General features: G+C 35.3%; 11 protein-coding genes, 2 long non-coding RNA genes and 1 pseudogene across 17 annotated transcripts in view; 9 read left to right on the forward strand and 5 right to left on the reverse strand.

Moving 5' to 3' along the window:
- Positions 1-4,309: 4,309 nt before the first annotated feature.
- LOC126707667 (omega-amidase, chloroplastic) lies at positions 4,310-17,850 on the reverse strand. The gene is made up of 10 exons (XM_050407491.1): positions 17,569-17,850; positions 17,379-17,495; positions 16,985-17,209; positions 16,508-16,601; positions 15,427-15,501; positions 7,475-7,553; positions 6,667-6,682; positions 5,087-5,167; positions 4,799-4,881; positions 4,310-4,689 (listed from the first exon to the last, which is right to left on the reverse strand). Exons 1-10 carry the CDS (start codon positions 17,818-17,820, stop codon positions 4,611-4,613), a joined length of 1,101 nt encoding a protein of 366 aa, XP_050263448.1. The 5' UTR covers positions 17,821-17,850; the 3' UTR covers positions 4,310-4,610.
- A 3,769-nt stretch (positions 17,851-21,619) lies between these two features.
- On the forward strand, positions 21,620-24,487 carry LOC126698707 (uncharacterized). The gene is made up of 3 exons (XM_050396101.1): positions 21,620-22,130; positions 22,873-23,897; positions 24,164-24,487. The coding sequence occupies exons 1-2, from the start codon at positions 21,737-21,739 to the stop codon at positions 23,130-23,132; spliced, it is 654 nt and encodes a 217-aa protein (XP_050252058.1). The 5' UTR covers positions 21,620-21,736; the 3' UTR covers positions 23,133-23,897; positions 24,164-24,487.
- Positions 24,488-28,434: 3,947 nt separating this feature from the next.
- LOC126716151 (pentatricopeptide repeat-containing protein At4g11690-like) lies at positions 28,435-29,851 on the forward strand (annotated as a pseudogene).
- Positions 29,852-35,996: 6,145 nt separating this feature from the next.
- LOC126707674 (PHD finger protein ALFIN-LIKE 4) lies at positions 35,997-40,181 on the forward strand. The gene is made up of 5 exons (XM_050407502.1): positions 35,997-36,256; positions 36,343-36,375; positions 37,182-37,410; positions 39,300-39,432; positions 39,660-40,181. Exons 1-5 carry the CDS (start codon positions 36,160-36,162, stop codon positions 39,927-39,929), a joined length of 762 nt encoding a protein of 253 aa, XP_050263459.1. The 5' UTR covers positions 35,997-36,159; the 3' UTR covers positions 39,930-40,181.
- A 1,358-nt stretch (positions 40,182-41,539) lies between these two features.
- LOC126707683 (uncharacterized) lies at positions 41,540-43,578 on the reverse strand. 2 transcript variants are annotated; one of them, XM_050407521.1, is made up of 2 exons: positions 43,175-43,578; positions 41,540-43,019 (listed from the first exon to the last, which is right to left on the reverse strand). In XM_050407521.1, exon 2 carries the CDS (start codon positions 42,856-42,858, stop codon positions 41,794-41,796), a length of 1,065 nt encoding a protein of 354 aa, XP_050263478.1. In that variant the 5' UTR covers positions 42,859-43,019; positions 43,175-43,578; the 3' UTR covers positions 41,540-41,793. The 2 variants fall into 2 exon arrangements, with proteins under 2 accessions (XP_050263478.1, XP_050263470.1); XM_050407513.1 differs by having other exon boundaries at positions 41,540-43,067.
- Positions 43,579-56,980: 13,402 nt separating this feature from the next.
- On the forward strand, positions 56,981-60,159 carry LOC126707689 (ankyrin repeat-containing protein BDA1-like). The gene is made up of 2 exons (XM_050407536.1): positions 56,981-57,805; positions 59,063-60,159. Exons 1-2 carry the CDS (start codon positions 57,173-57,175, stop codon positions 59,897-59,899), a joined length of 1,470 nt encoding a protein of 489 aa, XP_050263493.1. The 5' UTR covers positions 56,981-57,172; the 3' UTR covers positions 59,900-60,159.
- A 4,537-nt stretch (positions 60,160-64,696) lies between these two features.
- On the forward strand, positions 64,697-65,672 carry LOC126707701 (17.3 kDa class II heat shock protein-like). The gene has a single exon (XM_050407560.1). The coding sequence runs from the start codon at positions 64,883-64,885 to the stop codon at positions 65,360-65,362; it is 480 nt and encodes a 159-aa protein (XP_050263517.1). The 5' UTR covers positions 64,697-64,882; the 3' UTR covers positions 65,363-65,672.
- Positions 65,673-65,793: 121 nt separating this feature from the next.
- Positions 65,794-71,287, reverse strand: LOC126707694 (25S rRNA (cytosine-C(5))-methyltransferase NSUN5). The gene is made up of 13 exons (XM_050407549.1): positions 70,990-71,287; positions 70,827-70,885; positions 70,697-70,747; positions 70,478-70,613; positions 70,171-70,256; positions 69,796-69,894; positions 69,546-69,599; positions 68,717-68,861; positions 68,399-68,460; positions 67,824-67,911; positions 66,946-67,029; positions 66,492-66,653; positions 65,794-66,322 (listed from the first exon to the last, which is right to left on the reverse strand). The coding sequence occupies exons 1-13, from the start codon at positions 71,195-71,197 to the stop codon at positions 66,030-66,032; spliced, it is 1,527 nt and encodes a 508-aa protein (XP_050263506.1). The 5' UTR covers positions 71,198-71,287; the 3' UTR covers positions 65,794-66,029.
- Positions 71,288-81,915: 10,628 nt separating this feature from the next.
- On the forward strand, positions 81,916-83,653 carry LOC126707709 (probable WRKY transcription factor 50). Of its 2 annotated transcripts, none has more exons than XM_050407581.1 (3): positions 81,916-82,218; positions 82,393-82,534; positions 83,220-83,653. In XM_050407581.1, the coding sequence occupies exons 1-3, from the start codon at positions 81,993-81,995 to the stop codon at positions 83,329-83,331; spliced, it is 480 nt and encodes a 159-aa protein (XP_050263538.1). In that variant the 5' UTR covers positions 81,916-81,992; the 3' UTR covers positions 83,332-83,653. The 2 variants fall into 2 exon arrangements, with proteins under 2 accessions (XP_050263538.1, XP_050263530.1); XM_050407573.1 differs by having other exon boundaries at positions 81,920-82,218; positions 83,208-83,653.
- A 10,809-nt stretch (positions 83,654-94,462) lies between these two features.
- On the forward strand, positions 94,463-103,147 carry LOC126707725 ((S)-coclaurine N-methyltransferase). 2 transcript variants are annotated; one of them, XM_050407600.1, is made up of 8 exons: positions 94,463-94,704; positions 94,988-95,096; positions 95,481-95,705; positions 96,231-96,330; positions 96,446-96,556; positions 96,743-96,826; positions 97,004-97,062; positions 102,725-103,147. In XM_050407600.1, the coding sequence occupies exons 1-8, from the start codon at positions 94,518-94,520 to the stop codon at positions 102,915-102,917; spliced, it is 1,068 nt and encodes a 355-aa protein (XP_050263557.1). In that variant the 5' UTR covers positions 94,463-94,517; the 3' UTR covers positions 102,918-103,147. The 2 variants fall into 2 exon arrangements, with proteins under 2 accessions (XP_050263557.1, XP_050263549.1); XM_050407592.1 differs by lacking the exon at positions 102,725-103,147 and adding an exon at positions 97,262-97,684 and having other exon boundaries at positions 94,464-94,704.
- On the reverse strand, positions 97,895-105,091 carry LOC126707739 (uncharacterized). Its single transcript, XR_007649053.1, has 3 exons — positions 104,494-105,091; positions 98,348-98,435; positions 97,895-98,122 (listed from the first exon to the last, which is right to left on the reverse strand). It is a non-coding gene; the product is annotated as an uncharacterized LOC126707739 (long non-coding RNA).
- On the reverse strand, positions 103,426-103,964 carry LOC126707748 (uncharacterized). The gene is made up of 2 exons (XR_007649059.1): positions 103,878-103,964; positions 103,426-103,653 (listed from the first exon to the last, which is right to left on the reverse strand). It is a non-coding gene; the product is annotated as an uncharacterized LOC126707748 (long non-coding RNA).
- A 4,164-nt stretch (positions 105,092-109,255) lies between the features above and the next one.
- On the forward strand, positions 109,256-120,601 carry LOC126707807 (aminopeptidase M1-like). 2 transcript variants are annotated; one of them, XM_050407613.1, is made up of 20 exons: positions 109,256-109,410; positions 110,986-111,210; positions 111,386-111,531; positions 112,188-112,290; positions 112,541-112,727; positions 112,809-112,902; positions 113,084-113,237; positions 113,362-113,466; positions 114,161-114,277; positions 114,382-114,495; positions 115,158-115,340; positions 115,493-115,775; positions 115,872-115,993; positions 116,073-116,170; positions 117,384-117,561; positions 117,649-117,763; positions 117,849-117,916; positions 118,022-118,096; positions 120,044-120,121; positions 120,288-120,601. In XM_050407613.1, the coding sequence occupies exons 1-20, from the start codon at positions 109,324-109,326 to the stop codon at positions 120,471-120,473; spliced, it is 2,718 nt and encodes a 905-aa protein (XP_050263570.1). In that variant the 5' UTR covers positions 109,256-109,323; the 3' UTR covers positions 120,474-120,601. The 2 variants fall into 2 exon arrangements, with proteins under 2 accessions (XP_050263570.1, XP_050263571.1); XM_050407614.1 differs by having other exon boundaries at positions 109,264-109,410; positions 110,989-111,210.
- A 12,173-nt stretch (positions 120,602-132,774) lies between these two features.
- The window catches only part of LOC126707775 (aminopeptidase M1-like), a 10,405-nt gene continuing 1,233 nt past the window's right edge, over positions 132,775-141,946 (forward strand). Inside the window, exons 1-18 of the mRNA XM_050407611.1 lie at positions 132,775-132,968; positions 134,235-134,777; positions 135,109-135,254; positions 135,804-135,906; positions 136,148-136,334; positions 136,418-136,511; positions 136,627-136,780; positions 136,897-137,001; positions 137,763-137,879; positions 137,982-138,098; positions 139,113-139,295; positions 139,448-139,730; positions 139,822-139,943; positions 140,022-140,119; positions 141,020-141,197; positions 141,281-141,395; positions 141,484-141,551; positions 141,653-141,727. Coding sequence (XP_050263568.1) covers positions 132,900-132,968; positions 134,235-134,777; positions 135,109-135,254; positions 135,804-135,906; positions 136,148-136,334; positions 136,418-136,511; positions 136,627-136,780; positions 136,897-137,001; positions 137,763-137,879; positions 137,982-138,098; positions 139,113-139,295; positions 139,448-139,730; positions 139,822-139,943; positions 140,022-140,119; positions 141,020-141,197; positions 141,281-141,395; positions 141,484-141,551; positions 141,653-141,727 — 2,757 coding nt within the window. The 5' untranslated portion in view covers positions 132,775-132,899. The remainder of the gene's footprint in view (positions 132,969-134,234; positions 134,778-135,108; positions 135,255-135,803; positions 135,907-136,147; positions 136,335-136,417; positions 136,512-136,626; positions 136,781-136,896; positions 137,002-137,762; positions 137,880-137,981; positions 138,099-139,112; positions 139,296-139,447; positions 139,731-139,821; positions 139,944-140,021; positions 140,120-141,019; positions 141,198-141,280; positions 141,396-141,483; positions 141,552-141,652; positions 141,728-141,946) is intronic.

Consider the following 141,946-nt stretch of genomic DNA (forward strand, 5'->3'; position numbering starts at 1 on the left):
ACTCAAATGGACCGGATGGAATTTAAGGTATGAGGCAAAGTCGATGTCGCCTTTTAATGAATGTACAACTCCAAATCATAACTTCCTCATGAATATCATCATTTGGGTTTATAAAAAAAAAATCATCATTTGGAATTGTAGGGGTGCTCTAAAGCCCTCTTTTCAAAGCCATGTTAGAGAACTAGTTCAAAATCATAATCCAGCAATCCTTGTTATGATGGAAACCCAAGTTAGGGGAGAAAGAGCAAGGGAGATAACTAATAGGCTTCCTTTTGATGGAGTAATTCACACCAACACTATTGGATATGCAGATGGGCTTTGGGTGCTGTGGATTTCTAACAGGGTTAACATATCCTTGCTATCCAACACAAAGCAAGAAATTCATGTTGTGGTCAAGGTACGATTTTCTAGTGCTACATGGTTATTTTCTGCTGTGTATGCTAGTCCTAGAAGTGTTGAAAGGCATTTTTTATGGAATAATCTTATGAGAGTTGCAAAGCTCCACAATATGCCCTAGATCATAGCAGGCGATTTTAATGAACCTCTGTTAGAGGATGACAAGTTTGGGGGGAGAGCTGTGAGTGTTAATAGATCCTTATTATTCAAGGAGTGCCTGGATAAGTGTAATATGATAGATATTGGGTTCTTGGGTCCTTGGTTCACTTGGACAAATAAAAGGGAAGTCCAAGCTCTAATATAGGAAAGAATAGATAGATTTTTTGTGAATCCTAGTAGGTGTTTGATGTATCCTAAGGCAAGAGTTACCCACCTTACCAGATGTCACTCGGACCACTACCCTGTCCTAATGGAGATGCAGCCAATGACAAATACTGATAAAAAGCGGCCTTTTAGGTTTCAAACCTGCTGGCTTTTGGATTCTACCTTTCCAAGTATTGTTTCTCAGGCGTGGGGAAGCAACAATAGATTAATGGATGCCATATAGATTTTCTCTAGAAAAGCTGCTGCCTAGAACAAGGACCATTTTGGGAACATATTTGCTAGAAAGAAGAATCTGATGGCAAGAATTAATGGTATCCAAAGGGCAGTTGCTAATAAACCTTCCAACTTTCTCTTTAATTTGGAAAATGAGCTTCTAAGGGAGCTTGATGTAGTGCGTAATCAAGAGGAGGAGCTTTAGGCCTTGAAATCCCGGGTGAATTGGATGATCTAGGGAGATCATAACACGACCTTTTATCGTGTTTCGATGCTGGTCAGAAGGAAAAGAAATCAGATTATAGCAATTAAAAATGTTGTGGAGGAATGGATTTATGAAGAAAATGATATTAAAGATTTCATTATAAGCGAATTTGATGGGATTTATTCGACGTCACTGTTTTGTGCTTCTAGATCAAATCCCATTATTTCCCAATAGCAACCTAGGCTCTCTGAGGAAGAAAGGACAATATCAGTGAAGGTACAACTGATGATGAGATTAAAGCTGCCTTGTGGTCTTTAAAACCTTTTAAGGCCCTGGGGCCAGATGGTCTTCATGTAGGTTTTTTCCAAAACTTTTGGCCAGTAGTGGGGAGCTCGATAATAAGAGAGGTAAAGAAGATTTTTGCTGATAGGAAAGTCCCTAAATTTTTAAACAAAACTCACATAGCATTGATTCCTAAGATCCAAGGTCCGAAAACTTTGGGTAATTATAGACCCATAAGTTTATGCAATACTGTGTATAAAGTGGTGACAAAGATTATTATGACAAGACTGGGCTCTATTTGGAAAAATGCATATCTCCTCTGCAGACGGCTTTTGTGCTAAGTAGAAAGGGAATTGATAATGTTATTATAGCTTAGGAGATTATTCACTCCCTAGGCAAAAAGAAAGGAAGAGTGCGATATATGGCTCTAAATATTGATTTGGAGAAGGCTTATGACAAGCTAGAGTGGAGTTTCATTAGAGAAATTCTTTTCAGGGCAAACTTTCCAGCTAACTTAATAGACATCATCATAAGTTGTGTTTCAACGGTCTCTACATCTATTTTGTTCAACAGTGAAGCTCTTGACCCGATATTTCCATCGAGGGGGATAAGGCAAGGAGACCCTTTGTCTCCTTACCTTTTCATTCTTTGCATGGATTTCCTCGGTCAGCTTATTGAGGAGAAATGCAATGCCAAGCTTTGGCAACCAGTTAAGGCTTCCCAAAGTGGTCCTGCCTTATCCCATCTTTTGCTTGCAAACGATCTTATCTTTTTTGCAAAAGCTAATGATGCTAATTGTTCAGCCATAAGAGATGTACTTGATGAGTTTTGTTGCTCATCCAAGTAGACAGTGAGTGAGTCTAAATCAAGAGTTTACTTCTCCCCGAATGTGGATAGGGACACTAGGGAGTCGTTGTGTGATATCCTTGGGTTTGCTTCCACTCCTTTTCTTGGCACGTATCTTGGTTTTCCCCTTAAGCAACTTGGTTCCTTATCCCAAAACTACAATTTCATCCTTGATAGAGTGAAGCAAAAGCTTTCGAGGTGGAAAGCTAATATGCTATCCTTGGTTGGCCGATCTATTCTCATTCAGGCCTTCTCAGCTACTATACTGTCTTACATTATGCAATGTTCTCACCTCCCTAGCAGAATTTTGGATGGTTTAGATAAGGTCAACTGGAATTTCCTTTGGGGGTCTTCAGATGCAATTAAGAAAATCCACTAGGTTGGATGAGACAAGGTGACCAAAACCAAGAAGGAAAGGGGCCTCGAGTTGCAATCAGCCAATGGGAGGAATATCACCCTTCTTTCTAAGTTAAATTGGAGATTCCACACTGAAAGAGAGGCTCCTTGGGTCCAAGTCTTGAAGATGAAAGACTGCAACCATAGAAGAAGAACTACTTCAAATGCAAATAAGCTTCTCTGCTCACTTATATAGGCAGCAATGAAGAGAGGCATGGATACCTTTAATAGGGGCAACAGGTGGATGGTGGGAAGGGATAGCAAATTGAATGTTTGGTCTAGCAATTAGACGAAGGAGAGTCCACTTAACCCATTCAAGGACCTTTTATTGAGGAAGCAGGTATTTTGGAAATTAAGGACATTATGTCGAACACGGGTTGGGATTGTGAAAAAAATACCGTTTGAGCTACCCCAAGAAATCAAGATGTCATTCAAGCAATTCCTACTTCCCTCACTAGCAGAGGCTCTGATAGATTGGCCTGGACAAACTCTCCTAAAGGCACCTTTGATTTAAAAAGTGCTTACGAGATTGCTAAGGGTATTAAGGATACCCCCCCCCCCCCCTCTTTCTCAGCTAAGTGGATTTGGAAAGTTGACACTCTCCCTAGAATTAAAACCTTTCTCTGGATGTGTGCTCATAATAGTATTGGGGTCAAGGTGTGTCTTGAGAGAAGAGGTGTAGTTCATGAGAACATATGCCTTATTTGCCAAGGAGGATCGAAGACCAAACTACATGCTCTCCATAACTGCCCTCAGATTAAGCATGTGTGGAATCAGCTGGAGATTATGTCCTCAAATCAAGCCTTTTGGAGAAACAATTTGTAGGAATGGCTATCATCTAATGGTAGAGAAAGTTGCAGGTTAATTACTGCAAACCCCCAATGGAAAATTGTCTTCTCGATTGCTGTGTGGAACATTTGGAAAACTAGAAATAAATTTGTTTTTAGTAGGAAAAGCAGGAACCCGAACCCGGCAGGGGAGATATTAAACCAAGCTATGGAGTTCATTCACTGTGTGTCTTCCCCTAGAGCCCCAACTTGAAAAGTGATTAAAAGAATTTGTTGGGAGAGACCATCAGAAGGTTGGATGAAACTTAATACGAATGGCTCAGCTAATGGTGATTCCGGATTAGCTGGCTGTGAAAGGGTGATTAGAGATGATTGTGGTCGTTGGATTAAAGGTTTTAGTAAAAGAATTGGGATTATAAGCAACCTTGTTGCTGAATTGAAGGGACTTAGGGAGGAGCTCATGCTGTGTTGCAAACTAAATACATCATCCCTTCTTGTTGAATTAGATGCCAAAGCTATTATGAATGTCCTAGGCAACTCTTCTTATGCTCACAATATTATCTCTCCTATTTTGGATGATTGCAGGGTTCTTGCTTCTCGCATTTAGCAAATTCGAAGTAAGCATTGCTTACACCAAGCAAACCACTATGCTAATAGTCTTGCTAGGATGAGTTTTAATCAAGCTGTTGATTTTTCTTCTTTTGATAGTCCGCCTATGGACATGATTGATGTTTTTTAGGATGACCACAATGAGATGTTTTTTAACACGATATGTCCTGAACCTCTTGGCTTTCTTTAGTTGTTAATGAATCGTCTTTCAAAAAAAAAACTTCCACCTCATAAGAAAAAAACCACACAATTGAATCTTAAGAGATAAACCTAAGGAACAGCATCTAAGTATTGTACCTAAGTTTTATCCTATTTAAATATATATGCAATATAAAGCTTGGGAATTTTCCAACATATTAATAATACACAAAAGTACAACACAAGCCCAAAATGCAAGCTCCAAATCACCGACTACAACCACACAATATTCTCCGAAATGTTTATGCAAACAGAGTCCTAAAATATAATGCTCACATTTTTATTGCACTAACATTTTCTAACTGAAATTCGTCCCACACATCACAACAGTCCTCTAGAATTCCTTTCTCCAGTCACTGAGAATTTAGCCTTTTAACATCTACCAATTGGTAAAGATCACCTCGTCGTTGCTTTAACAAGGGGAGACTTGTCCTGAGTATTTTGATCACAGAATTAGGATAAACATTCAGTAATTACAAAAAAAAATTAAATTAAATCCACATGAGAGAGAGACATTATATTAGATCAGAAGGAACATAACCTCCGGAGCTCAAGTAATGAATAATCAATCTCTGCCAAGATTATAGCCTCCTCGTGTTCAGTAGTTGCCAGGACTTCTCCAAACTGTCACGGTTATTCGTTTTTTGTAAGTATTTATGTGGTAATGGTAATATTACTTAAGTTACAAGTGTAAAAATCTCCACTCAGTTTAGAAACGAGAAGTGTGAAATAAACTTTGAAGCATTCATTTTGAACTTCTCATGCAGCACATATCAATCTGTCAAGGAATGACTGTTGTCCAAAAGAGAGAAACAAAATATCCACTTACTGGTCCAACAAGAGTGGAGTGGCCCCAAGCCACATAACCAGCCCCAGCCTCTCGAGCAGGTGAACATGTTGCTACATACAACTGTCATAAAATTTTCAACAAAAATAAGCAACCTTGACATCAGTATATACAGAGAAATTTCACTCATTAAAAGTATAGTAAACATTATTAACAAAAAAAAAAAAAAAAAAAAAAACCATGTTTGCAATCTATATGTCTTCCAAGAGATAACCATTCATTTGATTAAAACATGAATCAGTAAGATGCTTTTTCACACTCTAAAGACATGCTGAATCACGTTTATTGGCTAAGACTCAGCTGTAAAGTTGATGAATAACATGTATTGACTACTTAATTCTGACCAAATTTCGTTTGCAAAACTTCCAATTATGACCAAATTTTAAAGAGGAATGTCTAGGAGGCACAATTATAGAATATGTTACCACTAACACTCCAAAGAGCTCCAATCCTAACTATCAGGTGTGGGAACCCTAATCAGCTACCATTGTCTTTATTAATATTCATTCTTTCATCTAAACAAGTGATTATCTTTACTAATACATAATCAAACATTCTTGACTCTCTTATATGAGAAGATTAATCATTTACAACATCGGAAAACAAAACATTAAAAAACGATCATTAAGGATTAGGGTGGCAGAGTCATGAAAAAAGATGCAGACTTCAGAGCGAGGAATGAAGAAAACAACTAACTTTCTACGTACAAGTAACACAAGCTCTTACAAAATGACAATATTTCATGGTTTATAATCCAAAACAAGCAAATCTTCCACACACTATTGAAACAAATGTAAGATAGAAACACAGAAGTTCTGTCAAGTATTATTACAGATTATGATTTAATAGCATAAGAAGAGGAACACCAGGACCAGATTTATAACACTCTATTACTGGTAATTCCTAAGCAAAGAATTTATCACAAAAATTCCATTTAGAACCATGACATGAGCTCTAGAAAATACCTAAAGATACCAACAATGAGACAAATGTAAACCACAAGACTGATCATATACAACAACAACAACAAGAAGCCTTAACTCCCAAATTTTTGGGGTCAGCTATGGATCCTCAACAGATTAGTTAAAGTCAACCACATGTATTCTTTTCCTCTATTCTATTCTATCTAAAGTCATATTCTCTGTTACTCTCTTAATTGATAAGTCCTTTTTTATTACTTCTACTAATGTTATATTGGATCTTCCTCTACGTTTTTTAATTCACTCAACTTAGATCGACTCACTCTTACCAGTGCATTAACCACTCTCCTTTGAACATGGCCAAACCATCTCAAGCGATTTTCTCTAATCTTTTCATCAATAGGAGCTACCCATATCTTCAAGCAGATTTCCTCATTTCGGATCCTAACTTTTTGTGTATATCAACTTATCCAACTTAACATTCTCATTTCGGCTACACTCATTTTACGAATATATTATTTCTTAATAACCCAACATTCGGTACCATAGAGCATAGTTGGTCGTATAGTAGTCTTATAAAATTTTCCCTTTAACACAATGCTCATCATACACAATGAGAAAAATGAATTTTTGTTAGCATACCTGATTATCTACAGCCCTGCACATGGAAAATGATCAACATATTAATAGAAGAATGATGAAATTATCATCTAAAGCTACAAATAGCATAAATGACAATTTTATACATAAAATTACAGGAGATTACTGAATAATCAATGAGGGGAATGGACAAAGGGGGGACATTAAAAGGAGAACGAACAAAGTCCAAGAACACAAGTAAATATATTTTCCCTTCTGTTAAAAAATATATATATACATATATATATTTCCTACTTCACTAATTTAAAGTTACCCTCTCAAAAAAATATTTCCCACATTTTTCCCAGCCTACACATTGTGTGAAAACTATATATATATATATATATATATATATATATAAAAAGATCAAGTTCCACTGTAGACATCACTGGAAAATCCCACTGGATTTGCACATTAATTAGTAACTTGAAAGCATTGTTGTAGGTATAAGATCAAATAAACCCCAAGGGATTGGCCTAGTGATTCCCAAGGCCTCATGAGATCCATAAAGTCTTGAATTCAAATTCTCTAGCCAACATCTTGGGGCCACTCCCAAGAGATTCCTTCTTGTAATTTCTTGGTGTGTGTGAGACAGGGAACCGTACAAACCCAGGGGAAAGTCAGGTGCTCAAAAAGCTCTAGGCACCCTCATAAGAAAGCAGGAAAAAAAAAAAAAAAAAAAGGTATAATATCAAATAAGTGCCAACTGGGCCATTGAGAAAGAGCCTCGGGATATCAAACTATCATGATGATTACAACACAGAACATTTTGAGGAATATAAATTCTTCCATAAGTGAAATTTGTTGCTACCTTGCCCTCTGCAATAACTCCCAATGCAATGGTCCAGTAGTCATGTTAAATGCCCCAGGATAGCATAGCAAGTGAGCCCCTGATGTAAAAACTTGGATCTGTTAATGTTTAGTACCTTATATTAAGAAGACGATCAACATGCGCAATGACATACATACTAGACAATTACTACAATGAAAGGGGGCAATAATTTCAAAATCTGCTGAGGCATCAATAGCAAGGTCATGAAAACAAAGAGACTATTACAAATTTCAAATATATCAGAAGAATCACTAAAACAAAAAGGACTGGATGCTGTACAAGTAAACCATTTTTGTATTTTATCTACTACAATATTGATATTAGAATGCTCATGAGAGACAGAAAAATTTTATGCTAGGAAGAGTACTGACTGGTAAAAAACAGTATTTGCAATGATAAATCACAACTTTTATAGTAACGAACAAAAGAGAAATAAGGATAATAGAAGCCAAACAAAGAAACTATAAAAAGTACGCACTTATATCACAATCTTACAGGAGAAGCTCCATCTTTGTATAACCTCTTTCACACAATTATGCTAATGACTAGAAACATTTTTTCAATGACTTTTGAAAGATGCAATCGTGGAACTTGAAATTGTGAGGCAAAAAAGAATACTCGTAGCTGATCCTGTGTAGTTGGGATTAAAACTGCAGTGTGTTGAATATAAAATCTAGAAATATCATCTTTTTGCACATATGAATAATTTATAAAACAACCACCAAATCTTAGTCCCAAAGCTTTGAGGTCAGCTATGGATCCTTCCATACTAATCAAAGGTCAACCACATGTACTCTTTTCCACGATTCTATCCTATCCAAAATCATATTGTCTATCACATTTTTAATTTTTAATTAGTAAGTTACACATGCACCCCATAGATCTTAAACCCACAGTCACACCCTCCACCTAAGACTTACATGGGGAGGAGGAGACAATACAGCTAAAGCTCATTGGCCTTTATCACATTTTTAATTGACATGTCATTTTTTTACTACTTCTACTAATGTTATTTTAGGTCTTTCTTTGTCCTTTTTTTTCCCTAGACTTCAATCTACTCACTCTTCCTAACCAGTGCTTTAATCGCTCTCTTCTACACATAACCAAACCATCTCAAGTAACTCACCTGCATCTTTTCATTAATAGAGACCACTCTTATCCTTTTTTTTTTTTAAGTAATAAAAATATATTAAAAAGAAGAAGGGTGCCACCTGAGTATACAGGAAGTATACATCAAGGACAAAAACAAATCAAGTGCATAAAGTACAAAAAGTCCATGAAACGATGGACCGAAGAAAAAGAACGAAAACCTAACACTACAACCCAATCCAAAAGAGTCTTAAGGAAGAAGAATTTAAGATCTGAAACTAATCTCTCTAAATCCTCAAAAATGCCGGTAATTCCTCTCCCGCCCAATGCACCACACCAAACAATGGGGCACAGCCATCCAAATAGCAACATTCCGATGCCTCCCAAACTTTCCTTCCCGACAAGCCAACAACTCCACCACGTTTTCGGCATAACCCAGTGAGTGCCAAACAAAGTAAACACCATAGACCACAAATCAAATGCAATAGGGCAATGGATAAGGAGGTGCTCTACTGATTCCCCATTTCTTTTACACGTATTACACCAATCCAAAATCAAAATCTTCCGTTTACTAAGATTATCAGTAGTCAAAATATTCCCCAAAGCTGCAGTCCAAACAAAAAAAGCAACTCTAGAAGGGACCTTAGACTTCCAAACAGTCTTCCAAGGGAAAGACTGATAGAAACTTTTTGTTAGAACTTGGTAATAAGAATGAATAGCAAAACCTCTTCCCATAGCAAGTTTCCAACACGTCTTATCATCCCTAGCTCCTCTCAAAGAAGCTCCATAAACTCTAGACATTAAGCTGTAAAAGGATTCAAATTCCCAATCTTCATTGTATCTTCTAAAATTTAGATCCCAGAAAAGAACACCATTTGGGAACTTCATCAAATCAGCCACATAGGCCTCCTTTTCGACTTAAAGAAAAAAAGTCTTGGATAGCACACACACAAAGAAGTGTCCCCACACCAAATGTTCTGCCAAAATCTAACAGTAAACCCGACCCCAACCTCAAATTGTATGTGACGAACAAAAGATGGCCAACCACAGCTAATAGATTTCCACAAACTCACTCCATGAGAGCCAGTAACGGGAAGAGAGCACCAACCTCCCCCTTCACAACCATACTTTGCCCCTATCACTCTCCTCCACAAGGCTTGTCGCTCATTCCCATATCTCCATAACCATTTTCCAAACAAAACTTTATTAAAACTTCTCAAACTTCTAATAGCTAAACCTTTTTTTTTTTTTTGATAAATTTCTAATAGCTAAACCTCCAGAATGAAGAGCGCAAATCGTAGCCCATTTCACTAGGTGAGTTTTTTTAACATCCCCCATACCACTCCAAAGAAAATTTCATTGAAGTTGCTCAATACGGTTTGCAACCTCCACCAGGATTGGAAAAAGAGAGAGAAAATAAGTTGGAAGATTGGACAAAGTACTCTTAATAAGAGTAACTTTACCTCCTTTTGAGAGATACAGCAGATTCCAACTTGCTGACCTCCTCTTCATCTTCTCAATAATTGGATTCCAAATAGAACTATCTCTAACAATAGCACCCAACGGAAGACCTAAATATTTCATCGAGAAGAAGCCTTGCTTGCACCCTAGCACATCCACCATATCTGCTATATTTGGAACCACACACACAAGGACCAAATCAGACTTACCCATATTAATTTTCAGACCAAAAACAACTTCAAACCAAAACAGCACTAGCTGGAGAAACAAAATCTGACCAAGATCAACATCACATAAGTGATAAGACCAAGGTATCATCAGTAGAGAGAAGATAAGTCACCTGCAAGGAGTTACCAGTGGGACCCACTCTAATACCAGACATGAGCCCATCCCTCATTGCCTTATCCAACATTTTACTAAAAGCATCCATAACAATGACAAACAATAAAGGGGATAATGGATCACCTTGTCTTATACCTCTAAAGCTTTCAAAGAATCCACACGAAATCCCATTAATGAGAATAGAGAGTTTAATAGTAGAGATGCAGAAGAAAACCCATCTTCTCCATTTTTCAGGAAAACCACAACGATCCAACATATAAATGAGGAAGTCCCAATTCACATGATCATATGCCTTCTCTACATGGCTGTCTTCATTTTGAATCCTATCTATCCTTGTATTTTCACTTGTCCATCTTAAGATTCTCATCACACAATACTTATAGCATAACTAGCCTTATGAAAACCAAATAAAATTTTCTCTATAACTTAATAGGTATTCTACAATCACACAACACTTTTGATACGCTTCTCCACTTCATCCACCATACTTTTATCCTATGATTCACATCATCTTCAATCTCCCCATCCTAATGAATTATTAATTTAAAATATAGAAAGCAATCACACTTTGGTATCTCATGATTATCAAGTCTTACAATCCCTTCATCTTTATTTCTACATTTAATAAACTTACATTCCATCTACTATGTTTTCATCCTTCTTAGCCCAAAGGCTTTTAATTCTAAAACACCTCCAAATTTCTGAATTGATATTAATTCCACAGTTAGTTTTATCCACTAAAACTACATCATTTGCGAAAATCATACACCAAGGGACTTCATCTTATATCGATTTAATGAACTCATCCATAACCAGTGTAAAGAGATATGGATTAATGTTGATCATTTACATAAACATATAATGATTAGAAACTCTATTATGATGCCTCCACTTGTTCTCTAGTTCTCTGGTTATAGCTCCATCATACATATCCTTAATTAACTTAATATACTTTAAAGCAACTCCTTTCTTTTCTAAAAACCAACTAATAACCTCTCTAAGTACCCTATCATATGCTTTGTCTAAATCAATAACCATTTAGAAATCTTCAGAGACTTCACTATGCTTTTCCACCAGATGTCTGCATAAAAATAGCTTCCAATAGATTGCCCTAGAAAAATGATGTAAGACAAAAGCACAATGCCGCAACAATTAATTGAAGAACAAAAAAATAGAGGATTGGAAGCCTAGGAGTCAATCCCCTAAGCTTGCTTGGAGTTAGCACCAAGTAAGAGAGAACCACTAAGAGTTAGCACCTAAGGTTGATTGGAGTCAACACTAGACTATTGGAAGAATTATAAGAAAATTATTATTATCAATCGAGCTGTCATCTTGTCTCCATAGGAGTACAATGTGCTTAATAGACTACTAAGAGCATCTCCGCAGATTCATCAAATTTTTGTACTGTTTGGAGAATGAACAGTGATTTTTACCTTTATCTACCCACTTTTTCAAATACACCTTCCAACAAATTCTCTATCTCATTCTCTATCTCATTTAAATATTATTTTTCTATTCATCATTTATTCTTTTTTTAACAACTACACATCTTCCAACATTTTTTTATTCAACACATAATTATTATAATAGAAAAAATGTATTTGAAGAATGAACAGTAGCCCATCAAACTTGATAGGCTACTGTTCATTAGCCAAAAAAAAATCCAACTATACCAAAGCTGCTGGAGCATATACAGTACACAAAATCTCCAAATTTTAGCTAATTAAGCTGGATACCGATGCTCTTGGAGATGCTCTAAAAGTAAACCCTAATTCTAAGTGATATTGAACACCCTAACTTTAATTGACTTGGAAAATCCTAATTATTAAACTACAAAAATAACCTTAACTCTAGGAAATAAAATACTAATAACCTTGCTTATGTCTTTGTGATGAGGAAACCATGAATCATCTTCTACTTCATTGTAAGTTTGCTCATGCTTTGTGGAGTGAAGTTTTTCTGGTCTTTGGGGTTCAATGGGTGATGCTAAATACAGTTGTTTCTCTTCTTTTTGAATGGAGGAATTGGTTAGGGAAATTTTCTTCAAATGTTTAGAATATGGTACCAACTTGTCTTATGTGGTTAATTTGGAGGAACGTAATTCATGTACGTTTGAAGATATTGAGAGATTGGTGGATGTTGTGAAGTCTTTGCTGGCTAGGACTTTGTTTGAGTGGTCTCGTATTTGGGGTTTTACGCATTGTATTTCCATGTTTGATTTCTTAATTTTTGCTAGCTCTTCCCTTTGATTTGTTTGTATTCGCTTCAAGTGCAATGGGTTTACTATCGTAAACACAATGTACTTTTCTTTTTAATAAAACTTCTATTACCTTTAAAAAAAAATACCATTGATTTCCAAAAAGAAATAAAACTAAGTTAAAACAAATATTTCTTTGCACTTCCTGCATCATACTCCCTCCCTCGGTTAGAGAAAATTTGACCTCGAGTTTTAAATTGTTGAAGGATAAGAATTTTAGCAATGGATTCTTGCTTCAATTATGGAATCACTAAGCATAAAGAAGCCTTATATTCTACCACATCAATAAATTTGTCTGGAATTATAAAATCTGTGTAGAAAAAGTGATGCAAATGAGACAGCCTTATCTTGATTCATAGAAGGTACCATTGTTCCTTTTTTATCAATATAATTTCAATGCTTATCCCAAAAAAAATAGAAGGTACCATTATATCAAGCTTTTCCAATTCATGCACCAAGAAGGGTCAATCAGTAGCACATGCATCAAACTCATTTTCTATATGTGCACCCTATAAGTCTTTGCTCTCTTGTTGAACTTTCTCTTCTTCAAGCAATAGGAGATCTTGTTTCTCAGAGGTAAGCAATATATCTAACTCTTCAACAGGTTGTCTTATGTCCATTAGATATGGTTCAAATATTTCACCTTACTTCTTAAGCTCTAGAGTAGGATCTTCTTGCTGCACAAACATTACAGCAACACTTTTTAGCACTTGTACTTCTATTCCTGTACTAGGTTTTGATGGCTCGGCGCTGCTGTATCCCATCTATGAAGCTTTGCCTGCAAAGTTCAATCTGTTTTTGGACTTGTATCTCAAGTTGAGTGTTTAGACATGTCTTAAAAGGCTTTCACTAAATTCTATAATATTTTTTCTTTGGTAGACTGCGTTGGAATGGACTAAGGACTGATAACTACATGAACACTCATCTTGTCTTTTTCAAATTGTGCAACTGAAGGTCTATTCTCTTGCCTCATATTGTCTCTTCAATCTAGAAAATTATCATAATGAAATTGGGGTAAATATTCTTTCTTAAAGAATTAGAATAATATTCATCTCGAAAATATTAATTTCATCTGTTACCAATCGGTAATGGCAGGTTCGTAGCGAAGGTCCTCGACATCAGTCCAATAATCCCTAGCTGTACCAACAAGCCTCATTATTGCCATGGTATCAACCAAATAAGAAGCAACACACAGGTCAATCACTATTTCAACACCAATAGAGGGTCTAACGTGTTAACAAGGGCTGAAACACATGTTAGGAAATAAGACAATCTCTTGCATGCCTAGATATCAAAGACTTTAGCACCCAGGCCTCCTTTCTTCTGCAAAAATTCCAAAGTCAATTTGGAGAGACAATCAAGGCCACAATCAGGGGCAATCTAGCAACGATCACAAACATCCTCGAAGAAACCAAGGGCTCATTTTTAATGCAATTGAAGTTGTTTTTCTTCGTTTGGCGATGATAAATCGACTCTCTAGTGAACTCCTAGTGATGCAGCATGTAGGACTGATGATGAAACCATTGAGCTACTCAGGATTGTGCACCAAGATAATCTTGCATCGATTAATCACAGTGGAGATCTTTTGGAGGCTGGATAACGTATCAGAGATCTTGTGGTCTCAAAATCAGGATTTGTGGTGGCTGCTGACTAGACCTTGGTTTGGCTGAGCAAGGCTGTATTTAGTAGCGCAGGGAAGGGGACTAGAGTTGGGTAGGGGGACAAATATTGGTCATGTGGTTTTGGAATACAGCAGGATGGATTATTCAGGTTGTCAGTCAATTGAGTTTGTTGGCTTGGCGGTGATGGCTTTTGATGGGTAGAAAAGTATGACGGAAAAGGATTTTTTTAACAGCTGGTGGCTAATACTAAATTTTGTCGTAGGACAAAACCAAAACGATGCAACAATATATTGAAGAACTGAAAATTAATGGATAGGCTAGCAACCTAAGAGCCAACACCAAGCAAGAGAGAACCTTTATGAGTCAACACCGGACCGTAGGAAGAATTCCAAGAGAAGTTTTATTATCAATCAAGTTTTCATCTGTTCTTATCTCCATAGGAGTACAACGTGCTTATACGGGCCACTACAAATAAACCCTAATTTTAACTACAAAAGTCTCTTTTTTCCATTTCTCCTATCTTATCAAGTTTATAAATATTATTTACTCCATCTTTCGTCCTTAACTTGCTATATAATTCATCATAAGCCTTAAGAGTCTTTTAGCTTCTAGTGTTTCCAATGAAGACGCCCAAGGTTGAAATACCCCCACCCCCAACTATCGAATTATTAAAAAATAATAATAATTATTATAAGCCTTAAACTACCCTCTTGGACAAAGTTTTTTTTGCTTCCCATTCACCACTTTATAAAGCGACATTGTCTCTACATCTAGTTAATCTCTCTAAGTCATTTGCCCACATCCTTTAGATTCTCCAAGTATTTCTTTATAGTGTTCGTTAATATCCATACATCATTGCAAACTCTAGAATAGCATCTCTTGATTCACTTCTTACTTCATACCAATGGCATACATGAACTCTTTGAAAACCCTCCACTATAGTTTCCAACATTACCATTCAAGTCTATTCTTATAAAAATATTTTCCCTATTTGGTACCCCTTGAATCAATTCATCAATGTCCTCCCAAAATTTATAAAATACCATAATTACCAAAATTCTATTTGGCTACTAGTCATTAGCGATCGATAGGTAATAACAACATCCACCAGTGTAGCAAGATTTTAACTTTTCACATGTCAAAGGGAGGAACAAACAAACCTCTTGCTGCATATATCATTGCCAGTTCCTGAAACCGAAGGTCATAACAGATGCCTATACCAATTCGCCCAACTTCTGCGTGAATGAATAACGAATAAAGGTTACATTGATTCAAAAATAAATGAGAAATTCCAGAAAAATATATAAGAGGCAAAGGAAAATAATGAATATACAGTAAAGGCACATCATAAAAAGATGGTAAGATAAGAATTGTTAATGCGAGAAGAGAAAAGATGACTTTGTGAGCTGCTTTAATATAATCATTTTTCTTCTTTTCCCATTTACAACTAAAGTAATTCTCTAATATACTTGTAGATTATTGAGTTGCCAACAAATTGTCTAGACAGAACTCAATAATCTACAAGTATATTAGAGATTTTATTACACCAACCAACCTACGATTAAGTCAAAAACCCAAGAATAAGTAACAGGGCAGTTAATTAGGTCAGTAATATTTAATTTTATGTTTTAGTTGGTTTTTTCTTAAAGTTAAGTGTATTTTTGTAATTCTATAATTATACATTATGGGTCATAGTTAAAGGATGTAATTGGTTCAGCGCAATCGGTATGGCGGGGATAAGAAATTTAAGATTAGAAGGAGCGTATCCTTTTTCCCATTTCCTTCTCTCTTTTTCTTTTCCCTCGGGTGTATTGTCACATGCATTGTTAACAGTTCATGGTTACTGTTCATAGGTTGTGGACAGATATGATCTCATTCTCTTTCACCTCTTTTGCAGCCCTAAATCAAATCTTTTCCCTCCCCTACCAAAACTCTAGCCACTCTTGAACCCCACCCCTTCTTTCTAAAGTTCTAAACATAGATTCACAAATTTTCCCAAGCCAACCACAAACACACATAGACAGATTCCCAAATTTGTCCCTCGTGAAAACACCCCACATTGAGTGATTTGATTAGTAAATTATGCATGAAAGAAGATGAGCTGAAGGATAATTCAGATAATCCATCCTTTTCAAATGCATTTAGTTATCAAGAAACTTGACAAGCATGCAACATTATAAAGAGCTTTTCTCTAGGTCATCATAATAATAATAATAATAATAATTATCATTATAAATAAACCTGTATCCACAATGGTAGGAGTCTCCCCTGCGGTGAGAGTCTTTGACTCCATAAAGGTAATCTTCCCAGGAATGTCAATATCGAAGAGATGTATCTGAAGCCAGACAGGTAGGTCAGAAATTATGTAGAAACCAACAAAAATGAATTATGCGGTATGAAGCCTACTTATCTACAAGTTTAGCTAATAATAGTATACAGATGCGAATATTTGGTTTGTCAATACTTAATAGTAGACATGTAATAGAAGAAAACTTGAAACCACATTTTATCTTAACACCAATGTTAGGTAGCTCAGTTACAGTATAATTTATGTAAGTTTCTTTGTAATTGTGGTGGCAGTTGTGGTGTAAAATGAAAGTCATTTGAGATCAGAACCCTTAAAAAGGGTAGACAGTGTATCTATGTATGACTATATACAGAACAAGAAGAGCATAAAACACACACACACACAGAGAGCAATAGAAATTGAAAGGAAACCTTGCGGTGCTTAGCTTTGAGGTTTCCATCAGTACCAAAGACGCAACAAGTATTAAAAATTCGATCTCCAGAGCGTTCGGGTATAGAGCCACCAACAATAGTTATGTTGAGATTACGAGAAAGTTGAGAGAGCATGGTTGTGGAAGGAGAAGCATCACCACCTGCATCAATGTCCTCGGCATAGACAGGGAAGCAATCATTTGAATATGGACTATTCCATATTTCCTGAGATATGGGAAAAAAATAAAACAACATTAATTGAGAGTTTGACTGAAGTAGAGTAGTTGGTACTGGAAATAGATTTATGTAGCAAATGGGTTTAGTTTTAATCATATATAATAAAAAAAATAAAAACATGAAATTAAAAGAGTTGAGTTGAGATGGGGATACTGACGGGCAAGAGAACAAGCTTGGCGCCCTTAGCGGCAGCCTCCTGGATCTTGCTACGAGCATGGGCGATGTTCCTCTCCTTATCGGGAGTTACGGTTATTTGGCACAACGCAATCATAAACTACACACCATTTATAAAATATAAGAAAAAGAAAAAGCACAAATAAATGAGAGGGAGAGAGAGATAGATTTGCCTTGTCAACAGGGGGAGTGGGCAAAGGAAGAGCAGGAGGGGCCCTTGCTTGTTCGGCCACAGAGGCGGAGGCGGAGGAAGCCATTATCCTTATACTCCTACCGCCACTGCCGTGGAGGATTTGATTTTGATGAGTCAAATTCTTATTATTGGTGTTTAGTTTGGGGTAAAATTTTAAAAGGGAAAGGGATGATGAGAAGAAGATCGAGCGAGATATAGTAGAGGGATGATGAAACGCTAACGCTGCTTTCATATCTCACTTTACCCTCCTCTTCTCTCTATACCATTCTTTTCTTTTTCTTTTATCTCCCAATATTTATTTATTTATTTATTTATTATTAAAATGGTAAAATAGAAAAACTACCTTCCCTTCCTATCATTTCATTTATCATTACCAACCCAAATGAAAATACATTGGGTTTTTTTTTTTTTTTTTTTTAATGAATCCCAGCTTTTCTTATTCCTTCTTGCTCTATATGAGACAATAAAAATCCCAACTTTTTTTATTTTTTTGGAGAAAACAATAAAAATCCAACTTAAATGAAATTATAAATTGTTTTCAGGATAAGAAATTTAAGGTGTACCAAATGAAGTTAGATTTCAATTTTTGTAGGCCATTTGCCCACACAATAAATATTTAAAAAAAAAAATCAATGAGAATTCATCTAAAAAAGAGATAGAAGATAATGAAAAAACACAAATGAAATATAATAATTATCATAAAGATGTTCATACCTGTAATATAACAATTATTGATTATATAAAATGAATAACTTCATTTCATTTTTCAAAAAAAGAAAGAATAACTTCATTTTAAAATGCATGTATATGGCATTGCGTACAGGATTTTATGATAATACAAGATAATCTTATATTCTTAAAACGACATCTTATTTGATTAGGTCCGATCCAGCAATGGACCCGAATTTTTATTATTTTATTTTTTTTAAATGATGAACCTATTCCATTGCAACGGTCATAAACTGCCGGTCGCGCCCCTTTGCATTGGCAGCCACCCCTTGAAGTTGAACTTCAAGAAAACCTCTCTCTCTCTCTCTCATTTCTCATTCAAACTCTCTCTTAGCGGCTCTTTCCTTTCCTTCAGGCGCCGCTACAAAACTCAGTAAGTAGAGAACAGTAGTACCGAGTGATAGACGTCAATAATATAGTATTAATAAAGGCCTGGATCCCATCTCATCTGAACAAATTAAGCATAAAAATAATAATGGCAGATCCTAGTGCCATAGTGCCGTACATTAATGACCCATACAACGAGGAGGCGGAGGAGGAAGAGGAGGAAGACATACAAGTGAATTTCATGGATGATTCCAATCCTACCCTGGCTGATTTATCAATGCCAATGCATATGCATGAGCGTAATTTTGATGATGCGCATGCATTAATGGCTAACGCTAACCATCTCTTCCAGCAGGACCCCTTTTTGTGGAAGTGGAATCCCGGAACTCCTCAAACTCGTTCTAATTCTCAAGCGGGTGCGGGTGCGGGTGCCTCCAATGTCAATGTCAATGTCAATGTTGAACCAACTCCAACCGATCCTTTTTATTTGAATTTGAATATGGAGATGAGGCCTCTTTCTACTTGGCCTGTCTCACCAATTCCATTTAACTGTACTTATTGCCATGTTCTCCGAGAGATCATTTTTACTAATGGTATTCTTCTCTTCTTTTCTTTTCTTTTTATATCACCATTCCCATTTTTATATTTATATTTATATATATTGTCAGTAATCGTTGAAAATTTTATAAATTTCATTTCCTGCTCCTAGGGACTAAGACCAATAAGCTTGAGATTCATGGAAGACTCGGTGTGGTCTGTCATGCTATTCTTCAGAATCACCAACATGTTGATGTCAATATCACTTCTTCTTCAACCAATCAGTCTCATCAAATGTTTGAGTAAGATTTTTTACCTTTTCCCTATATATATAACTATTTTAAACATGAACATTATTGCAAAATTAAGTCGACAATAACACTTCTTTAATGATTGTTCTAGTTATAGTTATGTTAATTAATTTTCAGATTTCTTTATTATTATCATTTACACATTATTGTAGTTCAATCAGATTATGTGTTTTGAAATTTTCTTACTTTAATTTCATTGAATTCAAATTTTAAAGAAATTTTTTTATTATTGTAATCAGTTTTTGCAAGAAAAGCATAGAAGATGTGAGGCAGTTTCTAATAAATTACTGTGTGGAGCAAAAACTAGCGGGCTACGTTATGGTGCAAGATCCACTAGCATTCTTTTATGAAGCCATCTGTGTTGGACTGGACTGGGATGACGATGATGTTTTTGAACCATCCCCAACGAATTCAGGTTTGTTTTGTGATGACAACTTAATTTCTCATTCACACAATTTTAATTGGATTGCTAAAATTCATATGCCAATTGCGTACTAGAATATATTAATCTTGTCTCGCTTGCATATGCCATTTAAGTCTCTAAGATTTAGTATACATCTAAAGACAGAAGATATGTGTATCTCAAAATCATGTTTTATGAGATGAGACTGAGAGCTTTTAATGTTTAAATATCAGGAGAGGAGACCAAGCAGGAGACAGAGAGTAGAACGCCTAAGGCTTCCCTTGCCGCGCAGGTTGTTGCTACTTGCTACTCTCATATCATTTTTTTTTTTTTTTAATTAATAAGTTCCCAACCTGATCCCAATTCACACCATATGCTTCTTCATTACTTTCTTTTAAATATAAATTTGTTTTATTAAACGTCAATCAAAATTGCCACTTTGTTTTTTTTTAATTTGTTTTTGTTGCTATTGATGCTATATCTAATTCAGTTGTTAACGTAGTTACTTTTATAATTAATGCTGCGTAATGGTGCAGAGGGACAGAGCAGGAAAGTTAACATTGGAAGAGGTTGGCCGTCACTTCCATCTCCCTATAGAAGAGGCTTCTAGGAGAATGAAATTATGCCCCACTGTTCTGAAGAAGATATGCCGAAGATATGGAATTCATCGATGGCCCTATAGAAAGGTTTGTGTCACTCGCTCTTTTCCTCTGATTCTCCCTTAATAATTATGGCTTTGAATTGAGTTTCTTTTTTTTCTTTGGAAGATGCAGGTTAAAAGCATTCGGAGGCAAATATCAAATTTGACGGCAAATTTAAATTCACATGAGGCAGAGGCAAGGGCAAATGCTCAAGCTGAAATTGATAGACTTCAACAAGAACTGACCAATGTTTGTGCAGGGGTCTCAATAGATTCTGGTTAAAAAGAATTCTGAGGCAAATATCAAGTTTGAGATCAAGTTTAGATTTAAATGATGCAGAGGCGAGGGCAAAGGCTCAAGCTGAAATCAATGGACTTCAACAAGAACTGACCAATGTTGTGCCAGAGTCTGAAAAGGATTATGTTAAGAATGTTATTTTGTACAGAGTGGATAATTTTTCTTTCTTGGTGATGAGATTTGATTATAGATTTTCTATATTTCGTTATTTCGTTAAGAAACTAATTAAGGATATTTTTTGGAGACTCCTAGTAATAGTGATACATTGTAGAAGCTATATGGGATTTTATTTTAGTGTACGGATGCATGATTTAATATGAAAGGGTTAGAGTTTAGACACTTTGTTTTTTTGTTATTTATTTATTTATTTATTTTTCCTATGAACAACTTTCAGTGTTACAACACCTTCCCAAGTCATCATATAGTGTACTCATCCACATTGTTGGAATACGTAAATCGCCCTTATCTATCATTTTCAGGACAGCAACTCGATCCATATCATTTGATTAAAAAACTAATAAAATTCTAGAAAGAAACATGTATAATGCCTGAACAAATTTGGCCGCTGCTAATAATTTTATTGTTATTTTGTATGTCACGACTCATCTCTACTGTATGGAATTCCATGCACTCTTTCGGATCCTTATCCTAAATAAACTTCCCCTTGGAAACAAAGGAGTTAACTGAAAGAGTGGTTTATTTAATCTTAGTAACAAGAACCTTGAGTGCAGGCTGCCTTGGTGTTATCATATTATAACAATAACTGAAGCAAAGACCTATGAACAAACGGCCATTAGGAACTGGACGTAGATACCTAAAAATTTACATCCTTGAAATGTTCGTACATCATTGCACAACTCTTAAGACTATTATTCTAATATAAGTGAATTAGATTCCGTGGAAATGTGTCCTCTCGGTTTCATGAAGGATATGGGAAGTCCCCAAACACTGGTCTGTGTGAAACAAGTGAAGCAGGAGGTATCAGAAGATTGGGATGAGAGCATGCCTCTGCCAGGAGACATCATTGAAGGTTTTTCTGAAGATGATGCTGACGAGTTGTTTGTCCCAACCAAGCTCAAGTCGGATCTCAGCTCACAGCTTGGTAAGGTTCACCAACAGTTGGAGGTCATATGGGTGAAGGTGAGAAGGGGTGATACCACAATAAAGCTACAGGCACGCATTGTCCAAGAGAAGTCTTCAATGCTCCATAAAAAGTTTACTATTAGAGCGGCTACAGATGACAGACATGTTGCAGTTTTAGGTGACTTAACCTTAGAACAATGCGCTGAATTGCAGGGTAGGTTCTTCTTGTCATCATTGTTCAACAATTTTAGTTAATGTTGACATTAAACATGATATATGATGCAGGACAATATCAAAGGAAGATAAAAGAACAAAATTTAAATAGCAAACCTAAGAATTAGCACTTATGGGTTTGCCTGGAATTAGCATCAAGCAGAAAAACTTAGGAATCAACACCTTTAGTTGCTAGGAATCAGCACACAGCAATTTGGAAAATCTTTGATGTCAAAATTGTTCATCAAAATCTCTCACAATAAGATCATCTAGAGCCTTTTTATAGTGCTTTCAGGATTAACAAATAATCCTATATAAAAACTGAAGCTAATTTAGAAACTAATCCCTATCTAAAAAGATATAAAATCTCATCCCCATCTGAATTCAAAATAAAATGAAATTCTAAACTAATCCAATTACATAAGATACCCAATCCCATAATATGTGTTGTCCAATCTGGTGGTGTCCTCAACAATATAGGATTCATTTGTTTAAAAATTGCAATGATAGAATGAAGAGGACTATGGAAAGCCATTATAAAACATCTCTAGTGTCTCATTGGTTTTCGCAATTTATAGATGTTTTATCCATCAATAAACCATAGAAAGATACTAGTTTGAGCTAAGCACTTTACATGACATCTAGGTGTTACATACAACTGACAAAAGCCCTACACTGCACAACTGAAGTTATAATGAATTCAAAGGCTAGTGACAACAGAATTGTTCTATTTGACCTTGCAGAAATGAGCAGGAGGGTTGTGAATGTGGACTACAGGGGATTCAACAAAATGGGAGTAAAGTATGACTGGAGGATGAAAGTGGGAACATACCTGCCAGACCAACATTTTTCAGTTGTCAGCTTAATATTGTTCATGCCACTACAATGCGAGTACTGCATTGAGAGCACTACAACCAGGTGCATGGCCTGGTTTTCAGCAGCAGTTTCTTCAGGGGCTCCTCTAGTCTTTGTTAATATCCAAACAGAACAGAATGTAATCTAAGTATATAGTTCTCTCTATATGTCTTCAAAGGTTTGATTAGTTGTTTATTTTTCTCGTATTAGAATGGGAGACCAAGAAACCCCCAATGTTACAGTTTATAAGGAAAATGAGGTACTGGAAATCCAATCTTTTTTGTCATTGTGCTTTACAAGTCCTGAAAGTGTAGTTTGATGAACCATTTGACACAAAGGAATCTGTTTCTATTTGGTACTTGTAAGGCTAAAACTACTGATCTCAAAGATAGCACTCTCCAAGTTTTCAACTCCAGTGTCATAACCACCTGCTCATCGGGTGCAGCCTAGTGTGCTGTTTCTCAAGGTTTTCTAGCTGCTTAAAAGCTGCTGAACCCCCAAAAATAACCATGATGATAAGAATTTTGGAGTGTGTTTCATGTAACTTTCCTTGCATATTTCATTGAATGTTGACATATCATATACCACCAGAAAAAATTTGAGGGCCAATGTGTTTCTATAATTGATCAATAATAGATGATTCTCTTCTGTAACTTATGTAACGGACTGCATATCTAGTAAGTAATAACCAATCACATTTCAATTTGTTGTCTAAATATTTTTTTCCTTGAAGGAGAAAACTAATTCCATAGGAAGAGAAATAGTTTGGGGAAGGCAACAAAACACTACTACAGTGCAAATAGTGCAGGGCATAAGACTATGGTTTCTACCTGGAGTTGCAGAAGTTTCACTTGAATTGATTCCTCAACCAGGAGAAGTGCGGTTCGGAATGGACATTAAACGAACAGATGAGGTAATATTATTGCACCTTAAAACTTCCAAGGTTAACTCTGTACTCTCAACATGTGGATTTGTAACTTTGTACGGTACCTAAACTGACAAAGGAACTGTGTATAAAAAGTTGTCGAGTACATTAATCTTGAAATTGTAAATAGTTGCCATTAGCATTACACATGCAAAATCCAACTAAAAATAGGGCTTTAATGTTGTTATTTTTATGAAGGAAATATTTGAATTGATTATCTCTAATTATATACATATATTTAAACTTGTCTACAGGGCTTTATCTGTGTCTACTCAGTTACAGAAGGTTCAGCTGCTGACCACGCGGGGCTTGGGAACCAATTGCATTTGGATACCTTCTTGTGATCTCTCGACTAGAAGGCAAGAGTGTGATGCCTTCCAAAGCGAGCTGTGATGGCTTATACATTGTTGTGATCACAATGAAATTAGGGACACCCTCATTTCAGCAATCGACCAAATGGATACAATTCAGCTTTGCATAATGGCCTGGCCTAATCAAACACGTCCTTTTAATACTAATATTCAACCAATAAGTGCTTCATCACTCCGTCCTCCAACAGGTACAGGGTGCATCTTCTTCCCCGATACCTGACCATTGCAACAAATTCTAAATGTGATACTTATTTACAGCAATCAATTGGAAGAGAGGGGAGAGACTTTGTAAGATATGTAGCCCAAGGAAATTGGATCAATGTTTATACTATTTTTCAAGATGATACTCAATTCCACTCATTTTGAGAAATTGCAATAATAATAATAATAATAATAATAAATCTCTTTTTACCCAAAAATAATATCGAACCTAAAAAAGATAAATCACATAATACCACTTCGAATGAATTGGATGGGTTTGATAAATGTCTCAATCAAAAGGATTTTTTAACGATGAGGGATTGAAATTATAATGAAACTAATATAGATAGATTCAGCCACTAATAAGCACAAATTTACTTGCATTAATTGAAGAAGGCAATACAATTGTCAATGAACTGAAGAAGGATAAAAGAACATGTATTAAAGTATTGATATTAGGTTGGGTATCCCCATTTTTTTTCTTGGGTATTCCTCTTTCATATCCCAAATTTTTCAATTAAATTTAATTATATTACTGTATTGATAGATGCAAACGATGATAGTGTTTTTATTTCAGTGCTCAATAATCAATATAAACAGATCAAAAAATAATAATAATCAACATAAACAACTAGAAAAAGGTAACATATTGTGCGCGTTTAGGAATTGTTGAAAAAAAAAAGTTGTCTTTTTCTTTTAATCTAAGCTTTTCAGCAAATAATCTAGCTTTTACTCTTCGTAACACAAAAAAGAGTTACCAAAAACTATACATTACTTTTTATAAACACTATGGAAAATAAGTAATTTCGAAATGGGCACTTTATAATTTATACTTATATCTATATCTATATATAATACTAGTTTCTAAGCACGCGCTCAGAGTTCCTTCTATTTTTTTGGGTAAAGGTTAATAATTTGCATTTATTATAATTTAAAAATATATTTTCTATTTTTCAAAAAAATAAAAATGATAAAACTTTAAAGATAAGCAATAACTATAATTTCTTTTTTGGAGGTGGAGGGAAAAAATCCTAAATTTTAGGAATTCTTTTTTTGAATTAAAAATGAAATTTGTTATTTGACATTTATGACCCTATTATTAAATGAAGTTATCTTTCATTAATAAGGGTATTTTTGAACCATATAAAAGTCTAATTTAAAAAGGAAAATCCTCTTATATATAAGCTTTGTTTGGAATGCTTATTTTTTGCCAGTTTATTTTACTATTCAGCTTATTTTTGCTATTATTCAAAGGTCTCACTGCACTTTTTGTAACTATTCATGAGTCTCACTATACTATTTCAACTAACGTTTATCTTTATTTATAGTACTTTCTACAAAAAGTTTTCAATTTCAGTCAAATAAGCGGTTCCCAAATAGACCCATAGAATAGATAAAAGCGAAATATTTGACTTTTTGTTCACCGCTCCTTATTGCACCACGTGACTAAATAAATTTATGTCATGTATACATTTAAAAATACCAAACAGTTTTGCCTTTTCATTTTGGCCGTTAAGTTTCAGTATTTACTCTCTGTTTCACATAAGATGTATATATTAAAACAAAAAACTACATCAATAAGGCGTAAAAAAGAGAATGAGAATTCTGAAAAGAAAAACATTCATAAGATGTTTAACGAAATGGTCCAATATTATTGTTGCTATCATTGGTGTGGCTTGATACTTGGATCTTTTCACTATTTAACCCAAAAAAAAAAAAAAAAAAAAAAAAAAAAACCGGCTTAAAAATCAAATGCCCAAACTATTGGGAATTCAGAGGAGTAATATAATGAAATAAAAAAATAGTCCAATAGACAAATAGAAATTTTAATTGACTTAGAAGTACAATTAAATGTTATCCTTAGTCAATATTTGCCCCCTCACGAGTTGCTAAAGAGTTACTTATTGATCGAGTGAAGTTGTAGCCATTGACATCAACAACTAAGTTTGTAACCAAACTTTGTTCCAATCTTAAAAGTACAAAACATTTTTATCTAAAAACGATCATTTTCAAAATAAATATGGTAAATGTTTATTAATATTTTATTTTTTATGAATCAGATGTTTATTAACTTCTAATCAATTAATTTGTATTTTTGTGTTTGATCTTGTGTCATGTATATTAGGATAAGAAATGAAAAGGGGCAATGAAAAAGGTAGGATATATCTTGATGGGGCTTGGCAGGAAGATAACTAAGACTAAGTCAAAGGTTTGAAACTTCATCACCTATTGCTATTTGCCATTGTCCCAACTTCCAACGTTCTAGCTAGATCAAAGATTAAAGAATCAGATTTGTCTATAAGAGACCAAAAAACAACCTTTCTTATCTTTTTATGTCTATACCCTTCTCTTGCTTAGTCTCTCTGAAATTTACATTCCTTTGAACAAAACAATTTCTCCAAATAAGTGACCCTCTGTTTGCTTAACCATTTCAAAAGAAGTTACCAAATAAATATGAACCACAATTTATACCCAAAGAATTATGACCCTTCAATAGGCACTTTCTTATTCAATATGCACATTCTCAATCAATAAGCACATATTCATTCAATATACACATTTTCGGTTAATAGATACATTTTCATTCAATAAACACTTTTTATATATATCCAACTTGAAGGGTTATGACCTTTCAATAGACACATTTTGGTATATTCAATTTGAATAGTTATGACTTTTTAATAAGCAGCTTTTGATGTGTATGTATTCCAAGAAACTTTTTCTTCTCCTAACTAACAAAACTTTGTGCTATTTCTTTCAATATCATTTTTTTTTTAATTTCATGCATTTTTGCTTATTACTCCAACTCAAAAATAATGGTTTTTTTTTTTTTCTCTAAAACTCATCAAGTAGCTATTTTCATGCATCGCACGAGTTAGCGACTACTAATATCTAAAAGCTAAAGCAAGCGTAGCATTTATTATTGTTATGCTCCTTTTGAGCCACATCAATGCAGCATTTCAATCAACTTACGTTCATATGTCCATTCCGGTCCATTTTGGTTCACTTTGGTCCATTAGGTTTATTTTGGTCTATTCGGTTCAATTTGGTCTATCTCAGTCCACTTCAGTCAAATTTTGTCAATTTTGACCCATTCAATCTATTTTTGACTAATTAAAACTTAAATTGATTCTTTTTTGTAGATTTTCTTTTTCAATTATGGGCTTATGGGCTTAAAAATTCAATTTTTTTTCTTTTATTTTGGGTTGAAAAGTATAAAATTTTATTTTATTTGAGTCAAACTCTTTAGTTTTGGCGTAAGAAATACAAACAAAATAGACATTAAAAATTAGAAATATGTGCCTTAAAAAAACATAAAATGATAAATATTCAAAAGATTACTTTAAAATTCAAGTTTAAATAATATGTTCATTATACTTATATTTGGAAAAAAAAAATGCTACAATTCTAAATTTATATAATTATTTAAAATTAATATAACATGTTACATGTGTTTCATGGAATTGGGATATACTTTTAAAAAAATATATATTCTTAGATATATTCAAATTAGTCAATCGATTATGGTTTTTTTTTTTTAAGTCATTTTAATAACATCTTCTTCACTCATATAGAATAGTATTTTATATGTGTGTGTATGTATATTGTTGTTGTTGCTTTTTTTTTTTTTTTTAGAATCACTATGTATAATTGTTGAATGCAAAATACATTATATGTTTCTTACATAAAATTTATAAAAATAGAAAATATTTTTAAATAACACATGCACTATTTAATTTACATTTTTTACATTGTAATCTTATAAAATAATTATTATATTACATTTTCCTTAGCATTGTCCAATAATAGTAAAAGCATTTTCCATTCTTTAAAAAAAAAAAAAAAAAAAAAAAAAAAAAAGAAGAAGAAACCCCCTGTAAAGACAAAGCTAAGGTCTAAAGCCTCTAAAGGGACCTGGAAAGTAGTCGAGTGCAATAGAGTTTTCATCACCAATGGCAATGGTATCTAAGAACTCTTGTCAAATGCAAACCAATCCCAAGTTGTCCTTTGCATCCTCCATAACCTTACTTCTCCAAACTCTAAATCCCCAAAGTCCTACACTCTCAAACCTTAATTCAGCTCCTCTGAACCACTTCTCACCTCAACTTAACCCAAACTTAGTCATCCAAGTCATCAAGAACCAGACCAACCCATACCATGCCCTTTTCTTCTTCAACTGGGCCTCCAACCTTAATCCTAACCCCAACAACTATCTCCACACCCACCATTGTTACTTGCCCATCACTGAGCTCCTCCTCTCTCACTCCCTCTTCTCCACTACCTTCTCACTCCTTCTAAGTTCCCACAAACTCTCCGACTTCATGTTAGGTAAGTTCATCAAAGCCTTCGGGGATCGTGGCAATATTAGGAGTGCAATTTATTGGTTTCACCAAGCAAAATTGATTGAAAATAGGCATTGTTTATTTTCCTATAATGCCATACTGGATGTGTTGGTAACAGCAAATAGGATTAATTTGGCCAAGGATTTCTATGATCAAATTGTGAAGGAAGGTGTGGTGAAACCGAACGTTTCCACTTATACCACAATGATTAAGGGGTTCTGTAAAATAGGTATGACTAAAAATGCAAAGAAGATGTTTGATGAAATGTCTTGTGAGCCTAATTTGATTACTTACAATACTATGATTAATGGCTTTGCATTGTTGGGAATTCTGACGAAGCTGTTAAGCATCTAAAGGAGATAGTTAGTCTTGGGATGAAAGCAGATGTGCAAGCATATGGAGTTGTTGTTAATGAGTATTGCAAGATAAGGAAACCAAATAAAAGCAATTTCCCTTTTGAAGGAGATGAATGCAAGATGCCTAAACCCAAGTGTCTGGAGTTTCAATATTGTGCTTAGGATTCTTGTGGAAAACGGGGAACTAGAAAAAGCTTTTCTTCTTTTAAAGCAAATGCCGCAAATGGGTTGCTCTCCAAACTTTCTTATCATATAGCACAATTATATGTAATCTTTGTAGGATGAGAGGTAAGATGCAAGACGTTGAAGAGGTTGTTAGTGACTTGCTTCAAAATGGTCACGACATTGATGCCACAATGTACAATTGCTTAATTAAAGGATATTGTGGGGATGGAAATGAGCAAATGGCAATGCGGGTTTTCTATGATACAATTAAGAAGAAATATGTCATTAGTGTGGAAAGCTTTTCGATTTTTGCCAAGGAGTTATGTGCAAAGGGAAAGGTTATTGAGGCCACGATGGTTTTTGAGGAGATGTGTTGGAGATGCTATATTTTTTATGTAAGTAGTTACAGAAGATTGTTAGACGAACAATTATGTTTATATGTGGATAAGCAACATCGAAGTATGCCCCTTGGTCACAATAAGTACAACAAAGAGGAAAATTCTTGAGCATGAAAAACATTGAAGTCTGTTCTTGCTCTTTAATCGTCTACTGATTCACTAACCTAAACATTAGAAGTTGACTTCACTTTCAACTGATTCCAAGAAAGAGTTGATTGGCATTGAGTTGTACATGAAGCTATACTGGAACATGCCATTCCTTGCCACGTACAATATAAGCAGTATTTTTACAATGAAAGAAACTCTAGCTTTCTATGTCTTATTTCATGGTTGGTGCTCAATTGTCTCTTAGCCTCAGATCCATAGGAGATCATACTAAGCTCTGATACTCATCAGTTGGTAATTGGCAATTTAAAACTATGACCATATGCTCGGACATCATGAGCACCATAAAAAATTGACATTTTGCTGCAACCAAGATTTTGATTCTTCTGCTCTCATCTTTGGATGGTTGCTCCATGTCCAAGAGGAATGACCTCAATGGCAACAACAATATGTTCCCATTAGGCCTACGAAGGAATTAGTTCTGCAAGTTGTATCCTACATGCCAATAGATACATGTATGTGTAGTGTTCCATGGGCAACAATCAATGATCCACTCTTGAGACTACTACTTGTAAGAACCAAATTGTGAATTTGTTTATTGAAATAGACGATTATTCCTTTCTTTGTATAGAACTTAAAGCCTTTTACATATGAGATTGTAATTTGTAGTTGTACCTGAGGAATAGATAATTTTTTTGTGGGGGCTTACAATAATAAAACACTTTAGTTTAGTTGGCAAAAAAGAAAACCAAGTAAAGTAGTTAGGTTAAGGAATCTGAACAAGTTGGACTTCATTTGGTAAAAAAGATGTCAATTTAAATTTTAAACTCATATGATGGATGGATTTAATTCTTGGGGGTGAAAATACTAGGCTAGCTTCATTGTTGTTGTTGACGGTAGAAAGGAGAGGAGAGTGGGTGATGAGAAGAAAAAAACCTTAAATTAAAATTTGAATCTCTCCTTCTGACACTCAAATCCCATGAAGTGTGTTTAATTCAACTGCAATGTGCAATCATTAGGATAATTCTAAACTCTGGGCATATATATGAGATGTTTTATCTTATCTCAGTTTATGGTATGGGATTGAATTCCAGGCAGCTTTCCTTGTTTTACGTTATTTGTACTTGCACATCATGACTGATTATGATTTTTGTTTTTTTTTTTTTTTATTCCCTAAACACTGATGAGTCTTACTCTTATATTAGAGTATTGAGACTATCAAATTGAATTAGTACTAGTATTTGTTTTTTATTTTTCCTAGTTACAAAGAAGAAGGAAGAATAGTATAAAAGCATTTAATGGGAGGAATATGAATATCCAGTCTGTTACTGTGTGGGCGATCGATATTCCTATCCTGGTCCTGGAGAGGAGAAGAGAAGAGAAGGGCCCAAACTATGAAGCTCTAGTAGAGAGGGCCACGCCCACACAAATTGATCACAATGCCAATCTGCGCGGGAGCTGTGGTCTCAACTTTATAGTTGACACCTTACTTGACCTGAGTTGTGAGTGAGTACATAATAATAAACTGGTCATCCGCGAAGAAAATATGAGAAAAAGCTAAACCTCCCTTTGAAGCACTAACCGGGTCCCATAGGTTGAAGTCACACTTATCTCTAATGAGGAAACCCAACACTTCCAAACACGTGATAAAAATATAAGGGGAAAGATGGTCTCTTTGCAGAATTACCCTAGGAGGATTGAAGGAATCCAAGGCACCCCCATTGAACAACACCTCTATGCTAGAAGTTGAAATCCAATTCGTAATGACCTTGCTTAACATAGGAGGAATATTGAAAAGGGCAAGAGTATCCCTTACAAAACTCCATTCAATCTTGTCATACGCCTTTTCTAGGTCGATTTTAATAGCCATGTAGCCTCTTTTCCCTTTCTTCAAATTTAGGGAGTGAAGCAACTCTTGAACAATAGTGGCAGGGTCTACTCCTTTTCGGCTCGGGACAAAAACCGCTTGCATAAGGGATATGATCTTCCCTAGGTTTGGTCTTAATCTAGCAACTATGACCTTTGAAATGATCTTATATATGGTATTACAAAGGTTGATAGGTCTATAGTTGCCAAGGGTATTCACCCTCGAGTGCTTGGGAATGAGGGTAATGAGAATCCTATTCAAATAGGTCGAAACAACTCTAGTCTCAAACACCTTCCTGACTGTCTTAATAATAGAATTCCCCATGAGCATCCAAAACCTTTGATAGAACCCTGCATGAATCCCATCTGAGCCAAGGGCTTTAAAGGCTTTTAAGGCCCAAAGACCATCCTTTATCTTTTGGGTTGAAACCGAGATAGCCAAACTTTGAGCTTCCTCATCCAAGAGCTTAACTTGACAATTCGAGATATCCCAAGTCCTTTTCTTAGACTCCTCCATCTCCGTGGTGTACCAATTCACATACCAATTCTTAATGTGATCAGCCACCTCTCTCTCTTCATCAATAAGATTTCCCACATTATCTCTGATGCGGGTGATTCTATTCCTTCTTCTACGATTAATGACAGAGGCATGAAAGAAAGTAGTATTACACTCACCCAACACCAGCCAGTTCAGCCTAGACTTCATAGCCCAAAATTCATTAATGAGCTCTTTAACTTTCCCATGTTCTAATCTCAAGGCTCTCTCCAACTCTAGGAGGGACTCACTAAGTCTTTCAGCTAAAGCTTTCTGAACCCCTTTTATTCTCGCTTCAATTCTCCTCCTTCTATTAAACAAGTTCCCAAAAACTTCCTTATTCCACCTTTTCGCAAAAGCCATGAAGGAGGTGACTACTATGTCTAGAGCCTAATCGTTCCTCCAGGCATCTCTAACAAGATTAGGGAAGTCAGGGTGAGAGAGCCATCCAGGTTGGAATCTGAACGATCTTACTAAACCTAACCCCATAGGTCTCTCTAAATTAAGAAGAATGGGGTTGTGGTCTGAGTTTACTTGAGTAAGGTGCTCAATAGTAGCCTCTAAGTATAGAAGTCTCCAACCTACATTACAAAATCCTCGGTCTAATCTTTATTGGATAAGGTTTGAAAAATTCCTTAAATTAGACCAAGTAAAATTTGGCCCAACAAATCCCATATCCATCATGCCACACTCATTAAGGCACTCCTGAAAAAGCCTGGCTCTATAAGCATTAACTGGTCTTCCACCCAACTTCTCCGCACTACTGAGGACTTCGTTAAAGCCCCCAACATGATCTAAGGCTAGTTATGAAGATCATTGACCAAGGTTAGATTATGCCACAACGTCCGTCTCTCAACTAACCTAGGACTAGCATATATAGCAGAAATAATCCAAGAGAGATTAGAAGAACTCACCTTGACAAGGGCATGAACTTCTTGTTCAGTAGAGGCAAGTTGTGTAATTTCCATTGCATCAAAATTCCAAAGCAACCAGATTCCTCCAGCATAGCCTATTGTATCAGCATGGATTGCACCATCAAAAGGAAATCTATCCATTATCACTTTCGCCTTATCGTCTCCAACCCTGGTTTCAGTAACAATCAATATTGTTAGTGAGTAATCTCGAACCAAATCCATCACAGAGCTAACAAAATTTGGGCTGATGGCTCTGCAGTTCCACACTATAATATTCATTGTAACATATTGATTAAGGGCGGGGCATCTATCTTGATAAGGCATTGTGCTCCCTTACGGGATCAAGCTCTATCCTATCTCTTTCAAACTGGCCTAAGTTTGCCCTTTCGACCTTGTAAGCATAGAGCCGTGTTTTTGGACACCCATCTCCCTCACTTGCGAGCTTATTAGGATCCAAAACTCCCTGACTGGCATACACACTTGGATCAATCTCGTGGTCCACATATTCTCGAACCAATTGGTTGCAATTGGTTACCCCTCCATTATTTTCCTCTCCTTTAAGTTCACTGGTTTGTCCAATGCGAACAAGACTAGTGTTGAAAAATCTTCTTGGTAGGTCCTCCATAGCATCATCTTTTCTTCCCGCTCCATTGGTAAATCCATTTTGAATCTCCACTAGGGATTTGGCCATAAGTGCCACGCTGGATCCGTGAAAAGGAGGAATCCCAGCTCTTGACTCGTTGGAGTGAGGGGAAAGATATTCCTCCACTCTTCCTTCTAATCCTCGTCGAACCATCCCCAGACCTCTGTTGGCTTTGCCCTTATTTGATCTATCACCACATTAGGTATTACGACGACCTCCCCTTGGCATTTGATCACCCAACATTACGAGTTCATCCACATTACTAATCTGTAGTGTTCTTCCATACCCGCCTCCACTCCAGATCTTCAAGATAGCTTGCTTAGATTTTGGTTGGGCTACACCCTGAGACAAGATTTTGATTTTTTTTCTTCTTTTGAGATCGAATAGACTTGACCCTGCTGTGTTTGGTAAGCCCTGTCATTTGCAGATTTGACATATCATTGAGCACATTATCCTTCAGAACGTCGTGGTCACTAACCTTCAAACTTGTGTTACTGTTAAACCTACTCTCACCATTCCCAATCTGCCTTCCAACTGTGATTAAATCTCTAGCCTTTTCCTCATTGCCCTTAAGCCCTACATTATTCCCATTATACGAAAGTCTTGGGTCCCTAATGTGGCATGGCCTCCTAACTTTCCCATATTTGTTCTGGTTGGACTAACCAAACTGGAGGAACTATTCCCACCAACTATAGTTGGTTCAACTGGCTTCATTCGTCTTGGACCTGCCTTCTTCTTGCAACAATGGAAGGGAATCTATTATTCATGTCCTGCGCGACTGTAGCTTTGCCAAATCGGTTTGGGACAAATTTATGATAGCTTTGGACATGCAAGATTTCTTTAGGCTTGACCTTGATGTGTGGCTAAAGCAAAACTTGAACTCTAAAACTCATAGAATAGATCTGATTCCTTGGAATGTTCTGTTTTCATTTGTGGTGTGGAATTTATGGATTCATAGAAATAATATTGCTTTCAAGGGAGTTAGGCCTAACCAGAATTTATGGTCTTCCACTACTTATGCTACTATTGAATGCATATTTTGTGTCGGTAAACCAGGCAAGGCGATGACGAGGGAAGTTAGGAGGGTCCGTTGGATGAGGTCGAGTAATGGATGGGTGAAGTTAAATACGGATGGCTTGTCCTTGGGCAACCTGAGTAGAGCCGGTGGAGGTGGTATGATCCATGATGCTAATAGAGGCTGGATAAAGGGCTTCACCCATAATATTGGGGTCTCTTCTAGCGTGGAGGCCGAGCTTTGGGCCCTTAGGGATGACCTATCATTGTGTTTATCTCTGAACATCCTTGTTGTTGAGATTGAGATAGATGCAAAGGTTGTGTTTGAATGGATTACTAATGGTAATAGAACTAATCTTAACCTCTCCTCCCTTATTATGGATTACAGGACTCTCTTCAGTCGCATTCCTCAAGTCAAGCTGCTTCATTGCTTCCGTGAAGCCAACAAGTACACCGATGCGCTAGCTAGGAAAGGGCCTTTTAGCTAGCAGGACTTTGTGATTTTTGATAGTCTACCTGTGGACATTTCGATGCTTTTGTATTATGATAGTATTGGCATGTATTATAAGAGGATTTGTCCTCAAACTTCTCTCCTCAATTAAGGGTTCTTAGGTTATGTTTGGATATCGCTTATTTTGCTGAAAACTAAAAACTGAAAACACTATAGCAAAATAATTTTTAAATATATGAATAGTACCGTGAAACCTATTTTAATAAAAGTTTTGTTAAAAAAAGAGGTTTGTGGGCCCCGTGAACAGTACACAGGACCCACTGGACAACCATAGAATGCGCTTCACAACCAAAAAAAGAAAAAAAAGAAAAGAAAAACGTCAGACGCAAGACGCTGGCGTTATAAGCTATACCCAAATGCTGCTTTAATATTATTCCTGGTTTACCAAAAAAAAGAAAAAAAAAATCAAAATCTACATATCATCCATTCATAATCATCATCAGGGTCCCACAAACCCACTATGTTACTATTATCTGTGGTGGGTCCTCCCTCGGCCGTGGCGAAATCTGAAGCTCAACCATTTGATTTGATAATCTGATCGAGCCCATTATTACTAAAAAAAAGCCCAATTTCAATTTTCTAACTCCAAAAATAAAATATGCAAAAATATCCGGATCCACCCCAAGTATTATGAAATCCGGTTAAGTAGATAATTTCAAATCCGTAAGAGAGAGAGAGAGGTCAAATATTTTCACACCTTTCCCTCCTTTTTGGTACTCTCTCTCCTCTTTCTCAGTCTGATAAATTTTCGATCTTTTCTTTCTTTCTTTCCCTCTTCTCTCTTCTCTTTCTGAAAGAAAAGAAAGAACGAAAGTGTTTGGAAATTCGATGGACGGCGGTGCAGCTTACAACCCACGTACGGTAGAGGAAGTGTTTAGGGATTTCAAGGGCCGCAGAGCTGGCATGATTAAAGCCCTTACCACTGGTCTCTCTCTCTCTCTCTCTCTCAAATGTTTTCTCTTTTTCTTATTTCTCATATTGAATTCGTTTCTACTTTATTTGTTGGTGCAGATGTTGATGACTTTTATCAGCAGTGTGATCCTGGTTAGTTAGGGTTCTCTCTCTCTCTCTCTCTCTGAAATTTTGTAAATTTATAGTAGCACTCATAATTTAATTATAGATCTACTCCCTCCTCATTCAACCAAATCTTTTCTTTTGATAATTCAATAGTTACAATTGATTTGAACCTTTAAAGTACCAAGGCTACATAATTTTCTTCCTTTTTATACCAACCAACCAACAACAATACCTTCCTTCATTTTCTACTATTCAATTTATGTTTTTCACACAATTATCTATCAATCATATACATACTATATTAGTATTACTAAGATTAAGACTAAGAGATGCTTTACTTGTTCAACCCTCTAAATTTAAATTACCATTATGTTATTTAAAATTAATTTGGAGGATTGTCGAATTATATGGCACTCCAACTTTAAAGTTAATCAAACTCTGTCTTTAATTATATTTTCAACTTCAACAACTATGTTTATACAAATAAATATAGCCACTCTGGATTTTTATCCAACCATAGCTTTGAAGTTTAATGGAAGTTGGATAAAATAAAATATGTTTACTTGAATTTCTTTGGGTACTGAGGATGCATCTTTGGAACTCCACTCCTCCCATATTAATGAATGATAGTCATATGTTACTTTTAACTAATAAGACTCTTACAAAGCAATGCTGCATACTGTAGGTATTTTGAGTGCCATACAGATACAGTACACCCATGCTGTGCACACCGCCCTGATTACCTATATATATTTTAGCAATCATTTCATTCTCTGGCTCTGGCTGGTAACATAATAATAAGCGAATATATGAAAAACCTTGTTTCTTTACAGAGAAAGAAAATCTTTGCCTTTATGGATATCCCGGTGAGCAGTGGGAAGTCAATTTACCTGCTGAAGAGGTGCCTCCAGAGCTTCCAGAGCCTGCACTAGGTATTAACTTTGCTAGAGATGGGATGCAAGAGAAGGACTGGTTATCCTTGGTTGCTGTCCACAGTGATGCTTGGTTACTTTCTGTGGCCTTTTATTTTGGTGCTAGGTTTGGATTTGATAAAGCCGATAGGTATGTGTTTCTCTTCATCCTCTTTCAGATGCTTTTTTTGACTTTAAAAGACAACTTTTATTTGTTAATAAGTTATTAGGATGTTTAATTTGGAAGTAAAATCTAGTCAGTCCCCCAAGGAACTTGAAACCTTGTTCTCACCTTTTATCCCACTCCCCAAGTAAGCTACCAAAAAAAAAAAAAAAAAAAAAAATGTCGGTCTTTATTTTTATTCAATTTTTTACTTCATACTATTGAGTCGTAGTATGTGTTTGGATTGGGATGAAAAATTAAAATTATTTTACTATTCAGCTTATTTTTGCTATTATTCATGGTCTTCACTGCACATTTTGGTACTATTCATGGGCTTTACTGTACTATTTCAACTAATTTTTATCTTTATCTACAGTACTTTCAGCAATAAGTTTTCAGTTTTAGCAAAATAAACGATATCCAAACACACCCGTAGTTTTATTATTTTTGTAATATATATATATTTGAACATTCATTAATGGGTCCTTTAATAGTTGATTTTATGATTTAATCTCTTGTTTTGTGTCACATAGAATGGTTAACTAGGGATTATGCTGTTTTAGTAATGTAGTATGTAAGCATTATAATCTGACAAATATCTGTACTTTGTGAATCTCAAATGCTATAATTGGACAAGAAAACTACTTACTGTAGCCCTCAAAACACTTGATTTTGCTGCTTCTTTAGGCCCCAAAAAAAAAAAAAATTTGCTGCATCTAGGTTATCTATACTACTATTTTAGGGGCTTCTCTTGTTTGGGACCCTTATTTCTTTGATTCAAAAAAGCCCTTATACCCCTATGTTTAAGTAGAGACAAAACTAAAAGACAATCCGGTCAAAATACAGCTATAATTCTCACTAAAACATTGCCTAAAAAATAGGGCCACTCTCTTTTTGATTTTCAAATTGCTTTATCCACTTATAAATTAGATTCTCAAAAATTATATATATATATATATATATAATAAAAACAGAGGTTTTTTTTTTTGGCTAAAAAAAAGCCTCATCGCACACGTGAAGTGTGTATGATGAGGCTAGTTACCTTGAAAGATTAGTCACAGCTGGTTGCAACTGATTGATCTAGTTCTGTTTGGAAAGAGTAAAGCCGGTGAAGACCTCATACAATCAGTCCCTTTCTTTTCCATTTTTTATTAAACATGTTTGATTTATTTTTCTGCCTGAATTTTTGCTCTGAAAATGTTGCAATAAGTGTTAACAAGATCTATAATGTTAAATGTTTTTCCTAAAACTAATTTAGGGAAGGTAGATGCTGATTGGAAAATAAATTGCAAATACAATGTAGCAATATCTGCTCTAATTTGTTTTTCAGCTCATTGGGACCCACCTTTTGATTATCCTTTATGTTCAAGTAGGATTACCTTTTAATTAAAAAATAAAATAACATAAAGTTTTATTCTTGTCCTTTGCTTTCTACATTGCCTGACTGAATTTCCTTATTCACTTGAATTTAGTGAAGTTATTTACCTGCATATATCTTATGAGAAAGAAATTTATTTTTGCTGAAAATTTAATGCATTTTTTTTTCCTCCTTTCTTTAACATAAACTATAAAGAGAGTCAATGTCTAGATTCGATTTAATGAATCTCTAGTCATGCTTGCAGCAGTTGTATCATGTTGACGGCAATACTGTATTTCATCAAGGTTGAAGGCCAGAAAAGGGGGACTGGTCTTATAAATTTCTCTATGCTCCAGGATGGGGAGCTTAGTCTTGCTAACATTGGTTTGCTCTGAAGTTCGCTAACTATGGCCCCAACTGCATTTTCTTGTGACCTTTTGTGGTTTCACCATTTTAGTGGTTGCTGCCTTTGAGGTTTTGTTATTTCATTATATAATAGATTGTTGTTATTTTGGTGCAGGAAACGCCTTTTTAATATGATAAATGATCTACCAACAATATTTGAGGTTGTGACAGGGACAGTCAAGAAACAAGTGAAGGAGAAGTCGGCAGTTTCAAATCACAGCAGCAACAAATCTAAATCGAACTCTAAGGTATGACACAACTTTGACATGCCCATTTTTTCATTGTCATTATGTAAGCCAAATAATTGGATGGGCGAATACTGTTTGGTGTGTTCCTATTTATCTGGAAAATTTCACATACATTATTACAAGGAAAATAATAATTAATTTCCATATGCATACAGATTTTGCAGAACAATTACCTAGCAGCCTTCCTGTTCTAATTTATAATGCTTTTGTTGCTTTGGCATATGCAGCGAGGTTCTGAATCTCAGGCCAAGTATTCAAAGACAGTTCAGTCAAAGGATGAGGACGAGGAAGGTTTGGAAGAGGAAGATGATGAGGAGCATGGAGAGACATTGTGCGGGGCTTGTGGAGAGAATTATGCAGCTGATGAGTTCTGGATTTGCTGTGATATCTGTGAGAAGTGGTTCCATGGGAAGTGTGTTAAGATCACCCCAGCAAGGGCTGAGCATATTAAGCAGTATAAATGCCCATCTTGCAGCAATAAGAGAGCCCGACCTTGATGCTGGGTGTATCTTCACTAGTTGTTTACTGTTAATTTAGTAGGTCAGGTTAATTCTTAGTCTTCTGTTTTAGGAAAGCTATCTTGAATATGATGTGTAGGCTGCTAATGTGCTGTTTAATTGATTATAAATTAGGGTATTTTTACTCGGTTGGGATTTAATTTTCCCCATGCCACCATGGAAAGACTTTGTTATGTATTTGCTTGAATTTACTTATGTTTATTGGATAATTAAGTTCTTTACTTTCATTTAGCTTATGTTGTGACTTGTAAATGTAATGTAGGATATTATTCTGTTTCTTAAAACCTAGCAGAAGGGGGAGAAAAGAAAAACTCAATCTCATGGATATGGCAAAGGTATAAGTCTATTCAGATCCCTCGTGCGGTTCTATTGGGAACCTCGGCTCCAATTCCAAGTTGTAGCCCGGCCCCACAAATGACAAATGGTCCTCTCTCACGTTTTCCGCATAAAGTTAGGAGCATCTGGCTTTAGAATAGCACACTGTTTCTGTTAGCAAAGCGGCCCATAGAAATTCATAATAATGGCTGAGGCGTAAGTAAATGGTCCATATATAGCAATGTGCTGTATTGTTACTTTGTATTGGCAAATGGGTTTTGCTTCTGCATATCAGCTGCTAGCGGGTTTGTATCCCTGCCTTGTCTGTCTATCACGTAATAAGACGTAAATCATTGCTCTCTACCTATTTTATATACTTTTGTCCGCCTATATAACTTGTTTTCTCTCTCTCTCTCTCTCTCATCCACATCCAAGAGTCAACAAGGATGCTAGAATCACTTCTCTGAGGGCTATGAATTTTACTGGTCTTGAGGAGTTAAACATGACTAATACCTCAAGTCAATATATAAACTTGGTATAAGATTTTGATAGGAAAAAGCACACACTCTATGGGCTCTAGTTTAGCAGCTTTTATTTGATGTCAAAGCCAAATCAATCTCATTAATCTACATCTCTCAGCAAATAAAAAAATAAAAAGTTTGTAATGCACAAATTTGTAAGTTCTCTTATTTATTTATTTTTTTTATTTTTTATGATCCAAACTGAAATTTAAATTAAGTGTTAGTTTGGATACTTTGTGTTTGTGAATGGGCTGCGTTTTTTGTGAGAGTTTCGTGCACTGTTCACAAGACCTACAAATACTTATTTTAACAAGTTTTTCTTTAAAACTAAGTTCTACGATACTATTTATATATTTAAAAATTATTTTACTATAATATTTTTCAATAATAAGTGGTATCTAACATTCATAAGACAGACTCAAAGAAAGCAAAATGTGAAATAACACGGGCTGAGCCACAGCCTATTTATGTACAAAAGATCCAATCTACTGTTATTAATAATATATCCGAATGAAGTTTGTCTTTTGTTAGTTGTAAATATTGTGTTGGGGGAGTAGAGCTCTGAATGCAGCAGCTCATTCTGCTGCTCTTAAAGCTGGTTACTGTTGTAATAACTGTAATCTGCCCCTTGCTATCCTGGAAGCTTGAAGGCTAGATTGTTATTCTGTTTCTGTTAATGAAGTTCCAGTTTACCTTTAAAAAAAAAAAAAAAAAAAAAAGCAATCATCTTTTTTAACGAAGTTGGTTCTTGGATTGGAGAGATAAAGAGGAAACGATTCCATTTACACTATTCATAGGAGGAATTTGGGGAATTAGAAAAGCTTACAGTGAACAGGAATAATTTCCAATCTCCACCCTAATGAAGAAAGCCCTAAAACAAAGTGGCAAAAGAGAGGAGAGAGAGGAATTTACATATAATCAGCATATTGGGAAGCAGCCAATCTTAGCTTAACTATAGCCAAAGGAAAAAAAAAATCCATTTGTAAAATTCAATCTAACAGCTGTATCTAGTCACGAAGTAAATCTCTGTTCTCTTCTTGCCTCTTGGTAGACATCCGTTTCAAAAACTCATAGGTAGTGATCATAGTTGTTGCAGACAAAGACATTGAAGCACACCTTGGAGCCAAACCCCTATAACAAGCTCTAAACCCACCTTCTTTGACCAAGTTCCTAACTGTTTGCACAACTGTAAGTGGCCTTCTCCGCCCATTTTCCTCTCCATCCAAAACCTGCAATCTTGTCTTAACTGTATCAAGCGGCATAGTAATTATAGCCGAAACCCCACTGGCCATAGCAGCACACAACCCTTGCACTGCCACCGTTGCTCTTGAATCCGGCCTAAAATTACACCCATTCCCATTGACCAAAGCATCCTCCTTTTTACCCATGTAGCAACCAAAACCACCCCAAATTAACCTATGTGCCACAGAGTAAGAAGCCCACCAAACCGCATTGGAAGGTGCATAAGTCAGTATGGAAATCCCAAATCCCCTATACAATCCTTTTAGCCCATCTGCACACACAATCTTCCGACACGCATCAATACCATTGTTATATTTGTTTGAGACATTGGGGATTATGTTCTTGCTGCTAGAGTCACAACCCTGCACCATTAGTCTTTGGCTCACAACATCAATTGGGGTCCAAACCAATTGAGCAGCCATGGCAGAGCTCAATCCAGCAGCAGCATTAGCAATAGCCGTGGCCGTGGTATCGGAGAAGCCTAATCGAACAGTGGCAGTCCCAACATTACTCTTGGTGACCTCAAGTGCAGTCATGTAAAGCGCTCGAGCTGGGATGGTACCCATCAAGGAGGTACCAAATCCTCTGTAGAAGCCTCTTAAGCCCTCGTGGCGCATAATGGCAAAGGACATCTTAAAGCAAGAAATGGGAGTGGGAGAAACCTGTTGCCGGGTTTTCAAAACGACTATTGGATAAAGAGCAGCCGATACACCAGAAAACAAAGCGGCACCCAGAAAGAAAAACTTTGATTTGTCAAGCATATGCCAATCAATATCAGCTGGAATATGAATCTCTGAAGCCGAATCATCCTCGGTTGCACTCAAGCTCATCTTCGCCACTTTGCTTTTTTTTTTTTTATGAAATATATTTACTCCAAAATCTCTCTCTCTCTCTCTCACCCAAACACAAAGTTTCTTCCTTTTTGGTCAAGACGAATAATTTTCAACTAGGTCTGACAAAAGCTTGATGGATTGAATCTTGGTCTAAGCTACTGGCGATCAAATTACACTACTTCAGAGAACATCAACAAGAAGAAAAACTGAAAATAAAGCAGTAAAGTTTGGTTTTCGGAGTGAGGAGGGAAATAGCATATAGATTGGTATAAAAAAAGAAGAAGATTAAAAGATAAGATTGAGATGGACTTACTATTTATGGTGTGTGTAGTGATCGACCGAGAAGCTACTTATGATAAGGTTATGGGGGTATTTGGGTTTTTTTTTTTTTCTTTTTACGCAAGGAGATTTGAGAACGAGCGTGGATTACCAAAAGTGGGTCGAACATTTGAAGCTAGAAGAAGTCGAATCAGAAGTGGTAGTTGTTCTTAATAGAGATTGATGGGCTCTGATCATGTTTTCTTCCGCTTCAACACTGAGAAAATCACACTCTTTGATGAAGGGAAACCCTTCAGATCCAAGGCAAATGAGAGAGAGAGCAGGGTATATGAATTATCTATCAAAAAGACAAAGAGGGCAGAAAGACAAAGTGAAGCAGACGAATATTAAATGGAGAGACTAGAGCAGAGAGTAGAGAGTAGAGAGTAGAGAGTAGAGAGAGCTTTAAAAAGATATTAGTGACAGAAAGAGAAAGATAGGACAGGAAGATTATGGATTTTAGCGAGGGTTTTGCGGATCGAGGTGATTAACACGTGTCACTAATCATGTTGATCACTTTTTCATTGTTCTGATCCTCTTTTTATTCCTATGGACTGCGTTGTTGTTCTTGTACTTTGCTCCCTCTGTTTTTCGGCACCAAGTTTTCTTTTTGATGAACACTCACAGTCGTGTCCGTTTCGTTTGCGTTTTGGATTCACGCGTCTGCGACTGGTTTTTTTTTTTTTTTTTTTTTTTTTTTTAATTTTTTTTTACGGGTTCCTATGGGACATAAACCATGTATTTAGGTAAATAAACAGTAAGAAATTATTTTTTATTATTTTTAATTTTCAATAAAATAAATGGTATTTAAACGATAATTTGCATCACGTTTGCATGTTTGTATTTTTGCTTTTTTTTTTTTACTAGCACCTCTTGCACTGTTCATAAGATATAAATAGTGTAAAGTTACTGTGTTTTCAACAGTAAACAGTAACTTAGAATTTTTTTTTTTATTATTTTCAGTAATAAATTTTTAGTTTTTAACAAAATAAGCGGTATCCAAACACACACGTATTTTTTCTTTTGGTAGAATATTTAAGACATATGATTATATATGATTTAAAATATACACTAATATTTATTTTTAAGTTGCTACTATGGATGTGGGGTGGCTCTATTGTTGCATTTTGTGTTGATTGTGCTTTCTCTCTCATTCTCAGAGTCTCATTCTAAAATAAATTACTACTTTTCAAAAAATAAAAATAAAAATAAAATTTTAATGTTAAAATAGCCTCTTCCTTTTTTTTAATAAAACTAATATGTTTGGCTTTTAGAATTGGTCCATGACTTTGTTTGAATTGGATTCAAATTTGTTGTTGTATTTGCATCAATGTTAAACTTGGTAAAATTATACACTTAAGAATGCTTGAAGAATTGCAAACTAAAGAAGCTTATTTGAGTGGGATTAAGGCTCACCCAAGCGGGATACTAAAGTTGGCTCTAGTGATAAAGCATGCTCAATCGAATCACTTAAATATTTAAAGGCTCGCTTGTCCCTTGCTTGAAGCTCACTCAAGTGAGGTTGCGAAAGACAAAAACCTTGTTTTGTCTTTAACCTCAAATTGTACACTTAGAAGGTGTTTGATTAGAAGAAAAAAGTGATATTTTGTGTATTCATTTTCAATTTTTTGTGGAATCCACCCCAAAAAAAAAAAAAATGGTTGGGTATGCAAATTTGTATTCAGTATTCTTTTTCAGAATCCAAAAAATGCGAATTTGAATACAAAATATGAAAACAACTTTTAGCATTTTCATTTTCAGCAAAAATGAACATAATGTAATTTTTGTAATAAACTCGAAATTTGTGACCCCGCACTTAGCTGTATTTCACTCCACCAATGTCTCTCTCTCTCTCTCTTTGCTCCCAAAATCAAAAACCATGATAACAATTTCTCTCTCTCTACTAGACAAGAATGTTCTCTCTATTTTTGGTAAGATCTTTTGTTTTTTCTCTCTCTTTGGCTAGATAACATTGGTTTGGGTTTTCTTTTTTGGCACTATGCCAATTGGGGTTGGTGGTGGTGAATCCAAGTTGTGGTTTTGTTTTCTCTCTTTTTGGCTAAATCAACATTGGTTGGGTTTTTCTTTTTTGGCACTAAGCCGATTAGGTTTGGTGATGATGAATCCAAGTTGTGGTTGTGATTGTGGGTTTGGTGGTGGGTGTCGGTGTGGTGATTTGTTTGGGTTTTGATTTGGGTTTGGGGGTGGGTTTGGCTATGGATGTTTATTTCTCTATCTTCTCCACTCTCTCTGGGTGGTTGTGGAGTGGCTTTGTGTATATGGGTTTGAATTTGGTGGTGGTGATGAGGTAGGTTTTGATCAGCTGTGGTGGTGATAGAGGTGGGACTATGCTCTTCTACACTCTTTCTATTTCTATTTGATGGTGGATCCTTGGTTGTGTGGTGTTTGTTTTTGGGCATATTTGCTTTGACTTGGGCTAGTTTGTAGGAGGGAAGTGGTTTCTAGTGGGAGGGATAACTACAAAAAGCTTCCTTTGTGTATGTATCTGTTAGGTTTGTCAAAAAAAAAAAAAAAAAAAGGAAGATAGTAGCTGAAAATTAATGCCAAAAAAAAAAAAAAAAAAAAGAGTTGGAAACAAAAAATGGGTATAAGATTTGAGTAAAGAAAATGAATACACACCTAACGCAAACCAAACAGGCCTTATATATAGCACCTTAGACTTGATTCTTTTTACAAATTGAAAGGATGAATACTTGAAGTTGTTGAGAGAAAAAAAATCCATGCTTTATTCCTTGCTTTATTGAAAAACCATTGATGATTTATTTTTAAAACCATTGGAAAACCAATGCTTGAGAGTTTGAAACCGCATAATTTATTTTACAGTGAGGCTTATAGGAGAAAATACTTCAATGAGGTACCTTGAGGTTCATTGTAGAAAATTTTTAAAAGTTACTATAACTTTTGAATAAAGTTGTGGTGTGCCTTTGTGTTAGAACTTCTTTTCCTCTTTCTTGTGTGTGTTTGTTTATAAAAAACAAAAAATACTTTGAGGGTGCGCTAGAGGTTTTGGTTCATTAAGAAAATGTGTTGTTCATAAAAGGATTTATATCGAAGAAGTTATTGGGGTGACATCAACAAGTTGCCTACTAGGTTGTAGACTATAGTCACAAAGGTTTTGTGAATAATTTGTAAACTTTTTTTTTAATAGTGGATGGTCTAAGGTTAATATCGAAGTGGTTTTTTTTTTTTTTTTTTTGGCTGAAATTTTTCATCAGTTTTCCACTTTGCTACCAAATTGTTGCATTTTATTTCTTTTATACTTATTATATTATGATTTTATATATGCTCTGCAGTTAATATAATTATCTGTGATGAAGCGTGACTTCGTCAGTAGAATTGAACGTGCCCAGATGGATCCAAATTCTCGCCTGGATACCTGCGTAAATGAAAAGACTGCTCCTTTGAGGGTGGTCACTGGTGTGGTGTCTGCCACAACGTCTCCGATGCCGAAGTCAGAACAGGAAAATGTTTTGTAAAATGAAACAGAATAACAAGATAACAATGAGTGTTTCTTAGAGTGTCTATGTATCTTGTGTTGGCAATGTGAGGGCTTTATATATGTTGCCTTGGATTCTAGCCGTTGTGGTTGTTAATGCCTTTCTTGGTAACGCTTTCTGCCTAGTAATGGGGCTTCAATATCCTCTCAACGGTCTGTATAGGTGGTTTTGTAACCGTTCGAGACATTATTGGAGGCATTGAATGGTCCTGCTATTCTCGTCAGTGACGTGGGCACTTGTTTGGGCTCGTCTTAGGGAATGACCTCGTCTGTCTTATTTGGTTTGTCTCTAGTTGATTTCGTCAATCCCATCAGCTGCCCCCGGATTTTGTGGTCATCGTGACATGTCATGAGGACCATAGAAGATGAAAGGCTTTTTTTTTTTTTTTTTTTTTTTTTTTTTTTACTGTAAGCAACTCTGGGGATTTCGCGCCGCATTAAATGCGTAGTGGTGGCGCTCCATAGGTCGTGACCACGTGGCACGTCCCGGTTGGTGGAGTTAATGCTCCAATTTGTGGGACTATTGGGTTTCCCGCTAGTTTCCAGTTGTTTTGAGCCTTGATTTGAAACTTCTCCTCTTCTCATTTCTTTCACTTTTCTCAAAAAACTTCCAATCATTGTTCTGAGCGCTTTCCTTGCTAACTTCTGCTCTGCAACTCTTCTCTAGACCGGTGTACTGCGCGGTGGTGCTTTTCGTTTCCTTTTTTTCTGAGGTACGTTTTTCTTCTTTCTTTCTACTTTTTTCTTTTTTCCGGTGTAGGCATAAACTATGGTAATTTTATGATTTTGTCTCCCTTTCCTTTTGTGTTTGTTTTGGATTTATTGGGGGTTTAGCTTGCATCTTTTCCCTTTGTGCTTTGTCTGTCTTTCCATGGTTAGTAGCTCTGAAGTTAGGATAGCTTGCCCCTCAATTTCTTTCCTCTTCGCCCGCTTAGAGGGGTCTTTGGGCGTTTTCCCACACCTTGAGAACTTTGTTTTTGAGGGTAACAGTTTGGGCGTTGCATTGGTCAATCTATTGCCTTTGCTTCGTCAATTGATTGATTGGTTCAAGGGTTTAGTGAGAGAGCAGGAGACGATGTCTGAAGTTAGGTCTAGCGAACTCGAGACTGGGTTATTGTCCAGTGGTGACCCAGTGGAGGGAGATATTGCCGTCTCTATCCCTCATGAGGATAGGGCTTTCCACGCCCTCAAGGAGGAGTGCGGGCTGGACGCTGATACGTTAAGTAGATTTAAGAATAGATTCCAATTCCCGAAGCTTCGCTTGCCCAGTGAAGAGGATTGGGCCTGTCACTTCTTCCCTGGGGAGGTATGCTTTTATGAGTCTGCCTTCGTCTGTGGGTTGAGGTTTCCTGTCCACCCTTTCCTCATGGAGCTCTTGGATCGTTTTGGTATTGCTCTAGAGTAGCTTATGCCAAATTCATGGAGGATAGTGGTCAGTTCTATGGGGATATGGCTAGTCGCTAATGACGGGGATATGCTTAGGGTAGACGAGCTTATGTACCTTTATTGCCTGAGAGAGTCTAAGGAGCACGGGTACTATGAATTGGTGCCCTGGGAACGGAGAACTAGGATCGTCAAGGGTTTACCTTCGTCTTTCAGGTATTGGAAGTCCAGGTTTTTCTTTGTGTCTGGGGATGATTTTGAGACTCCCTCTAGGGAGGTTTGGGGTGAACTCCCGAGGTTGCATCGACGGTGGGGAACCCTGACCTTAGGTGCATCATTATTTCTTTCTTGTTATTTGAGCTTTGTTGCGTTTGCCATTCTTGCTACTGATTCCTTTTCCTCTTGTTTTGCGCAGTTAAGAGACGGCCCAAACTTAAGAGTAGGTATAAGGAGCTTGTGCAAAAGGCAATCGAGTACGCACAGGATATTGAGAGCTGGGATGATCTTGTGGACCCACGCACTCTCGCCTTTTACTGCCTCGGGCCGGAGCCTTCTACCTTCGTCCTGTGCAACCTCGAAATTGAAGGAAAAAAGAGTAAGTGTTGAATTCTTCAGTACTTGCTTTCTCATATACATCTCCTTTTTTTTTTCTTTTTTTTTTTACAAGTGTTTCCTTCTTGTAGAAATGACGACTAAATTCAATAAGGATATGTATGCAAAGATGAGGTCCAAGAAGGACGAGCCGCTATCCAATATTGGGAAGAGGGGAGCGCGTGTCACGGGGAAAGGTCTGTCCATTACTCCAGTTACCTCTGCCACTCCCATCGTATCTGGGGTTGAGACTGTAAGGATGGCCTCTCCAACTACTTCGTTTGAAGAGATCCCAACTCCTTCTTCGAAAAGGCAGCGATTGTCGGACAAGGAAAAGAAGAAGGTCGATTCTCGCTCAACTATAGTCTGGGATGACGAGGTACTGGCCATGGAAAGGGCAAACGGGGTCGTGACTGCTGAGGACCTGAAGGTTTTTTCCGGGGCGTCACTCAACGTGGTTGCGAATTAGCACATACACAAGATCGTCCAGGTAAAATGCTCGTGCATCTTTTTTTTTTTTTTCGCTGATGGGTTCAGTTTTCTTGCCCAGGTGTTGGGGGAGAGTTTCCACATTGCTTTTGAATGCCTTACCCAGGAGGCCAAGGTGGCGTCTCTGGTATCTAGGACGGAGGCATTGGAGAAGGAGAACTCCACGCTAAAGCAGAAACTCATCGGCTCCATGGGCGAGGCCAACACCTTAAAGGAAAACATCAGGGCCTTGAATGACAATCTCATAGTTGAGCATCAACTAAACCTGGAAAAGGACGACCAACTTCAGGTAGCCAAGGAGAAGCTCAAGACTATCGTTGCCAGGTCCGTCGAGGCTTTCCAACAAACTGATGAGTACAACATAGTGCTCTTCAGTTGGTATTTTAAGGGCTTCGAGCTTCTGCGGAGGTACCTCATCAAGCATCCCGCGAGAGTTGACCTGCAGAACCTGGATCTCGAAGTGGTGGACCAGGAGATGACGATGGATGAGGCTGCTCGGTCTTCAGCTCCTGAGGGTGACGCCCTTGAGAAGGCTCCTGCTGATGACACCTTTACTAATGACGCCCCTGTTGATGACGCCCTTGCTGATGCCCAGACCTGATACTTATGAAAATTTTCTTCCTTTTTTTTATTTTTTTTTTATGCTCGTTATGTTTTGGGTTTTTGTAAGTCTAATTTCAAAACAATTTTCTATTAATCTGTTTTGAGAATAGTAGTTTTAGCCCAACGTTTATGGGTCTTTCGATGTAAAAACAATGGTTACTGCCCGTTGTTTTTGGGCTTTAATTAAATTTGTGGCTGCGTACTTACTTGCATTTGTGATTGCACATTTATTGGTTCGTCATATGCTTGTGATGTCTTACATTCGTCCATGCCTTGTACTTAGCAAAAAAAATTTAGTTGTAACTTTCGCTCTTCCTTCGTCATCGATCTGCTACTTAGTTGATTCCTTGCAACTCACAACTCTTCAAGGGAGCTCAGATTCAGCCTGAGCTTTGTTTTAATTTGTTACAAGGTTCTTGTTCTTTTTTTCCTTTTTTTGGTTTATTTCCTCTTAGGGATTTTGCCATTGCATGTGACTTCGTTAGTAACTTACATCCGTCAAGACGGAATCTTGACACTTGGCCGTTTTTATTTTGTGACTTACACCCGTTTAAGAAATCTTGTCTTATATGTGAATTTTGTCAGTAACTTACATCCGTCAAGGCCGAATCTTGTTACTTAACAATTTTTCTTTTTGTGACTTACACCCATTTAAGGGATCTTGACATGTTTGTGGCTTCGTCAGTAACTTACATCCGTCAAAGTGGAATCTTGTTACTTAGCTTTTTTTTTTTTTTTTTTTTTTTTTTTTTTTTTTTTGTGACTTACACCCATTTAAGGGATCTTGTCATGTTTGTGGTTTCGTCAGTAATTTACATCCGTCAAGGTAGAATCTTGTTACTTAGCCATTTTTGGTTTTACAACTGACTAGACCTACTAGAATGAAGACATTAGCTGAATAATTCTTTTATTAACTTCAGGAATGAATACAATCATTTGTTACATCTATTGGTGGTACTTCTTCAAGTGCTCAATGTTCCATGGCCGCAGGAGTCTCTGTTTTGTCTAGGGTTTCCAGGTGATAGCTGCCTTGTCCGGAGTAGTGGATGACTCGGTAGGGTCCTTCCCATGTGGGGCCAAGCTTCCCTTGGGCAGAATCTCTAGTTGCTAAGGTGACCTTACACAAGACAAGGTTGCCTATGTCAAATTGTCTGAGCTTTACCCTCTTATTGTAGTATTCGGCCATCTTCTGCTGGTACTTTGTCATTCTGCTGGAGGCTTTGTCTCTGACTTTGTCCAGGTAATCCAAGTTGATCCGCAGCTGATCGTCGTTGTGTTCTTCATGCAATACCTCTCGTTTGATGCTGGCTACTCCTACTTTGACTGGGATTACTGCTTCAGTGCCATAGGTGAGCCTGAAGGGAGTCTTTCCAGTTGGGGTTCTTGCTGTGGTCTTGTAAGCCCACAAGACATTGGGCAATTCTTCTGACCAGGCACCCTTCGCATCGTCCAGCTTAGCTTTGATAATCTTGAGCAGTGTTCGATTCGTCACCTTAGTTTATCCATTCGCCTGTGGATGCTCCAGGGATGAGAACTGGTTCTTGATGCCTAAACTCGAACAGAAGTCTTGGAAGCTTTGGCTGTCGAACTGCCACCCATTATCTGATATGATCGTTTTTGAAATCCCGAACCTGCAAACTATATTCTTGCACACGAAACTCCGGATTCTTACTTCAGTGATGGTCGCTAGTGTTTCTGCTTCGACCCACTTTGTGAAGTAATCAATAGCAACAATTAGGAATTTTACCTGACCTTTACCTTGGGGCAACGGCTGACGATGTCAATTCCCCATTGTGCAAATGGCCACGGGGATGCTATCGTCGTCAGTTTCTCTGCTGGAAGTCGCTGGACATTCCCAAACCTTTGGCACTTGTCACACTTCTTGATGAGCTTTACTGCGTCCATCTGCATAGTAGGCTAGAAATAACCTGTTCGAATGACCTTGCTTACCAGGGATCTAGGGCCCGCATGGTCCCTACAAACTTCTTGGTGGATTTCTTCCAAGATGTACTTGGCTTTGTCTTCGTCGACACACTTCAGGTATGGCATGAAGAAGCCTCTCTTGTATAAGGTGTCATTTAGGATCGTGAATCTGGCTGCTCTCTTTTTGATCTTCTTGGTCTCCTCAACGTCTTAAGGGAGGTGCTCGTCTAGGAGGAAAGACACAATCAGTGTCATCCAGCTGTTTGTGCTCTGGATTGCAAATGTTGGGACTTCTTCGATGCTAGGACGCTTTTGAACCTCCATGTTTAATTCCATGCTTGTTGGCCCTTCCTTTGACGAGGCCATTTTTGCAATCTCGTCTGTTGCCATGTTCTAGTTTCTTGGGATCTGTACGAATTCCAATTTATCAAACTCTTGGGCTAGATGCTTCGTTAGCTTGAGGTATTTTTGCATTATTTCCTCATTTGCTTCATACTCTTCTTTGATCTGCCCTATCACTAGTTTCGAATCGCTCTGGATAAGCAGGTTCTTAACCCCAAGTGTCTTCCCTAGTCTCAATCCTGTCAGTATTCCTTCGTACTCGGCCTCGTTATTGGTAGCTGGGAACTTCAGTTGAACCCCGTATCTGAGTATTTCTCCGTTGGGGGCGACTATGATGATCCCTACTCTCTCCCTCTTTTAAGCTGACGAACCATCAGTCTGGATCGTTCACTGTTTTGTCTCAGTGGTAGGATTGTCCTTTTCTGAAAGGGTGAATTCCGCAATGAAGTCCACAAGAGCTTGTGCTTTGATGGCTGTTCTGGGGTGGTACTCGATGTCGAATTGGTTGAGTTCAATTGCCCATTGGACCATTCTCCCTGCTGCCTCGGGTTTGTTCATGGATTTTTTGATGAGCTGATCCGTCATTACCAAGATGGGGTTTGCCTGGAAGTACGATGGCAATTTATGCGAGACCACTATTAATGCGAATGCGATCTTTTCAATCCTTGGGTACCTGGCCTCAACCCCTTGGAAAGCCTGACTAACGTAGTAATCTGGGAGTTGCTTCTTCTCCTCTTCTCGGATTAGGGCTGCACTCACGGCCGTAGCTGATACCACCAGATAAAGGTATAAGTCTTCTCCTTGCTTGAACGGACTCAGAAGGGGTGGATTACTAAGATAACGTTTGAGTGCTTGAAATGCTGCCTCGCATTCGTCAATCCATGCGAATGCCTGTTTCAACGTCTTAAAAAAGGGCAGGCATTTGTCCGTCCCTTTAGAGACGAACCTATTAAGTGCCGCGATTCTCCCTGTAAGCTTCTGGACTTTTTTGACGATCCTAGGTGACATCATGTCGAGGATGGCTTACACCTTCTCCGGGTTCGCTACTATTCCCCTCTGGGACACTATGAATCTTAAAAACTTTCCTAAGGCTACACCAAAAGCACATTTACTGGGGTTCAGCTTCATCTGGTATTGTCTGAGCATGGCGAACGTCTCCTTCAGATCGTCTAGATGTGTCAGCTCTTCCTTGCTCTTGACGAGCATGTCATCCACATATACTTCCATGTTTCTCCCAATTTGTTCGCTGAACATTTTATTCACTAGCCTCTGGTAGGTTGCCCCAGCATTTTTTAATATGAAGGGCATTACCTTATAGTAATAGAGCCCTTAACTTATGATAAAAGCAGTTTTCTCTTGGTCTTCTTTAGCCATCTTTATCTGGTTGTACCCTGAGAATGCGTCCATGAATGTCAGTAGTTTATGTCCGGCTGTAAAGTCTACTAGCTGATCTATCCTTGGTAGGGGGAAACTGTTCTTTGGGCAAGTTTTGTTCAGGTCCGTAAAGTCCACACACATTCTCCATTTCCCGTTTGCCTTCTTCACTAAGACGACATTCATGAGCCACTCTAGATAATACACGTCACGTATGAAGTCTGCTGTCAATAACTTGTTAACCTTGTCTATAATAGCCTGGTTCCGTTCTGGGGCAAAGACCCGTCGTTTCTACTTGACGGTCTTCTTTTCAGGATTCAAGTTTAACTTGTGCTCGATAAATATGCCAAGCATGTCTTCGTGGCTCCATGCGAAGACGTCAAGGTTTTCTTTAAGGAACTGAATGAGCATTGACCTCATCTCGAGACTCAATGTCGTCCCTATCTTTGTTGTCATGGTTAACTTTCCTTCTACCAGCTCTACTTCTTCTAGTGCTCCTATCTTATCTTCCTCCTTTTCTTCGATCATCCACGTATGGTTCTCTTTCGTAGCCAACACGGCCTGGTAGCATTCTCTTGCTAGGACTTGATCTCCTCTTACTTCGCCTACACCATTCTCTGTTGGAAACTTCACCTTCAAGCAATAGGTGGACGTGGTTGATTTCCATTTGTTGAGTGTGGGTCTTCCAATGATTACATTGTATGATGAGGGGCAAACTACCACCACGAAGTCTAGCTAACGGGTCAATTGCCTCGGGTAGGTCCCCACTGTTATCGTCAATGTCACTATGCCCTTGGGATATACCCTGTTTCCACTGAAACTGACGAGGGGGGAGTCAAATGGGCGTAGTCTTCCTGGATCTAGCTTCAGTTGCTGGAAGGCGGGGAGGTAGATAATGTTTGTGGAGCTACCGTTGTCTACAAGGATCCTCTTGGTATTGAATCCTTCTATAGTGAGCATTATGACCAAGGGGTCGTTATGAGGCTGCTTCACTCCCCTAGCATCTTCTTCGTTGAAAGACATGTCTTGGTCTGTCTGTCTCTGCTTGAACGGGGGTATTATGTGGACGCTGTTCACCTGCTGCTGACATGCTTTCCTGAGGGATCTGAACGACCCGCTTGTGAATGGTCCTCCTGCAATTGTCTTTATCTCCCTAATTACATTTTGTGAGGGCTAGGACGTGTTATCTTTGTCTCTTGACGAGGAGTCACGCTGGTTTTTGTTACCGTCCTTGAACCTGCTAGACTCTCCTTTCTTCACATACTGTTGCAGTTTCCCTTTCCGTATCAACTCCTATATCTGCACTTTTAGGTCCCGAAAATCTTCTGTGTAGTGGCCATGATCCTTATGAAACCTGCAATATTTATTCTTATTACAGATGTTGGGGGATGAATGTAATGGTCTAGGCCATTTGAGGTAGTGCTCACCTTTAATCTGCGTTAGAATTTTGTCAACAAGCATAACTAGAGGGGTAAATTTTACCATTCGAGGAGTTTTATCGTCTTTCCTTTTTCCCCCGTCATTGCTCCGATGATCTGGGCATTCCCTTTTTTGTCCTCTACGATCGTCTTCCTTCCTTCTCTTATCTCCTGGCCTCTTTACATCCCTTATAGCTGCTAATGCGTCTTCAGCATTCATATACTTCTGTGCTTTCAGGAGCGTCTCTGCCATCGTCTTGGGAGGATTCTTCACGAGTGAAGCCACGAACTCTCTGAACCTCAATCCCGCCTTGAAGGTTGTCAGCTGCATCTTGTCGTTAGCTTCGTCTACCTCCAAGGTATCCTTAGTGAAGCGTTATACATACGACCTTAGGGTTTATTTCTCTCCTTGTCTAATGGTGAGTAAATGGTCCGCCAGCCTCTTAGGACGTTATCCTCCAATTAAGTGGCGTAAAAAGGCGTTACTCATTTGCTCGAAGCTATCGACGGACGATGTTGGCAACTTGGTGAACCATTCTCTTGCCGCTCCTTTGAGGGTGGTGGGAAAGGAACGGCACAGTATCTCGTCAAGTGGCTGTTGAAGGCCTAATGTCGTTTTGAAGGTGTTGAGGTGATCCTGGGGGTCTTTAAGCCCGTCAAACGGTTCAAGTTGGGGTAGTCGAAATTTTGACGGCATTGGACACTCTAGGACCGCTGTAGTGAAGGGTGAGTTTGTTGCCCTGACCATTCGATCCACACTCCGATCTGTTTTCTCCTTGATTGCATTCCTCAGTTCATCCATCTCCTTCCTTATTTCTCGAAGAAGATCCGAACTCTGTTCATCTAGAGTTGTAGGTCTTCGATGGTCACTTCTTCTATGGCTATCTCCTTTATCCTCCAAGTTACCTTTGGATCGATTTTCCTCCTGTTGAAGCCGTTGCTTCATTCCCTGATTTTGTCTAGTAAGCTCTTCAACGGTGGCCGCTAGGGCCTGGACTTGCTTAGCCAAGGCTGCGGAATCTTGATTAGACTCCATTTGGATGTTACAGTTAGTCAGAAACTCCGTTTTCAAATCTGAATACGAAAATGTTAGTTCCCACAGATGGCGCCAAACTGATGAAGCGTGACTTCATTAGTCGAATTGAATGTGCCCAGATGGATCCAAATTCTCTTCTGGATACCTGCGTAAATGAGAAGACTGCTCCTTTGAGGGTGGTCACCAGTGTGGTGCCTGTCACAATGTCTCCGATGCCCAAGTCAGAACAAGAAAATGCTTTGTAAAATGAAACAGAATAGCAAGATAACAATGAGTGTTTCTTAGAGTGTCTATGTACCTTGTGTTGGTAATGTGAGGGCTTTATATATGTTGCCTTGGATTCTAGCCGTTGTGGTTGTTAATACCTTTCTTGGTAACACCTTCTGCCTAGTAATGGGGCTTCAATATCCTCTCAACGGTCTGTACAACTAGTTTTGTAACCGTCTGAGGCATTATTGGCGGCATTGAATGATCCTGCTATCCTTGTCAGTGACATGGGCACTTGTTTGGGCTCGTCTTAGGGAATGACCTCATTTGTCTTATTTGGTTAGTCTCCAGTTGATTTCATCAGTCCCATCAATTTGTATGAGTTAGATAGGCAAATATATATAAATAAATCAATTACTAGTTTGATATTTCGGTGGCATAATTAATATATGGGAATCTAAAGCAATAGTTTAATATCATGGCAAGAGGCTGGGTTTGGAAGTGGCACAGTGGGGCATGGAGTGCTCCATTGGTTGGGCCTTGGAGTATATGTATTATAAGACTATAGTCCTTTATTATTTTTTCAGGACCTAAACAAAACAAAAGGCTAAAAAATGGAAATTGCCAACGTAAAGCCCATCATCTGGTATTTGGTTTCAGATTCGCTGAAGAAGAAGGCCCCATGGCCATGAATTATTGTAGACTAAAGCGTGAACTGAACAATCAACGCATCTTCTTAAATACATGAATAAAGTGATAAGCACGTTAACCAAAAAAAAAGAACCACCACCGGGCCTGCTGGTCCAAGTAGTACCCAGTCAAGTCTAATGATCTTCAACTCAGAGGTTCTAACCCCTGCACAAACAATTACTAAAAAAAAAAGAAAAAGAAAAAAGAAAAGTGATAAACACGTACGTGGCAGGCCGGACTTTGACCGAAAACTCAACTAAACTGAGTCTAAAACGGAGGCCGAGGACTTCACCTACAGACGACAGTTAAAGAAAGAAAGAATTACGTACAAACAAAACACATGTACTCATAATTTGTTTCTGTCCTTTCATTTAATTTCCCCTTGCTTTACCAAAATCCAAAAAAGGAGAAAAGAAGAGAATGAAGCTAGTGAATCTGTTGGACGATGAGATAGAAGTGGAGAAGAAACAAAGGGTCAAAGCAATCCACAATAGCCTTCAAGAAGCTGCCATCAATGGCTCAGCTCCATCTCTCCTTCAAATACTCCAACAACACCCTCAAATCCTCAACACTCTCTCTCACTCTCACTCAGACACACCCTTACACCTCGCTTCTCTTCTGGGTCACTCTGCTTTTGCCAAACTACTACTCAATCACAACCCCGACCTCACATCTCACTTGAACCAACAAGGTTCCTCACCTCTACACTTGGCTGCAGCTAAAGGGTACGTCGATATTGTGAAAGACTTGCTCCTGCTCAACCCGGACATGTGTTTGGTCTGGGATCGTCAGGGCAGGACTCCTTTGCATCTTGCTGCCATCAAGGGACGAATTGGGGTTCTGGCTGAATTTGTCCGAGCCAAACCCGAGGCCACTCGGGTCTTCACCAGTACTGGGGACAGTGCGCTCCACCTGTGTGTCAAGTTTAATAGGCCGTTGGAGGCTTTGAAAGTTTTTGTTGAATGTGTTGGGGGAGATGATGAGTTTGTGAATTGGAGGGATTCTCATGGTAACACTGTCTTACATCTTGCTGCTACTAACAAACAATTACAGGTATGTTTGCTCTTTTTTATTTTTTACATCGTTCTGTACTTTCACTTTGTCATCAAAATTGATTCAATTATTGGTGGGTGTCTCGTAGGCATATGGTACTATCAACTATCAAAAAAAGAAATACAATACTATAGGGTTTATGATTGAACATTATTTTTAGAAGTAGGTGTGAGATTCAAAGATTATTTAGCCATCACAAATTTAAGACGAATGCTCCAGACATAATATTTTTTACAAGTACTGAGTTGGCAAGTTAGCCTATTATTTAAGTATTTAACCATATGGTGTGTCTGTGTGGCAACTAACTGTGTAGGAATGCTTTTGAGAACTTTCTTTGTCACCAAATTCAGAACAAGAAGTTGCCCCCTTCACCTGTAGCGAGTGTACAATGTTTTAAACTTGTGTAATGTGAATGTGCTTAAAAGTTGAGTTCTCTTGGAGTCCTTTTCTCTGGCTCCAACCTGCCTTCATTCATTTTATTTATACTTTAGACCGACCATTCAATGTTTCTAGGTTTTTTCCTTGAAACTCATTTGTTCGAGTTTCACATTCAGCTAGTTTTCCTCTTTCATGACAAATTAGGGAGATTAACTCTAATACCAGACGGACTAATCAAAACAGTTCAGATTAGTCTGACGTACCAATTACCATAAATAGATTCGACTTAGGAGCTGTATGTTAGATCCTCTTCTTATGCTAACCAGAAAGTAATCAATAACACACCACAATCACCTCCATATAAAAATTAACCATGTTGTACCACCACCTGAACTGAGCAGTTGCAGCACAATCACCTATCACACTAACTAGGTTGTGGTTCATCTCACCCCATTTCATAATAATGCCTTGAGTGGAATCTGTCATCATTCATGTATCCTCGCTGCATTCTTATCACTCCTTTCCATGTGGATGGCTTTAGTGCAATTTACTATAATGCTTAGTGGCAGCATTTTTCTCCCACTATTTCATTTCAATGCCTCTTTTGCTCCAGCCTAAGTGGAGTTGCTTGATCTTTCTAATCATGGTACTGTTCCAATTCATGGTCATAATATTATGACTTCCAGCAACCACATTTTCTAGATCATGTAAACTCTTTAGTTTTTAACTAACAATGATGTTGTATCAAATTAGTATGTCATGTGGTTTCAAGAGAGGTTGCTATCTTTTACTCAATTGAAAGTAGAAAATAAGAACGTTTTATTAAAAAAAACAATTTACATGTTTATATTTGAAAATTGAATGTTTCAATTGTTGCAGATCATAAAATTTTTGCTCAACCGCACAAAGATAGAAGTAAATGCCCAAAATGCAAATGGCTTCACTGCATTAGACACCATATTCCATGGGCCAACAGGTATAAGAGATATGGAAATTAAGGAGTCCTTAAGAAAAGCTGGTGCTTCAAGGATCAATGAGACACCATCAAGTACCAATGATCCTGATATAGTTGAAGTTTCCCCCTTAACCCGGCCACTAGCCTGGCAAGAAAATGGTGCCAAACAACCAGTTAAGAAGCATAAAAACATCGATTGGTTGGGTAGGAAAAGAAGCGCATTAATGGTTGTGGCGTCACTACTTGCAACAGTGGCCTTTCAAGCATCAATATCCCCACCTGGTGGTGTTTGGCAAGATGACTATTTAGTCGATTCTGATGGCAACCCTGTGGAAAAGCCACATAATGTGGGCAAGGCAGTGATGGCTTATTTCATCGGAGATGGTTATGAACAATTTATGGTTTATAACACCATAGCTTTCCTTGCATCATTGAGCATAATATTGCTGCTTGTTAGTGGATTGCCTATAAAGCGACGCAGATGGATGTGGATTCAGATGGTGACTATGTGGATTGCAATCACTGCACTAACTAGTACATATTTTCTTGGATTGATACACATGACACCAGACCGTGTTAAGGGGACTCTGTATCAAGTGATGAAAGTTTCTGTACTCATGTGGCTGGCTTTGATGGGGCTGGTGTTTATTGGTAATGCCATTCGGATGATCTTATGGTTTCTTAGAAAGTTTGGATACATTAAGGAGAAAGTGAAAGAGGCTTCAATTTATATTGAGGATGATGAGAATGATGAACTTTGATAAGGAGATGATAATACAGATCGAAGCGTAGTTAATATTGTTGTAAAGGTGGCATTTTATGTTTTCAATCAAGGAAATTTTCATGCTGTTTGTTATGAAGAACCCTGTGATCAGAAAATAGTGTTGAACTCTTCAAATCAATATTAGCATTGCCAACACCAATTGGGAGTAACTCCTTTGATGTAGATTTTCGTGTGCATCTTTTTTGTTACTATGTACAAGAGAATATTATCATTTATCAGAGTAGTTTGTTTCATGGACCCTGAAAGATGTTTCATATGAAAAAGGAAGGATAACTCTAGTAGCTAGCACTACATCACCTCGGTCCTTGGAGGAAGCTTGTTCGACAATCAATTGTACAATCCTTAGGTTGTGGTGTTTTGAGGCAAAAGGGTGGCTTTACACACACACACACACACATATATATATATATATTGTTCACTAGTGTTCATTTAGGTGATTATGAAGCGGTCTATTCCATTCCCATATTTCTAGTCGAGTATTGATTAAATTTTGTCATGCGAGAAATTGTGGCAATTAATTAAGAAGTAAGATCTTTCTATTATCCTAGACTAGATTTGGGTTAAGATAATTGATTTATCCCAGGAACAGGGAAAAGAGGAGTGAGGATTAGAATTTTCCATGGCCGGCCCTAGGCCTAGGCCAATTAGGCCATTGCCAAGACCCCCTACTAGAGAAAGGCCCCAAATTTGGGGGAAAAAATTGTTTTTTTTTTTTAATAAATACTTTTGGGAGACATTAAAAAAAATTTAGTTTACATTTTTTTTTTTCACTATTAAAAAGTCCCAAAGAATTAAGTAATGTTAAAAATAGAGAAAAGACTAATTTAAATAAATAGGTCTTACCCCGACCCTTACCCCTTACACCCCACAAACACTTATACTTTTGAAGTGATCACTGCGCTAAAGGTGTGTAGTGATCTACATAACTTTATAATTTGATGTGACAATAAATATGATAGGTGGACTTTAATAAACTATTGAATGCATTTTTAAATGAATTTTTGTGATTGGTGATATATTTTTGTAATTCTCATGTTGTAAATTTTATAATATCTCTAACATTTTTTAACCCTCATGTCACTGATCACATCAGTTTGTAGTAAAATTTGTTGCAACTTCATCATTTTCTCCACCAAAAAAAAAAAAAATCATATTAAAAAGTAAAAAAATGATTATTTTTTTATAAAAATTATTATATAAAATGTTAATTAAATATTATTTAAATGATAACATAAATGCCTCAGATTTCGCCTTAGGCCTCCCTGTCTACAACTACAAGGGGATGAGTAGCATCTCTTATTAGGGGTGTCAAATGGGTGGGTTTGGGGTGGGCATAGGTGGGTTTGGGGTATGCATAATTGGGTTGGGTATATAAAACTCATTTATCCAATTAAAACCCATTTAACTAATTGCTTCTAACCCAAACTCAACCCAACCCAATTATTATCGGTAAACTCCAACCCACCCAATTATCCAATTATCAAAATTACCAAAATGCCCCTAAAGTGAAAAACTCAAAATTCTACGTTCAATCTTTTCCAACTAATTTTCTTGGCAAAAAAATAGCAAAAAGAGATTGTGAATCTCATCCCTGAACATATCGTCCAGTCGGATCTTTCTCCATAGCCTCACCAACCTCGGCTTCCGATTTTGAAACCACATCGAAATCCATAGTTAAAGTAAAGAATTAAGAGAGAGAGAGAGAGAGAGAGAGAGAGAGAGATTGTTTTTAAGAGGGAAAAAGAAAACAAATCGCAAACCCTATCAAAGAAGTTGTTTGATTTTGACGTTGATCGGAGAACAAAGAAGTTGTTCCGAGAAGGCTTCATAGGCAATGGAGTATGAATTGAATGTTGATCGGAACTGGAATCAGCATCCAATGATTAAACGCTGCATTGTGGAGTTGGATTCCATGGTAGAGCATAGAAGAAGAAGAGGAATTTCTGAGGTTGGAAAAGCTATACGAGATTGATTCGGAGAGGAGATTGAGGTAGAGGAGTGAGGCGAGTAAGAGTGAGAATGAGAGTTGGGCGGTGGAACCACGTGCAAGTGGGTTTTGTTGGGTTGGTTTGCTTAGGTGGGTTTAGGAATCTAGGTTTTTTATTTTTATTTTGGATGGGAAGGGTTGGGTTGAATTTGGGTTAATTGTTTTTGGGTTAAATGGGACTCAATGGGTTTTTAGTTAAAACTCAATAATTACTGGGTCTAATTAAGTTGATACCTATTTAATCAAAATAATAATTAAGTGGGTTTAGATTCAAATAGAGTGGATAAATTTAGGCAGACCGTGAACAAATAGATTTGGGCTTATTTTACCCCCCTATCTCAGATCCATCTCTCCCTTTTGTTTTAAAGTAGGCGGCTTCTGTTTATGCTTGTACGAGTCCTTTCAAGTTTGTTTTGAAGTAATCTAGATGTGTGCACCACTCATTATCCTACTACTATTATTATCTTGGTCTCTGTCTCAGTGTGTGTTACTTTAATTCATTCCCTTCCCTTCACGCTAAAAGGAAAAAATAAATAAATAAAAAGTATTAACTTACTGATTCCTCGTTGTGGAGTATGAAGTTCTGAACTTTTCTTTTTTGGCCAGCCAGGGCCCGAGGAGTGGAATGGCAGAGATACAAAGACAAATATTACTAGTACTGTACTAGTAAATTGTTAACCTCTGTGGGCCTTGCATATGTAGCCCAACAGATTGTGCTCGTTTCGGAAAGAGCATGCGTGCTACTGAATATGTTTATTTGAGCAACTGCATCCGTCCGTGTAAAATTTTTGTTTATTTTGTAAGAAAAAATATACTTTTTCTATTTTATATACCTATTTTTACAAAACATCCACATCAATATATCTATTTTATCATCTATTTTATTTAAATAATAATATTTCTTTAATTTTTTATTATATCAAACAAACCATTACCCACATGGCCCCACCCACCTCTTTCTTTCTTTGTTGTGAGAAGAAGACAGATGAGAGAGCAAGATGAAGGGGGGAGAGAAAAAAAGAATAAAAAAATCATTTGCACATGAACAATAACCGTGCATATATGCACGGTTATTATAGCAGTTTTGTATATTTACACATTTTTACAAGTACTGATGTGAGTGTTTTTTAGGTTAAAATTTGCAAAATTGAGCACTTTTTGTATTTTTCAAATTTTTGGAACCACTGATGTGGTTGCTCTAGTTAGAGCACTCACATATGGAAAAATTGCAAAATTTTACACAATATGGTATAAAATAGACTTGCAATAGTGCTTGCAAACTTTTGCATATATACAAACTTGCAATAATAACCGTGCATATATGCACGATTACTGTAACTTTCTATATATTATCTTATATATTATTTTAAGTTATAAAAACCTATTTCACTCTTTTCTCTCTCTCTCCTCTAACATGAGCAACGCCTTTTTATTCTTTTCCCTGTGTTCATTCATGAACTCAAGACTCATTTTCTCTCTTCGTTCTGCCTCTCTCAGCTTTTACTCTTGCTCATTCTCTTCACCACAGGAAAAAATGTGATCAGTAATGGCAGTATGATGGTTAGAGACACCAATTTGTCGGCGGTCACAAAAGCCACTATTCCGGCCGTTTGGCCATCGATGATGGTGGTACGGTAGGTGGTGACACCAATCCGGTGGCGTTTGTCAGAGCCACTATTTCAACAATCCACCCAATGGTGATGGTGGTACAATAATCGGAGACACCAATCCGATGGTAGTCGCCAAAGCCACTATTTTGGCGATATGGTGGGCAGCGAGACCAATCTGGCGGCGTTTGTCAGAGCTATTATTTCGGCAATTCGGCCATCGGACCTCCAGCACAAGTGGCTCCATTGGCCAAGCCACTGGTGTTGGTAGTTTACTTAAAATATATGCTTACATTAAAAAAAAAAGTATGACCATTAGAGAAAATAATAAAAATTTAAGGAAGAATGAATATTTTATTGAAATATCTTCTAAAATAAATAAACTAATGTGGGTGTTTTGGAAAAGTGATTGTGTAAAATAAAAAAAGTACTTATGCTAAAATAGACAGAAATATTTTATACGAACCGGTGCGATTGCTCTTAAATTAGATTAGTAATAGTAAACTTCCATCACAAAATTTCGAATAGGGAATTAACTACCAAGTTGGATTTGCTAGTAACTTGAAGATAATTATCTCATCAAAAAAAAAAAAAAAACTTGAAGATAATTATCTAGGCTGACTTCTTGTTTGTATAATACAGTATATTTTTTCCCTAACAACTAAGAAATCAGGCTTGGCGAGTATCACTTTCACTTGATAGTTTTTACTTTTGTATTCAGAGCTCGTACATATTATATATGTGGGTGCATTTTTTATTTTTATTTTATAAAATTTGATTATTTTACAAGTGAAAGAAATTAACTCGTGACATTTTTATTTTTATTTTTATTTTTGGAATTAAACTCGTGGCATGTTGAGTAGAGTGGATTAACATTAGCTAACATATAAAGGGGAAGCATAAAGTAGAAAAATTATGTAAGACATTTTTATTTAAAACGTTAATGGTAGCCTTATGCTTAAAATTAGGAAGTTTTTTACTACTTGTTTGGGTAATTTAATGACCATGTGTTTCTTTTGAAATTAAAAAAAAAAAAAAAAAAAAATTGGGAGTAATTTTAATGAGCCAATGAAATAAAGACAGTAGTCTGTCTCCTCTCCTACATATATTAATTAATCAGAGAAGAAAATCGAAGTTTCCACAAAGTTCTGGACTGGTGTAGAGCCTAGCTTCTATATATGCGAACCTCCTGGAAGCTACCAGCTATGCTTATGCTATATCCCTCTAGAACTTTCTCTCCATTCTTCTTTTTCACCTATAAAAATGCCATCACCACCACCTCCTCTTTCAAACCAAAAAATTAAAATTGTCTAGTTCCAAAACACAATTTTAGCATCCTTTTCTTCTTCAATCAAGAAATTAAAATATGGATTTGAGAATCATGGGTTTGGAATCATCCCCACTGTTGTCAACCCTGCAGCAGATGATGGAGCTGAGCGACGACAAGTCTTCTTCGGCATCCTTGAACGGCCCAAGTCGCACGTACGTCCGCGACGCCAAGGCGATGGCGGCCACACCGGCAGACGTGAAGGAGTACCCCAACTCCTACGTGTTCGTGGTGGACATGCCTGGGTTGAAGTCTGGGGACATTAAGGTGCAGGTGGAGGACGACAATGTGCTTTTGATAAGTGGCGAGAGGAAGAGGGAGGAAGAGAAAGAAGGGACCAAGTACCTGAGGATGGAGAGGAGGATTGGCAAGCTCATGAGGAAGTTTGTGCTCCCTGACAATGCCAACACAGAAGCTATCTCTGCGGTATGCCAGGATGGTGTGCTCACTGTTACTGTCAACAAGTTGCCACCTCCAGAACCCAAGAAGCCCAAGACTATCGAGGTTAAGATTGCTTAATTATTACTCCATCATAATGGGACTTCTTCGTCTGTCTATCATATCATATCATATGGGAGAATAAATCAATCCAGTCTCTGTTTGTTTGCTCTTGTTTAGGTGTGTGTCTTGTTATGCTTGTATTTGTGCTTACATTCTGTTGTTAGGAATGAATGAAGCATGTGTGCTATGTTATCTTCTTCTGTATTTTTTTTTTTTTTTTGGCTGAAATATGTAATGTTATCTTCTTGTAATGAGAATTGCATGAGTTTTTCAGCAAGTAGGAGCTTTTCTAGACTCTCCTATTTAATTTCTCTGATGAAGAGCTATACATCTGTTTGTAGCAAACTGTTCCCAATTTTTTTCTTTTTCACAATGGAAGTGCCCAACCCCACATGGGTTAGTATGACATGAAATTCTAATCAACAAGTAAAGGAACCCAGTTCTAAAACTAAGAGCAACATAAAATCTTAATCCATTAGGTGCCAGAGCAACATATTTGAGCTAATATTCTTGCTGAGCACAATCACAGCAGATTTGCAGTAGCAAAATGAGTACTACAAATTCAGGAAGCGGGGCTGTGTGTATCAAAAAATTCGCTGGGATAGAAATTCATACTAGTTGTCTGCGACTATACCTCATCTTTAGAAAAGATAATTAAACCAAAAACTTGGATAATTTTCAAAATTCAAAAGCAATCAGTAGTCATTGGTCTATACGAGCCACCAGTATTGAAGTTGTCCCTTTTTCGCCTACTCTGTTTTGCATGCAACCACATCAGAAACAATTTAGTATGGGCAAAGTTTATTACAATTCTTTTCTTCCCACTTCTAAATCTACAGCCATCTCTGGCAAGAGATTTGGAATTATTTCTGCAGGTTGCTTGCTTTTCGGAGTGATTTTTGTCGTCTCTCTTTGTAAATAAGGCAATGAAAAAGCCTTCTCCATCCTCAACAGGATCGGTTCGCAGAAGATGTTGAACTGCAAACATAAGAACCAAGCAGTGTAAAGATATTGGCCAGAGGAGGTGTAATCTCTGCGCTCTATCAAATACATTATCAGATTTCATTTTCTGGATAGAAGTCAGCTTATAGGGCATTAATATGCCATCTTAGTAAACAAATTGGCATTAAAACAGAACAGCACTTACAGCCTTCAAAAACTGGGAGACCACGGCGCTGCCATTGGGGGAAGGGAGTTGCCAGTTGAAAACCATATGATGCAGCAAGAGGAAGAACAGATTTTACGACATCTTCATTTTCAATTTGGTGTATGGAACATGTGCTGTAAACCACTCTCTCAACTGCAGGAACTGCCAGCAGAATAATCGTTATTCAGAACGCCTTTTAAAAATACATTTAGAGTACTGTAAAACATGGGTCAAACAGCATAATTGGCGGATCAAGAATTAATGCTTGTTCACTGATTAAGAGGTCAAATCTCAGGGCTAAGATTTCGTGAGAAAGCAATTTGTTACGAAAACCTTAGAGTCCCGACATTTATTTGGATGAGTATATGCAGTGACCTAATGGAGCATATGCAGTGACCTAATTACAAAACTTTGGGAAAGGAGAGCAAAGATATAAGCTTTGAGTGAAACTTACAAGATAATGCATGCATGAGCACTTTTCTCTGGAAAGCCGCAAGCTTGTTCAATCTTTCAGTATCAGTAACATCAGCTGCATGACCTGCAGATTTAAATTAGGAGTTATCGATTAAAAATAGAGGGTAGCAGTGTGCTCCATAGTTTTAACAACTGGATCAAACTGACCAGTTTGACCGGATTGAATGTGAACCAGGACTATATCAGACTCATCCACGTTCAATAGCAAAAATGGTTAAAAAACGATCACAACCGGTCAAGCTGGTGGTTCAACCACCAGAACCAGTTTCGATCATATAAGAAAACACAGTAGAATAATAGATTATCTTTGAAAATGTAAATATCACTTATTTTAAAATCATTATTGCCACATAAAGGATATATTGACAAATTTAACAAATCAGTTATATGAATGAATAACTAAGCTGTAAAAAGTCATTTAAATAAATTAAAAAAACCAAATTTCCATATTTTTTTATTGGTAAGTTACACAAGCACCTCATTGAGTTTTGAACCTATGACCTCATCTTTCATCTATTCTTATAAAATAACAAAGTGTCACCTGAGCTAGATTCATTGGCCAAATTTCCAATTAATTTTCTTTTAGATGAAACAAAATTACCATTTAAAAAAAAAAAATTAAACAGAAATAGCAAGTTTGTCTAACATTACATCCCAATTGATTGGACAAAGTTTCCAAGAAGTTTTCCTGTTCAAAGTCTTAGCTATTACAATGATGTTTCTAACAGCCAACTATTAGCACCTTACATTTATCTTTTTGGATTAGTAAATGGGTCTTAAATCACCTAAGCTAAAATGAGTCCAAAAGAGTTTATACATCACACAATCAAAAAAATCCAAAGAGGCTAATAAAAGTACCTGCAGCATTAGATGGGAGCAGATGGTCCAATCTCACAGAGGCTGTCCCAGAACCAGAGCATGAAGGATCCAAAAGAATCGCACGAACCTACAATGTTGAATTGCTAGTCAGCAAAAACATAAATAGAAGATAGTGTGATTTTGTAGATTCAGTAAAGGGAATTTTGGGAAATTTCAGGACAAAATCTGGCCAGAATTTTTTTAGTCAAAACCAAGTTGAGCATTAGAGGTGAAAACCAACTTATTCGTGGTTAACAAAAGCAGCAATATAGGTAGTAACTTTGTCAGAGTCCAAGCCTGCTGTTTACAGAAGCATAAACCAACCAGATGCCAAGATGTCTGGGTTTCCAAAATGGCCCTAAAATTTCAAAAACCAGCCAGAGCTTTTGTTGATGATACAAACTTCAATTAAGAGACCGGATTAGGTTCCAAGTTTCAGTTATGACCAAGAATTCAAACAACTAAAGGTGAAGACCTTCCCCACCCCCTTTTTTCTGTTTGATATGTGACATTCACGATAGGTCATGTGGAACCTAAAGACCATAACTGTGAAGACACAGCACATTATACTTTACCTTGGAAAAGGACGGATCATTTGGATTGCAGTTTAAGAAATCTCCATGCAGAACTTCTATATCTAAAATCCAGGTTAAGGAATAGCATTTTGTGCTTAGATGAGTGGAAATGGATGAGAAACTGACCCCCCCCAAAAAAAAAAAAGCTTATAAACATAGTAGAATAATAGATTAAAAATGAATCACAATGATCACGAATAGACATAAACAGTTGGTAGATTGCTGATTGTTAACAATTTTGAAACAGATAAGAAATATCAAATAAATAAAGCAAAATAGAATGCCACTTTAAAGATGAGAAAGATCATAAAAGGATACTAGAGGCACCAGAGAGTTTAATGGTCTCTTTTAGACGTATAACCCTTTCCTTATTCAGCTCACATGCTATAATCTTCCCCTTTCCTCTCATAAGAGCGGCAAGGTGGACAGTTTTGTTTCCAGGGGCTGAGCATGCATCAAGAACCTTCGAAGAAAATATAATTATACATTGACTAAACCATCACATCAATAATAAAATAAGATGTCTCATTTTCTCAACCTCACCGGCTAAAGCATGTATAGCAGTGCAGGTGTATAGAAAATGGTGAAAACTACTTCTCAAACAGTTATTTGCCATACAAGTGTTAGTTTTCTGGTTTTCACTAGCATCTTCCTATATAAAAATTTAATTCATGCACATATTTCTCAAGTAAAGAAGGCATACCAAACTAAAACCACAAGGAGGGATAAAAACAAAATTCCACTTGCATTAAAAGTTGAAAATCATGATTCAGAATCCAAAATAAGCTAACCTCCACTCACTGACTTTCTTAAAAAAACAAAAATTTATGCAAATGACTACTAGTATTAACTGATATACTCTAAATGGTAAACTTGTTTCTTTCTTTTCATTCTTTTTCAAGGTAAGCAACACACTTGTTTTCAGATCATGTCCTTATGTATTTCATGGCTTCTCAATTGAAAAGGAAAAAGAAAAAGAAAATGCTGAAGAAATTTGAAGTTGTGGATTCCTAATTTGAATGTAAACAGTCAACGATGGATTCCATCAACATATTAAAACCAAAGCAAGAGAGAGATAAGATAAGTTGATAGCTTGAGTGAAAAACTCAATCATCATTCACCAATATAAATGAGAAGCATTACTCACCTCCCATCCTGGTTTAGGATCAAGAGCTGCTGCCACCATAGAACTTGCCTTCCCCTGTGCAAAAAGATCACAATTTCAGTATAAAAAAAATGTTAAATTAGAACCGCTGCCCAGGTCATGGAAATTTTTTCAGGGGTAAGGAAGCATGATAATTATTTTTCCATGAAATAAGAATCCAAATCACATGAGGGTGCTTTTAATTTTATTTTTAAATAAAATCTTAATACCAGACTTGAACAAACTCTCTTACTTGCATAAAGACACTTCCATTCGTGACCAGAGGATGATTATGCAAGTCAGTATTTGGTGGGAGTATCAACAAGTCAGGAACCATGTTATCCTTTTTAACCTGTTTAAAACACACAAATCATAAGTGATGAAGAAAAACACAACACAGTGAAACTCTAAAAAAATAATTATCCCAGCAATAAAAACAAAACATATATTATTGCATCAAAAACATAGTAATTGTTGAACAAGTAAGGCCATCACGGTTACTATCAAAGAATTTTGGAGTTGATTGTATCCTGTGTTGTTTCTTCAGTTTTAAGTATGTAACATTGGTTGACAAGTGCAAAACATACTGTATATCATAATCCACGAATGTAAAGATTGCAGAAAGTACCATGTTTTGTTGCCCTAATTCAAGTAAGGCTGAATCAACATCCATTTTCAGAGTATTGACACGAACATAACGAGGCTTTGAAATTTCTGCATCATAAATTAGCAAACCTGGTTTAGAAATATTTTCTTTACAAGTAATATGGCATCTGAGTGATTAAAATAAAACAGGCAGATAACTGATTAAGTGGCATAACAAGTTGATGTGAAGCTGGAGCATGAGAGAAGATCAAACCGTTAAAACACATGCTTAACTTAAAACATAAAATGAAGTATATCACTATCAGGGACACACACACACACACACACACCAGGAATTCGATAAAGATCCACCAAATCTTGAGGGGTCTTCACTTTTTTCTTAACTAACAGGCGTGCTAGAGCTGTTTGTAAAGCATCTTTCTGGTGCATCAGAAATTTCTCGGCATCCCCAACTAATGAAACGGCCTGGGTGAGAAGAGTTGGCACAAATATAAGGTGATGATGATATGCACATTTGTTAATCTATTGAAGTCAATGGGAGAGTGTACCTGGCCAAAAAGAATGTCATATGTGATAATGTAAATTAAGTCCTGTTGCCTCTGCAACACCAAACAGTAAAAGTAAAATTAGAGAGATGAGATGATAGAACATATGCTCATTTAATTGAATTGATACCACCTTCCATTTGGCATTGAGAATGGTAGCAGCATCCAAAACATCCTTAATAATAGGAAGATCTGAAAAACAAAATAATACTATAAGTGATGATTTAATTCCAAGGAATTAGGAAGTTGGGAGAGAGAGAATGAATTAAACATTAAACATAAAACATAAAACATACGCTTGAGTGTTTGGCAGACGAGAGCGAAGGTGGCCTTCTTGTTTCTGATACAAGGCCTATATATCAGAGATTTTATGGAGCCCACTGCTTGGCGACGAGCATCGCCTTGGAGGACACTTCCTAATACCTTCGCTGCCTCTCTCCTTGCGAAGTACGCCGACCGCTCCCCGTTGCTCAGCCGCGTCTTCCCACGCCCTACCGCCGCCATCGCTTTCCACTTCCCTGCCTTTTGGGGTTTTCGGCTTGCCTGCTTTACAACTTTTCCGTTTAATTCCCAAACGACGACGTCCTCTTTTACGCTTTAAACCAATCCAAATAAAAAGCAATCCCCTCACCCAAAAACAAAGCTGTTTTCATTTTTCACTTTTCAATTTTTTTTTTTTTTTTTTTTTTTTTCAGCAGTGGTGTTGACCAAGTCTTTCGTAAATAGTATATTTGTGTACGGTTTAGGAATCCACAAACTTCATTTTTCAGTCACTTTTTCATTAAAAATGAATTCGACAGTACTATTTACATATTTAAAAATTATTTTACTCCAATATTTTCAGTTTTTAATTTCAGCAAAATAAGTTCTATTCAAACAGACCCTTTATTCTTTTCAGTGAGCATTTGGTTTGCACGTCTCTTCCCCTTCACTATTCATGGAAAATGAACAATGCATTTAGGCTAAAAAACAATAACCATAGTATGAACAGTAATTTTTTTTTTAATTGTTTTCTGTAAAATACACGGTATCCAAGCGAGTGACAATAAGAACAGCATGTCCCATATAATTTTTTAATTTTTTTGTCAAAAGAGTTAGGATATGTTTGGTAATAGTTTTTATTTTCTATTTTTAACAACTTGTTTTTGGAAATATAAAGAAAAAACAATTTTTTTTGTATTTTTGAAATCAAAAATATATTTGATTAGTTGAAATTAAAAAGATAGTTTTTTTGAAGAAAAAAATAGAAAATATTAAAATATGTTGTTATAGGATTTGAATTCTAATGTTAACTTATTAAATGAGACAGATTCATTAAATTAAATACGTGTTTTTATTGACTTTTGAAAATTAGAAACTGAAAACAGCATTTTGCATGTTTTCAGTTTCCTTCACAAATTGAGTTTTGAGAACAGATTTTGTTTTCTATTCATTTTGGGTTGTCAAACAAGTTTTTTAGTCTCAAAAATAAAAAATCATTTTTGAAAATAGAAAATAAGGAGAAAAAACTATTACCAACCATACATTTATCTTCTCTATATGTAAATCTCTAAATATCTCTATATATTATCTTCTCTATATATTAAAAGGATTTAAAAAGTTAGTTATGACTTCAAAAAATGTCAAAAATACCCCTAATCTGATTAGATAATCCTTATTTTTAAAAAATAAAAAATGGGATTAAAATTGGAATTCAACAAAATTCAAAAAAAAAAAAAAAAAAAACTACTAGAGAAACTTTTTTTTCTAAAAATTAGCATACTCTTTATTTAAATATATCTCAAGCAAGTTTAATACATTTTTTCTCTAAAAATTAGCACACATTAAATCGCGCATGTGATGAAGCTAGTCTCTATATATTAAGAGGATTCAGAAAGTTAGTTATTGCCTTTTTTATTACCAAAAAAAAAAAAAAAAAAACTCTAATTTAATTAACTTATCTTTATTTCTTAAAAATAAAGAAGGGGTTAAAATCGTAAATCAAAGAAAATTAATAACAAAAAGTTAAAAATTCTCTACAATCCCCACCTTCTTCTTAAAAAAAACCATCCCACCTTCTATCAAAAAAAAAAAAAAACTCACTCATAAATCAATTGCAACTTCATTAATAAAAAAAGAATTCTTCTTTCATTTTTTCCTCTCTTCTGCTTTATAGGTTTATGGTCCCTAAAACTGCAAATCCACAATATTCCTTCAGTTTCTTTTTTATTTTTTTTGTTTCATATACTAAATTCTTCTCAATGGTCAAGCATTTCCTATCAAAATTGGTAAGCTTCTAAACGAAAATTATATTATACTTTCTCAACTACATATATTTTGAAATGGATAATTCTATGATTTTTGAAAAAAAAAAAAAGGTTATAAATATAAAATTATGAGACTAAACCTCAAAAAAAGAAAAAAAAGAAAAAAAAAAAGCCTATCGCATGCACGAAGCACGTGTGATGAGGCTAGTCTTTATATATCTCTATACATTTTTCTATCAAAACCTCAAAAAAAAAAAAAAAAAAAAAAAAAAAAAAAAAAGCCTATCGCATGCACGAAGCACGTGTGATGAGGCTAGTCTTTATATATCTCTATACATTTTTCTATCAAAACCTCAAAAAAAAAAAAAAAAAAAAAAAAAAGAGGATTTAGAAAGTTAGTTATAGTTTCAAAAAATGTCAAAAATACCCCTAATCTAATTAAATAATCTTTATTCTTAAAAAATAAAAAATATGGTTAAAATTTTAATTCAACAAAATTCAAAAAAAAAAAAAAAAAAAAACTAGTAGAGAAACTTTTTTTCTAAAAATTAGCATACTCTCTATTTAAATATATCTCACTCATATTTAATACATTTTTCCCCCTAAAAACTAGCACACACTAAACCCAGCAGTTTACTCAATTGTCATGTCTGGTTCCTCGGACCACAAATTTTGGGTAAATTAATACTCCTTATCATTTGTCTAAGTATTAAACAGAACCTTGGTCATGCCTGGCTCCTTGGACCACATATCTTGGGTAAATTAGTATTTTTTATCATTTGTTTAAGTATTAAACAAAACCTTAGTCAGATTTGGTTCCTCAAACCACCTACTATAGGTAAAGTAACACCTATTTTTGTTTTGGTGTGCTATCAAGTGGATGATCAGGTAAAATTGTAAGTAAATACATGGTACACCATTATTTAATGTTAAGAGGAAGAGTCTAAAGCATATTTGGCAATGCAAGCAGCTTGTTTCAAGCATGGCAGGTATGTTTTTGAAGCTAAAATTACTCCTTATTACAGATTATAGGCTTGGAAGATTTAGTCTGTCCTGTGATTGATGGTGTAAAGGGTAGCAACTATACCACAACTTGTATGGATAATTGTTGAAATCAAGGGTGTGGGTATATCCCAAGTTGGATGAAGCTATGTCTCATTTGTATGTCAATTAAGTGCAAGGTAATGCAATTGTTATATTAGAATTTACACAAGTACCAAGAATTTAAAATAAAGCTCATAATTGTCATTAAGTTGAGCCTCAGAAAAGGCAAAATGATTACAACTTTGAAAATTTAAACAGTCATTACAAAAAAAAAAAAAAAAAAAAAAAAAAAAAAAAAAAACTAAAAAGAAAAACTGCTACAAAATGCGTCTAAGCATTACTTGATCTTCAGTGGGGGGTTTTCCTTCCCTGTGGCCTTGGGGGGATTAGCAGTTTCAGCAGTAGTAGAGGCCAGACATTTTCCCTTGGGATCATCCTTAACAGGTACGGGAAGGGTAGCAAGAACAATCTCTAAGTGTTGAGAAGTCTCTCTACCCTTAGAAGGATCTTTAGGTGCAACTAGAGGCTTGGTGGTATCAAGAACCACTCCCTTGGATGGGCCTTTTTCTTTTTCTTTTTCAGTGGCCTTGACTTGTTCTGCTTCCTTAGGAGGACTGGTAGGGGAAGGGGGAATCTTAGCCGGGCTGCCCTTGTCTTCATTTGCCTTATTGGAGACAATGGCAACCCGAGGGCCTAAAAAGCTTGAAGGGCCATAAGCACGAATTGCTAGGGGATAGTAGACATTTTCTACTCTCCTAAGGGCAGAGGAGGCCTCAACCCCAGTCTGGTTGAGAGCCTCTTTCCACACTTGGAGGCAGTATGTCCTACCCACCCCTGAGATCTTAGCCTTGAGCACCTCTTCGGTCTTTGCTACTCCCACATTGTAGCCATCCTACTCGGCTTAGTCCTTGGCCTTTTTGGCCTCTTCAAGTTTCTTCTTCAGACTCGTGATTTGCTCCTTGGCTGTTAATAGCTGGTCCTCAACCTGGAGAAGCTGCTTACGTTGACTCTCCACTTGTCTCTCAGCTCCTTGCAGGGCAGCCTTGGCGCTTTTCTTGTCCCTGTCAGCCTCCTGTAGCTTTGTGGTCAGCTCTTGAATTTTCTTTTCTGCCACGTCGAAAGCATCCACAACTACGACACGCCTCCCTTCCTCTTCCTTCATTTGCCTATAAGAGAAGTTTATCATCTCCTCAACCCTACATATGGCTTGAACAACTTGCCAAAGGAAGAAGTATAATTGTAAAAAGAAAAAAAAAAAAAAAAAAAAAAAAAAAAAAGGGAGAAAAGGAGAAAAGGAGTGTAATTTCAAACGAAAGAAAGTTGGTTAAAGGACTTACCATTGCAAAATCCCTCTTCAAGCTAAGGAACACTTCATGCTTCCTTATTGACCTAAGGTCGGCTATATCAGAAGGCAGAAGTAGCGCTTGCTCCACAGCGTTGGCCACGTATCCAGCCCTGCTCTGCTGGAAGTCCCTGATAGAGGCATCACTGGGAAGAGAAGCTCCATCTAGCACTATGGAAGGGATCCAAGCTGAGACTTCAATATGATGGTCACCCCTCCTATCTATGATAGCTCCCTCACTAGAGGATCTAGTTTCTGTAACTCGGGCATGCTTGCCCCCTCTATGGGGCTCAGCTTCCTTGGATGGAAGATTCCTTCTCTCTTCCAACACCTCCTTTCCCTTTGGGTCTCGCTTCCTCTTTTTGTCAGCGAGATTAAGTTGGGAGGTCTGGGTAGAAGGTAGGGCAGGGGCTTTGGGTTGAACTGCTTTCTTAGGCACGTTGCCTCCAGTGTGGGATTCTAAGAAGCCAAGGAGGCTTGTTCTCATCTTACACTATAGCACCATGGCGTCTGGAACAGAAGGAGCTTATTGAGTATAACTTACTAAAGCTGGAGGGAGGTCACTGAGGTCAGCAATAGGAGGTTCCGAAGATAAAAGTTGGTTAAAAATCTCAAAATCATCCCCGGACTTCGAGATTTCAACTATGTCCTCTTCTTCTTCCTTAATAGTTATTTGGGAAAGCACTGCTTGCTTCTCGACTACACGCAGGGAAGGCAGCTCTACTTGCTGTACACCTTCTGAAATAAGGCCAGGATGAGGAAACCAGGAACGACAATATTGATTTGGTGCAGGCGTGGGTCTCTCGCCTTGATCACACACTTGTATGCTTAGAAGCTAGATGAGAACAGGGTGTAGCCGAGGATGAGGTGGGCCGCTCTTAATTGCCTGTCGGTGTGGACAAAGATTTCTGCCTTGAGTATCTTCGTCAAATCAGGTTCATTAACAAGGCCAAAGTTTGGAATAGCGAAATGCTTATCTGCAAATTCATCAAAAACCAAAAGTATTGTTAGAAAACATCACATACAAAAGGAAAGGTAAATTACAGGTACAATGAAAATGTTGAGCAAATAAAATGTTAGTATGAAAGGAAGGCATATTGTTAGAGTAATGGACCTAAACCTAAGTACCCCACCTGGTGTACCCTCTCGTGTTGAGCAGTGGAGTCCATCATGCCACTCCCCTGAGATGATTAAATAATCCTTGTCCATACCCTTGTTGGACTCAGGGAGGCATGATATGAGCCTAATTGAGGGTTCTTTAGTTTTTAAACAGTATCCCTACCCTGTTAGTTTATGGCGGTTGTAAACTCAGTTAACATTGTGATGGGTGAGGTTCACACCCATCTTCTCGTTGAGGGCGTCAACACTACCTAGGATCCTATCCATATTTGGGACACATTAGGTGGGGGCTAATCTATGAGTTATCAGATAATCCCTAGTGACTCGGCCCATGAGGATTCTTATCCCTCCCTCTTTGAAGGCAATAATGAGGATTACTACTTCTCCTTCCTACCTTTTAGTGTGCCACTCCCTTTGTTTACAGTACCAATTAGAAATCCCTTAGGGAATTCGGTATTGAGCCTTAAAACTCTCTATAACTTTCGGGGTGTCTACTAGGTAAGCGAATCTACCCATATGAAATAAAGGTGGGAGGTAACAAAGAGACAAGGTAGAATTAGAGGAGCCGGGGAAGGAAGGGCTCTAAAATGAAAAGAGACGGAAGAAAAGGAGAAAATACTAAAGATGATTTACAGAAAGGAAGAAAAGCTCCTTGGACTAGCTCTTGAGTTTTGAGAGTGCAAAAAGTGAAGCAGTCGAAGCTTTTAGGTGTTATATATATGAGAGGGAAATATAAGCGAGAAAGTTCCCGCTCCAATCCCCATAAAATCTCTAGCCATTTGATCTCCATTGCGCTGTAGAACGTGGGGCGCATGGAGCTGCAGAAATTAAATGCAAGCGTGTCCCGGATGCCGAGACGTCAGGAGCATGCTTCAAGTAGTTGAAAAGACGTTTGCACAGACAGAGATGATGTATGGTAAGATTAGGGTAATTGCAATAATATTGAAGTCCCTATTTTTTCCTCCAAGAAGCAAAAGATGAGAATTTTGAGGGGCTATTATAGGGAAAATAGGGTCAGAAATGTATATTGAGCCATGGGCCCTGTCCGAGGACACTTAGTAGTTCGAGGACAAAGGAACATTGATGTAGAAATGCGGGCTAGAAAATAGTGGAAAGTGACTGGTCCTAAGAGTTTGGGAAGGTGGTCTGAGGATAAATTCCTCCTCGGCTATGACAGTGCAGAGGTCAGAAGGGTTGACCTCCCATTAGCGTTTCGGGCAATTCTACTGTTAAGGATAAGTATTAGGAAGGAATGAGACATGGGGAAGATAAGATATATCTGAGAAAAGGCTGCTACTACCGCATTAAATGCTATATAGCTAACTCTCTGGCTATATTAATGTAAAAGTGATACCTAAATAGTGATGTTCAACCTTACAGCTACCTCTAAAAAAGTTTCAGGAAGGTGTTGATGGGACAAGGACAGGAACCAGCCATCAAATCCACATGTGAAGGGTTGAGATAGAGAAAAGAGAGGTAATATAAAGGAGAGGAATCCCATTACATGGAGGGGATGGAAAAAAAAGAAAACACCGTAGCACAAAGAACTGTAACTGTAACCAAATCTAAGAGAAATATAGAGATCCAAGTATTACTCTACTCGAACACTACCGAAGAAGAATTTCTTTTCACAAACTTATTTTTTCATTGTTTTTCTTGCTTTCTTAAATACCTTTGGTCCATTATGAGTGTTATCTGATTCATTGAAGCCTAGTTGTTAGCCCACTCTCTACAAATTTATTGTATTGGGTTTTTTGGGCCTTAAGCCATCTTTTTGGTGGGCTAAGGATTCAAGGCCCTCCCCTACCATTATAATGTAATTAAAAACTAATTTAGGTTTTAATTGAGTTTAATCTTTAATATATTATACTATGTGCTAGTTTGGATGGCACTTAAGTGCTGCGTTTGCGTTTTCACTCCTTTGTTTATTTTTTTATTTTTTTTTTCCAGCCGCAATAGTTGACCCGGTCTTCTGTGAACAGTGCACTTGTGTACTGTTCACGGGTCCCACAAACTCCACTTTTTATCAACTTTTTCATTAAAAATGGGTCCCATAGTACTATTTACACATTTAAAAATTATTTTGCTATAGTGTTTTCAGTTTTCAGTTTTCAATTTCAGTAAAATAAATTCTATCCAAACAGACCTTATATGATTTTATGATTTTACGAAACCTTGTGTTGGTGATAAACTGATAAAGTGATAATATGTCAGCTGAAATGGTGTGCCTTGCGTATTGTCATCAATTATGTTCCTCAGTCCTCCGTGTTCAACGCAGACTAGAAAAATACAAGGGGCTTCTCAAAAAAAAAAAAAAAAAAAAAAAAAAAAGACAAGAAGGGAAAAATAAAATGGTCCAGAGTAGAAAATTCCTCCGTGTTCAACGCAGACTAGAAAAAGACAAGGGGCTTCTCAAAAAAAAAAAAGAGACAAGAAGGGAAAAATAAAATGGTCCAGAGTAGAAAATTTATCTAGAAAACCCATTAACATAAGCATACACTGTGGGATGAGGCTTCGAAGAAAAAGGTTTAATCTGTTGGATTAGAGGAATATTGGACTACGACTTGGCAGATGCCAAATAAAGGCTATAATGCCAGGCAGTTTGGAATTAGACTTAATATAATAATTAACCATACCATTTTGATTTTGATTTTTTTTTTTGAGAAAGATACTATTTTGATTTTAATCCTTTATATAGTAATATAATATAGGGAAATCCTAACAAATATCCTTCGAGTAATGGTTAATAATTAATTTAAAGAAATTTTTTATGGGGGAAAAAAAAATTAATGTTTTAACAATTTTTTCAATTTTTCATAAAAGTTGTGTCAAAACTTTTTTAAAATGAATTATTAATCATTACTCTAAAGACATCTGTTAGTATGACCCTATAATATACTATATACTATCTTTTAGTTATTGAACCTATAAAAAGTAATATCATTAATTAGAGTCATTAAACCAGCTTAACAATTTCAAAGTTTAATTGATTGTCAGCGAAGGCCATTCGGTCAGAGGACCATCCATGATGGAAAAGGCGAAAGCAATGGAAGAAGTTGCCTACTTTTGAACTTATTTTTCTACTCAGCAAAAAAAAAAAAAAAAAAAAAAAGAAGTTGCCTTAAAACTTCGGAGTTAAGAAATGGACTGTCCTTGTTTGCTGTTGACCTATAATGAGCTTAGATCAGTCTCAGTTCCATTGTATAGTATTATATATATAGTAATATATCCATAATGTAGGAAGAATATTAGTAAATGGAAAAAGTTTACCACTAAATCAATTCGGAGGAAACTTCCTTTAACTTAGTATGTAGTAATTTAAAAGACTATACAAATGTACCTTTAGTCACATGACATTTTTAGGTTGCATTTGGTATGACTTAAAAAACTAATTTATTCTATTATTTAGCTTATTTTTGCTACTGTAGGAATGACAGGCTCAGAAGTGTATGTTGGGCCGTGGGCCCTGTCTGAGAACACTTATTAGTCTGAGGACAAGTAAACGTTGGTATAGAAGTGTGGGCTAGTGAATGGAGGAAGGTGACTGGTCATGAGAGTTTAGGAAGGTGGTCCGAGGATAAATTCCTCCTCAACTTTGACGGTGCAGAGATCAGAAGGGTTGACCTGCCATCAAGAGCAACGTTTCGGGTAGTTCCACTGTTAAGGATTAAACATCAGGAAGGAATGAGATAAGGGGAAGGTAAGAAATATCTGAGGGAAAGCTATTTCCATTGCATTAAATGTTCTATAGCTAACTCTCTGACCACATTAATGTGGATGTGATGCCTGAATAGTGTTGTTCAGCCTTACAGCTACCTCTAAAAGTTTCAGGAAGGTGTTGATGGGATAAAGACAAGAACTAGCCATTTGATCTACACGTGGAGGGCTGAGATAGAGTAAATGAGGGTAATATAAAGGAGAAGAATCTCATTATAGAGGGGTATTTGATAATAAAGAAAAAAAATTGTAGCACTAAGAACTGTAATTGTAACCAAGTCTAAAAGAAATATATATACCCAAGAATTACTCTCCTCGGACATTGTCGAGGAAAATTTTTTTCGTACAAACTTATTTTTCATTGTTATTCTTGCTTTTTCACCATCTTTGGTTCATTGTGAGTATTTTCCAATTCATTGAAGCCTAGTTTTTAGCTTACTCTTTACAAATTTACTGTATTGGGCTCTTTGGGCCTTAATCCATTTACCTTTTGGGCTGAGAATCCAAAACCCGCCCTTACAACTACTATTCATGAGTCCCATTACACTTTTTGGTACTATTCATGAGTTCTTCTACTGTACTATTTCAATTAACTTTTACTTTTATTTACAGTATTTTCAGAAAAAAGTTTTCAGTTTCAACTAAATAAGTTGTTTCTAAACGGACAATTAATAAGCTATTTATTTTGTTTAAATAATACAAGTAAATAGTCTTATAAATTGATTGGGGAAGATCAAAATAAATACATCATTTAAGAGGAAATGAGTAAGCCACATGCCGCCTTAAAAGCAAAATTGTAGTGATGTGGGACAAAATCCTTAGGACCCTTTAAAGGATTTTTATTTTCTTTTGATCAATAAAGAGGAGAGTAGTATAGTTAAAATTCGGCTTAGGAAGCTATATTTTTATGTTTGCATTTTAAGGCCAACAAACTATATGTTAAAAATAAAACAAAGAAACGATTTTATGTTTGCTTTTTAAGGCCGACACACTTTTTAGAAAAGAAAAAAAATTCTAATAGTAGTTCTACATCAAGGATCCAATTTGTCTAAAGTGAAATCTCTATTTCACATTGACAATTGACTATATATTCTAGCTTTCACATATACTGCAGTAAATTAATTCTGTAACCGGAAGAGATCATATGTTATATCTTGTAAAATATATATATGTAGAACGAGATGAGAAATGAAGAAGAAGAAGAAATGTGTGCATGTACACGCTTCCTGTTGAAGTCAAAATCTCCATAACAAACATGTGCATTTTGTTACAACGTGTTTGTGTCGTGTGTGTGTTTATATATATGAATTCAAGTTTGTCACCTCACCTGACCCTCCTGCAGCGGCGCATGTAAGATAATGTGGGCAATGAAACAAGGTATCACAGCTTAATTAAATCTTTTATTTTTGATAATCCACAGCTTAATTAAATCAGTATCACTATCACTATCACATTTGACTTGTACGTATTCTTCTCCGTTGTGAAGGGGTTGGTCCAAGGACTCCAAGCACGAGACTCTGCACCTAAATTCACACAATCATAGCTTTATAAGTCTACAAAGTCTACCCCAAGTCATCCTCACCATGCCCCACTCTGGTCTTCACCAAAGGTTTCATTTTTTTTTTGGTTATGTGGCACTTCTCTACTCAGCATTAGCTTTGAAGCTTCCTACCCTCTCATAGGAAGCTGACGATGAACCCACCTCCTGAATCATTAACCATGGAGCTCGCCTAGCTAGCTAGGTGCTTATATATCCCATTTCAGTTTTTATAACTACAATAAATCAAAAACAAATGCTTTCAAGCTTTTGTGTTTATTTTGACACATCAATATGTCTAATAACAATTTTAAACCACCTGCAGACTTGCCTGAGAGCAGAGAGTATGTCGATCAGTCCAATTTTGAGTTTTCCGAGTATTTAACATTTGATGATTGGCTTGATGAGGAGGATCCAACATCTAATGCTTCTGGGTCTACTCATCAAAATCCAGTTCATCAAGCTAATGAAGTGAGTGTGTTTGGTGGGAGTGAAAGCCACGTTGAAGGGTCTAGCAGCAGTAAGCAAAATTTTTTATAAAGTCAATTTTTTTTCTTTTTCTTTTTTAGTACAAATATGGCTCTACACGCCACTGTCATTGAATATAAACATTATTATTCTTCATTCATTATTTCATTGAATATCATCTTGAGCTCTGGTCTATGTATGGATGTATCTTAATTACCATATATAGGAGAAGCTGGAAGTGGACGGGAGAGAAGGGAAGTTAAAGAAAGGTTCGCCTTTAAAACAATATCAGAGGTTGAAATACTGGATGATGGATTTAAGTGGAGGAAGTATGGGAAGAAGATGGTGAAGAACAGCCCAAACCCGAGGTAATAACTACTACATATTGATAAAGTCAAGGGTTCTCTAACAACCATTTTAACATCCTAGTAATTATAACTTTTTTTTTTTTTGGGGATAGAATCCTAGTTAGAACTTAATTTGAATAACAATTGCTAGCTAGAATATATTACTTTATATAAATTTAAAAATGGATTTGCTTATATATAAAAAAAAAAAAAAAGGATTTGAGCATCAATAATTTTCTTTCAAGAAAAACACTAGTGATGTTCTAAATTTGAAATAATATCCTATATCTAATTATTTCCCATCCATATATTAAAAAAACTAAAGTTCATCCATAAAATTTTATCAATAGAAACAAATTAAACTTATCATTTTATACTTTGTTCAAGTAAATTAAACTAACAAAAAGATTATACTTCTTTCCAAATATTTCCAATCAATTAATAAACCCTGGTACTCTCGTTTAATTTAGTTTTATCTATACTAGGCTCGAGTTTTCCAAGCTAGCTAGGTATGCATCAAATCAAATATGATACGTTTTGCATTATGTTAGACATATAAATAAACAAAGTTGGTGCATGAAAGGCCCCTAAATTGTGACATATATTTATGTAAGATGATATCTTAATCTTATTATTATATATATAAGGCTATAATGAACACATATATTTATATTCTGTGATTATATTTATATAGGAATTACTATAGGTGTTCCATTGACGGATGCCCTGTGAAGAAGAGAGTTGAGAGAGACAGAGACGATCCAAGGTATGTAATAACAACATACGAAGGCGTCCATAACCACGAAAGCTCTACTTAATTAGCTCTGTAAAAGAAGTGTAGAGTACTATTGCTGGAACTGGAAGAAGACTCACATTAAGTACATATATTGGTACATCCAGTCAACACTAAATATCTGTATTGTGGTTTCATTGCTAACTCTCTGTTATATTTATATTTTTGTAAGCTAAGGGTACCATATATGTCAGTGTCAGGCGAGTGATATGGGCCATACTTTTTTTTTTTTTTTTTTTTTTTCTTTTTCTTTTTTGAGAATGATATGGGCCATACTTTGTACCATGATTATCTGCTCATGTACAATCAAGTATTTAATAATAAATTATAATATGTTAGAACCTTGACGTTGAAATCTAAATTTGGTGAATTACCTTAACAACTCACGTAGAAAAGGGGACTCCAGCACTGCAGCATTTTTCTACTCTTTCTATTAGTAGTAGTTGCAGTTTTTTTTTTATTTTTTTTTTTATTTTTTTTTATTTTTTTTATTTTTTTTTTTTTAAGAAAAAAAATTAAGCCAAATATACAAAATAGTAGTTAGTGTTTATTATTATTATTATTATTATTATTATTATTAATATTCCAATAGAAAGTTAATATTTAGAATTGTTTGTGTTAGTGTATTGATATTAACATGCTAGCTAGGGACTATTCAACTAAAAAGTTAAACCATTGATTAACCGCGCAATCTCTCTCTATCTATATATATATATATATATATATATATATATATATATTAATAGCCAAAACTTAGAGAAATTTCAATTAAATTTTCAATTTTACACCATATGTTCCATTTAATTTTTAATTTTGTACCAAATGAATTATTGATTGTAAACATCAAAGTGTCCAAATCCGAGTAGATTCTTAATTGGACTTCAATTGAAGTCCAATTTTCTGCTATGTGTCCATCTAATTAAATTTTTCATTTTTGTGGCGAATGATTATTAGGTGCAAAAATCGAAAAAATTTAAAACTAATTAAATTCTAAATCATATATATATATATATATATATTAATAGGCAAAACTGAGAGAAAATCCAATTAGATTTCAAATTGGAGTTCAATTAGAGTCTAATTTTGCGCCACGTGTATTATCTAATTTTAAATTTTAAATTTTTGTGCCAAATTAGTTAATTCAGTGTAAAAATTTAGAATTTAATTTTGCGCCACATGTCTCATATATACAGGGGAAATTATACTTTACCACCGTAAACTATATCTCATGTTACACTTTACACCCTAAACTTTTTTAATGTACTTTTTACACCCTGAACTATGACTTTTATTACACTTTGTACCCCAATGTTAAATTTGCTATTAACTTGGATGGAAAAATATGATATCATGTGAGAAGACCTAATTGACCATCTTCTCAATGCTTTAAAAACAAAAGATAAGTTACACTTTACTATCATAAACTATACTTCTTATTATACTTTATACCCTAAATTTTGAATTTTCATCCAAGTTAACAGCAAACTTAACGGTAGGGTACAAAGTGTTAAAAGAGTCATAATTAAGGGTGCAAAACGTGCATTCGAAAAGTTTAAAATGCAAAATATAACATAAGGTATAATTTAGGATAGTGTTAGGGTACCTTTTTTTATGCTTAATTTTATTTGAGTACCACCTATTTATTTCCAAACACGACTAATAAGTTATTGGGTTTTCCTAAATATTTTTTACTCTATTATTATGTTAATCACAAATGTTTCATATCTCATTATCTAAATTGGGTTATGATATAAAATATCACAAAAAAACTCAAAAACTCATATTTTATCCAATTTTATTATCATTATTTAGCTAAACCCAAAACCGGCCCTATGAACTCAATAAACACATCCTATTCTATTTAAAACCCAAGAATACATATGCTTGACAATATTTGAAAAACCCATGATTCAAATCCATGGCAAAACAATTTTATCAATGGAATTCAAATCCATAATCAAAGCCCATGGTTTAAACCCATGGCAATTTATTTATTCAAAACCCAATTCACATTAACAATATCAAAACTCAATTCTTATTGGCAATATCAAAACCCAATTTCTATTGGCAACATAAATCTCAATTCTCATTGGCAATATCAAAGTCCAGTTTTCGCTGGCAATATTTAAAACCCAATTCTCATTGGCAATATCAAAGCTCAGTTCTCGTTGGCAATATTTAAAACTCAATTTTCATTGGCAACATCAAAGCCCAATTCTCATTGGTAATATCAAAACCCAATTTTTATTGGCAACATCAAAACCCAATTCTCATTGGCAATATCAAAAGCCCAACTTAAGTTGGCATTATTAAAAGCCCAAGCTAACTACTTGACATTATTCTATCAAAAGCCTAAGATTATTAATACTTGGTAAAATACTATATCATAATTATTTCACTTAAAAGTCCAATAATGAACAATACTTTAGATTCTTAAATACATTATTGTAATATTACAAGCTCATGGAATTTATGAATTATCTATTCTCAAAACTCATGGCAATCATTTTATAAAAGCCCATGGAAAGTTATGATTATTAGACCCATGACATTTATTTATTTCATATTATAAACTCATGTTCACTATCTGTCTTACATCATAACATTCATAATATTTATTACCGAAACTCATGGCAATTATTCATCCTACATGTCCATTATGATTATCTATAGAGAAACTCATGAGAGCATCACATTATTCCATTATAGTGGTTGTTACCATATTTATTTAAAACTCATGGTAAATATTATTCTCAAGAACAATATTGGAGGTCATTATTTAAAAAAGCCTCAAAGAAAATATCATTTACAAAGTAATCCATAGTAAAAATTATGAGAAACTAAACAAGTTGTTATTTAAAGCCCATGGGAATTAATACCCAAAATCTATCATAAATATTTATTAAAGTTCATGGATTCATTTTATTTCTACTAACAATTAAAGCCCATGAGGAGTAAAAAACCTATGACAAAACATGTCTTTAATGCCCATTTTGTAGGCTCAAGAACCTCATGAAGTAGGGAACAAGCCCAAGCAAAGAAAAGGCCATGTGGCCCAACTAAAAGTGTTGAAATGGAGCAAAGTTCCAGCCCAAAAAGATCCCCAGCAAGAGGCTTGAAAGTGGGCAACCAGCCCTTATTCATCCCTAACCAAAAAACAACTAGAGACCTCTACAAGAGAACCAAGCCTTTGAAGATGAACTAAGGACTGTCCCATCAGTTTTCTGCCACCCTCTACCTGACGTGAACAATACCGGAGGGCTGTCATATCAGCTGAAGTTTAAAGGATGATGGAACTTCATCATCTTCCTCAAAACTGTATCTCCAACGGAAGGAAAGCTGAAACCAAGTTATCCAAACCTCAACAAATTGATGCTATAAATGTTAAAAAATTTCAAGACATGATTCATGTGCCAAGCCCATGAATTCTAAAGGGAAAAATTTAGGAACATGTGGTTTGGAGGGTATAAAGGGATCTCCAGCGGAACTCTCTGAAGTGGACTTAGAGTTTGACACCTGGCTTGGGGTGTTGAATCTTACTTTTTGGGAGACCAAATCTCAGTTGCAGCATTAGGATTTATTCCTGATACACGCCTTAATCCCATTGATTAGGCTCAGTCCCAGAAATCCTGGCATTTAATGCAAAGCACTCTAAAATCCCATCATTACCCAAAGAAGCAAGGTAGCCCCTAAAGTAAATCTCCTACTTTTGACCAAAAATCCCAGGAAGATTAACCTTGATTCACTACCTCTGATTAGTCATACGTTTGTTGGATTCTTGTTAATTAATACTTCTCTAAAGTTCCATAAAAAAAAACATACACACCTCAGCCCATAGGGGGATAGCCACCCTCTCTGAAACTTTTGGTTTGTTTACTACTTTGCTCGTGGTTTAACTTCCCTCAAGCTCACCACTCATCATCTTTAGCCCACACTCATCTAATCTCAAATACTTTTTTCCCCCTTTCACACAATCACAACCCATAAATGGCTCTCAACTAGTCATAAACAACCCACCACTCATAAAAAGCCTTAATCTTAGTATTAATTCCATCGCACTCACTCAAAATGGCTCACATTCACCTCAGTCATGCCTTATAAATACACACTCACCAAAATCTTAATTACTTGCTGCACTGAGCTGAGATATCTCTCTCTGTTCATTCCATCCTATTCTTCCTCTTTTATTTGTAACTATATAGCCTTTAATCCTTGTTTATTATTATTATGATGAAAACCATAATGTTCTGGATACTATGAAAGTTTTCCCTTATGTTGACTTAATAATAATAAGGGAAACATATGATTTTTACCATGTAAACACACTTATTAACCTATAATTACTCTACCGCTAGAGATAATACTGTACCGCTAGAAAACTGATTTGAACTATGATGCTGTAAGATGACTAATAATATAACAAACTAATAACAGTAACGTGTTTATTGTGCTTTATTGTTGTTTTCTTGTTAGGGTGCAGCCTTTATCTTTTGCTTGGGCGGACTTACACAACACCGAAAGTCTTTGGGCTTTATTTCAAGGGCCCATCAACAGATAGTAAAGTGAATTTTCCCATATATATATTAGATTCAAAATTGAATTTTATTTTTGTTAACTTTCCATACAAATTAAATTGTTTAGATTTTTGCTATTATTTTTTCTTTGAACTAATGAGCATATTTTTTATACTATTTCTATTAAGATATTTTGTATGCTAGGATCTTGAACATAACAAATTGTAATTGAGTTGAACAATCTCATGCATCTATCTTCATTCAATTTAGGAGATGCTATTGGACCAATTTATTCTTTTATTTTCTATTGTATTTCGTAGAATTTCACGGATAATGATTGTGAATTGATATTATATATGTAGTATCCAATAGTGATTTTCAAAATTATGTACATAGTAGCAGTGTAATGAGAAACTTGGTGTAACCAATATTATAAAAATTGCAAGAAAAAACTATTTTAGTACTTCCAAATGTCCTGATCAAAATAATATCCTATATGTTTTATAACTCAAGGTCCCAAGTTAACATCAGTAGAACCACTACAATTCATCATTCTTGTGCGTAAACATGAGTTACATACTAGTATATATAATGAGAAACCATTACATATTTTAGAAATGTATAATTTTAAAAAAACATATGCTAATATCATGTATAATTTGAACATCTTCTAAAAAAAATCAATTAGAGTTCAATTTTACACCACGTGTCTATCTAATTTTTAATTTTTGTGGCAAATGAATTATTGGATGCCAAAAATGAAGAGTCTAAATCCAATAATATATATATATATATATATATATATATAAAATGAGAAACTATTACATATTTTAGAAATATATGGTTTAAAACGTGTAAGATAATACCATATATAATTTGAACCTCTTTTTTGAAAAAAAAAAAATAATTTGAATAGTAAAATTGCGATTATTTTTAATTGTACCCGGGCTTCATACTTGTGTAATATTATGATAGAAACATATGTTTCGTCCCCACAATTTGAGCCAATTCCTATTTTAATTCCTGAAAAAAGCTTAAACTATTAAGTTTAATTAGTACACTTTTTAACTTATGGTTTTTATATCCTCCATTGGGTTACCCAAATCGCTCCAATATTTCATAATGTTTCTGTTAAAAAGTTTATCAAAATAACTTTTCAATCTCTTTTTAATTTGCTCTTCTTCTACTAACACTCTTTGAACTTTATTTTTAATGCACCGGACATCATTCAGGTCTCTTGTTATTATTTCCATTGTCTTAGAAAGTTCATAAAGATGATTTTCTCCCTCCTCCTCCTGTTTTAGTGATCCATCATTTCACTTAATATTACATATGACATCTAATCTATAATGATTGTTTCTTACACTAAAACACAAATTAATAAATCAATCATTTTACAGATATAACTTTTTTCCACAATAAATTCTTTAATGTTGTGGCCACAAGTAACACTCAGGGACCTACCACTTGTAACCACCACTTATAATCGACTACTTAAGCAATTAATTATAAAATTTGTTGGGAAAAAAAAGGGTGTCCATAGCGTTATTGGTCATTAATTTCTTTTCTTATGTAGGAGAAACTCAGTTTCAAATCCTGATTTGAAAAACCAAAAAAGAAAAAGATAAGATAAGAAAAGAAAAGCTAATCGAGTTACCCGGAAATCACAAATATCAGACTAAAAATATTAGTTTATGGCAAATTGTGCCACTGTAGTCTGTATAGACATAAGACTACTCGGTCAACTTAGAAAGATTGCCGAGAAAAGCTTTTATCCCACCATGCCTGGCCCTTTTAAAGAAAAGGTCGGTGGATCCACGGCCCATATTAACATTCCAATATAGGATTTAACTTAGAAAAAGTCAATCAGAGAGATAGAATAGAAATCCAATGAATTTGTAAAATTGCATGAAGTTTCAATTAATATCTTCTAAAAAAAAGTTTCAATTAATATAAAAGAGAGTAAATCAAACTTACTTTCATTACGCTTTATAAAGTAAAGAAATCTTGTCCTATTTTCTATAAATTACATTTCCTCTTCTAAGAGATTTTGATTTGTATAATTGATACTCTTCGCAACCATTTACATGTTATTATAAGAATAATGCTAGATACAAAATATTTTACCAGATTTCTTTGCAACCATTTTATTTTTTTATTTTTTAAATAGAAGTCTCAAGAAGATAGAGGGAATTTTTGACATTTTACCAAACATTAAGTTTGTAAGGACCGGATTTGAGTCCGTAGCCCAAAGGGTGGATGGACTTAGACCCAAGAAGCCCAATACAATGAATTTGTAGAGAGTGGGTTGGAAAAACTGGGTTTTAATGAATTAGACAACAAATAAAATAGGTTTGATGACAAGAAAATGAAAATAGACAAGTTCAAACTAAAGAAAATCGTCCTCGGCTCAGTCCGAGAAGATCAGTTTTTATATCTTGATTCACAAATGTGATTACAAGTGCAGTTCTTGATTGCTACAATGTTTTTCTCTAAATTTACCGATCTCCTCCTCATTAGGGGTCTCATACATTATATACCTCCCTTCGAATGATCCTGTCTCCACTTGTCAGTCGTCCAAGCCACTACTTGAGTGCTTGTCTTATCGAACACCCTCATAGGTCTTTTGTGAGTTGGGGTGGCCAAGGCAATACTGTTCAGGGGTTTTCTCTACATAAATGCGGCTAGAGAATTAGCTACAGAACATTCAATACAGTGATAGCAACTTTTCCCTAGATATTTCTCAGCTTCCATCTTGTCTTGTACGCTCATAGTATATATCCTTATCAACAGAACTTCCTGGAACGTCACTCTGGATAATAGAACTTTCCTTCTGACCCCTTCTTCGCTTAGCTGAGGAGATACTCCTCCACAGCCTACCTCTTCCGACCTTTCCAGTTATAAATTACTTATGAAGTTCAAAGTCTTACTCCTTCCTCATTGTTATCAGCTTCCATCTTGTCTTGTACGCTCATAGTATATATCCTTATCAACAGAACTTCCTGGAACGTCACTCTGGATAATAGAACATTCCTTCTGACCCCTTCTTCGCTTAGCTGAGGAGATACTCCTCCACAGCCTACCTCTTCCGACCTTTCCAGTTATAGATTACTTATGAAGTTCAAAGTCTTACTCCTTCCTCATTGTTGATCTGTTCTCAGACCATTGTACCTCCTCGGATAAGGCCCAAGGCCTAATATATACTTGGGCCTGCGTCCCCACAAAGTTAAATCCGTAAACATAATTTACCCTACATAAAAATGTAAGTTTTTTATTCAAATCCATATATATATATATATATATATATATATATATATATTATATGCCCATTTTTATATAAAGATAGCGCTAACTATTCTTTTTTTGATGAACATAGCTAACTATTCATGTAATATGATCGATCACATGCACATTATATTCATGATGACCACAATAGATTTTTTCATCGTATACGTATATGTATGGCACCGTGGTACCTAGATCCATTTGGGCCTTGAATTCAGACCCAGCAGCATGGCCCACATCCCTAACCTCTTTTTACCCAAAACCCCAGCCCGAACCTGCACAAACTGCAAGCCCAAGTTTCATCACCTGACCCTTGCTCGACAAACCATTCCTGAACAGTAAAGAAAGAATAACGTCCAAACATACCATCCATAGCATGCCCGGTAGCGCCCAAGGAACACCGTTGCCGGGCATGCCTGCCTGAGTTGGAACTAAGTTCCAAGGCCACATTCGCCACATTCCATTCCCACCTAACCGTCCACTTACAACTGATGGTATTGGACCTCCAATTGTACTAACAATGGTAGTAATTATGATCTCTCCACTAATCTAGAGCTATAAATATGAGAAGATGGGAAAAGGAAAGGGTTGTTGAAAGGTTCTCAAGAAAATAGAGAGTAGAGAAAAAGAGTGATTCAGAGAGAGAGAGAGAGAGAGAGGAGCAACTACATTGAGTCTCTGTGCCGAGAACAATCCAAAATAGAAAATCCTAAGCTCACATTACAAATAAGTTGTGAGTCCAAGTGAGATTAGACCCAACAGTCTCACTTCCGGCGCGCACAGTATATGAATCTTATCATTCTCAAAGCCCTAAAACCATTTTCAGTATATTTTTCAAAGGCTTGATATGTAGCTAGTTGTGTATTACACTTTGTAAAACACGCTTATGGTTGTATATGAATTGATTTATTTATAAAAAATTAAAGCTTAATTCGGAAAATAATTTGTTTATGTTTGTTTATTTAATAAACAATTCAAGTTCAAGTTCACGTTTATAGTTAAAAAAAAAACACAAATCAAGCTCAAATGTGATAATGTGTTTATGTATGAGATTCAATTTGAGCATATATTTATATGCATACATGTTTAAAAATATATTTTGGATTTGATTGTATAAATTAGTAAATAAATTTATAATATATTAAGTTTTTTATTTGTAATTTATTGATAATATAAAAATACATTGGATGTGCTTGAAATTTATATAATAAAATACTCTCATATTTGCATTTTTGGCCATACTTTTAAGCTATCTTGTGACTGATTATAAAGAATCTTTGTTTTATAGGTGATAAAGGTTTTACATGATAAAGGGAATTAACGAAAGAGAAGGAATAGAAAAATCATTGAAGAAGCAATTCACGTGGAAGTTAAATGCTACAAGATGGGCCCAAAGTCAACCCGAACCTTGAAGAGATCTAGTGAAGTAAAGAAAAAGAAAAGAGAAGAATGAAAGAAAGCCCAATCCAGGCGTGATGTGTAGTAAGAATAAAAGAAAAGAAAGATTGAAAATTAAAGAATGAGAAGTGAGGCCCAATTCTAATGTCCTGGACATGTGGCCTACAACTAATAATAAATAAAGTCCTTGTTTGACCTGTACTGAGAATGTGTTAGGCGGCTTCTCTATTTTAAGAAGTAAGTTTGGTATCACACATTTTGGCACAACAAATGTCACAACTCGCCACATGATGGGTCTATGTGAGAACACCCTTCCACCAACCATGTGGCGAGTTGTGGCATTTGTTGTGCCAAAATGTGTGGCACTAGACTTATTCCTCTTTTAAGTGGTATAGGTCGGTCTTTGTGTGATATATAAATATGAGCAAACGATCCTATCAAAAAAAATAAAATAAAATAAATAAATATGAGCAAACAATTGAAAATAGAAAGGCTAGTGCTAGGGCTGAGATGCAAAACAGAAAATTGGAGTAAGAGGTAGTATTACATGTGGCTTCTCTGTACCTTTTCTCCATAATAGTATTGTGACTATTTATTTCTCTATTTTATTTGTCTAGTTTAATGTTTAGTGTTTTATTCTTGTGTTTTATTTCAATTACCACGAGTAGCTAAATTTATAATTAGGGTTGAAAATGAAACCTTGTTAAAGATTTAATTTTCCCACAATAGTTGTTCTTTAATGATTTAAATTGTTCTTGCTACATATCAATTGACTAAGATGAGATTTAAGATATGAGTTCAATCATGTTTTTCTCATGATTTGAGATTTGTCTTAATTAATTGAATACTTAGTTTATTATTTCTTGATTATAAACTTGGATATCTCTTGTGATTTGTTTGTCAACAAATACAATTGATGATTTGATTTTATACCTAAGAAGCGAAGAAGAGCATGCTTTAGATATTTAAATAGAAGTTTCAACGATAATATTTTCCATGGTAGCAAGATTGATTTCTAGATTATCATGTAGTGGTTGGAAAAAATTAATGATTGTAAATATATACTAATATGAATTAACAAGGTAGATTCTAAAACCTCAATTCATTTCTTTAGATTGTTTACATCTCTTTACTGTTTTATATTATATCTTTTCTTAGTTTAATTATTTGCTAAGTATAATTAACTTCAAACAACCAATTTTTATTAAACTAGATTAGGATTAATTTGATTAAGATTTGATTAATTTTCCTACGTTCATTCAAGTCCCTGTGGGTTCGGCTTCATTCTTATCAAACTATACTTCGATACGGTTCGTGCACTTGCGAGTACTTTAAAATTTCACAACAACATTGCATAGTAAAAGTTATATATAATTTTTAACAATATAAGGTTGGTGAATTTAATTTTTATAAGTTTATAAACAAAAGTTATTCTATGTAATTGACTCAAAATAATATAATTTTTTTCTATAATATAGTTATTAATGGAGAAAAATAGGTTAGTCAAGTGAACCAAGTTGAAGAAATTAACACTTCCCCCTTTTATTTATATTAATATTGAAATATTCTAAAATTTCATAAGAATCTCTATAAAAAAACAATTAATCATGATTAGTAAAAAAATAACAGATAAATTTAAAATAAAATGCAAAGTTTACCAAGCACCAGAAAACACTTGCAACAGAAAATGAATCCATTTCTAGGCCATTGAAAAAAGAAAAAAGAAAAAAGAAGAAGAAAGAAACTTCATATTTTAAAATATACTTTAATTAATAATTTAAAACTATGAATTTTAATTATAAAATAAGATAATTTTGGAAATGTGTCCTTAATTAAGCAAACGACTGGTTAGTACAAAAAATTTTAAATATTTCTACCAAAAAAAAAAAATTTTTAATTTACAAAGTACCAAAAAACAATTGCAATAGAAAATCTCTTTATAACCTGTTGAAAAAAGAAAAAAGAAAAAAAAGGAAGGAAAGCATCATCAAGTAGAGAGAGAGAGAGAGAGAGAATGAATAAGATAACGCAGGTACCGTACGAAGCGACAGTTCGGTTGATGTTGGGTTCACTGGAGCGGAATTTGCTACCGGACGCCGTGATTAGGAAGCTGACCCGTCTCCTCTTAGCCACTCGCCTTCGCTCCGGTTACAAGCCCTCTGCCCAACTCCAACTATCCCACCTCCTCCAATTCGTACTTTGTAACTACTACTACTACTACTACTACCCATCTCTTCTATTCTAACTTTTAACTGGGTTTATTCAATTGAGTTCTTTTATTATTATTATTATTTAGCTACTCGGTCATTTATGAATTTATGTTAAGGGTTTGGGTTTCAGATTCTAGGAATGTTGCTGCCTTGATATGTTCCCCCCACCCCCTTTTTTTATATGTGTAAAGGTGAAACTTTTCGAATAAGCTTTTTGTTTTTGGCTAATTAATTAATTGGAAGTAGGAGTGTATGAAAAGGTTTTATGTTGCAGCTCTTAGAGAGATGCCCATAGCCATCAAGACTGATGATCCAAAGACTCAGCATTATGAACTCCCAACCTCTTTCTTCAAGCTCGTCCTTGGAAACAATCTTAAATATAGGTATTTTCTATTCATTTTTCTGTTTAATTTGGATTGCTTGCTTCTGAAAGTAATTGATCATATGATGAACACCAACAAATTGAATTTTCTTTTGAGTTTACTGATTTGTTGAAAGTGTGCAAAACTACACTTGTACCTAAAATAAAGTTTACTGATTAATAACACAAATTGTATTTAATCAAATCAGCTTTAAAAATTGGACCTAAAAGCTAATCCAAACGGATATGCATGTGTCTTATACTACTAAATTGTTAAAATCTTATGGAGATATAGCAAATTGTTGATATTTTCATATAATTCTAGAACTAGGCTGTCAGCATATATAGCTTAATATCAAAGAAAATTGTGTTAACCTGATATGTTTTGTATACATGACTAGTGCAGTTGTTGTTACTTCTCTGATAACTCAAAAACCCTAGAGAATGCTGAAGAAACAATGTTGGAGCTCTATTGTGAGAGGTCACAGTTAAAAGATGGTCACACTGTTCTTGATGTTGGATGTGGCTGGGGGTCACTCTCTTTGTACATTGCTCGGAAGTATAGTAATTGTAGGGTTACAGGGATTTGTAATTCAACAACCCAGAAAGCACATATTGAAGAACAGTGTCGGTATGCTACTCTTATAACCACCACTAGGATACTTTAATTTCTTAGAACAAAGTTTCTCTCCAAACTAGTTTAAAGAGAAACTTTATAAACTCCTCATATATCTCTATATTGAGTGTAAATTTTGAAAATCTAACTGTTAGATTGCATATTCTTATTATATTCTTCATGCATGTAAAATTTCAAGAAAATCAAAGATCAATTGCTATCTCATCAAACAAATGTTAAAATTTCAAATTTTTGTGATCTAAAATTGTGTATAAAAAATAAGTTTATTGATCAAATAGTAAATAATATCTAATTTGAAAGAAATTTGATATGCATGTTAAGAATATAAGGAATATGAAATTCAATGGTTAGATTTTCAAAATTTAAACAAAAAAATGAGATATATGAAAAGTTTGAAGAGTTTCTCTCTAAACTAGTTTGGAGAGAAACTTTGTTCAATTTCTTACATTTAAACCAAAATGGCTTACATGCTAATGCTATAGCAATGGCCTAAAACACTCCTTTTTAATTGTTTTGTAGGGATCTTCAGCTGCAGAATGTGGAGATCATTGTTGCAGATATTAGCGTATTCGAAATGGAAGCATCCTATGACCGAATATTTTCCATCGAAATGTTTGAGGTCTTTTTTTTTTCCTTCTTTTATTGTTATTTTCATTATTTAAAGCTGTGCCATAGATTAGATTTGGCGTTTATTGTTGAAATGGTTCAAGAATTAGTTTTACCCTTTGACACAGCATATGAAGAACTATGAGGATCTTCTGAGGAAGATATCCAAGTGGTTGAAAGAGGACAGCTTTCTCTTTATTCATCATTTCTGCCATAAAGCATTTGCTTACCACTTTGAGGTATATTGACTTTATTTAAAAAAAATAAAAAACCTTGACAGTGAATGAGTCTACATTGCCACTTCTGGTTTTGGCATTATTCAAGATATAATTTCCAGTACCTGTAGATGTTCTTTTATAGTTACTCCGGAAATTGAACCCTTACATGTAATAGTAATGACAGTCTCCTGCCAAATTTTTAAGCAGGACATAAATGAAGATGACTGGATTACTAGATACTTCTTTTCTGGAGGTACAATGCCTTCAGCAAATCTGCTTCTTTATTTTCAGGTGAGTTCCATAGACTTTGCCTTCTCAAACTTGTGACATCTATACCCGTAATGTACTGAATTTTTTGATCATAGAATGCAGTCTACCATCATATGATCATTCATCATACTAAAACCATGAGGTATTATAGAGTTAGTTTCACCTGTCAATGACTTCTTGGCTATGGTTTTCATGCAGGATGATGTTTCTGTTGTTAATCATTGGCTTGTGAATGGGAAGCACTATGCACAGACAAGGTAAGGATGAACGCTAGGTAATACTAAAGCTGATTTGACTTTTTAGGATATCGGGTGGGCTTGGTTAGGAAGCTTAATTTTCTAACCAGAAGTTCTGAACTTTGATAGTGATTATTCCGTTTCTAACTTATACTGCCGTCTATCTCAGATCACGGGACACAAAAATAAAATATAATACTGAGAACATTTTGTTTTGCAGTGAAGAGTGGTTGAAAAGAATGGACAAGAACTTGTCTTCCATAAAGCCAATTATGGAATCAACCTATGGCAAGGATTCTGCTGTGAAGTGGACTGTCTACTGGAGAACATTCTTCATCGCTGTTGCAGAGCTCTTTGGATACAATGATGGAGAAGAATGGATGGTTGCGCATTTCTTATTCAAAAAGAAATAAAAGGAGAAGCCAAAGCTTCTTCCTAATTGATTTTCAATTTTTTGTCAGACTTTCCATTTTAAGATGGTATCAAGGAATCAATCTACTATCATTTTGAATAAGTGTCACTTGTTTTGAGTGGAAATACTCATTACTGAGTTTTACACGCAGAGTTATTTCAAGGATGTTCAAGTTACAATTATCACTGATATAAGCATAAATTGATGCTACGGTTCTTATTTTGTTCAGAACCATTTTGTGTTTTGAGTTTTGTTCTACCTTATATTATTATGTTACCAACTGATTTTTGTGACATGCTAGCTTATGGAAGTCTAGGAAAGCCATGCTGATCATGGAAATTGGAGATGAGGTTGTGAGATTCATTGCAATAGGCTGATTTTGGGCCAAGGTGGAAACCAATATTCAAGCTATATGAAATAATATCTACCACACTGACAGAATAAAAAACTTTCAAACGTGATATACTGCTGCCAATGGAATACAGACTGTTTAATGATGCCACTATATTGATTTCCACTAAAACATGTGGAACCTTAACTTAACAGATCATACGGGGACTTGAAATCATTCTACCACTCATCAAAACACGTTATCAAAGTGGTTTTGGTTTGGAACACACCATCACCAGACAGGGGAAGCCCCGGTAACTTGGTCAACTGGATCCATTTCTGAGTTATAAAGAGAATTGAACATATAAGCATAGAGAGTTGAAAAATCAAAGAACAAAAGCAAGGAACGGAAGGAAGGGTAGCAAAAATTATAACTAGTTAGTTAATGATCAAAGAGGTGCAAAAAAGAATTCCACGTAACAAACTACAGCCACTGGACAGCTTAGATTAGCAAATGAGTGTTCTTTTTTTTATAGCAGATTAGCAGGAACCAAAGGTCCTTACTTTGATTTGCTGTCAATCCACCCTTGACAAGCCCCATGTTACATCTCTTCTTTCATCTCCACAAATAAGCATAAGCACTTTAATTTCTCTGGACCAAAAAACATAACTGTTATTACCAGCCAATCATCCACTATAATTGCAGCATAAATCGTAATCTGAACCTATTGCTCTTGAGTTTAGTGATCTTTCAGAAATAAGCACACAAGAAGTTGTTCGTACAGTTTAAATGGGGTTATTTGTGATACTATCCTCTGCTAGGCATTACATTAAATTCAACTACTTAAAAGATTTATTGGTCAATACAATCATGATTAAATTTAATTAGAAAACTTAACATTCAACACTTAAATTACCTCTTCTCACCAACCAAAAAAAAAAAAAAAAAAAAAAAACTTAAATAGTTAAATTACTTTATATAAATTTTATCGAACTATTATAAAGGTTGAGATGCTCTTGGCGGAGTCAGTGAGATGCAATTCATTATGACTTAATGACTATTTCACTATTAATTTGAGTGCACTATTTTTCAATAAAACTTCAGGAACTGTGATAATGAAAGGCAGTTATGCAGACAAGAAGCTCCAATCAGATCATAGAAGATGAGAGATAATAAGACTTAACAAATAAAAGGCATGGGAAGAGTAGCAGAAATGAAGCTTCCACTACCACCTACAATACAAGTGGTCAGTCATGCACTCATGCTGGTGGAAGGTATCAGACATGGGCTTCAAGTTTATAAAGACACTCATAGTGGGAAAGACACCCATTGACCTGCATCTAAAAGTTCAAATCCAATAGCAGCAATACTAGCAATCTAAGGGTGCTTTTGACCTGAAAAGTGCCCATCTCCTAGCCATAGAGCCGCTGCCTGATTCTCCTTTTCAGGGCAAATGGATTTGGAAGCTAGATACCTTGCTCAGGATCCAAACTTTTATCTGGAAATGTATGCACCAGATTATAGGAGTTGAAGATTGCCTAGCAGCTAGGGGAATGCTGATTGATACCTCCTGGCCCCTCTGCCAATGCAGGTCTGAATCCATCATGCATGCCCTTCGCGATTGCCATATTGTTAGAACAACCTGGCACCAACTGGGAATATATCATACAAATACCTCCTTCTCTGCCAACCTTCAAGACTGGCTCACTTCTAACTGCAAAGCTGCTGGTTACCATGCTCCAGGACAACCTCCTGGGAATCAAATTTTCATGTTCGCTATCTGGCTGATATGGAAAAACAGAAATCAGCTGGTGTTCAAAAGCAAGAGCTTGAATCCAAGCATCGCAGTGGACATTATTAACTGAGCCTTAGAGTACACCCACTGTGCTTGCAAGCTGCTGGTGGCTAAACGCATGGTTATGAAGAGAATTTGATGGGAAAAGCCTAGTAATAGTTGGATGAAGCTCAACACAGATGGATCATCCCTTGGGAACCCAGGCGTGGCTGGAGGAGGAGGCCTCATAAGAGATGAGAATGGAAACTTGGTTGTGGGGTTAACTAGGAGAATTGGGATAGCAAATACCTTTATGACAGAGCTCTGGGCTCTCCGAGATGGCCTTCTATTATGTCTGCAGTTTAATATTCAAGCTATTATAATTGCTAGAGCTATAGTTGATGCATTCAATCATCAATCAAACTCTAACACTATTATTTTCTCTATTATGGATGATTGCAGGCAATTGGTTACCCAGATTCCCCAATCAAGTTTTAGACATGTCTTCAAAGAAGCTAACAGAAGTGTGGACTATCTAGCTAGTTTAGGACCTAACTTAGAGTCTGATTTTGTGTTGTTTTCTAGTCCGCCTGTGGACTTAATTTCTATTTTGGAGGCAGACTGCCGTAGGATGTACTTTAACAGGCCATGTCCTGAACCTATGTTTGCTCTTTAGTTTTAATGAATTTTCCATTACTACCCCAAAAAAAAAAAAAAAAAAAAAAAAAAAACTAGCAATTACTAATACAAGTATACTACTACCAACTGCAATTTTCTGGACTAGCCAAGCATGGAACCTCTTCTGCTATATTTGTATTTTACTAAATCCTATATGTTGATTTGAAGGTCTGAAACTACGCCAATCAAATGGCTGACTTAAAGTTATAAATTTTTTCCTGTAGAGTGTTTAACTTGTATAATGTGAAGGGATCCTCTACCACATAACACCATGCATGAACCAAATTCATTGAAAGACATTTATTAGAATTGTTGAAGGGAAGTGCATGACAGGAATAGGGCTCGGATTGCTTGCTTCTGAAAGTAATTGATCATATGATGAACACCAACAAATTGAATTTTCTTTTGAGTTTACTGATTTGTTGAAAGTGTACAAAACTGCACTTGTACCTAAAAAAAAAAAAAAACTAACACAAATTGTATTTAAGCAAATCAGCTTTAAAAATTGGACCTAAATGCTAATCCAAACGGATATGCTTGTGTCTTATACTATTACATTGTTAAAATCTTATGGAGATATAGCAAATTGTTGATATTTTCATATAATTCTAGAACTAGGCTGTTAGCATATATAGCTTAATATCAAAGAAAATTGTGTTAACCTGATATGTTTTGTATACATGACTAGTGCAGTTGTTGTTACTTCTCTGATAACTCAAAAACCCTAGAGAATGCTGAAGAAACAATGTTGGAGCTCTACTGTGAGAGGTCACAGTTAAAAGATGGTCACACTGTTCTTGATGTTGGATGTGGCTGGGGGTCACTCTCTTTGTACATTGCTTGGAAGTATAGTAATTGTAGGGTTACAGGAATTTGTAATTCAACAACCCAGAAATCACATATTGAAGAACAGTGTCGGTATGCTACTCTTATAACTACCACTAGGATACTTTAATTTCTTAGAACAAAGTTTCTCTCCAAACTCTTAGAACAAAGTTTCTCTCCAAACTAGTTTGGAGAGAAACTCTATAAACTCCTTATATATCTCTACATTGAATGTGAATTTTGAAAATCTAACCGTTAGATTGCATATTCTTATTATATTCTTCATGCATGTAAAATTTTAAAAAAATCAAAGATCAATTGCTATCTCATCAAACAAATGTTAAAATTTCAAATTTTTGTGATCTAAAATTGTGTATAAAAGATAAGTTTATTAATCAAATAGTAAATAATATCCAATTTGAAAGAAATTTGATATGCATGTTAAGAACATAAGGAACATGAAATTTAACGGTTAGATTTTCAAAATTTAAACAAAAAAATGAGATATATGAGAAGTTTGAAGAGTCTCTCTCCAAACTTTGTTCAATTTCTTAGATTTAAACCAGAATGGCTTACATGCTAATGCTATAGCAATGGCCTAAAACACTCCTTTTTAATTGTTTTGTAGGGATCTTCAGCTGCAGAATGTGGAGATCATTATTGCAGATATTAGCGTATTCAAAATGGAAGCATCCTATGACCGAATATTTTCCATCGAAATGTTTGAGGTCTTTTTTTTTTTTCTTCTTTTATTGTTATTTTCATTATTTAAAGCTGTGCCATAGATTAGATTTGGCGTTTATTGTTGAAATGGTTCAAGAATTAGTTTTACCCTTTGACACAGCATATGAAGAACTATGAGGATCTTCTGAAGAAGATATCCAAGTGGTTGAAAGAGGACAGCTTTCTCTTTATTTATCGTTTCTGCCATAAAGCATTTGCTTACCACTTTGAGGTATATTGACTTTATTTAAAAAAAATAAAAAACCTTGACAGTGAATGAGTCTACATTGCCACTTATGGTTTTGGCATTATTCAAGATATGATTTCCAGTACTTGTAGATGTTCTTTTATAGAATTACTCCGGAAATAAAACCCTTACATGTAATAGTAAGGACAGTCTCCTGCCAACTTTTTAAGTAGGACATAAATGAAGATGACTAGATTACTAGATACTTCTTTTCTGGAGGTACAATGCCTTCAGCAAATCTGCTTCTTTATTTTCAGGTGAGTTCCATAGACTTTGCCTTCTCAAACTTGTGACAACTATTCCCATAATGTACTGAATTTTTTGATCATAGAATGCAGTCTACCATCATATGATCAGTCATCATACTAAAACCATGAGGTATTATAGAGTTAGTTTCACATGTCAATGACTTCTTGGCTATGGTTTTCATGCAGGATGATGTTTCTGTTGTTAATCATTGGCTGGTGAATGGGAAGCACTATGCACAGACAAGGTAAGGATGACCGCTAGGTAATACTAAAGCTGATTTGATTTTTTAGGATGTCAGGGTGGGCTTGGTTAGGAATCTTAATTTTCTAACCAGAAGTTCTGAACTTTGATAGTGATTATTCCGTTTCTAACTTATATTGCTGTCTATCTCAGACCACGGGACACAAAAATAAAATAAAATACTGAGAACATTTTGTTTTGCAGTGAAGAGTGGTTGAAAAGAATTGACAAGAACTTGTCTTCCATAAAGCCAATTATGGAATCAAACTATGGCAAGGATTCTGCTGTGAAGTGGACTGTCTACTGGAGAACATTCTTCATCGCTGTTGCAGAGCTCTTTGGATACAATGATGGAGAAGAATGGATGGTTGCGCATTTCTTATTCAAAAAGAAATAAAAGGAGAAGCCAAAGCTTCTTCCTAATTGATTTTCAATTTTTTGTGAGACTTTCCATTTTAAGATGGTATCAAGGAATCAATCTACTATCATTTTGATTAAGTGTCACTTGTTTTGAGTGGAAATACTCATTAGTGATTTTTACATGTGGAGTTATTTCAAGGATGTTCAAGTGATAATTATCACTGATATAAGCATAAATTGATGCTACGGTTCTTATTTTGTTCAGAACCATTTTGTGTTTTGAGTTTTGTTCTACCTTATATTGTTATGTTACCAACTGTTTTTTGTGACATGTTAGTTTATGGAAGTCTAGGAAAGCCATGCTGATCATGGAAATTGGAGATGAGGTTGTACTCTCAAGTACCATGTATTTGTATTTGTACTCTTCTTTTCTTTCGTTTTTCTTTTTTCCTTGGCCGTGAGATTCATTGCAATAGGCTGATTTTGGGCCAAGGTGGAAACCAATATTCAAGCTATATGAAATAATATCTACCACACTGACAGAATAAAAAACTTTCAAACGTGATATACCGCTGCCAATGGTATACAGACTGTTTAATGATGCCACTACATTGATTTCCACTAAAACATGTGGAACCTTTACTTAACAGATCATACGGGGACTTGAAATCATTCTACCACTCATCAAAACACATTATCAAAGTGGTTTTGGTTTGGAACACACCATCACCAGACAGGGGAAGCCCCAGTAACTTGGTCAACCGGATCCATTTCTGAGTTATAAAGAGAATTGAACATATAAGCATAGAGAGTTGAAAAATCAAAGAACAAAAGCAAGGAACGGAAAGAAGGGTAGCAAAAATTCTAACTATTTAGTTAATGATCAAAGAGGTGCAAAAAAGAATTCCACGTAACAAACTACGGACACTGAAGAGCTTAGATTAGCAAATGAGCGTTCTTTGTCTATAGCAGATTAGCAGGAACCAAAGGTCCTTACTTTGATTTGCTGTCAATCCACCCTTGACAAGCCCTATGTTACATCTCTTCTTTCATCTCCACAAATAAGCATAAGCACTTTAATTTCTCTGGACAAAAAAACATAACTGTTATTACCAGCCAATCATCCACTATAATTACAGCATAAATCGTAATCTGAACCTATTGCTCTTGAGTTTGGTGATCTTTCAGAAATAAGCACACAAGAAGTTGTTCGTACAGTTTATATGGGGTTATTTGTGATACTATCCTCTGCTAGGCATTACATTAAATTCAACTACTTAAAAGATTTATTGGTCAATACAATCATGATTAAATTTAATTAGAAAACTTAACATTCAACGCTTAAATTACTTCTTCTCACAAAAAAAAAAAAAAAAAAAAACACTTAAGTAGTTAAATTACTTTATCTAAATTTTATCAAACTATTATAAAGGTCGAGATGCCCTTGGCGGTGTCAATGAGATGCAATTCATTATGACTTAACGACTATTTCACTATTAATTTGAGTGCACTATTTTTTCAATAACACTTCAGGAACTGTCATAATGAAAGGCAGTTATGCAGACAAGAAGCTCCAATCAGATCATAGAAGATGAGAGATAATAAGAATTAACAAATAAAAGGCATGGGAAGAGTAGCAGAAATGAAGCTTCCACTACCACCTACAATACAAGTGGTCAGTCATGCACTCATGCTGGTGGAAGGTATCAGACATGGACTTCAAGTTTATAAAGACACCCATAGTGGGAAAGACACCCATTGACCTGCATCTAGAAGTTCAAATCCAATAGCAGCAATACTAGCAACCTAAGGGTGCTTTTGACCTGAAAAGTGCCTATCTCCTAGCCATAGAGCCGCTGCCTGATTCTCCTTTTCAGGGCAAATGGATTTGGAAGTTAGACACCTTGCACAGGATCCAAACTTTTATCTGGAAATGTATGCACCAGATTATAGGAGTTAAAGATTGCCTAGCAGCTAGGGGAATGCTGATTGATACCTCCTGCCCCCTCTGCCAATGCTGGTCTGAATCCATCATGCATGCCCTTCATGATTGCTGTATTGTTAGAACAACCTGGCACCAACTGGGAATATATCATACAAATACCTCCTTCTGCTCTGCCAACCTCAAGACTGGCTCACTTCTAACTGCAAAGCTGTTGGTTACCATGCTCCAGGACAACCTCCTGGGAATCAAATTTTCATGTTCGCTATCTGGCTGATATGGAAAAACAGAAATCAGCTGGTGTTCAAAAGCAAGAGCTTGAATCCAAGCATCGCAGTGGACATTATTAACTGATCCTTAGAGTACACCCACTGTGCTTGCAAGCCGCTGGTGGCCAAACACATGGTTATGAAGAGAATTTGATGGGAAAAGCCTAGTAATAGTTGGATGAAGCTCAACACAGATGGATCATCCCTTGGGAACCCAGGCGTGGCTGGAGGAGGAGGCCTCATAAGAGATGAGAATGGAAACTGGGTTGTGGGGTTAGCTAGGAGAATCGGGATAGCAAATAGCTTCATGGCAGAGCTTTGGGCTCTCTGAGATGGCCTTCTATTATGTCTGCAGTTTAATATTCAAGCTATTATAATTGAATTAGATGCTAGAGCTATAGTTGATGCATTCAATCATCGATCAAACTCTAACACTATTATTTTCTCTATTATGGATGATTGCAGGCAATTGGTTACCCAGATTCCCCAGTTGAGTTTTAGACATGTCTTCAGAGAAGCTAACAGAAGTGTGGATTGTCTAGCTAGTTTAGGACCTAACTTAGAGTCTGATTTTGTGTTGTTTTCTAGTCCGCCTGTGGACTTAATTTCTATTTTGGAAGCAGACTGCCGTGGGATGTACTTTAACAGGCCATGTCCTGAACCTGTGTTTGCTCTTTAGTTTTAATGAATTTTCCATTTCTACCAAAAAAAAAAAAAAACTAGCAATTACTAATACAAGTATACCACTAACAACTGCAATTTTCTGGACTAGCCAAGCATGGAACCTCTTCTGCTATATTTGTATTTTACTCAATCCTATATCTTGATTTGAAGGTCTCAAACTACACCAATCAAATGGCTGACTTAAAGTTATAAATTTTTTCCTGTATAATGTGAAGGGATCCTCTACCACATAACACCATGCATGAACCAAATTCATTGAAAGACATTTATTAGAATTGTTGAAGGGAAGTGCATGACAGGAATAGGGCTCGGAATGTGGTTTATCCTATGAAGTACAATTAGTAGGCACCTTTGTAGCAAACAATGTTGCTGCCCAGTTGTTGATAATTAAAGACCATGGGATGGGGTCTCTCATTGTTCATGAAGTCCCTCATATGGGACCAAACTTAGAAGCAAGTTCTAGCTATTAATTACAGGGAAAAAGTTAGGTAGCGTCTTAGGTATTGGCGAATGAATCATATGGTTGAAGTAAACTATTGTTGGGAAAATATAACAGTGTTTAATTTCACTTCATTGGTCAATTAATACAGCCACGTAGTTAAAAAATTCAATTGAGGAAGTTGAGTTGAGTTACAACACTTGTAGAATAGGTTTTGGCCTGAATCGTATTGTATGCTACAAGCATGAAAGGATAGGCCTAGAATAGAATAGCAGCAGACATGATTATGAAAGAAAGATAAGGTAGTTTCAATAAAAATAACAAAGAATGTTGTTGTAGTTGTAGTTGGATGAAATGAATAGGTAAAAACGTAAATCCAGATGTGAAGAAAATTAATTACCTTTATTATATTAGTGAGGTGGTCCGTTAAGGGGATTCGTTGAGATTGACAAGGGTATCAGCTTCCAAGAATCGACTCAGATGCTTATCATCCAAATGTTCCTGAGAACAGAACAATAATCAATCGTTTAAGAAAAGAGAAAGGATGGAATATTCCAATTAAAGAGAAGAGAAGAGAAGAAGATACGTACAGCCAGGCAAGCTCTGTATTTTTGCCACTCAGAAACACATTCCTCTTTCTTCCATTCACCCTTCACGAACTTCTCTGAATACCATCTGTACATTAAAATTTTTTTTGTTAAAGACGAATAATAAAAAAAAGAAAAAGAAAAAGAAAAAGAGAGCCCCTTTTCTTTTCCCTAATAAATAAATTTTTATTAAAATAAAAAAGAAAAGAAGAAGAAAGGATTTGGAACCTGTTGAAGCAATTGTGGTAGGCAGCTCTGAGATGGGCACAAGGGGATGTTGATGAATGAGTATGAGGATGAGTACGAGATTTAGAGGTCTTACTATCTCCCATTGAGAATCTTCTAAATTAAAATTCACACTGCTTTCTTTGTGATTGTGAGTCTCAATTCTCAAAAGTCAAAACAAAGTTGACTCACCAGCAGGCACCACTCTGATTGATATTCGCTTTGCTTTGTGTTTTCTATTATTCCTATGTTTTCCGTTTTAGTAGTTACGTTACGCCAGGACCAGAAGCTGCTGGGGTGGGGTGGGGAACTCTTCCTCTACCTTGCTCCCTTCGACTTTTGGACTTAAAAAAACAGATGAAACATGTTTAGACAAATAAATAAATAAAAAGAGGAAAAAAAACAACAAAACAAATCACCAACAAAAAGAAAAATGCACAGGATAAACCCCTTTCAAAAACAAGTTTTCTATGTAACCCATGACTCAATTCAACTCAACCAATAATTTCAATGGATTGACCCATTTTTCATGGGTCCAACATCCATACCCAAATTTATATTTTTCCGTCAAGATCGGTGAATTATCAGGTTTGGGTTTATTTTGACAGGTCTAACCTGTCTCCATCGGCATGGTGACTAATTCTATAATTCTTATGGAACTAACTCTAGGTATTGCTTAGACCTGGTTAGAAAAAAAGGCTTTTTTTTTTTTTTTTCAATTTGAGAAGGGTTAGAAAAAGGCTTTAATTTTTTTGGAAAAATTACATTTTTTACACTATAGTTTAGAGGTGTAGCAAATTAAATGTTTTAATTTCAAAAGTAATAAATTGAACTCTAAAGTCTTAAAAAGTAACAAATCAAACCTCATAATTTTAAAAGTAACACATTAAAGGTTGAGGTTTCATAATAAAATAACAAATTAAACACTATTTTTTGCGCTTAAGTGGTACGACGTTTAATTTATTACATTTAAACCTCAAGTTTTAATTTGTTAATTTTGAAATTACAAGGATTAATTTTTTAATTTTTGAAAATTTGGAGTTTAATTAGTTACTTTATAAATTATAAAGTTTAATTTATTATACTTCTTATATTATTGGGCTTAATTAAATGTAGATTTTTTTTTTTTTTTAATTTATAAAAAAACACTCTCACATGCCCCATCTATTAGTATTAGGAATACAACATGGCATGAAACATCAATAATTTTTGACACAGTGTATACGTACACATACGTACACATACGTTGAAATCATGTTTTCAAAACACGATTTTTAGTATTTTTATTTCATAAGATATGTATAACAAAAATTGGCATTCATGAAAATTAAAGACACAAAATAGTAGGAGGAAACATCCACACGGTTTTGCTTTAGCTACGAAGAATCAATTCATGTGAAATAATAGAATTGATGATTTCTTATTAATGAAGTTCACAAAAAGTATTGCTTGTTTACTAAAGCATCTAGCACGCTATGCAGTATGCACTCAGAAAAACGCAAAGCAGCCGATTCTACAAAAACTTTATTCGTCCTTCCAAATTTTCCATTATTCCCAGCAATACCTTTAAATTGATTGTGAAGAAGATGCAGAATTTCAAATTACAAAGATATATTATATTTTGTATATTGATCGAGGCTTTGCATCTTCCACTTTTATTGCTTGTCATTGTTCTTGATGAGTGAGAATCAGAATTAATGTTTTCTTTGTCTTTACTCAAAGTAAGCTGATTCCTTAATAATTTTGAAATTGTTATTACTTTAGATTAGGATGGTACTACAACTTTAGTCCCAAAACCAAAAGCCAAAACTGAGCATGAGCAAAAATAAAATACGAAAAAGAAGAAGAAGCTATTTATATAGTAATGTTAAACATTAATATAAGAAATATTATATAGGTATTTGATCTAACACAATCTTCTTTTTCAAGAAGAAATTGCGTAAGAATGATAATAAATTAAGGAGGAGAAGAAAAATGATACAGAGACCAGTATATAAAAATATAAAATCATAATAAGGAATGGTAGAGAAAGGAAGCAAATTAAAATACAAAATAAAATTCTGGAAGATGAAAATTGGAATTTAGAAAAGAAAAGAATAGATTGCTTACTTCAATTCGTTCCATATCAAGCTTAAGCTTCAATCTCATCTTCATTCACTCAACTGCATGCGCGCTAGCTACTATATTTAAGAAGCTTAATTATTGTCTGTTCTCTGACTCAGAAATTGATACATCTGATCTGAGTTTATTGTTTTCTCCAATTGGGTATCACTAAAATTTGCCAAATACGTGGTATCATGTTGATATCGTTTACGGTCATCATCGGATTGGTCATCGCTCTGGCTAGTTATTTTTACATGCAATCTAGGCGTCGTCCCAATTTGGTATGAAATTCGTATTTCTTTTCTTGTTATCAATTCAGCTCAGCAGTGTGATCAACAAACATACTACTATTACGTACCACATTATAACTTTCTTAGACTTCAGTTTCTAACGCTAATTTTCCCATATCCAAACTCTATAAGCTAACATATATAAATATATATATATATATATATATATATATATATATGAGTCATACATTTTCTCCTAACCAATCCAGAAAAACCGTATTCAAGAATATCCAAACTCTATAAGCTAACATATATATATATATATATATATATATATAAATACTATAATTGGTTGACTAATTCAAACATATTCATATACACTTCTTCCTTTAAATCACCATGAAGGAAGGCATTGTTTACATCAAGCTGACATAGATACCAACCTTGCATAGCAGCCATTGCAAGAAGGCATTTGACAGAAACCAACTTAGCAACAGGGGAAAAAGTCTCAAGATAGTTAAGGCCTTCCTTTTGAGTGAAGCCTTTAGCAACCAATTTAGCCTTATACCTCTCAACACTTCCATCAAACTTATACTTCACCTTATACACCCATTCACACCCAATAGTCTTCTAATGAGAAGGTAAAGGAGTGAGAACCCAAGTATGGTTAGCTTCAAGAAGAATATATATATATATATATATATATATATATATTTTTTTTTTTTAAATGTACACTCTTATTCCATGGAATATATGTAACATGTTACATTAAATTTAAATTTATTATATAATTTAAGAATTGTCGAATTGTTTTTTTTTTTTTTTTTTCAAATATAAGCATCATACCTATATTATTGAAATTTGAATTTTAAGATAATTCTGTGAGTATTTATTATTTTATTGCTTTTTAGGACCCAATATCGATAATTTCAAAAGAGTTTGGTTAAAATAGAATAAAATTTCATACTTTTTCAACCCAAAAATTGAAGGAAAAAAGAAAAGAAAATTTGAGCAAAAAACTAAAAAGGCAATCTATAAAAAGAATCAATTTAAAGCTCAAATAGTTCGAAATGTACCAAATGGACTAAAGTAGACTCAATTGGACCAAAGTGCATTGAATGGACCAAATTGGATGGAATTGACCGAAATTCTAGGCTAATGTAGTTTAACAAAAAAGTAACAATAATAAATGTTACACTTAAGGTTTTAAATATTATATAAATATGGATATATGAAATAAAAAAAGAGTTGTGTCATAAATGTAACAAACTGTCAAAACATTTTCAAAATATCTGACTCTTGTAGGTCAAAATAAAATAAAATAATAGACTGTGATCCATTATAACTAAAAAAAAAAAAATTGTGACCTTTTCAAATAGAATACATAATCCTATGCATAGACACAGCTGTTACTAACTTACTATTATATTAGGATTAGACTTAAGTTTTACAAATTAAAAGTTTGAAATAGTCTATCATTTGCAAATCTATGTAAATTCCTACACAGAACTCTATACTCTATATATGGTCCACTGTCTACTCTTTCACTCATCACTCAGACTTTGATCACTATCTCACTCGTTTCAACTTTCAACCTCACTTCCTACTCTGCTTTGCTAAAAAAAGCAGCAAAGCATGGAACAATTCAAAGGGCAACCTCGGCTCCCGAAATTCGCTGTTCCAAAACGCTATGACATACGGCTGAAACCGGACCTTAGCGCATGCAAGTTCAGTGGCTCCGTGGCTATCGAGCTCAACATCGTGGCGGATACGAGGTTCATAGTCCTCAACGCCGCCGAACTCTCCGTTGATACCCCCTCCGTATCTTTCACTCACTCTTCTGATTCTAAGGTATCACCCTAACTTTACTTTTAAACTAATGGTAATGGTAATGGATTTTGTGGTAGTAACATGTAACTGCTTTAACTTAACATTATTCCAAATTATTCTTGCTAACTTTATATAGTTTTGCTGAGCTCTAGCTTATATGTGAATGAACAATGAATGAAGTTTTGAATTTGGGCAGGTGTTAAGGCCTTCAAAAGTTGATGTGGTTGAAGAAGATGAGATTTTGGTTTTAGAGTTTGCTGACACGCTTCCCATTGGGATGGGACTTCTCACAATCCGCTTTCAAGGAACTTTGAACGACAAACTGAAGGGCTTCTATACAAGGTACTACAATGAGTGATGCTTGTTTTCATAATATTTTGCAAATTTTATTACATAACTCTTATAAACTAGTACTAGGATCTCTCAGTCAACATAAAATGAATAAAAATAGAAGACAAAACACTTTCACACACTCACAAAAGACGAGAAAACGTGACTTGAAGTTGCAATTTATACTAAAGCTACTGTCATGTTTATTATAAAAACTTCAAAATTAATGTAGCATTGAATGTCATTAGTGCACTCTAACAATATAATAAACAAAATTGCCTAAGTTATTGTTTCTTTGTAACTAACGATACATCTAGCTTTGTAAAATTTATATAGTTAAAAGATGGGGTCAAGATATGTTTGGTCCCTTCCATTTTTTTTAGAGAGGCTGATTCATAACTTAAACCAATTAATAACCTATCACTTTTTGTGGAAGGCAACTGTCAACGCACCAAAACTTAACCTCTATATATTAAAAACAGTAAAAAAAATAAAAACAGTGCTTTCAAATATACTTAATATGATCTTTAATGGGATTGAAACCTATGATTGCATGCTTCGCCATTTTACTTATAAATGGAGCTAAATGTCTTCTGTTTTTGGCTAAATGATAATTTTACTGGTAAGTAGTAATGTGAATATGTTTAAGTTATTATTTTGCTTTCCAGTACATATAATCACAATGGTGAGAAGAAGAATATGGCAGTTACACAGTTTGAACCAGCTGATGCTAGGCGATGCTTTCCGTGTTGGGATGAACCTGCTTGCAAGGTGTCACAATCGCTCTCTCTCAATTAATTTAAATTCTTGTACTTCTTTGCTTCTTTTGCTTAAATGAAATCTTATATCCGACCACTCTTCATGCTGCATTTTAGAAGCTTGTGTACCTCTCATGAAGCTAGTGTTTTGATTATTGTGACCAAATTATTTTTGGATTGGAAGTAGATTTGCTTGATTCTGTTTCGAATGAATGCAAACAAAAGCTTATTGGATCCTTCTTTTGGGCATTTGAGTGTTGCAGGCTATGTTCAAAATCACATTGGATGTGCCATCCAAACTGGTAGCTCTTTCCAACATGCCAATTTTTGAAGAAAAAGTGGATGGGGATCTGAAGACAGTTTCATACCAAGAATCACCGATAATGTCTACATATTTGGTGGCAATTGTTGTTGGTTTGTTTGATTATGTGGAACATCTTACATCTGATGGTAAACAATACACTATGTTCACTATTTCCTGTGGTATTATGATCCTTGTTCTTGATAGTGTAATCTTATATCACTTTGCAGGTGTTAAAGTTAGAGTATACTGTCAAGTTGGTAAAGTAAATCAAGCGAAATTTGCATTGGGTGTTGCTGTTAGGACGCTTGAATTATACAAAGAGTAAGCTTTACTATGAATCACCACCAATCCATCGATTGCGAGACAAAGTATACAAGCTTTAGCTAAATAATGCATTTAAGTGGACATTGGATCATGGTTATTGGCGATCGCTCAAATTGTTACATGTTGGTGCTTATGTTGTATTTTTTAAAATTCCAATTAACTAGGATCATTTCTACAGCTACTTTGAGGTACCTTACTCCCTGCCCAAATTGGATATGGTTGCAATTCCTGATTTTGCTTTTGGGGCCATGGAGAATTATGGTTTGATTACATATCGTGAAACGGCTTTGCTCTACGACGATCAGCATTCTTCAGCTACTAATAAGCAGAGGGTAATGTGCATATTGTGAACGCTGCTCTTTTTGTCACAACTTACTTTGGCTAATGCAGTATGGAGCTATTGTTTTAATATGTGTACACAAAATGTTTAATTATTATTATTTTGCTACTGTAAAGGTTGTGATATGTGTAGCACATGAACTGGCACATCAGTGGTTTGGAAATCTTGTAACGATGGAATGGTGGACTCATTTGTGGCTGAATGAGGGGTTCGCAACATGGGTATTTATTACATCGGATTTTAATTGATCTGAACTGAGCTGTCTGTTAAAATTTAAAGATTGGTTCATTTAGTTGTGTTTTGAACATGAGAGCTAAAGCTTGTCACCAAGCTACATAACATGTTTTACATAATTTATTTTGTCAAACAAGCTGAAGCTTGCTCATGCGTTTATTTATTAAATTATTTCCTTCTTGTATAAAGTCATAGTTTTTTTTTTTTTTAGAAGATTTAAAGTCACAGTTAACTGTTCATAACTTGCTCATATATATATATTATTTATGCTTAAGGTGATCTGATCAGGTTACTTGATAGATAACTTCTTTTTATTCATGGACCTATAAAAATTAACTTCATCTACCTTGTATTCACACATAATTTTTAACCATGAATTAGACTATTTATAAGACCAAGTGAATAAGTTGAAACTGGTAATATATATCGTATATATGATCTTATAATATATACAAGCCTCAGGTCCATGAGCTTGTCCACTAACTTGTTACAATGCTTCAACTTGGGTTGTTTATCAATCAAGCTTGGCTTGAGCTTGGGATCATTGTTAAATAAACTAACATAAACCTTTCTTTCCCCGGAATGTAGCCTGAGTTATTTGTAAGGGTCCAATGTCTATAAATTATTGCTTATTTCATTGCATTCTTGTAAATTATATATTGGTTATTTGAATGTGTTCAGGTTAGTTATTTAGCAGCTGATAACTTGTTCCCAGAATGGAAAGTGTGGACTCAGTTTCTTGGTGACTATACAGAGGGTCTTCGGCTGGATGGGCTTGCAGAGTCCCATCCCATTGAGGTAATTCTGTATGCGCTATTTTTTTTTTTTTCTTGGTATAATTGCTTTAAGAAATTATATTATCACTTTTTTGAGTATATCTCAATATAAGCAAACTTTTTTAGGTGGAGATAAATCATGCTAGGGAGATTGATGAAATTTTTGATGCAATAAGTTACAGAAAAGGTGCATCTGTTATCCGGATGCTGCAGAGCTATCTTGGAGCTGAATGCTTTCAGGTTGGTTGTTAGAGTTGCTGCTGGTATATGTTTCTTGTCCAAATAAAAATATTTCTTATGATTGAAGAAACTCCTTTCTCTCCACCCCAAATTGACATGAAATTAAACCCTTCATAAATTAAGTCTTTGAGAAAGATAGAACAATAGGAATTTTCTTTTTTTGTGAGTTCTTAAGAGGTTAGAGCGGTTTTGTTCAAAAATATTTGGATATAATGAAAGAGGTTTAGGAAGTAACCATTAACATTATGAATACTGTATAATTCATATTTTGAAAAGTGCTTTCTATTTATATATAGAAACAATGGTAATGCTCATCTAGATAAGAAATAGTAGAAAGTATATCTACTTGATATCTGGTGACATGGCCTCAGCTTGATTAACTTCCAGATTATTTCTTGGCCTCCATTTATTACTTAAATGAGTGCAGTTAAAGTTCGTTCTTTTAAGGTTCATCTTTGCCAACAAATCATCTTCTGCAATATACGAGATAATTGTTCAAATTTATTCATTGGATTAAGATGCTCAATTTGGCTTTCTCATTTGTAAAATATTTCTTATGTAATTATATGTCAATTAATTATCTTTTTTCTCACATATGTAAATTCTTTTCCCCCCTGGTTTTAATTAACTGTTTTATGCTCTCTCTTTTTTTTGGTAATCAGAGGTCACTTGCTTCATATATAAAAAAATTTGCTTGCTCGAATGCAAAGACAGAAGATTTATGGGCTGCACTTGAGAAGGGATCCGATGAGCCTGTGAACAAGATAATGAATTCATGGACAAGGCAAAAAGGGTACCCAGTCATCACTGTTGAAGTCAAAGATCAGAAATTGGTGTTTGAGCAGGTTTCTTGTGTCTGATCTCTTTCACCCACTTTTTCTTGAAATAGCATATCTTAACCCTGATGCATATTGAGTTGTTTCAATTTGTAGTGAGCTTCACTTAATAATATTTTGAGAACTTTCTGACTTTTGACAAATCAATGTAATCATGGCAGTCGCAATTTTTGGCAAGTGGTTCTCATGGGGATGGGCAATGGATTGTTCCAATAACATTATGCTGTGGCTCATATGATGTGTGCATGAATTTTCTATTGGAATCAAAGTCTGGAACTCTTGATATGAAAGAATTCCTGAGTGACAAAAGCAATTTGGCATCTGCTTGGGTAAAACTTAATGTCGATCAGACTGGTTTCTATAGGGTAAAATATGATGAGGACCTTACAGCTAGACTCCAACATGCAATAGAGAACCAACACTTGTCTGCAACAGACAGATATGGTAATTTTGATATTTTTACTCATACCTGCTATTATCTTATGATGATATGTATTTATGGTAGAAAAGAGCTCTTAATACAACTCATTTGTTTAACAGGCATCCTGGATGATTCATTTGCCCTTTGTATGGCTCGCCAGCAGTCTTTGAATTCATTGCTTACCTTGATGGGTGCTTATAGGGGGGAACTTGAATATACTGTGCTGTTTAATTTAATCAATGTAATGTTCACCTCTTGTTTAAGACTCAAGTATACTTCAGTTGTGCTGTTAGTCCTAATTCTGATCTCTCTATTCACAGATAAGTAACAAAGTTGAAAGAATTGCAGCTGATGCAACCCCTGAGTTACTGGAATACATTAAACAATTTTTTATTAGCCTTTTCCTGCATTTAGAAGAGTAAGTTGTCCTATATACAAATAATTGAAATTCCTATGGTGGCCTTTGTTTATTAGCATTCAGTTTGCTCTGTCTACTAATTTTTCAACATAAGTGATACCTTTGAAGTTGATTATATTCCATTTGTGAAATTTTGGTTGAGTAAGCCCTACCTATATGATGTTAACTATTAAGGTACTGGAATGTATGACATTGACAAAGTTGATTATATTCCATTTGTGAAATTTTGGTTGAGTAAGCCCTACCTATATGATGTTAACTATTAAGGTACTGGAATGTATGACATTGACAATACATTTCGACAGATTTAGAGCATGAGAGTATCATTTCTTTATTTACTGAATAATTAGAATATTAATAGGCGTTTAATTTGTTACTATTGAGTATCAATTATATATATATGGCATTTTCTTTCTCTGAATTAAGTCAATTTATTTCTTTCTTAAATAGAGCTGCTAATAGCAAATAAATAACAGAGAGAGATATTTTTTCATTAAATCTAGGAGATATATGTAGATGTCTCAGAATGTAAAAAGAGAGCTTTAAGGAAGAAGAAAAAGTCATTAAAGGATCGTTGCAAATAGTAATATTTATTTCTTTTATTTGGAGATATTCTATATATCGTAGTCAAGATAAAAATTGTCATACATATTAATAATTATCTAAAGTTGCTAATGTAATATGTATACAACTATCTAAGGAATAAGGAAGCATGTAGGATGTTTGAAAAAGTTTAGGGAAGGTATCTTTGACTTGATAGTTGCAGACCACCAACAATTTATATCAAACCTTACATGCTAATAGAAACCCAGTGTATCACTTACCTAAATAATGAGCACTCAAAACGTTGAGCAAGGCCAAGAGCCTTATAACTCAGTAGCATTGCTTGCTCTTATTAATAAGGAGAACCAAGGTTCAAATCCCCCTCCCTTATTTGTTGTAGCTATCGAAATATACCCAATGTGTATCACTGACCAAGATAATGAGCACTCAAAAACTTTGAGCAATGCAAAGAGCCTTATAGCTCAGTAGCATTGCTTGCTCTTATTTATAACGAGAACCAGGTTTCAAATCTCCCTTCCTTATTGTTGTAACTATTGAAATATATATATATATATATATATATATAAACTTTGAGCAAGATTAGCTTTTTTTTTATTAATATATATAATTTTTCATTTATTTTTGTTCAATGTTTGAATTTATTTTGCAGTAAGCTTGGATGGGAGCCTAAGACAGGCGAGAGCCATCTAGATGCAATGTTGAGAGGAGAGGTTTTGACTGCCCTTGCTGTGTTTGGGCATGATCTGACACTAAAAGAAGCAAGTAGACGTTTCTGTGCATTCTTGGATGACAGAAATACACCACTCCTCCATCCTGACATAAGAAAGGTTGGTAAAAAAATAAAGCATTAATCAATCACTAGAATTTCTCAGTCTACAATACCTATCAAGTACTCTAATGGGCTGCGGTTGCAGGCAGCATATGTGGCTGTAATGCGTAAAGTCAGCACTTCAAACAGATTTGGTTATGAATCTCTTTTGAGAGTTTACAGAGAGACTGATTTGAGCCAGGAGAAAACACGCGTTCTAAGTAATAACATATCATTATTTAAAATGTTGCAAAACATTTGAATCTCTCTAGTATGTTGGAGACATATCTCTTTTTGTGCTTGTAGGTTCATTAACATCTTCTCCAGATCCCAACATAATTCTTGAAGCTCTCAACTTTTTGTTGTCTTCTGAGGTATATATAATTGTGGAGGTCAAAAACCTTTTAATACAAGTTGATGAATAATGGTCTGATGGGGCTTGGGATGTTGATGCTAGCTTTATTTCCCATTTGATCTAGGTTCGTCCCCAAGATGCTGTTCTTGGACTTTCTGTTAGTAGGGAAGGACGCGAAACAGCTTGGACATGGCTGAAGGTAATACTCCATTTGTAATGTAAAATGCAAAAAGCACATTGCAGTGAAGAAATTCAATTGTTCATGTGCATGCACTATATCCATGTTATACATTGATCAAAATTGTACAAAACAATTAGGTGACTGGTCTAAGATCTGGCATGTGGATTTGAGAAAGACAAAGGAGTTTTACCATATACAAGGGACAGGGCACTCACCTTCCTGTAGGAAAAACATGCTTGTGGTGCATCTCATGTATTTATTGATGATAAAAGGGAAAATGGGAGAGATGCTAGAAGCGTATGTTAGAAATCAACACTAACTCTATTGTTTCTAGAAACTTCTAGAACTTCTCACACAATCTCTCTCTCTAGAAATTTCTAGAGTTGCACTCAATTTACTTCTCTCCGGAATTCTCTAGAAAGTTCTCTTGCATTCCGGAAATTTCTCCATGATGCTCTTTCTGGATTTCTCTATGAGATATCTCTAGAGACTTCCATGAAGAAGTAAATCTTAGCCACATGTTTATAGAATAGTCTAAAAGCTTGGTAAATAACGTATTAAAAAAGAAGATGCTAGAAGCTTCAAGTTGGTTTCCTAACCAACATACATCTAGTATAAATAGATGTGGTGGTATGTGAAGGTGTAGAGTGTGAGACTAGTGAGAGACTAGTGTGATGTGTGAGAGACTTGTGAAGATTGTGAAGTGAAGAAATAAGTAAGAGCTATTGTGTAGTGTACATTTTGACAAAAGACCCACACCCAAGTTCCATAGCTTTGAGTTTGCTATCCTGATTATGATTTTCCTACCCCAGGGGTAAAGGCCCTTCCCTTTTTGGCTGGTTGTGGGCGAGGAGGGATTCGAACCCCCGACACCGTGGTTCATAGCCACGTGTTCTAATCCTCTGAGCTACAGGCCCCACCCCATCTCCATTGGATCTGTTTCCAGGAGTACCCTAAAAAAAAGAACCTTTCCTCTCCCCAGCCATTTCGGGTTAAGAAGATGTGAAAGTGCCTCTCTCTCTATAAGAACGGTACATTCCGAGGCGTGAAGTGGGAGAGAAGGGGTTTCATAATTGGGGTTTTGAATAAGACGACCCTTTCATTTTTTTTTTTTTTCCTTTTTCATATTGAAAAGTAATAAGAATGAGAGGTGTTAAGCTTTTTATCATCTTGGCGTCGAGCTATTTTTCCGCAGGACCTCCCCTACAGTATCGTCACCATAGTAGAGTTTAACCACCAAGTTCGGGATGGATTGGTGTGGTTCCTCTACGCCTAGGACACCAAAATATCGAATACATAGGTGTCTAGAGAGTTGGTGTGTGTCTTGTAAAAGCATTAGTGCTTATAAAGTGTTGTAATTCAAAGAGTCAAGTTTTAATAAAAACTCTCTTGTTCAATCATTTGTTCAATAATTTAGTGTCAGAGCTTCCGCTAACTCAACAGCGTATATTTATCTAGTCAAGAAATGAGTTGGAAGAGATGCCATTGAACCTTTAAGATCCCTATGCCTAAGGAATTGTCCAAGTTTTTTATTTATTATTATTATTTATTTAAGGCACAAGTATTTGTGCAATCCCATTAGATTTGATCAAAACCAGATATTTGTGCCCCAGAGAAGATGAAGTTGTCTGTGAAAGTAGCTTGTAGGAGTTTTAGATTCTGAAATATATCTTAGATTTTATGTTAGAAATATCAAGTTAATCCACATAGATCACATATATATCAGAATTGCTAGTTTGAACACAAGTACATTTATAGTTTATCTTGGTTAGAAATTCCTTGATGCGGTTTTTAATTATTCTTTTTCTAGCTTATTGTTGCTAAAATCTTTTTGTATAAATGAAAGGGTAACTTGTTTTGAATTACTTTGGCACTGATCCCATGTTATTCTATTTTTGTTTTCATCATTAGTACATTCCTCTTTGCTATCTAATGCAATTTTTCTCCTATGTGATTGAAATACAGGATAACTGGGAGCATATTTCAAAAATCTGGGGTTCTGGATATTTAATAACTCGCTTTGTCAACTCAATTGTATCACCGGTTTGTCTCTCCCTTTCCTTCCTCCTGCTCTTTTTTGTTGTTAGTTCTATAAGTATCAGTTTTTGTCCTTTGTATCTCGATTACAAATACACTTGTTAGTTGTTATTGTTATTGCTTATCTTTTTTCTTTTTTTTGTTTGTTTGTTCTATTCTATTTGTCCCCCAGTTTGCTTCGTTTGAGAAGGCCGAGGAAATAGAGGAGTTTTTTGCAAGTCGTACTAAGTCCAAGATTGCTAGAACCTTGAAGCAGAGCATTGAAAGGGTTCACATAAATGCAAATTGGGTTCAGAGTGTTCAGAATGAGGAACATCTTGCCAAGGCCTTGAAGGGGTTGGTACTCGGGAAGATCTAGGAGATACTTTTATTTGGCCTTTGTTGTCAAGAAGAAAGCAAGTGGATTATATTTCACAACTTTCATAATGTAAATTTGCCAAACAGGTGTGACAGTAATAAAACAGACATATACCATTTTTATATTAACTAGTCATGAACCTGCGCGTGATAAGTATTTTTATAGTGGTTTTATTAAATTTTTTTTTTTTAACAATTTAAACTAATCTAATAATGAGTAATGTATTTCGTAATTATATTTTTATTTATTATAAGAACAATCATAAATGTAATATAGGAATGTGGGGGTTTTTTCCCGCGCACACTTAGCTCATTGTCTGCTTTGGGGAGCCAAGCCCGCACGAATTTGTCCTCGTCCCTGAGTGTGGGAACCTTGGGTGGACAGATCTTTGGGCCAAGGGCTTGCCTTGTAAGAGGGTGTGAATAAGAAGAGACAAAAATAAAGGAAGATGAAGGAAAGAGGAAGAATGATATTAATGTAGAGGGTAGTGGGAAGATAAAAATGTAAGGGATGGAGAAAGATTGTAGAAGTAGTGGGAAGATGAAATGGTAAGGGAGAGAGAAAGGTTGGAGAAGTGTAAATATTAAAAAAAATAAATGTTAAAACAATTATAGGAAAATTGGAAAGGAAAAAAAAAAAAAAAAAACCCTAAAGCTTGAAAGGCTTCAACGTTTTGTTTTGTTTTGTTTTTGTTTTTGTTTTTTTTTTTGTTTTGTTTTTATTTATTTATTTATTTTAACCTGAAAAGGCTTTGGGTTGGGCTTGATAGTGGAACTAAATAAATAAGAGGTGGGTTGGATTAATTATACAAATTTATTATAGGATGATAGTAGAAGTAAATAAATAAGTAGTTGGCTACATTTATAGGGTTGAGAATTGTAAAAAACATTTTAAAATTGTTGGACAAATTATATTAAAAAAAAAAAATGACATGGGAACTGATATGGCGCAACGTGAGAGTAGCAGCATTAAACGCTACGCTTCAGCTTTTAATAATATATAGATAGATAATATATCTTCTGGATCTCCCTTTTGTTTAATTTTTCTTCCTTTTTATTTTTTATTTTTTATTTACAATGGAAGTTCTAACCTCTAATAGCATTCTTGGTGTTAAATCGTTAATGCATGTTTCCTAAAATAATATATGTCCTCTATATCTACAATCCTTTGCTATGTATACTATGCATTGCTTGATTAAGTCTACCCTAATGTGTAAGGAATTTATTGCTCAAATTGAAAGTCTAAGGAAAATAATACTCATGTCAAAAGACTCAAAACTCAAGGTAATATTTGTAGAAATTCCTTAATATAATGCCAAGTATTTTACTAAGTAATTATACTTTTATTCCCTACAATTTGAGATAAGTTTGATTTTAGTCCTTCAAATTAAAAAAAGTTATGATTAGGTTCTTGAATTCCAAAAAATGAACAATTCCATCCCTTTGTCTATGGGTCAGTTTGATTTTGGTCCTCAAATATGAATTTTTTTGATATTGGTTCTTTAAATATGTGGTTGAGTAAATTTGGTCCCTAAAAAATTGGGTGCCTCATATGCCAATTAATCATGTAAATAGAAAATCGATGGGGAGATCAAATTGTGTTCCTTTTTTTAAATTTCAAGGACCAAATTTGAGGGACAAAAATTGAACATACAAGGATGAAATGTGTAATTTACCATTCTATTATCCATCTAATGGCATATTTCCAAATTGAACATTAATATTTACATCAATCCTAAACTCAAAAGTTTTTATTTTATTTTGTTTTATTAGATGCTATAGGAATGTAGGTGACTTGATATTCCAAACTAATACAATCAAGTTACCAAATACAAAAAATATATTTTTTTTCCACCAAATTCTTGTAAGCTTATGTCATATTTTTTTTTAGGGTTGTAAGTGAATTAAACTATTTATTAATAGCTTGGATTCAGCTAGAGAGAAACATTTTCTTCATTTATTTAGCAAATGAGCCAAGTTTCAGCCTATACTTAGGCTCAATTTGATAGGTCTAACACCACAGACATGGGGGCCAACTCTAGGCATAAGCTGCTTGGGCAATTGACTAGGTGGGGTCAGAAAAAAGCCTTAAAATTTTAGAGAAAATTACATTTTATACCCTATACCTTAGGTGTATAACCAAAAAAAAAAAAGGGTTGTTTGGTGCCTCACCTCAAAAATAGTTTATTTATTTTTTAAATAAACAAACAAAAAACGGATGGATTTCACTAGTTTTGAGTTGTATGGAAACTCTTTTTTTTTTTTTTCTTTAATAAACAATTCGTGGAAAACAATCTTCTAAAAACAACTTTGTGCTTTTTTTTCAAATCTCTTTTTTTCTTTTTGTGTCATTTTTGTAAGTAAGTGGTAGATATTTTTATAATAAAACTAAACATACTCTAAAACTAAACATATTAGTTTCAAAATTAATAAATAGAATCCCAATGTTAAAAAAGAAAAAAAATCAAACATTAAAGTTTCAAAAAGTAACATATTAAATTCCAAACTCAGTTCTTTTTACGTCAAAAAGTAAGTATTACTACCGCACACTCTTGATGTAGTGGTCACTCCATAATTATAAATACTTGTGGAGTGTGAGGGGGGCAATGACCGGGGTTCAAGTCTCTAGGAGGGAGTTTCACATACATATACACTTAGATTAGGTTAGAGTAAAAATTCTATTTTGCACAAAAAAAAGAAGAAGTATTAAATCTCAAACATAGTCCCTTTCACTTAAATGGTATTTGGCCTAATATATCATATTTAAATCTTAGGGTTTTATTTATTATTTTTAAAATTATATGAGTAAATTTGTTACACCTTAAATTATAGGGTTTAAATTGTAATTTTATCCATTAAAAATAATGTAGTTTATTTTAAGTTAGTTGTTGGTTTTTTGTTTTCTGAAAAAAAAGAAGGAGAAAATGAATATAGGTGGGATGGGTTAAAAAAAAAAAAAACTAAAAACTTGAATAAAATAATTTTGAAGGAAGTCGTAGTCGTAGGGTAGCGTGTAAATAGTTGTGCTAGCGAAGAAACTGTTAGTGTATAGCTTAGACTAGTTTAGCCCATTGGGCTTAGCCCAGTATATTGTACTTGTAGTTTACTCCTTTTACTTGTACTGCACACATACCTAGCCTATATAAGGCTCTCTATTGTATATTATTTCACACACATTAATATACAGACTATTCAGTCTTTCTCACACTTTATATTCTTAACATGGTATCAGAGCCAATCCTCTGACTTTCTGGTTCCTGTGGACATCTCCGGCGTTCTTCCGCTGCCCTCGCCTTCATCCAATAGCCACTGTCAGAAGCGAGTCACCGCCGTCACGCCCACAGTCCCAGCAAATCTCGGATTTCAATGTTCTGCTCATCCAACTGCTAAAACAAAGGCATTGAGTGACAGAACACACAATCCCGAGAAAAACCCAACCAAGAACGGCCAGAAAACACTTCACACGCGCCCCCACGCGCCGCCTGAAGTTTCTGCCTCACGAGCACGCGCTCCACGCGCCGCCACGCGCCGTCAGTCTCACTCACGCGCCCCACGCGCCAGACCGGACTTCTTCCACGCGCCATCACGCGCTTACACGCGCCCCACGCGCTAGCTCTGTTTCGCGATCTGCCACGTCAGCCCTAGTGTGACGTCACCCTGCCACGTCAGCACACGTCAGCCGCTGACTGGACCAGACTTGACCGTTGACTTTGACCGTGACCGTTGACTTTGACCGTTGACCAAGTCAAAATTTTTCAACAGGACCTGTCTTGCTCAGTTTTTCGCGTAGATTCTGATTTTGGGCTCCTTTTCTACATTTGAGGTATCTAAATATCACTTTTTGGTCATTTTCTTCATTATGGCTCAACAAAGTGAACGAGATATCATACGTCCTATCACCATCATGTTGGATGGTCCTACTAGCTATCATGCATGGTCTCAGAATATGACCGTCTTTCTCAAGGGTCGTAAACTGTGGAGATATGTGACTGGTTCAATTCCTAAGCCAGTACCAAACCCTAAGTCCAAAGCCACAGCTGCTGAAGAGTCTTCCAAGACTGCTGTTACAACAGATGATTATGAAGAACGTCTAGAAGAATGGGAGAGTATTCAGAGTAAGATCTTATCTTGGTTTATCAATACCTCTATTCCCTCTATTCATAATCTTCTTCCTCGTCTTGAAACTGCTGAGGCTGCTTGGAAATTTTTGGCCGATCGTTAGATGTCTTACATCTGTTAGATGTCTCATTGCTGTGGCTGCTGTTCGCCATTGGCCTCTTTATCAAATGGATGTGAAGAATGCTTTCCTCAATGGCGACCTCCATGAAGAAGTGTACATGCAACCACCCCCTGGCTATCCACACTCAGGCAATCAAGTTTGCCGCCTTCGCCGTGCTCTTTATGGCCTCAAGCAGGCTCCTCGAGCTTGGTTTGAAAAGTTTAGCTCAGTTGTTGCTCAGCAGGGTTTCACTTCGAGTCCTCATGACACTGCTCTCTTTGTTCGGAGATCCTCTGCTGGTATCACTCTTATTCTTCTTTATGTTGATGATATGATTATTACTGGAGATGATTCTGCAGGTATCCGCTCTCTTCAGAGCTTCCTTAGTCAGCATTTTGAGATGAAAGATTTGGGCACTCTCAGCTATTTTCTTGGGCTTGAGGTTACCTCATCCTCTGATGGATACTATCTTTCCCAGGCTAAATATGCTTCTGATCTTCTCTCCAAAGCCGGTGTCACTGATAACAAGACTGTTTCCACTCCTTTGGAATACAATGCAAAGCTCACACCCTTGGACGGTGAACCTATATCCGATGCTACTCGCTATCGTCAGTTGGTTGGCAGTTTGATCTATCTCACTGTTACTCGTCCGGATATTTCACATGCCGTGGGTATGGTTAGTAAGTTCATGGATGCACCTCGTTCTGTCCACTATGCTGCTGTTCTTCGGATTCTCCGATATGTCAAAGGCACACTTTATCATGGTCTGCATTACTCCTCTCGATCTTCTCTCGAGCTTCATGCTTATTCAGATGCTGACTGGGCAGGTGATCCGACTGATCGATGCTCTATCACAGGTTTCTGTTTCCTGTTAGGTACTTCTCTGGTCTCGTGGCGCAGCAAGAAGCAGGATGTGGTTTCCCGTTCTAGTACTGAGGCTGAGTATCGTGCCCTTGCCGACACCACTTGTGAGCTTGTTTGGCTTCGCTGGCTCTTGGCTGACATGGATGCTCCACAGCCCACTGCCACTCCTCTTTATTGTGACAATCGTAGTGCTATCTACATTGCTCATAATGATGTCTTCCATGAACGCACTAAGCATATTGAGATCGACTGCCACATCACTCGCCAGCATCTTAAGAAAGGAAATCTCCAGTTATTCTCCATCTCCTCTGCTGACCAGCCTGCTGATATCTTTACCAAGACTCACCCGCCTGGTCGTCTTCGAGATCTTATATCCAAACTCCAGTTGGCTTCCTCCTTGCCACCTCGAGTTTGAGGGGGGATGTTAGTGTATAGCTTAGACTAGTTTAGCCCATTGGGCTTAGCCCAGTATACTGTACTTGTAGTTTACTCCTTTTACTTGTACTGCACACATACCTAGCCTATATAAGGCTCTCTATTGTATATTATTTCACACACATTAATATACAGACTATTCAGTCTTTCTCACACTTTATATTCTTAACAGAAACAAAACCTGCTCTCATTCTCATTCTCACTCTAAACTCTCCCATTAATTTGAGGTAATTCTGTTTCTGTATGCGCTATTATATTATTAGAAACAATGGTGAATTACTTGAAATGAGTGCAGCAGAGCAGTAGTTAAGGTTCATTTTTTCTAAGGTGGTCCGGTCCATGCATCTTTGTCAACCAATCAATCATCTTCTGCAATATACATATACATATACATATGAGATGAGATAATTAATTGTTCTAATCTATTCATTGGATTAAGATTAAGAAACTCAAAATTTCTATCTCGCTGAGTTTATGACAAATCAATGTCATGTGATATTTTTGGAGTTCCCATCTCATGAGGATGGGCAATGGATTATTGGATTCCTAAAAACGTTATGCTGTGTACATGTATGTAACATTGAATTTTCTACTGGAATCTAATCTTGACAAAATCAGTTTGGCATCTTTTGCTGCTTAATGTCTAACTCTACCAGACTGACTGGTTTCTATGCGATGAGGACCAATTGGCAATTGCAGATAAACGAGAACGAATACTTGTCAGATTTGGTACTTGTACATTCTCATACCTGCTTGCTTTTATCTCATTCTCATTGATGCCCAAGTGTTGATGGTAGTAGAAAACAGCACTTATTCATTTAATAGGCATCCTGGTCCGGGGTTGGATGATTCATTTTCCCTTTCTATGTCTCGCCAGTCGCCACCACCATCATTGCTTAGTCATGGGCGTCTAATTTAATCTATGTAATCTTCACCTCTTCTTTAAAACACTCAGTTCTGCCCCTACTCTTAATTTAATTCTGGTCGGTCCCTCTATTCACAGATAAGTTTTCAAGTTTAAAGAATTGCAGCCGATGCAACCCCCGAGTAACACTAGAATTCCTGCTTTTAGCACACTAAGACGTCCTATATACAAATAATTTAAATTCCTATAATGTGGTGGTCCTTGTTCATAAGCATTTAGGTTGCTCTGTCTGTCTACTGTTTTTTTTTTTTTTTTTTAATAAATATAATTGATATTTTTGAAGTTGATTATATTCCATTTGGAAATTTTGGTTGAGTAAGCCCTATAATAGTGTCAAGCTACTAGAATGTATGACAATTCATTTCGACATATTTAGAGTATGCCAATATCATTTCTTTATTTGTTCAATAATTAGAATATTAATATGTGATTAATATGCTACCATCAATTATATATATATAAATATAATACTTTTTGGGCTTTTGTTATTTATTGAGAACTGGAAACGATGTCATCTGAAGGAGTCTGCTTAACACTGTGATTACTAGCTAAGCACATATCTACTATGAAAATACAAATGAAACCCAGAATCTCTGTGCAACAAAAAAAAAATTCGATCTTGGAGAATATGGCTGTTATCTCACTATTCCTTCTTGTTATGATATCTGTGTATGATCCTTCATATTTATATCTTTTTATGAATACTTGCTAGGAATGAAAGCACTTTAAGACGGTGACCCCAAGTGGGGGGGAGTGGGAACACGTATAATGGAGCATTTTGAAATTCTAGAGCAGATTGGGAAAGTTTCTTTTGGTTCGGCTCTTCTTGTGAGGCATAGGCATGAAAACAAGAAGTGAGGACACTTACTGTTTATGTTTTAACATTTAATTTGACAGTTGAACTACGTTCGAGGTGAAATTGCTTGATTCCTATGTTCAGGTATGTGTTGAAAACATCTGTCTTGCTTGCCAGACTGATAGGACTTGCACATCTGCCCACCAGGAGGTCAGTGTTTTCATATTATTCTTCATTTTCTGAAAATGAAAACAGCTATATCAAGGTCATTATCTCTTTCCCTACAAGTTTAATGGATTGAAGGAATTTACTTCTCTTATGCAGGGAAATTTCTGAAAAAGGTGAAATTTAAGTGTCATTGTTCGATACTGAAAGATATTTTGTTGTCAATTGATTGTAGATACATAAATGGGAACCATCCATTAAGTCTCATTTGGTGCTTTTGGGAAAAATATTAAGTCTTATATTTGCTTGATGTTTGGATCCTGGTATGGTTCTTCATAAGTACTAACTACTAAAACACATTATGTTCCCTAATGGTTTGTAGTTTAAATAATGATGCCTTTATTGTACATCTATCTATAATTTTAGCTTGTAAGATGCTTTCTTCTTTCTTTTAATTCTGCAGATGGAGCTTGTTTCTGAAGTACGGAATCCATTTATTGTAGAGTACAAAGATTCCTGGGTGGAAAGGGTTAGCATCATGTGTGCTTTAATTGTTTTACGTCTAATGAATGAAGCCTTAAGAATTTTTTATTATGACCCCCAAGCATTTTAAGGAACATATGTCCTCATTTATTACTAGTTCTACAATTGACATTTTAGTCTTTTCACTTCCAGGGTTGCTTTGTATGCATTGTCATAGGATGTTGTGAAGGAGGAGACATGTAAGTTATAATTCTTGCTTAATCAGCTATTTGATATATGTTAAAAAGACCGAATAGTCCAAAATTAGATTCTATTGTTGTATGTATTTTTTATTATTGTCATATTATAATTCTATATTGTAGACCGTGTTTCTTTTTTTTTTTTTTAAATTTTTATAATTATAAATATCTGTTAGAGAATATCAACTTGGATATGGAAAAATTTAGAAAGAGAGAGAATAATAGAAAAATTAAAATGACCAAATGGACCAAAGTTAGATTATATTGTTTTACATATTATTTTATTATTTTCATATTATAATTCTGTATTGTAGATCGTGTTTCTCTTTTTAATTTTTTATAGTTATAAATATCTATTATAAAATATCAACTTAGATACGGAAAAATTTAGAAAGTGAGAAAATAATAGAAAAAATAATTGAATTGCAGATAAGATCTCTTCATAATTTTATTATTAGTAATATAAAAAATACAATGACATGTTTGTATTAAAAAAAAAACCAAAAGAACAAGAAAATTATAAAAATAATTAGAAAATAATGAAATAATACAATAAAAAGATAGCAATGAAATTAATTATACTGATGTTCACATATGTATTATAACAATTCTTTTTTTTTTTTTTTTTAGTGCGAGTATTATAACAATTCTTGATTATATAGAAAGACTACATTATTTTGTAAATGCATGTATCACTAACAGAATATAAAAAATACAATGACAAGCTTGTATTAAAAAAACCCAAAAGAACAAGAAAATTATAAAAATAATTAGAAAATAATGAAATAATACAATAAAAAGATAGCAATGAAATTAATTATACTGATGTTCAAATATGTATTATAACAATTCTTAATTATATAAAAAGACTACATTATTTTGTAAATGCATGTATCACTAACAGAATTTTACTAGCACTATTTGTTAGTGTTGTTTAAGCAAAAATAAGTTTTTCAAAGTTAAAATTGACAAATTCCCATTTAGGGTCCGTTTGGATACAGCTGAAAACTGAAAACTGAAACTGAAAACTGAAAAACACTGTAGCAAAATAATTTTTAAATATGTGAATAGTATCGTGGGACCCACTTTTAATGAAAAAGTTGCTGAAAAATGTATTTTGTGGGACCCATAAACAGTGCATAAAAGCACTGTTCACAACAAAAAGTCAAAAAGTTACGGCTTGACCAAAAAAAAAAAAAAAAAAAATTTCTGAAACGTAAACGTGCGTCTGGGAAGCAAAACGCGCTTCCCAAACGCACTCTTAAGATAGATTTTGTCACAAAAAGATTTAGTCAATTAGTCATATTATCAACCAATAAGAAAATGTTTACAAAACCAAAATATAACAAGTTAATTAGTAGTTTTGTGTCTCAAAAAACAAGAAGAATGGATTTTAAATGAAAAAAATATTAATTTAAAAAATTAAATTAATATTATTTAATTAATATTTAAATACTTTAAAAAAACATTTTAAGCCAAAGTGTATTAAGTCGATCATAGTTCTATTTTTTAATTTGAGAGTTAAAAAAAAAACAATTAAAACCATTTTTATTGTTCTTGACATACTAGGGTCTATGATATAATAAATATCCCTCATAAAAAATTTGTGTCATGGTTTTACTACATAGGGTAAAAGAAATAAGTTAATCAAGTAATTTGTGAGCAAGCTCGAGCTTGTTTAACAAGAAAATGATCCAAATTTGAATATGTAATTTTGTTTGATAATAAGCTTGAACTCGGCTTGTGTTTGAAATAAAACTAAACTTCTAATATCTGGCTCAGATTGGCTCATTTATAGTTCTACTTGTAACATCTCTTATAAAAGATATCTTGACACCACCTGCCCCCCCATTCTTAATCCTTTCTCTCCCATTCATTTTTTCCTTCTCACTCTCCTTAGTCAATTAGTCCTTTACTCATTTTCCACTTGTGTCAAAAAATAATGTAATCTATAACGATTTAGCCTCAACTGTGTAGATATTGTCCGCTTTGAGTCCCATACCCCTCATAGTTTTATTCTCTCCCAAAGCACATTACAGTGGGGAAAAAGCCTCTACACATTAGAGGGAGGTCACTCCTTATAAACACATCCCCATGTGCTTCCCTAGGCAATGTGGGATTCCAAGACCCTACTTTTGGGTCTCTACAATCCACCCCCCTTACGGGCACACACATCCTTCTGTGTGGAGCCCATATTTTTGGCTAGGGCATGACCCTCACAGTTTTGTTTTTCCCCAAAGTACACAACAGTGGGAGAAAAGACCTCTACACATTAGAGGGAGGTTGCTCCTTATGAGCACATCCCCATGTACTTCCCTACAATCCACCTCCCTTACGGGCACAGCTCTGATACCATCTGTAACGACTCCGCCCCAATTATGTAGATTTTTTTCATTTTGGAGCTCATACTCTTCATGGTTTTGTTCTCCCCAAAACACACAGCAGTGGTAGAAAAGACCTCTACACATTAAAAGGAGGTCACTCCTTATAAGCACATCCCTATGTGTTTCCCTAGGCGATGTGAAATTCTATGGATTGCAAGACCCCACTTTTAGGTCTTTACAATAAATAATGTGAGGAACATCTCAGGGTTATGACTAGTCATAGAGTTGAAGTAAACAATGGGAGGCAGCTAGCTTGCTTTAGCTATGAAGAATCAATTCATGTGATATAAAATTGATTTTACACAGCCCAAAAAACTATTAAAACCATGACTTCTTATAATAAATAGTTTTGTGCAATAAACACAGCCCTTCTTGGCCGTTCTGGGAATTTTTTAGGGTGTTCATTAAGAAATTTAAATTATACACAATCTAATATAAAGAGAATTTTATATATTGACCAAAAAAAAAAAACCCAAATACATAAAGTCTTACAATTTTCTTCTACGAGTTTTTTTATTTTGAAAACGTTGCATGATAGTCTCATTATCAATGTTGTGAGTTACATCTCTTTCAAAATATATATATATATATATATATATATATATTTCTTTTTCTTTTTTTGGTAAAGGAGTATTATATTTTTAATGGTACAAAAGTTTAAGGATAAAATTTGGTTACAAATTTAGTTATAACCTTAGGTTACATCTCTCACTAAATAAACTAACATGACTACATATTTTGAAAATTTAATAGTTGAAGTGCATGTTATTTATGCTCTTAAAACATATCAAATTTCATGCCAATTAGATGTTATTTACTATTTGATCCATAATCTTATTTTTTATGTGTAATTTTAGATTACAATAGCTCAAAATTTAAACATTTTATTGATAAAATAGCTATTGATCTTTGATCTTTTAGAAATTTTGCAAGTATGAAGGATATAAGAAGAAAAAATAATTTAATGGTAGATTTGTCAAAATTTACATTCAATAAAAAATACTGAGTTAAGTTATAACTTTAGTTTACAACCAAGTTTGTTACCAAATTTTATCCAAAGTTTTATTAGGTTGGGCTTAAGAAAATTTAGGGAGGTCAGAATTTTTTTTTTTATTTAAGAGTAAAAAAATCATAAATTTTTAAAATTTATATATAATAATAATTATTTTTCCAGGTCACGTGGTCGTGTGACCACCCTGCCTTCAAAGGGGAGCCGCCCTTGCCTTCATATAATGAAGTCCACAACATCCTACAGTACATGTATTGCTTACTATAAGCATTTGGTAGTACGCAGTCAGAAAAAATTCTGCAAAACCTTGAGTCCTTCCATCATTATTCCCCTTCCGCTACGTGAGCTACACGTTTGGTTTCATCCAACACCTTAGATTGTGCAGATACAGAAATTCGAAGGTCTGAGAGTGTATCTTCCACTTTATTGCCTGTCATAGTTCTTGAGTGAGAATCAGGATGTTTCAAACCAGTTTTATTGCCTTTTTTCAAAGTAAACTGATTCTTTAATAATTTTGATAACAGAGGAGGAAAAGAAAATTCATACAGAGACCAGTATATAAAATAAAAAATCATAATAAGGAATGAGAGAGAAAGGAAGCAAAATACAAAATAAAATTCTTGAAGATGAAAATTGGAATTTGGAAAAGAATGAGAAGAAAGGAAGAGAAAAGAAAAGAATAGATTGCTTTCTTCATTCCATATCAAGCTTAAGCTTCAATCTCTCCTTCATTCACTCATCTGCTCCTATATTTAAGAGGGTTAGTCTGTCCTTACAAAGGTAACCTGCAAATCATAAAGCAATCCTTGTTAGAGGATGCGAAAGACATAAATTTCTGACTCTTGAATTGATTCACAACATACGAGTTCATTATTTTCTCTAATTGGGTATCTCTAAAATTTCCCAAAATGTGGTACCTTATTCCAGTGGCAGGGATCGTCGGTGTGGCGACTTATGCTATCATACAATTCTTTTCGGTATGAAATTCATATTTCTTGTTATCAATTCAGCAGTATGAACAAACCTATTTTTGTACTTACATACCACATAACTTTCTTAGACTTAGTTTCTATCATTAAGTTTTTCCATATCCAAAGTCTAAATGCTAACCTGTGAGTAATAATAGATTACATAGTTCCTCATTCTATATTGATTGTCATCAGCTTTTGACCATCTAGGATGCTATTTATAAAAACAAAACAAAACAAAACCATCTAGGATGATAGCGTGGATAATTGTATATAGACTAATTATATTGATTTTACATCAACAATAAGCATTATTCAAAACTTTGAAAGGTCAGTTACAGATATTCAATAGACTAGTGAGGCTCAACTTATGTATTTTTTATCTTCATTCTAATCTATATCAAGTCATGTTTTTTTTTTTTTTTGGTTTAACATGCTCATAAATTTTGCTTTTTCAAAAAAATAAAACCCAACAAACTCAATTTGGCAAAATAACAATAATACTAATAATAATATATTTGATAAAAAAAAAAAAAAAAAAAACCACCAAAATGGCAATAAAATTCTTAGCTAGCCCATTCCCCAGCCCATTGCCCTCCAAATATTAACGAAACACTAATTCTCCTTTAACAAATTCCAAATCACCTCTCTCTCTCTCTCTCTCTCTCTATATATATATATACATACATACATACAAATCCTCTATAATGTATTTTTTTTTTTATCTTCATTCTAATCTATATGAAGTCATGTTTTTTTTTTTTTTTTTTTTTGGTTTAACATGCTCATAAATTTTGCTTTTTCAAAAAAATAAAACCCAACAAAATCAATTTGGCAAAATAACAATAATACTAATAATAATATATTTGATAAAACAAAAAAAACCACCAAAATGGCAATAAAATTCTTAGCTAGCCCATTCCCCAACCCATTGCCCTCCAAATATTAAAGAAACGCTAATTCTCCTTTAACAAATTCAAATCACCTCTCTCTCTCTCTCTCTCTCTCTCTCTCTTTATATATATATATATATATATATATATACATATACATACATACAAATCCTCTATAACCCTTTCCCCCACCCCCCTCCACCCCAAAAAAAATGTTCACTGGTGTAACACATCAAATACTTCCAAGCATTTAATCACTACCCAACACTTGAGCGAGTAGGTCCCATCTCCACACTTGCAAATCCCAAATAAAGTTCCTAAATATATTCCCTTAGTTCCCATGCATTTTGCTCCATTGATGCCTTATTGTGAACTTTTGTAGCCGGATGAGGAAAGAAAGCAAAAGAGGAGAATAGAGGAGGAGAATGAAAGAAAGAGAAGAGAAGAGGAAGAGAATGCAAGAAGGAGAAGGGAAGAGGAGAATGAAAGAAAGAGAAGAGAAGAGGAAGAGAATGCAAGAAGGAGAAGGGAAGAGGAGAATGAAAGAAGGAGAAGAGAAGAGGAGGAGAATGAAAGAAGGAGAAGGGAAGAGGAGGATGCAAGAAGGAGAAGAGAAGAAGAGGAGAATGAAAGAAGGAGAAAAGAGGAGGAGGATGCAAAGGAGAAATTTGAATCTCACAAAAAAAGGATGGAGCAATTAAAAGGGCAACCTCGGCTTCCGAAATTTGCTAACCCGAAACGCTACGACATATGGCTAAAACCAGACCTGAGCACATGCAAATTTGCAGGGTCAGTGGCTATTGAGCTCAACATCGCGGCAGATACTTGCTTCATTGTCCTCAACGCTGCTGAACTCTCCATTGATATCGCCTCCATATCTTTCACTCATCACCTAGCTGCTACAGACGCTTCTAATTCTAACCAGGTCATAGTTATCTAACCTATCTTATCTTTCTATAACCCTAACTACTTTACTTTTAAAGTTAGTTTAAACTAATATAACTGCTTTAACTTATATATAAAGTTTCTAAAAATGTCTTGTTAAACTTTAGTTTAGTGCTTTCCTTGCTTTATTGATGCGGTTGATGTTTTTGAGCTCTAGCTTATTAAGTTGATCAAAGAAATAATCAACCTTTTTATGATTTGGATGCGAGAATGACTTACTGAATTTACATTTATCATGCCAAACCAAACGCCATGCCATTTAAAAATAAAATGCTGAATGAATAAATGAATTAATTTTTGGACTTGGGCAGGTGTTGAAGCCTTTATATGTTGATGTGGTTGAAGAGGATGAGATTTTGGTTTTGGACTTTTCTGACACACTTCCCATTGGGAACGGACTTCTCACCATCTCTTTTAAAGGAACTTTGAATGACAAAATGAAGGGCTTCTATAGAAGGTACAATACCCGAGTGATGCTTGTTACGGTATTACTACAAATTTTATTACATAACTCTCTTTATAAACTATCAGGGTGTGTGTGTGAACTTTTAAGCTTAACATAAAAAAGAAAATGCTAAACCTACTGTTGGAATATTATTCACAAGTGAGTAGTACCACAATTGGTGAAGTAGTGAAGTCCACATTGGATACTATTGACAAGTGTGAACAGTTAAATGTTAATATAAAATAATTGGACTCATACTCATTGGCTTAAGTTTTTAGGTTAAGGGGTGTCCCCATATGATATATTTAAAAAAAAAAGTGCTTTCAAATATGCCTAGAATGATTAAAAATTTATTTTCAATGATGGGTGAGATTATCAGGCAGGCCTTTGACCATAGCATTTAAAGATTTAAGTTGATGTATATACTCTCTTTAATGGGATTGAACCCATGAGTTCACCCTTCTCTATCTACTTATAAATGGAGCTAAATGTCTTCTGTTTTCTGCTAAATGAAAATTTTACTAGTAATGTGTATATTTAAGTTGTTATTCTGCTTTCTAGTACATATGAGCACAATGGTGAGAAGAAGAATATGGCCGTTACACAGTTTGAACCAGCCAATGCAAGGCGATGCTTTCCGTGTTGGGATGAACCTGCTTGCAAGGTGTCACATCTCTCTCTCATGGTTAATTTAAGATCTTGTGCTTCTTCTCTTCTTTTGCTGAAATCACATTTTATATCCGACTGCATTTCATGCTGCAATTAGAAGCTAGTGTACCTCTCATGAAGCTAGTGTTTTGTTTATTGTGACTAAGTTATTTTTGGTTTGGAAGTAGATTTGCTTGATTCTATTTCAAATGAATGCAAACAAAAGCTTATTAGGCTCTTATTATTGGGCATTGCAGGCTATGTTCAAAATCACATTGGATGTGCCATCACAACTAGTAGCTCTTTCCAACATGCCAATTATTGAAGAAAAAGTGGAGGGGGATCTGAAGACAGTTTCATATCAAGAATCACCCATCATGTCTACATATTTGGTGGCAATTGTTGTTGGTTTATTTGATTATGTGGAAAATCTTACGTCTGATGGTAAAAAAAAATACAGTGTGTTCACTGTTTCTTGTGTATTATGATCCTTGTTCTTGATAGTGTAATCTTACATCACTTTACAGGAGTGAAAGTTCGACTATACTGTCAGGTTGGTAAAGTAAATGAAGGGAAATTTGCATTGGATGTTTCTGTTAGGACACTTGAATTTTACAAAGAGTAAGTTTTACTGTGAATCACCACCAAACCATTGATCACGAGACACAGTATACAAGTCTTTTGGTGCTTATGTTGTATTATTTGAAATTCCAATTAACCAAAATAATATTGGCAGATACTTTGCAGTGCCTTACTTTCTTCCTAAATTGGATATGGTTGCAATTCCTGATTTTGCTTTTGGGGCCATGGAGAATTATGGTTTGGTTACATGCTGTGAAACAGTTTTGCTCTTTGACAATCAGCACTCTGCAGCTGCTCATGAGCAGAGGGTAATATGAATGTTGTGAATATTGCTCTTTTTGTTAGAATTTTGTTTGGCTAATATAGTTTGGAGCTATTGTTTTAATAACACTAGACAAAATGTTTTATTATTATTTTTCTCTAGCTTGCGATTGTCGTAGCTCATCAATTAGCACATCAGTGGTTTGGCAATCTTGTAACGATGGAATGGTGGACTCATTTGTGGCTGAAAGAGGGATTCACAATATGGGTATTTATTGCTTTGTGTTATAATTGATCTAAATTGTTTTATTTAGTTATGTTTTGCACATTAGCCAGTCCTAATTTTTATCGCCAAGTTAAATAACATGTTAATCCTTACGTCATTTATTTTGTTCACTAATTTGAAAATTGTTCACACATATTTTGATTAAATTATTTCCTTCTCATGTAAAGTCATGGTTAACTGTTCGTTTATTTAAAAAATACGTGCTCACATATATAGACTTATATTTTGGGTGATATTGATCAAGTTACTTGATAGATTACTTCTCTTCATTTATGGCTCTATAAAAATAAGGTTCATTAACCTTGTATTTACACATTACTTTTAACCATGAAAAAGACTATTTTTATGACCAACTGAATCAGGCAAAAAACCGATAATTTTATATATCTTATGACTATATCTATAAATTTTTAAAAGAAAGTTAATTTAAAGTATATATTTTATTATATATATACAAGTCAAGCCTCGAGTTCATGAACTACTTGTCCACTAACTTGATAATATGTTTCAACTTGATTTGTTTATCAATCAAGACTCAAAGGTTGGCTTAAGCCTGTTCATTATTTAAAAAAAAAAAAAAAAAAAAAAAAACTAACTAACATATACATGTTTTGTTGGAACGTAGCCCAAGCTCTTCGTAAATGGTTCAGTTTTTTACAGCCAGCATGGGTCATGTCTCTATATATTATCCTTAATACACCGCATGCTTTTAAATTATATATCGATTATTTTAATGTGTTCAGGTTAGTTATTTAGCAGTTAATCACTTGTTCCCAGAATGGGAAATGTGGACTCAGTTTCTTAATGACTGTACAGAAGTTCTTAGACTGGATGGGCTTGCAGAGTCCCATCCCATTGAGGTAATTCTGCATGCACTATTTTTTTTTCTTGGTATAATTACTTTTGAGGAGCTAGTATTATTACGTTTTTGAGCATATCTCTATATAAGCATACTTTTTTAGGTGGAGATAAATCATGCTAGAGAGATTGAGGAATTTCTTTTTGACACGATAAGTAACAAAAAAGGTGCATCTGTTATCTGGATGCTACAAAGCTATCTTGGTGCTGAATGCTTTCAGGTTGGTTGCTGGATTTTCTTTCTTTTGGTATATGGCTCGTGTCCCAAATAAAAATATTTCTTATTATTCAAAAAACACTTTTCCCTCCACCCCAAATTCACATAAAATTTAAGTCATGGAAACCCTTCATAAATTATGTGATGCAGGAGGCACAAGAAGACTTTTATTTAATATTATTTATATTTGTAAGTCAATTGTATTTTTATGTTTTAGGTCCTAGAAGTAATAAGGTAATTAGGGTTTCTTACGCCAAGTAGAACTAGGGTTTGGCGATCCTTTACAAGAAAACTATTGTACTCCTTTTGGAGATAGTTGATAGTTTGATGAATGAAAAAAATGGCCTTTTGGTTTATTTGGTCTAGCGTTGACTCCAATTCCATGTTAGGTGCTGACTCCTAGTGGTTTTCCTGCTTGATGCTAACTCCAAGCTAAGCCTAGGTACTGACTCTTAGGTCATATCCTTTTATTTCTTGTCTTCAATAGTATTGTTCAATTGTTCTGGTTGTCATGCATCATTATGTCTTTGAGAAAGATAAGAGCAACAGTAACTTTCTAGTTGAAAGTTTTGAATAGGTTACAGAGGTTCTGTTCAAAAATAGTTGGATAGTATGAAACAGGTTTAGGAAGAAATCATTAACGTGATGAATACTATATAACTAATATTTTGAAAAGTGCTCATTTCTATTTATATATAGAAACAATGGTGATACTCATCTAGATAAGAAATACTCTTAGAAAGCTTATCTACTTGATATCTGGTGACATAGCCTTCAGCGTGATTAGCATCCAGATTCTTTCTTGGCTGCCATGTATTACTTATGTGATTGCAGTTATGGTTTATTCTTTTATGGTCCATCTTTGTCAACCAATCATCTTCTGCAATATATGAGATAATTGCTCAAATCTTTTCATTGGATTAAGAAACTCAATTAGTCAATTTTTGCTCATTTGTAAAATATTTCTTATGTAATTGTATGTCATTTAATTATCTTTTTTCTTGCGTCTGTAAATCAGAGGTCACTTGCTTCATATATAAAAAAATTTGCTTGCTCGAATGCAAAGACAGAAGATTTATGGGCTGCATTTGAGGAGGGATCTGGTGAGCCTGTGAACAAGCTCATGAATTCATGGACAAAGCAAAAGGGGTTCCCAGTTGTCTCTGTCAAAGTCAAAGATCAGATATTGGAGTTTGAGCAGGTTTCTTGTGTCTGATCTCTTTCTCCCATTTTTTTTTTCCTGAAATAACATATCTTAACCCTGATGCATACCGAGTTGTTTCATTTTGTAATGAGTGTCAATAATATTTTGAGAACTTAGTGAGTTCTGACAAATCAATGTAATAATCGCAGTCACAAGTTTTGGCAAGTGGTTATCTTGGAGAAGGGCAATGGATCATTCCAATAACATTATGCTGTGGTTTATATGATGTGCACAAGAATTTTCTACTGCAAACAAAGTCCGACACTCTTGATATGAAAGAGCTCCTGAGTGACGAAAGCAATTTAGCCTCTGCTTGGGTGAAACTTAATTTCAATCAGACTGGTTTCTATAGGGTTAAATATGATGAGGACCTTGCAGCTAAACTCCGATATGCAATAGAGAAAAAATACTTATCTACAATAGACAGATTTGGTAATTTTGATATTTGTACTCATACCTGCAATTATCTTATGATGGTATGTGTTTATGGTAGAAAAGAGCACTTAACTTATTTGTTTAACAGGAATCCTGGATGATTCTTTTGCCCTTTGTATGGCTCGCCAGCAGTCTTTGAATTCATTGCTTACCTTGATGAGTGCTTATAGTGGGGAACTTGAATATACTGTGCTGTCCAATTTAATCAATGTATTGTTCACCTCTTGTTTAAGAATTTGTATATTTCAGTTGTGCTCTTAGACCTAGTTCTGATCCCTCAATTCACAGATAAGTTATAAAGTTGAAAGAATTGCAGCTGATGCAAGCCCTGAGTTGCTGGAATTCGTTAAACAATTTTTTATTAGCCTGTTCCTGCGTTCAGCAATGTAAGTTGTCCTATATACAAATAATTGAAATTCCTATGGTGGTCCTTGTTTATAAGTCATTCTGGTTGCTCTGTCTACTGTTTTTATTTTTATATAAGTGATATCTTTGAAGTTGATTTTATTCCATTTGGTTGAGAAAGCCCCATAAGATGTTATCTATTAAGGTACTAGAATTTATGACAATACATTTCCACAAATTTATAGCATGAGTATATCATTTCCTTATATACTGAATAATTTTTATATTCTTTGGTGATTAATATGCTACTATAGATAATATATATATATATATATATATATATGACATTTTCTGAATTTAGTCAACCTTTTTCTTTCTTAAATAGAGTTGCTAACACCAAAATAAAAAGCAGACCGAGGTATTTTATCATTAAATCTAGGAGATAACTGTAAATGTCTCAGAATGTAAAAAGTGTGCTTTAAGGAAGAAGAAAAAATCACTTAAAGGATCGTTGTGATTCCTCTTTCAAGTTTTGATGTGATAGACTCACAAAAATTTACCTCAGGATCTAAGATGCAGATATTTCTTGCATTATCTGACTTATATTTATTTATTTTATTTGGAGATATTCTATTTATGCTTAGTCAAGATAAAATTTGTCATACATACTAATAATTATATTGAATCAACATTAGACATCACGTCTGAAGTTGCATAATATGTATAAAACTTTCCATGGAATCTTTGACTTGATGGTTACAGACCACTGAGTTATATCAGACCTTAATGCTAATGGAAACCCGGTGTGTATCACTAACCCAAATAATTAGCACTTAAAATCTTTGAGCAAGTCCAAGAGCCTTATTGCTTAGTGGCATTTCTTGCTCATTTTTATTTTCAATCTTCCATTTATTTTGTTCAATGTTTGAATTTCTTTGCAGGAAGCTTGGTTGGGAGCCTAAGAAAGATGAGAGCCATCTAGATGCAATGTTAAGAGGAGAGGTTTGGACTGCCCTTGCTGTGTTTGGATATGATCCAGCACTAAAAGAAGGAAGTAGGCGTTTTCATGCATTCTTGGACGACAGAAATACGCCACTCCTCCATCCCGACATAAGAAAGGTTGGTAAAAAAAGCATTGGTCAATTACTAGTATTTACCCATCTACAATACCTATCAAGTTTTCTAATGGGCTGTGGTTGCAGGCAGCATATGTGGCTGTCATGCGGAGAGTCAGCAGCTCAAACAAATTTGGTTTTGAATCTCTTTTGAGAGTCTATAGAGAAACTGATTTGAGCCAGGAGAAAACACGCATCCTAAGTAATAACATATCATTGTTTAAAATGTTTCGAAACATTATTTGAATCTCTCTAGTACGTTGGAGACATGTCTATTTTTGTGCTTGTAGGTTCATTAACATCTTCTCCAGATCCCGACATAATTCTTGAAGCTCTCAACTTTTTGTTGTCTTCTGAGGTATAATTGTGAAGGTCAAAATATTTTTCCATACAAGTTAATAAATATTGTCTGATGGAGCTTGGAATGTTGATGCTGGCTTTATTTCCCATTTGATCTAGGTTCGTACCCAAGATGCTGTTCTTGGACTCACTGTTAGTAGGGAAGGACGCGAAACAGCTTGGACATGGCTGAAGGTAATACTCCATTAGTGAACATAAAATGCAAAGAGCACATTGCAGTGAAAAAATTCCGATGATCATGTGCATGCTGAATGCATAATATCTGTGTTACACATTGATTAAAATTGTCCTTAAAAATTAAGAGACTGATCTAAGATTTGACATGTGGATTTGAGGAAGACAAAGGAATTTAAGCATATTCAGGGGACAGGGCACTCACCTTCTTTCCCATAG

This window comes from Quercus robur, chromosome 2, assembly GCF_932294415.1.
Source record: "Quercus robur chromosome 2, dhQueRobu3.1, whole genome shotgun sequence".
NCBI lineage: Eukaryota > Viridiplantae > Streptophyta > Magnoliopsida > Fagales > Fagaceae > Quercus > Quercus robur.

Excerpts from the sequence above, each read along its gene's own strand:
- LOC126707709 (XM_050407573.1), top strand. The coding sequence starts at position 81,993 with ATGTCTAATAACAATTTTAAACCACCTGCAGACTTGCCTGAGAGCAGA. Across the intron at positions 82,219-82,392 it reads CGTTGAAGGGTCTAGCAGCA|GAGAAGCTGGAAGTGGACGG; the intron begins GTAAGCAAAATT and ends TACCATATATAG. Across the intron at positions 82,535-83,207 it reads AAGAACAGCCCAAACCCGAG|GAATTACTATAGGTGTTCCA; the intron begins GTAATAACTACT and ends ATATTTATATAG.
- LOC126707694 (XM_050407549.1), bottom strand. The coding sequence starts at position 71,197 with ATGGCGGCGGTAGGGCGTGGGAAGACGCGGCTGAGCAACGGGGAGCGG. Across the intron at positions 70,886-70,989 it reads CGTCTGCCAAACACTCAAGC|ATCTTCCTATTATTAAGGAT; the intron begins GTATGTTTTATG and ends TTTGTTTTTCAG. Across the intron at positions 69,895-70,170 it reads AATTAGGGCAACAAAACATG|GTTAAAAAGGATAACATGGT; the intron begins GTACTTTCTGCA and ends TGTTTTAAACAG.
- LOC126707725 (XM_050407600.1), top strand. The coding sequence starts at position 94,518 with ATGAATAAGATAACGCAGGTACCGTACGAAGCGACAGTTCGGTTGATG. Across the intron at positions 95,097-95,480 it reads GGAAACAATCTTAAATATAG|TTGTTGTTACTTCTCTGATA; the intron begins GTATTTTCTATT and ends TGACTAGTGCAG. Across the intron at positions 95,706-96,230 it reads CATATTGAAGAACAGTGTCG|GGATCTTCAGCTGCAGAATG; the intron begins GTATGCTACTCT and ends ATTGTTTTGTAG.
- LOC126707674 (XM_050407502.1), top strand. The coding sequence starts at position 36,160 with ATGGACGGCGGTGCAGCTTACAACCCACGTACGGTAGAGGAAGTGTTT. Across the intron at positions 36,376-37,181 it reads TTATCAGCAGTGTGATCCTG|AGAAAGAAAATCTTTGCCTT; the intron begins GTTAGTTAGGGT and ends GTTTCTTTACAG. Across the intron at positions 39,433-39,659 it reads AATCTAAATCGAACTCTAAG|CGAGGTTCTGAATCTCAGGC; the intron begins GTATGACACAAC and ends TGGCATATGCAG.
- LOC126707807 (XM_050407613.1), top strand. The coding sequence starts at position 109,324 with ATGTTGATATCGTTTACGGTCATCATCGGATTGGTCATCGCTCTGGCT. Across the intron at positions 116,171-117,383 it reads CTTTTCCTGCATTTAGAAGA|TAAGCTTGGATGGGAGCCTA; the intron begins GTAAGTTGTCCT and ends TTTATTTTGCAG. Across the intron at positions 117,917-118,021 it reads ACTTTTTGTTGTCTTCTGAG|GTTCGTCCCCAAGATGCTGT; the intron begins GTATATATAATT and ends CATTTGATCTAG.
- LOC126707701 (XM_050407560.1), top strand. The coding sequence starts at position 64,883 with ATGGATTTGAGAATCATGGGTTTGGAATCATCCCCACTGTTGTCAACC.
- LOC126707667 (XM_050407491.1), bottom strand. The coding sequence starts at position 17,820 with ATGAAAGCAGCGTTAGCGTTTCATCATCCCTCTACTATATCTCGCTCG. Across the intron at positions 16,602-16,984 it reads TCAAAGCTAAGCACCGCAAG|ATACATCTCTTCGATATTGA; the intron begins GTTTCCTTTCAA and ends GTCTGGCTTCAG. Across the intron at positions 4,690-4,798 it reads TCATTACTTGAGCTCCGGAG|GACAAGTCTCCCCTTGTTAA; the intron begins GTTATGTTCCTT and ends CAAAATACTCAG.
- LOC126707683 (XM_050407521.1), bottom strand. The coding sequence starts at position 42,858 with ATGAGCTTGAGTGCAACCGAGGATGATTCGGCTTCAGAGATTCATATT.
- LOC126707689 (XM_050407536.1), top strand. The coding sequence starts at position 57,173 with ATGAAGCTAGTGAATCTGTTGGACGATGAGATAGAAGTGGAGAAGAAA. Across the intron at positions 57,806-59,062 it reads CTACTAACAAACAATTACAG|ATCATAAAATTTTTGCTCAA; the intron begins GTATGTTTGCTC and ends CAATTGTTGCAG.
- LOC126698707 (XM_050396101.1), top strand. The coding sequence starts at position 21,737 with ATGTGTCCTCTCGGTTTCATGAAGGATATGGGAAGTCCCCAAACACTG. Across the intron at positions 22,131-22,872 it reads ACAATGCGCTGAATTGCAGG|AAATGAGCAGGAGGGTTGTG; the intron begins GTAGGTTCTTCT and ends TTGACCTTGCAG.